General features: G+C 36.2%; 5 protein-coding genes and 1 long non-coding RNA gene across 8 annotated transcripts; 3 read left to right on the forward strand and 3 right to left on the reverse strand.

The window, feature by feature from the left end:
• Positions 1 to 1,498: 1,498 nt before the first annotated feature.
• LOC121415778 (MAM and LDL-receptor class A domain-containing protein 1-like) lies at positions 1,499 to 33,061 on the reverse strand. The gene is made up of 19 exons (XM_041609106.1): positions 32,432 to 33,061; positions 21,496 to 21,657; positions 18,085 to 18,353; positions 16,997 to 17,084; positions 16,341 to 16,487; positions 14,699 to 14,982; positions 13,826 to 13,916; positions 13,170 to 13,337; positions 12,435 to 12,697; positions 11,573 to 11,663; positions 10,887 to 11,075; positions 10,084 to 10,358; positions 6,832 to 6,925; positions 6,278 to 6,448; positions 5,181 to 5,455; positions 4,257 to 4,509; positions 3,054 to 3,322; positions 2,557 to 2,653; positions 1,499 to 1,994 (listed from the first exon to the last, which is right to left on the reverse strand). The coding sequence occupies exons 1-19, from the start codon at positions 32,499 to 32,501 to the stop codon at positions 1,750 to 1,752; spliced, it is 3,501 nt and encodes a 1,166-aa protein (XP_041465040.1). The 5' UTR covers positions 32,502 to 33,061; the 3' UTR covers positions 1,499 to 1,749.
• A 3,275-nt stretch (positions 33,062 to 36,336) lies between these two features.
• On the reverse strand, positions 36,337 to 43,234 carry LOC121414832 (ileal sodium/bile acid cotransporter-like). Its single transcript, XM_041607888.1, has 4 exons — positions 42,892 to 43,234; positions 41,684 to 41,877; positions 40,564 to 40,768; positions 36,337 to 36,972 (listed from the first exon to the last, which is right to left on the reverse strand). The coding sequence occupies exons 1-4, from the start codon at positions 43,126 to 43,128 to the stop codon at positions 36,514 to 36,516; spliced, it is 1,095 nt and encodes a 364-aa protein (XP_041463822.1). The 5' UTR covers positions 43,129 to 43,234; the 3' UTR covers positions 36,337 to 36,513.
• A 2,087-nt stretch (positions 43,235 to 45,321) lies between these two features.
• On the forward strand, positions 45,322 to 63,561 carry LOC121415779 (STAGA complex 65 subunit gamma-like). The gene is made up of 12 exons (XM_041609107.1): positions 45,322 to 45,444; positions 47,463 to 47,661; positions 49,008 to 49,125; positions 50,943 to 51,058; positions 52,339 to 52,448; positions 53,019 to 53,140; positions 54,414 to 54,557; positions 54,927 to 54,964; positions 56,530 to 56,667; positions 58,585 to 58,804; positions 61,219 to 61,346; positions 63,417 to 63,561. The coding sequence occupies exons 2-12, from the start codon at positions 47,504 to 47,506 to the stop codon at positions 63,427 to 63,429; spliced, it is 1,305 nt and encodes a 434-aa protein (XP_041465041.1). The 5' UTR covers positions 45,322 to 45,444; positions 47,463 to 47,503; the 3' UTR covers positions 63,430 to 63,561.
• An 8,979-nt stretch (positions 63,562 to 72,540) lies between these two features.
• LOC121415780 (L-threonine 3-dehydrogenase-like) lies at positions 72,541 to 101,023 on the forward strand. Its single transcript, XM_041609108.1, has 7 exons — positions 72,541 to 72,870; positions 74,597 to 74,759; positions 76,577 to 76,786; positions 88,618 to 88,750; positions 97,828 to 97,877; positions 98,744 to 98,888; positions 99,600 to 101,023. The coding sequence occupies exons 1-7, from the start codon at positions 72,677 to 72,679 to the stop codon at positions 99,785 to 99,787; spliced, it is 1,083 nt and encodes a 360-aa protein (XP_041465042.1). The 5' UTR covers positions 72,541 to 72,676; the 3' UTR covers positions 99,788 to 101,023.
• Positions 101,024 to 110,264: 9,241 nt separating this feature from the next.
• On the forward strand, positions 110,265 to 117,667 carry LOC121415781. Of its 3 annotated transcripts, none has more exons than XR_005970053.1 (4): positions 110,265 to 110,570; positions 111,470 to 111,592; positions 113,573 to 113,715; positions 115,448 to 117,667. It is a non-coding gene; the product is annotated as an uncharacterized LOC121415781 (long non-coding RNA). The 3 variants fall into 3 exon arrangements; XR_005970054.1 differs by having other exon boundaries at positions 111,481 to 111,592; positions 113,570 to 113,715; XR_005970052.1 differs by having other exon boundaries at positions 110,266 to 110,570; positions 111,481 to 111,592.
• A 15,165-nt stretch (positions 117,668 to 132,832) lies between these two features.
• Positions 132,833 to 141,884, reverse strand: LOC121415782 (DNA-directed RNA polymerase II subunit GRINL1A-like). The gene is made up of 5 exons (XM_041609109.1): positions 141,799 to 141,884; positions 136,883 to 137,033; positions 135,698 to 136,190; positions 135,030 to 135,118; positions 132,833 to 133,001 (listed from the first exon to the last, which is right to left on the reverse strand). The coding sequence occupies exons 2-5, from the start codon at positions 136,996 to 136,998 to the stop codon at positions 132,905 to 132,907; spliced, it is 795 nt and encodes a 264-aa protein (XP_041465043.1). The 5' UTR covers positions 136,999 to 137,033; positions 141,799 to 141,884; the 3' UTR covers positions 132,833 to 132,904.
• Positions 141,885 to 142,452: the final 568 nt, after the last annotated feature.

A 142,452-nucleotide genomic window follows, 5' to 3' on the forward strand; every position in this document is an offset into this window, starting at 1 on the left:
CTCTCCTCTTTTTCTTTTTCTTTAGCTGAAACTGTTGCTTTATTCCCCTCTTTTTGAAACCTTATTCCTAACCAGTAATAATTATCAAGCATTAAATTAAAATTTCTTGTATTTTTTTTTGGGGGGGAGAGGAAATTGATTGTTATAAACTTACTATTATAATTGATAGTAAAACCTATCTTTTACTTGCATTTTAAATGTTGATGGTCTGTTTTAGTTCCCACAATAAAGAATTAATCACATTTTTCTTCTTTTGTATTGTCCTACCCCCGTTTTGTTTCATATTCCTATTCCCATTGTAACAAAGGCATCTTAAAACTAACCTGTTGTGAACTCATCAGATACATGTATGTATGAAAAAATAATAAGTACTAATAGCAAAATATGTGACTTTCTATCAAATTGTATTTTTTTCTTCATAAAGTTGATCTTTTATTCATACATTATCTTCTATAAATGAATACAGTTCTTTTCATTTATCAAACATATCAGTCTTTAGAATACATACTTCTTTACACAAATCAGTCCTTTTAAATCAAGACTATAAATAAATATAATAGATGAAGTTCTTTTTATATGAAAAAGATGGTACATTTTTTTATAATGGCATTTTTTTTTTATCAAGGTGTGACAATTATGACACACAATTTTACACCCTGGTCACCGGGCTTCATATCAACACTCAATTTTCGCAATATATCTATTACTATGTCATTTAATTCATTGAATGCGCTGAGCATTGCTGATGAAATGGTAGTTCAATCTAAGATTTGAGTAATAATAGTTGCGCTTTAAAGGACAAGTCCACCCCAACAAAAACTTGATTTGAATAAAAAGAGGAAAATTCAACAAGCACAACACTGAAAATTTCATCAAAATCGGATGTAAAATAAGAAAGTTATGGCATTTTAAAATTTCGCTTATTTTCAACAAAATAGTTATATGAACGAGCCAGTTACATCCAAATGAGAGAGTTGATGACATCACTCACTCACTATTTCTTTTGTATTTTATTATATGAATTATGAAATATTTTGATTTTCTCGTCAAAGTCATGTAAAATGAAGTTTCATTCCTCCCTAAACATGTGTAATTCCATTATTTTTAAAAATTTTGTGCTTCAGGCAAGGATGTCCTAATCATCAAATTCATAAAAATTGAAATATTTTATAATTCAAACAATAAAAAACATAAGAAATAGTGAGTGAGTGACATCATCGACTCTCTCATTTGGATGTAACTGGCTCGTTCATATAACTATTTTGTTGAAAATAAGCGAAACTTTGAAATGTCATAACTTTCTTATTTTACATCCGATTTTGATGAAATTTTCAGCATTGTGCTTGTCTGATTTTTCTCTATTGATTCAGATCAACATTTTTCTCAGGTGGACTTGACCTTTAATATATAAATCCAGCTGTTGCTATCTTTATTATAAACAGATAAATTGTTGGTTCATTTAGCTTCTGTAAGTGAGAAATGAGCAATGTTAATTAGAAAATGCTCTTTATTTTATAGGCTGGTAAATCTATCACACCACAAATTCTGAAGAGGACTGACTCTTATACATATAACAAAGGACAAATTTAGATACTCTTATATGATCTGATATACAATCATCTATCTACAGCACTTTATCCAAAATATCTAAAATATTCATCTCCTCATAGAAAAAATAATTACAATTAATACAAAACATTACAACAATCACACATTGAATATGTAATTGTTATTATTAATAAGTTATTATCATGATCTGTATTCATCCACACTCATTGTCGTATCTAAAGTCGAATGATCGTTGTTGGCCAGCGACATCGTGATTGGGTGTTCATCGCTCTGGCGTCGTTGTAGAAACATGACGGGAAATGGCGACCGATGTCGTCTTCGTATCCATAAGAAACAGACGATGATCAGCGCGAGGGTAGAGATGACCAGAAGAAGTGATAGCGCAAGCACGGGTATATGCTTTCCTTCGATTTGTAAAACATTTCCTTTAAAAAATGAACAGGGAGAATGTTGGACTGATTGGTGAATTGATGAAGATGTGAAGTGTATGTTTGTATCAAAATTATAAGTTTTCTTAAAAGGCAGACTCTTTTCTTTCTGGATGTTTATCTCGTCTGCATGGCAAAAGCAAGACAATGCGCCAGGATTTTTATTGTAATTCAAAACTTTTCATTGTTTTTTAATGTTGTTCAAACTTTCATTTTCCTACTCATCTGAATTTTCTCTTTAATTGAAATATAGTTTTTGTTTGGGTCAGTATCCCTATAAATCATATAATAATTTAAAGTAGCTTGTGTCCACTACTCCTCTCCAAAATCAGATAGAATAGCTATCAACTTTGTAATTGTAACAACATTGAGACTTCCAAATCTGAACTAACGACCTATATTTTTCCAGCAACTGTGTGAATACTAAGTGACATATTGGTGAGCCAGCATGCTGTTCTTCATCATCTGTAACACTTCTAAACTTGTAGTCATCAATAATTTTGTTGGTAGTGACAAATGAATTTGCATGCATGATGGTATGGGTGACAAGAATATTTACCTGTTTTACACACTCCTACTGTAATTGCAATGTCATCTATTGCAATTACTTCTATATCACTGTCATGTTTATTATTCAGTTGAGCCATAAATGTGACCTGTAAAAGAAAACAAAGGAAATTAAACGCTAGTTAATGTGATGTAATTAGATATTTCATCAAGTTCTTGCAAGTTATCGTGATCTTTAAAGTGAAGAGATTTTTTCAGAGACATTTTATTTCTCCTTTGAATTTTTCATCATAAATTATTTCAGTTGATAGTATAAATATTACTTTGGGAGCTTTGATAGTTTGCTATTGCTTTGCACAAGAATGAATATAAAGGAAAAAATAGCAAACTCAGACTTTCTAATTTTTACAACAGTGTGCCAAACGTGATACCCTGCAAATCCTTTGCGGGAGTTGCTTTTCAGTCACAAGTAGTTTTAAAATATTCATTCTTACAGCATAAAATGTGAATGTTGGGCTAACAGTAGGGCAACATTAATGTTCTACTTACTTTAAAAGGATTGTAATATTCTCCTGCTCCTAGCGGTATCGTAGCTCTTTTCCACTTTTGTGACGTATCAAGCTTTCCCAAGAGTTGTGAGGCTCCACTCTCGCTCTCTACAAAAACCAAGAGCTGTAGCTCGCCGCTTCCAAGTACGGCATAATTGAACGCTACGCAGTGACCGAGGAATGAGACGCCGTTAAGAAAAGGGCTTGATATGTTTGAAGTTGAGCCTGGAGAAATTTGATTTTCTCCAACCATGATGAACAGGAAAGAATCTGAGTGTGAGAGAATGGAATATGAAAGAGATGATTATTGAAGAACAAGATGTTTTAGCAGTATACTGACCTTTTATCATCATCCACATACATTATGAATTCTTAGGGGTATTGCAGAAAATTGTATTTATGTTCAATTTTCAATGTTATGATATACTCTATTTTTCATATTTGTGTATTCTTATCATTAACGCCATTGGAAACCAAATTTCTTTTGAATGCATGCATTGACCAATAGAATAATCTTGAATCTTGGATAGGCATATATCTATATTTGCAGCTCCCTAGGGTTATGGTTAGGTTTCCCACCCCTGCATGAGTTTCAATTAGGGGGGTTTGATTCCTTCTCTTCCTTTCTTTTCTCCTTTTCCTCCCATATTGTTCTTGCTCTTATACAATTTTAGGGGGTAAGGTTTGACTGAACCCCTCTCCCTGGCTAAGGACTTGAAGTTAAGGGCTATTTGATTACGGAGACCTCATTATTTTTTAAAATCCAACCAAGATGAGCGTTGTGGCCCAGTGGATAAGTCTTCTGACTTTGAAACAGAGGGTCGTGGGTTCGAATCCCAGCCACGGCGTCATTTCCTTCAGCAAGAAATTTATCCACACTGTGCTGCACTCGACCCAGGTGAGGTGAATGGGTACCCGGTAGAATTAATTCCTTGAATGCATGAGCGCTGAGAGGCAGCTCGAGCTAAAGCCGGGGTAATAATAATAATTTTTAAAAAACGCGCCTCGGAATAGAATATTTCTAGATAGATGGCGCTATATAAATGCCTATTATTATTATTATTAAGATTATGGAGTCTTTTGTTGTTTTTGTGAATGAAAATCATCATGGGCATAATCATGCAAATTTCTGTGTTTTCATGGTCGAAATTTGATACAAAATTAGAAACCTATAGAGGAAGCATTTTCCTAATCATGTATGTACCTCTTGAGCCCTCTTCCGTGAGGGAATCTAATGACTGTAGAGCAGGCCTATATGGTGTCGCTGAATCGTACCATGACCACTGGAAGTAGATCGAGGGACCTCCGCTTTCCTCGTAGTTGCAATCGTGCAGGCCCTTCTCAAAGTCGCACAGAGACTCACTCGGTAGTCCATCGCAGGGTCTGCGTAGGAAAGTGATGTCATCGATGGCGATGTCACTGCGGTATGATTTACCGATGACAGCCTCAAATCTTATCTGAAAAAGAATGGATTTGGATGTGTAAAACACTCATAACCTACTAAAAATTACTGTTATTGCAAACAAATTTGACCGGTCATGGTTTGGAGATGAGGATTGTTTATCAAATAGCAAGAATCTAAATCACTAATTCATAAAATATATAATATGCTTTTTGATCAGGCATTAGCAAAATTACAAGCACTCGTTTAACCTTTGAAACATTTAAAATGCCCTTGGCTCTGCATCATGCATTTAAGAATTGTTCCAAAGGTACTTGTGTGTATCCTTCTAACTAATGCCATTGATGATGTTTATTATCTGTATATTAAGCCTTATATATATATATATAAATTTTTCATATTAGGCTTTGAAAATTGTTCTGTTGCCCTCATCCAACCAAACATAAAATGTGAAAACAGGGACACTATTTTTTTTCTTTGCCTATCAAAAAATGGTTTTGTGAGAAAGATTTGGGTGATGACTTTGTATTTCATTGGCTCTAAAAAACACATGTATGTGTTTTGACTGCAGAAACATCATCCCATGCATTATTTTTTTTGTGCAGTGCAGAAGTAAAGGTATGGGGTATATAAATATTGAATGACCGACCAACCAAATTTTCTGATTTTGGCATTTGAGGGCAATTTAATATTGTAAAGGTCCTTTAAAATATTTCTGAAACACACCTGGACTGGTCCATCGACCTCAATAACATCAATGTTAGCCGGTAACCATGACGTCATCTTCTGACCATAGAGCCTCAGGATCTCCAACCCTGTAGACCCTGTCTGGTGTCCGGGAAGCACCATGGAGATCCTGAGGGATCCTGTGTCCACGCCGTTCATGTGATAGAAGAACCTGAGACACATAGGTTGGCTCCTCCCATCAATGGGTGGGACGAGAAAGGCGGCTCGGTCACCGGGCCTCTGGGGTTGGGATGCCTCCGCATAGAAATAAAACCCTATGTGGAATATAAATGCGGGGATAAAAGGAGCATCAATATGGATGTCTGAAAAGAATCTGACTGAAATTTACCAGAGTAGAATTCCAAACCTCAAAGTCTTGTAACCACCTGTATAGGACAACCCACTCAGGGGCCGCGGAACGGTTTTCAAAGTGGGGGGCTGACCATGCTAAAAATTACAAACATATGGTCATTTTTACGTTTTTGTACCGGGTTTGGAAAAAAGTAGAGGGGCTGAAGCCCCCCCCCCCCCCCCCGGTTTCGTGGCCCCTGCCACTGGCTTTCAGATTGGGGCTTTGGAGGGGGCAATGGACCCACAAAAATTTAATTACCAAGAAAAAAAAGGAGAAAAAGAAAATGGAAAGGAAAAAGTGGGAAATATGATATTTTCAGAATATTATGACAAAATCTGATATAAAACTAGATTTTGGGGGAATTTATCAATTAAATTAGTCGTGATATTGAAGTGATTTATCTTTGGTCAATGAGCACCTGCATTATTATTAATGTTTTTACCTTGATATCATTGTTTATTTTCAGAATCTTAAAGAGAAGATGGGATTTAATCTTTTTATGATAAACATCAATCTATTTATTTAGAGCAAGTATTTTCCAGGTATCTTGTATAATTTATGTACAGGTTTATTTCCATTTTCCAAATTGTTATCGTATTCAGCCATTGCCTTGCTCTGGATGTCAATATCTTGGTATGAATAAGCAAAGCATTTCACAAAGCAGTTTGTCAGTGATTTTCAATTGACCGCTGTTACAAGCTACTGAAATCCTTGCACCTGATTGGCTGAGAGCAAAGTGCATTACCTTCTGCTGTTCCCTTGGTGTGGTCGACTAGAGGTCCAGTATCCAACGTCTCGGTTCTTCCTCGGTGTCTAATCCAGTCAAAGTTATCTGTCTTTTCTTGGATGTAGCCGCAGCCTCGATCAAGCTCAAAATCACAGTTAGCTGTCAGCGGGAGATTTGTTGGTGTTATTTCTGTATTGGTTTGAATGATTAGAAATGAATAAATAGACTAATGTAATTAAAAAAAAACCTTTCACTGGCCTTATTTTCAATTTATATAATTCCTCCCCCAACCCCCTCCCTCTCTCTACTTTTTCTTGCAGGAAAACGAAGTTGATGTACTGAAGCTATTACTATTTTGTTTTAATTTATGATAAGGGCTCTTTTCCTGGAGTTGGCTCTATACTTGTCAACATATTTTCTGAAAACATCCCCTGCCCGACCTCTTCTGTAAATCCTACATGTATATCCGCCACTGATGATGTGATGCATATTCATTTGATATTGGTACATTCTAACTTTCGCTTTCAAGCTATTTAATCCCTGACAAGACAAAGTCATAATATTTTCATCACCTGGTATTTGGCAGCCATTATTTTCCAGTCTGACATCGTCAATAGCGATGTCCCCTTGATTTGCTCTCCGTCCTATCACACCTTCGATGATCACCTAGGAAATAATATTTTAAAAATACATATCATTAAGGATAATGGTAAGAATTATCAGCACAAGGTATCTTTCGAACAGTTGCAACAGTCCCGCGAGGTGTAGCTGAGGGCATTTGGACTGTTCCAAAGTCTGTGTAGTATGAGCAAAATGATGTTTATTATGTGTTTTAGAAGACAGTTATGCAGAACCTTGTTCTTTGAAAACTATCCATATTTTTTAGACCATGACCAGTCAATAGAAAGAGTCATTAGTACCAGCCATTACTGATTAGCCTATATTTTTTTTGTTAAAATAAACGATTGGTCACGGGGTGGATTTCAGCCAAACTGAAGGATCCATAATAATATATATTATTACATCACAGAGAAGTTCATCATTGTTCGTTAACACTGGCTATTTCATATTGCATTATTTTTGGTTCATGTTTCCAATCAATTGCGTCAATCATGAGTAGAACTAAAGAAGTATATGGTTGTGCTGACTATTTGTTTGATGAGAAAATGGATCTAAGCTTGCAAATATACCAAAATGTTTATTTAAGAAGCTCATGAGTTTAATATAATTGCATGTTCAAGTGGCTTTTGATGCTAAACATTAAGTTGTACTGAACATTTACACTGAAGTCAAATTACATATCTCTTTACTGAACGAGAGTTTTCATGCATGAAGTTAGATCATGGCAAAGAGTATACGAGTGTAAGTAGGAAAATATCAGTGAATGAAATTTGTTTGATGGTGTGTGTTTCCTTTTAGCATTGTAGGCCAATGGCAGTATCTACATTTGGAAATGATTGTCATTGATGAGTCTACTGCAGATTGTGTTTTTTTTTGTGGTGGGGTGATTGTGAGGAGGATGATAATGGATGTGAATATGATGGTGAGAGATGATGATCATCATCATTACAATGATGTAGATGGTGAGGAATACGATGATGATGAATATGATGACGATAACAGAAATTCAAAACAAGGCAAAAGCGATTTTGTGTCTCGCCCACTTATGAAAATAACTAGAAATATCGTGATTTGCGAGGGCACGCAACAGATTTGTATCGAAACTTCATTGTAATATAACTACGATGGAATAACACTTGTCATAAGAGCCTTGCACGTAAACTGAGATGTTGACCTGAAAATGACCTTTGACCTTACCATGTGACCTCCGACTGCAGCATAACATGCAGGTCCCCCAAGTCCATCTACCATCCAAGTTTGGTTGAAAAGCACCTTACGGTTGCAGAGTTAGGTGTCATAAGAGACTCTTGCATGTAAACGTTAAGGTTGACCTGAAAATGACCTTTGACCTTATCGTGTGACCTCCGACTGCAGCATAACATGCAGGTCCCCCAAGTCCATCCACCATCCAAGTTTGGTTGAAAAGTGACTTACGGTTGCGGAGTTAGGTGTCATAAGAGAGTCTTGCATGTAAACTTTAACGTTGACCTGAAAATGACCTTTGACCTTACCATGTGACCTCCGACTGCAGCATAACATGCAGGTCCCCCAAGTCCATCTACCATCCAAGTTTGGTTGAAAAGCGACTTACGGTTGTAAACTTTAATGTTGACCTGAAAATGACCTTTGACCTTACCATGTGACCTCCGACTGCAGCATAACATGCAGGTCCCCTAAGTCCATCTACCATCCAAGTTTGGTTGAAAAGTGACTTACGGTTGCGGAGTTAGGTGTCATAAGAGAGTCTTGCATGTAAACTTTAACGTTGACCTGAAAATGACCTTTGACCTTACTATGTGACCTCCGACTGCAGCATAACATGCAGGTCCCCCAAGTCCATCTACCATCCAAGTTTGGTTGAAAAGCGACTTACGGTTGTAAACTTTAACGTTGACCTGAAAATGACCTTTGACCTTACCATGTGCCCTCCGACTGCAGCATAACATGCAGGTCCCCCAAGTCCATCTGCCATCCAAGTTTGGTTGAAAAGCACCTTACGGTTGCGGAGTTAGGTGTCATAAGAGAGTCTTGCATGTAAACTTTAACGTTGACCTGAAAATGACCTTTGACCTTACCATGTGACCTCCAACTGCAGCATAACATGCAGGTCCCCCAAGTCCATCTACCATCCAAGTTTGGTTGAAAAGCACCTTACGGTTGTGGAGTTATGTGTCATTAGATTTGTGACGGACGGACGACGGACGACATTTGGATCCCTAAGTCTCGCCTTCACCTCTGGTGAGCGAGACAAAAATGAATATGATGACGACGATGATGATGATGGTGATGATGAAGTTGGTTGTTCTCAATAAGTTACAATCTACTGCAGATTGCGGTTGTTGAAGTGATATTGATGTTGACAGAAATAAAAGTTTTGGTGGTGGGGTGATTGTGATGAGAAAGATAATGAGGTGGAGGAGGAGGAGGATGATGGTGATGCTGATGATAACAATGATGATGAACTTGCATGATTGTGAAGTTCTCAATAAGTTACCATCTACTGCAGATTGTGGTTGTAGTGGTGATATTGATGATGTGTACTTTTGATTGTTCTCAATAAGTTACAATCTACTGTAGATTGTGATTGTGATAATATTAATGATGTTGGAGATAAAGGTTTGGCGATACTCATTAAGAGGAGGGGAGGAAGGTGATGATGACGATGATCCTGATTTTGGTGATGATCATGATGATGATCATGATGATTATGGTGATGATCATGATGATGATGATGATGATGATCATGATGATAATGGAGATCATGTTGAGGAAGAGGTTATATGGATGGTGAGGAAGAGGTGTATGAGGAGGATGATGATGATGAACGTGCATTATTGTGATAGGTTACCAATAAGTTACCATCTACTGCAGATTGTGGTTGTAATGGTGACATTGATGATGCCAGTGAAGGTTTGGTGATGTGGTGATTGTGATGAGGATGATGACGAGGAGGGGGTATTATCAATGGTGATGAAGAGGTGAAGGACGCTGGTTATGATGAATGTGGTGCATGGTGGTGGTAGTGGTGATGATGATGATGATGATGATATTGGTGATGGTAGTGATGATGATGATTATAATGGTATTAGTCATCATAAACATTAAATTATGTTGGTTATAAAGAATTGATGATAGGAAAGGGGGAAGTGATGAAAAAGAAAACTGAAAATGACAGAAAACAACTTCATTCCTTAAATACCTACGTAGACAGCTGTGGTCCTAGACGGTTCGATAGCCACCGTAGCTTTCAACCATTTTGCTTCCTGTTTCCCGTATATCACAAACTGTGGGTCAAAGGTTTCAGTTCCGCCGTACGGAACGATATACACATTGAGAAAATCGGCATATTTTGAGGCCATAAAGTAATAAAAGGTGAAGCAACGCGGATACTGGGATGGAGCGATGAGGGGTGATTTTAGGCGTGCCTTGTCGTTGGTCCTCAAGAAACGCTTTGATGTATCAATGTACGCGTATGTTCCTAAAGAAAAATGAAAAGGACATTGATTGAAACAAATCAAAAGAGATATACGTATTCATATTTTATTATCTCTCGAAGTCTGTCAGAAAATAATGTCTGCTATCTTATAAACTTTTGCTCCTTTATTTCCATCACGATCCAATATACTGCACCTGAAATAGCTTCTCTCCTTTTTGTAATTCCATAAATTTGTAAACTAAGTGCTCAAGAGCCTTTTTAGAATTTAAATTAAAAAAAACATTACTGAGAGAGGGTGCTAGATGCCAAATTCAAATTATTCTAATGGCAAAAAAAGAGAGAAAAATCTAATGACCACTTCACTATTATCATATTGGATTGCTAATATGATAATCCGTGTATGATTCACATTACTGACATTCTACCAAAGCTCTAGATGGGCTTTTAGCTGAAATGGCGTTTCTATCAAAAAGATGAGATTCGCCATGTTACATTCCTATATAATATAGAAATTATGTGATGAAGTAGGACTAAAACATAAAATTATAAGATCTGGTTTATGACATTCACCCGTGGTATTCGCGTAGGTATGGTCTATCATGTTCTCGGTTTCCTGGTTCGCGTCTGTCCCCTGCCCAAGCGTCCAATCAAAAACATCGTTACTCTCCTGGGTGAGGTTACAGAATCCTTGCTCGAACGTACACGCAACGCTTCTTACAAGGGGAGGGATTGGCTCGTCAATCGGTGTGTCCGGGGATACTTGAGACGAAAGAAGAAAGGATATTTTTTACTATCAATACAATGTAGATCCTCCTTTCTTTTAAAAGTTTATGAACCAAAAGTGTAAAATGTTTATCATTATTTGTTTAGAGCTGACTATTTCCTTAAAATTTTATGAACCAAAAGTGTAAAATGTTTGTTATCATTATTTGTTTAGAGCTGACTATTTTCGCCCTGTGCATATCTAGACATTTTTCAAGTTTATCTCCTTTTAAAAGATGTTAAATGTTTTCTTTGGTATTATTTTTTCATCACCCTCTTTTTGAATTATAATGGAATGTTTGGATACAAAGTCTGATATTGGTTTTATCTTTGTACAATATCTTATTTATCCGAGGTATAATGTGAAGCTATATGTTTTGTCAATGTAACTGACGTAAACAAGTTTGAGATTCCATTTTTATGTATTGAATTAAATAATTAATTTAAGCAAACATATTATCCATCTGCTTTAATACAAACATAATTGGCTATACCTTCAGGGCATTCGGCACTCTCAAAAAGTCTGATGTCATCTATAGCAATGTTGTCCCTGAATTGAGTACCACCAAAAGCATGGAACACAAGCTGAAATATATGAAGAAAAAACCCAGGATAGATTATTTGTTTTATTTCAGAAGTGCCATTTAGTTTCACTGTACATTCAATGTCAAACTAGATAAAGGAGTATAATACTCGATAAGATAAATGGCATTTGTATTTCTGTAATCTTCATTACAGAAGACATTAGAGTGGCTACAATATGTAGGCAATTAGTTTGATATTCACTATTACGTCTACTATGCCTATTGCTATGAGTTTTGTGACGGTTAAGACATTCAACCTTATCATTCTTATAGTGGCTACGAAGAATCATTCATATTGATGCAAATGGTTAACATCTAATTCGTTAAAACAAATAAGACAAGAAGGGGTCACCAGTTGTGCATGAAGTCAATCAGAACGTGTCGTGTGCATAAAGTCAATCAGAACATGTCATGAGTTGAGGGTCAAGAAGAAAATTCATAGGGCCTATATTCAGTATCGTCGCCTATTTGGCATTACAAGACATTTTTCGGGGGCGGTAAGGGGGGTGGATTTCTTTTTTAGCGCTACGTCTTTTAAATTTACTTCATCAATAACAGAAAATGGTTCAAGAGCATGGAGGGCTTAGATTATTAACCCCTAGGTTAGCTTTATTTCATCAACATTAATTTTGACGTCTAAAAAGTTGATTGATCTGGGTTAATTGGCTATGAAGCACAACTGTTTGACTTTTAGTATGTCGACTGAGGGATGAAACAGACTTTGTTGGATAAAACATCCGTATTTGTCTTGGAGTCATCCATCGAGACTCACATGAAGCGGATAGAGAGATGCCGGAACCATCAGCTCTGCTCGGTGCCACCTATCTCCTTGATTCCCCGTCATGTTCCAAACCTGTCTGTCTGGAAAGTCTCCGTCCAGGCGGTTGATGTATACGATTAGAGCGTTTACGTCTGTGCCGTACATGTGATACCAAAACTCGACACAGGATGACGCTCTCTGCGGCTGGATAGGAGGCGACGAGATGCGCGCGTCGTCTCCTCCGCCCACGGATCTCTCAAAGAAGAGATAAAAACCTGGAAGAAATAATTCAAAGACAAAAGTAGCCTACGTTGGAAATAACGCACCTAGAAAGCAAGAATAGACATTGGATTTTTTTTATTGGCCTACTGTTAAATCTGTCGTTGTCGTAAATGCAATATTTCGATGGAAAACATCCATCAGCAGCTAAGTTACCAGGACGAAGCTTAGTCCCTTGGGGGGGAAAAAACAAATATTAGACATAGGCCTACTTCATTGTTGAAGATGGATGTATGATTAGGCACAAATAATATCGTTCGGATTTCCGATTTAATAAATAATATCGCCATCATATTTACAGGCGTTTGAGCGTTTTTGCAAAACTGTGCTTGGAATGACGGGCTATTGTGCGTTAACTGGGATTCAACCCCCAAACCTTCGTCTGCTCACAAAATTTCAGTACTATGGGTCATAGTTTTCATGAAATTACACGAATGTTTAGAAGAGTCCAAACACAGATATCCTTACCAAGTTCGTCGCCTCGGGTGTGATCCACGCTTGGGCCAGTGAAATCGACATAGGTCTGTCCGTTGCCCCATTGCCAATCCTCGGTGTCCGTTGTCCTATCCTGGACGTAGTGACAGATATCAGCCTCTTCGAACTCGCATGAGACACTCGATACGTTTGCGTAGACATCTGATTGAAGAAAGGTGTCGGGATTTTTAGTGATATGTGTAAGGAAGATTACGAAGACAGAGTAGGAAGAACTGCTAATAAGGACTACATTGGCGAAATTTTGGCACGCCCGATGAGGGGGTGGAAATAGATTGGCCTTGCCCTAATGGAGGAACCTACAAGCATGTGTAACACAACATTGGCATGGGGCAGCATGTGACACGTTGATAAGAAAATGGTAGTAAATGTCATTTATTTTTCGCTTCAAAATCTCATTATTGATTTTATTTCTCTGTGATCCTATAATCTTTAAGATCTGTTGATGTTGAATATTTTGGAATTATATCACAGTAACAAGATTATATTCCCCTGTCAATATTGCTCTTCAATACCTTCGCTTATAAGACACCGGTAGTATTTCAAACTTATCTTTGAATAGAATGATATACTTAGACTTAGCTACATCTACTTCGTGAAAAAAATACGAAAGGTTTTTGTTTCCTACTTACGGTTACCAGGGCAGGCATATGATGTCACCATGACGTCATCGATAGCTATATCCCCATCGTACCGAACTCCTCGAGAAAATTCAAAGACAATCTGAAACCAAAGAAAGTAAGAAAAAAATTTACACCTAGAATTAGAAATTAACACCTCATTTTTTTAAGAAGACAGTGTTTGACATACCGCTTTTATTTCAAATGCACAGTGGCCTATATTTGCCAAAACAAAAAAAGGATCGCTGCGAGCCCTGTGATATTAACTCTTTGATAAAATTGTAACTTTCGGCAGTCTATATCCTTTTGCTTTTTATCCTTCTTGGTGTTATTGTTTAACCATAGAGATGTATACAATTCTGTGAGTTTGACATTCTGTCTTTCTTGTCTTCCTTGTCTTTACGAAGACTCCAAGTTGTGTATATCTTGTAGTTTATTTATGATCCCAGAATTATCCACTGCCATGCATCAGTTATACCGGTGAAACCAAACCCTGCACACCGACATAAATTCATAAGGTATTACCATGTATAGACCATCGATTGGTTTGGAGTCGGTTTCATTGGTCTGACTGCAGCATCAGCTACAATGACTTGATTTGTTGACGACTTTGACATTGTTCCCAACAGAAGTGTGGTTTTAAGGGGAAGTGGGAATTCGTCGATCCCAAATGGATGACACTATCAGATTTACGGCCTCCTTTGTTTTGGCTCATCTTACACCCCCGTAAAGATATCTCATGCCAGGAATCACTTCTGTGATGATCGGTAGAGATTCTGAAAAAGGTAGTCGTTGTGAGTTCCAGCCAGGGCTTTCGGAAATGGCCTTCTACCTATTTCACCAGAATGAGCCTGCTTTATCTTCGACAATCACAGTGATCTTTACCTTGTAATCAGTTCGCATGGTGATGGACACTTCCGTCGCCCTCCAGAGATTGCCCCTGTTGCCTCTGAGGATCCATTGGGGTTCTGTGGATTCCAATGTGGACACCTGCTTCGTGGCATCCAGGAGATAGACAGCCAATGAGTCAACGGCCATGCCAAACATATGGTACCAGAACACCAGGCAATGGGCCTCCTGGTCGGAAGGGACACCTCGTAGGGTGGGGGTGATGAGCCGGACCTTCTGGTCACGTCCGAGGGGCGTGGCCTCCATGAATACATAATGCCCTGTAACATAAAGATTGGATAGTGATACTGTGAGGGATCGGTAGTATTCCCACAGTTCCTGAATTTAACATGTGTGCGTTTGTCTGCAATTGAGTTTTTACACATCATATAACCTGGGATTGATCTTACCGTCACCATCCGATAGGTTTCATCCGAGCTCGCACCTCTGCATCAACTCCTCTCATGATGATTTGATTTACACTCTTTCCATGAATCAAATACAAAACCACGTTTTGTACAGATGGTGGATTTCGGTTGGAAGCGTTGAAGCAATTATAGTGAAAAATTGAAGAAAAATTACAATGAATCTAAATAGCTGTGGATATTTGAAATCCCCTTATCGCTAAAAAAATATGCATTTTCTCTTCATTTTTTCTCCAAATGGTAGTGTCCTCATGATATTGGTTAGTTACTGTGTTATTTCTATTTCTTAAAGAGCTGCTGACATAAAGGTAAATGACCGGATAGTGATATTCTGGAACAGGTGTTTCGTCGGATGTTATGTCTCTAGGTACAGTCATCCATACAAACGAAACTGACGCCAAACTGTAAAAGTCCTATCATCCCCTCATTCAAGTTTGGTCTGAAATAAGTCGATATTTTATAGGTTAGATGGGATTTAGGGCCTTTTCACACGTGAACCTTGATTCATCATTGTAATGATGATTGCTATTGCAATCGTGACTGTGATTAGCGTTCGTCATTCTGATCATGTTCTAGTTTGGTTTCACACGTGCTAAATATTTGTCATTAGCATTATTTTTCACTGGAATCATCATTCAAATTGCAATTTTTTACCGTGTGAAAAGAAAGTTATAGTGCGTGCGCCCTTCTGTCAGCCGTACGAGGTAATGATCATTTCAGTGTGTGTAATTTAGTGTATTATTGTTTAACTCTATATCTATTGTGTATAACATTGCTTCATTACTAGCATGATGATGACTTGAGAAATTGCTGATTGCGGCTCACTGACAAGATTCAGTTATTATTATCAATTTGGAACACGTATACGTAATAAAACTTTGCACCACTTTGATTATGATATTATATTATCAGTATGATACACGTTGTGTTCCCCTTTTCTCCCTCTTCACATCTTTCTCTTTTACCTCTCTCACCTGACCCAAAAGTTCTTGCTCTCTCCTCACCCCCCCCCCCCCGTCCATTATCTTTCGTTCCGTTTGTATGCGCAAAGTCCCCTCCCCCTTCCTCCTCACATTAGTTCCTTCCAATTGCGGCTCCCCACCCCCTCGATCCATACCTGACGAGTATCCTGCATGCTTGAATCTATCTGTCTTTCAATTCTCATGCCTCCCCCCCCCCCCCCCTGTTCTCCACCCAATTTCTGCGATCCTTACCTGAAGAATTTTGGAAGGTGTGGTCAAACGAGGGTCCTGTATAGAAGCTATCTGTCTTTCCGTTCGAATACACCAAGTTACCATCATCGGTCGGATCTTGAATGAACCCGCAAAGATCCGGACTCTCAAAAGAACACTGAAATTCGTCTAAAGAAAAAAAGGGGGATATTAACGAACTGTTATGGGCTGACCCAGAACAAGTTAGATTCCCTGCTGGATTTACACCGTTGAAATGTTCATATATTTAGCAAGTTAATTGGGGAGAAAATTAAAATAAAATGATTGCACTTTTGAAGAAATCCGTAATCTGATTTAAAATGATGGTGAGCTACTTGTGACATAAATATACTTTTAGTCCTTTATAATAATGACAATTCATCAGTGAATTGTAGTGTGACATCTGTTTAAGGCGTCGTAACATAAGGTTTGGCAATTAATCGTGCATAGGGATGATTTCTGCGATTGATTGCATTGGTCATTTTGTATGATAACTCGTTCAAATCATTCCCTCGATCTATCACAAGATTAAATTGAAATCGTATAAAATCATGAATATTTGAAGGAAGATGTAGTAGGTTAATTTAAGATGCACTTATATACCGTAATAACCCAATGTCTTTTCGCTTTTTGAAAATTCAAAACAAAACCAAATTTACCGCTCGGACAGGAAGAATTGAGAACCTCAACATCATCAATGGCGATTTCCCCTCCGATTGTACTGTCACTAGTCGCCTCAAATGTTATCTGGTAAATAAACATGTGAAATGATTTTTTTTTTCAAATCAAACTTGGAAGAATCTGTAGCATTGCAGCACCATTATAATTCTTGATGGAGAAAAAAATCAAAGATAAATACTGATATTAAATCATACAGTCAGTATATAAAAAAATGAAATGTCAACGTCAAAGATTTTAACGGACACATTAACCTGCATGGCGTTTGAGACAATTTAATATTCACGAGCGGGCGACCAAAATTTCTGACTTTTTAAAATGAAATCCGTTGGTGTGATAACTTTTCTCATGGGACCTGATATTCAGAAAATAGATGTCATAATATGTGCCATTTTCCCTGTGGGCCCTCTGTTTTCTTTGTCGTCTAATTGTGAAGGTCATGTGCCCCCAAGTGCCACCCCCCCCCATCTGAATAGTTAGTGTTGACTATTAATATTCAATTGTTTTTTATTAATAGCGTGTGCAAGCAGAATTACAATTCTCTTCTAAAATAAACTTTTCATCGTAAAATGTAGAACTTAAAATGTAGGAAAACATTATAATAGCGTACAAAATGTTGTTTTTTATGCTGTCATACATGACCTATCATTGAGCAAGAAGGAAAACTGTATCATTCATGGTACTAAAATCGTATAATTTGATAGTAAAATAATAACATAGGATTCCAAAAATGTATTTTATATTGCTTTTAATATTGGTCTATTAAACTGTAAAAACCGCGGTGTAAAAACTGACACCAATTGGTGTTTATAGAGGACCACACCCTGAGGTGTTAAAATTATACCCTAGAGATTAAACATAACACCAAAGAGTGTAAATGTAACAGCAAAAGGTGTTGTAATAACACATATAGGTGTAAAACTAACACCCCCGATTTAACACCGGTGTAAAATAACCGGTGTGGTCCTCTATGTACACCGGTTAACACCACAGTTTTGCTGTGTATCCTCCTTTGCATTATCACGCAAGTCAAGTAATTCCCGTAATTCAAGGTGTGTGTTTTTGTTACCTGGTAGCTCTTTCCAATGGGCGGTAAACTAGCCATGCCGCGATGCCAGCCTTGACCTTTATCACCACTTTGTTGACCTACGACCTCTGACGTCATATTGTAACCGGTCCCTGACTTGACCCTGACGGTCAGTGACCCCGGTGTGATACCGGTCATGTAGAAATAATACCGCACGCAGCGGTTGGAACCGCTGGCCGGTAGGTTGGGGCTGTATAGTTCCGCTTTACTACCGCTTCTCCAACTTACAGTGTTGACGAACATGAAATGTCCTGTAAAAGATATTTAAAAAATGATTACTTAGTTCAATAATAATTTTAATCTCTATCCAATATCTGCATCAATAAACGCTGATTACTACATAAATCCACTCCTTGAGTTTCATTTACATGAAGTCCCGGGTTCGACTCTCGGACAAGCCCCAAATATTTTGTTACGTGGCCAAAGACATCTCTTAGTCGCACTACACAACATCCTCAATCTCTCCAAATCCAACGTCACCCCCAAACCATCACAATAGGCGACACTTAATTTAAAGAAAGGGAGGCCTTGTGTTTCAGATCTCTAGCCGCGAACTCCTTTTAAACCACTAGTCTCAATCAAGACTCGGGTGCGACTATGGTGTCCGCTTTACACCTCTCGTGTTGACTGCCCGAAATATCTATTAATCAATGGTCTTTAATTAACAGCCTGACGTAACAACAATTCTAGAATTTAAAACTTGTTCAAAATCGTGTCATGTGATAACTTAATGAATTAGAAACAAACTTATTTCACATGTAAATTTTGGCGGCAAATTTGATAGTCACCTACATATTGACATAGCAATAATTATTCTCAAAATCTACAGACACTTGCATACATTAAGTCAGTCCCCTTTCTCTATAAGTTAAGGTCTATCAACATCAGGGGAGCGTTTCATCAATATTTTCATCCGACAAGTTGTTAGATCTGACATCTTTCCTCGATATTGATTGGCTGAGAGGCACTGTTCCTATGGCAACTGTCGGATGAGATGGGACTTGTCGGATGAAACGTCCGATAGGTCCTTTCATGGAACACACGCCAGATGCATTGAAAAATACAAGGGTATTCTCATCCATAATCTTAATGTGTCCAGTCCAAATTTGGCAGACTGCATTAAAGCGGGTTCATTGGCGCAGCTTTAAACGACCCCACCCCCATGACTGTTACTTTAAAATCTATGATGTTCTCACCCCTTGCTTCCGACAGATTTCGTCATTTTCTCTCGAAAATTGGCAGCGCTCTTTTTATTTTGATTCGAGTGCAAAGAGTCGAACGGATTCTTGGATATCTTGTTCCGTTGAATAATCTCGAGATGTAATACGCGGCTGGCTTGTTTTGAAAGTTGCACATCACTGAACTTTCATATTCAAAATTATACATGTACCTCGATCGATATGTATGCGATTAGAAGATAGAATTGCATCTCCTTCAGGTTCACGTCCACCCAAGTTTTCTTGTTAATATACTTTTTTTTATTGGGGCCTCCAACACAAAATTTTATTCACAAAGGAAAAGAGAAAACACCAAACAAGCTTAATGCGGAAAAGTTCATAAAAATCTGATACATGTGAAATAACAAATTTATGACGTTCTGAAATTTTCATTTTTCACAATTTCAACAAAGTTCTAGGCAAATGAGGGGGCAATTATTTCCTTGTCTTGCCCCCCCCCCTTGTCTGCAGACAAATTCAAATTCAAAAGTTTATTGATTTAAAATCCTGACATTGAAGGATCATCATCAAAACAAATAAAAAATAACAAGCATAACGTAGTAACAACAAGGGATAAAAAAAGCAATCTTGGATAAAGTTTTAGATGCGAGATACATATCAATGAATAAATAATGCACACACATACATAATATACCTAAAAATAATGCACCCATACCTATGCAAATACATAAACATAATATTTTTCTTTCAAGCATCCTCAATCTCTCCACGTATATGTAACTTATTCATATAACACATATTTTGCTGATATCCATGTCACTGCTACCTAAGAATTTATTTTTGTTAGTTATTCTCATAAAATCCGGCAGCACCTCCTTTAAGTTGTTAAATAATTCATTTTGGGGTTCTTCGAGGGCCTTGCAGTGTACAATAAAAATGATTTTCATCCTCTACATAAGTCGTACAAACAGGGCATATTCTATCGTTTACAGCAATCCTATTATATCTACCTTGTTCTATCATAAGTTTACTATTGCTTATTCTTAACTTTGAAAAATGAGCGATGTGCGTCTTTTCAATTTCTAATAGTAGGTAATTTTCAATCTTATAATCTTTTTCAATGTTTTATAGGTTCTTAGTTTATTGCATTGGTCATGGGAATGTTAATGTTGGACGTTATCGATGAGACTGTTTTTCCATGATATTATATAACGATCATTGAGTTTGTTCATAATTGCTTTCAGAAGTGCTCTTTTTGAGAAGGTTCCCTGGTTTTCACACTCATGAAGGAAACCGATTTGTTTAATAATATTCTATGTAATTTTGAAACCCGCGTTATTAAAATGAAGCGAAACATATTTTCTTTTCACAAGACTGTTATCTTTTATTGAAATTACGTGATGCCAGTATCCGATGCTATGTTTTAAAGCTGAGAGATATAAGGGATATCGCCCAAACTCGGCCAAAATAGCACTATTAGTTGCTGATATATGAACGCCAAGAACCGTTTTTAACTATTGATTATGTATCTTTTTCAGGAAGAAATGATTTATACAGTTTTTCTATTTCTTTTTTCTTCACGTAAAAACGTTGGTAAACTCCAATTTTCAGTACAATATAATAGGATGGGTTTTACACATGAGTCATATAATTTTATAAGTGGAAGTGCTGCAACTCTTTTGTCTGGTACAGTGTTTCTGATACAAAAAATGGCTTTGCTTTCACATTAACTGTTTGATAGCTACCGTGAAGGAACCAGATGGTTTAAATATGAGTCCTAAATATCTGTATTCATCTGTTATTTTTACACAGATAATGCACAATTCAGAGTCTGGGGTATATACTGAGCCTAGATTTACCCATGTACTGCAGCTCCTTCTACCAAATTTGATATAGAGTTTGGAGTCTACTTTTCACTCTAGACATGCATGGTAAAAATTTGTTGAAGTGTCAAATTTGGGTCACAGCTTGCAGACTACCCCCTTCCCGCCCTTGTCAAAATAATCGTACGTAGCTCTGTACGTCTGTACCCATGATGCAGTTGCTGCTGCTTTAGTGTCAAAATATGATAAATGCTCAATGTTAATTAAATTGGACTTAATCTAACAATCAGAAATAATCAATAATAATCATAAACCACAGCGGCTAACTGCAACTGGAAAATGGAAGATATGAACATAAAAATAAAAGTTTTACAAAATGTTAACGGACCTACCTGCTGACGTGGTAGTTGAATGGTCTACCGCGGGGCCGTTCACATGCATCTGATTTCTTCCCGTTCTCCACTGCCAATCATATTGATCTATTTGACTTTGTGTGAACCCTCCCAATGTTGAAGTCTCGAAGTCCACATCGAGGAGTTTCTGTTGAACCGCTTCTGTGACATTTACGGGATAAAAATTATATTAGAATTTCGATTGAAACTATTTGTAATTATTTCGAATATAATAATACTATATGACTGTATTTCTAATAATTATTTTCCAATTGAATTTAGAAGAAAAAAATATATGTTCGTTGAAGGGGAAGTAAACCCCTACGTCAAATTCGGTTAGATAAAATAAAATAATAAAAACATAACGTCACCTGCGAGCAGCTCCTCATGTCATGTGAAATAACTTCCATACAAGTATGCTCAGAAAAATGATTTTACCTGTGCATTTTTCAGCTGACACAGAAATAAGAAACACTTCGTTGAGATATCTTTTTTTCACTCATGATGCTGGAGTATGTTCCAATAGTTCGTATAGTCACCTCTCTTTGCGGAATTTTCTATGCCCCCCTCCCTTCGAAATCAAATTAGACAATATTATGGAATTTTTCAGGTTCATAACGAGTTTATGATGACTCAGGTTATTGTTCCCCAAACTTGTCATGTCGGATTGATTTTGACAGAGATTACGTGCTATTATCTTCACAGTACAGCTGTCCATGCACTGCCTGTGTAGATTGTTGAGTCACAGTTTGAATTCTGTAATGATTTTCTCACCAACCAAACTTCAAGGGGATACCGCAGGATTATATTTCTAGGATTGGAATAGATAAATTGAAAATTTTAGTTTTGATACTCCGCGCCCCAAGGACGGCGGAACGTACTTTCGTTGTGTGTGTGTGTGTTTTTTTTTTTGGGGGGGGGGCAAAGCAAAACAAGGGCGCTTATATTTAATTGATATCTGATTGAAAAGATATATATTTCGGTTTCTATACGCTCGTTCGCGGTTTGGAAAACTTTTCAAATCTTTAGTTGTAAAACTCGCTTTTGGGCCTATTATGGCGCTGATTACTGTTGAAAGGGCATCCTGGTGAGATGTTGTGAGTGCGAATCACGAGCTCAAACTTTTGGACATTTCATGTAATATTCCGAGCAGTTTTTTAATTATGAAAAAATGTATATCTATCAAAAGAATTAACGCGAGCGCGAAAGACGCGAGCTGAAATTTTTAATATACTGACCAGAAAAAGAACCTGACTGAAAGACAGCATTAGTGACTCAAGAATAGGAGAAATATCTCACCAATCGAATAATGCCAGTGCGAAGCGCGAGCTGAAAATTTGTAATATTCCAACCTGAAAACTGGACTGCATTTTGGTAACGATGCACAGGACGAGTGCCTTACTATACAATGATTGATGCGAGCCGAAACGAAATGTGATTTGTTTTACTTCAAAAGGGGTATTTCATTTTTAAACAGGGCACATTTCATTTTGGAAAAAAAGTGCATTTTCCATTTTGAAAAAAAAAATCCCACGGGGAATGCCCTCCGGTGTTCCAAATTAGTATATCACTATCATCACTAAGTTATCGAAATGCGTAAGCCCTTGGACAGTTGTGATGCGGAGGATAAGAGATGAAAATTTTTGTGCTTCAACATGAAAATCTATTTTGATAAAAATAAAATATAAATGTGTTTGTTTTCTTTTTGATACAGGCTGAAAATTTCAGGATATAGTCTATGTCTGTAGATACCCGTTGGCCAATCAGTACTGGTGTATAGGTTGAGGGGGGAGGGGCTTTGGGCTTTCGACCCCTATACCCTATGAATAAGTAAATGAATAAATAAAAGTTGTTTTAATCAATTAAAATAAAAATGAATAAATATAAAACACAAAAAAGGAGAGAGGAAAAAAAAGGAAAGGAAACGGGTTAAATCTGATAATGTCAATCTATCACAATTTGGAATTCATTTCTCCATTTCTGTGCTTTATTTTCAAAAGCAAGTTAACTGCTTGTCAGTTGTTGAGTTACGACCTGTAATTAAAAATTCCTAGATTACTTAAAGGTTTTAATTCCTTCTTGATCTCTTTTACTGTCACTTCCTTGAAATGAGTTCAAGTACTTCCAGAAAGGTTAAATCAAGTCAAGGGTAATTTATTATGATTCTAAAGAAACCGTTTTCGGCTAATATGTCAACGACAACGCTCGCGAGTTAAAAGGCGCAAAGGTCGTCAAGAATAGCCTTGGTTGACTGTTTCAAAAGTTGTTTGGGAGGTGTTTTCTTGTTCTCTTTTTTTCATCCGTCCACCCACTCTAGTACGTCAAATACTCATGACGTCACTTCCATCAGCGAACATGGAATACGGATTTGAGCGTACTTCTTCCTTTCACACGTCCAAAATTCACATACCAATATATGTTTCCAGCTTGTGGTCATATTTCATTCTTCCCTTCATTTGAGATGGCGTAATTTCCTTCAGCAAGAAATTGATCCACATTATGACGCACTCGACCCAGGTAAGGTGAATGCGTACCTGGCAGTCATGGCAGTACAGGAATTCATTCCATCAAATGCTTGTGCACTTGTAAGAAAAGAAAAGTTAGCGGCTAAGACCAGGGTGACAATATCCAATTCCTTTGGAGGTTAAATGAAACACACTATTATTTATCAATAAATTGATTGATTGATATTTTTCATTTATCTTTCTAACCATGCATTTATCTTATGATTGTCTATGTTTCTATTTATTAATCATTAATGGTTACACGCGACCAACATGCTAAAGTCTTGATTATAAGTCAAGTTTCTGTTGAACCACTTCTGTGACATTTACGGGTTAAAAATTATATTAGAATTTCGATTGAAACTATTTGTAATTATTTCGAACATAATAATACTATATGACTGTATTTCTAATAATTATTTTCTCAAATGTTTTTCAATTTCGATCTGTTATGTGGGAGGTTGACCCTGTTTTTAAATCACGTTCAGAGTCGTATGTTTGAGAGATTTCATAGCCATCCTCCGCATTTTATCCTTGACATTTAGTATGATAAAAAAAAATCCAGGACAAAGGCAGTATGACACTTGTATGTAGTAATAAAAAGGTGTGTGATTTTTTCTAATGTATATGTGACCGAATCATAAAACATATTGTGATGTAAAATGCCATTTACCAACCCCCCTTGCGCTCTTCCCCCTGCCCTTTCTTTTTTTTATTTCTCTCTCTCTCTCTCTCTCTCTCTCGTCACACCCCTTCCCATTTGTCCCTCTCTCTCTCTGTATAATATCGCTCCCCTCCCTCCTTTAGGCTCTCTGTCTCTACCCCTTCCCCTCCCTATCTTTCTTTTTCACATACACACCCCACACACACCCACACACAATGTTCTTCTTTATAACCCCACCTCAAAGGTATAGGCTTCAACCGTAAAGGAAAAAGAAAGAATTGTTCAAATCAGTGACGTGCAAATTGGAGGATCGACCGAGCAGGAACTTAAAAACGCCCCCTTCCTAATCATATTATCAGATACCATAGCAAGGTAAAATGATCGTCGAACAACCCACGTGTCACGTACTCGGGCACGTACTGAACCTTTAAACAACCCAGAGAAAGAAACACCTCACACCTATAGACACTATGTACCACACGGAAAAACATTTTTTTGCCAAATTTCCCACGTTTATTCCAATCAAAACGTAATTTTGATTTTCTTTATGATTAAGACGATTATAATAATGATAACGATGATGATGATGATGATTATGCTACTTCTACTACTACTATACTACTACTACTACTACTTCTACTACTACCACTACTGCTACTACTACTACTACTTCACTACTGCTGCTGCTGCTGCTGCTAATATAATACGTACATCAGATTACAGAAAAAGAATTAGTACAATCTGATCATTCATTAACAATGAAGGTTATATAACACAAAGTTCCATGTATATAGTGCCCAACTCCTGGGAGTATAGGTTTTTACATATTTGATATTTCGGGTTGGGGCACGTTCTTATCCCCCCCCCCCCCCCCGCTGGGGAAAATTACATTTTTTAAAGGTAACATTAATGGTCGCTTTATGCCATTGTTGATCGTGATAGTAGGGTCGAAATTTAATCAGTTTCTATAATTTCTTTTTTCTTCACTTTTGGCCCCTAACCGTGGAATAAAGGCGCTTTATCCCATTCCCTTTCCTGAATTCCCTGATATAAAGGCTATTTCTTGGCTAACTCGACAACGACAGACAGTTGTGCTCTCTGACTGTAATCCAATTTGTAAGCCCATCGACATTTCTACAAATTTCTCGTGTCGTAATTACCCCGCTAGAAGAATAAAGTGCCACACACAGCATGTTCACATATATAGTGGACTATGTGGAGATATAATCCTCACTGTTATAGGACAAGTCCACCCGAACAAAAAGTTGAATAACTTTGGAAATTTCATCACAATCGGGTGTTATGTCATTTCAAATTTCCACTTATTTTTCACAAAACAGTTATATGCAAAACTCGGTGAAATGCATATTCATGAGCGAGTCAATGATGTCCCCCACTCACTATTTATTTTGGTTTTTTATTGTTTGAATTGTATAATATTTCAATTTTTACAGATTTGACAATAAGGACTCTCTTCTTTAAACCACAAATTTTAAAACAATGATTATTACACATGTTAACGAAGGAATACAACTTTGTTTCACATGACAATGAGCCTTTGAGGAAAAATTGAATATTTCATATCCCATGCAATGAAATACAAAAGAAATAGTGAGTTGATGATGTCAGTCTCCCCATTTTCATATCGATCAGGATTTGAATATATTATGGTGAAATTAAGCGAAACTTTAACATGTCATAACTTTCTTATTTTACATCCGATTTTGATGAAATGTCCAGTGTTATGCTTGTTTGATTTTTGTCTTTTTATTCAAACCAACTCTTTGTTGGGGTGAACTTGTCGTTTATCATGCTTCAGCCATCTTTACAGTGTGAATACACATTAGACTATGTGAAAATAAGTCTGATTCACTGTTAAAACGCTCTCATTTATGAGCACATCGTGTTCCACGACGTAGGGAGTCATAATCATAATTTTTAATGTAAATGTGCAATTTTTACCCAAGTGTGCCGACCCGTCACCCCCCCTCCCCTTTTGAAAGAGAGGACCAATTTTTTTTTAATGTCAAATTTTCATCGGGAAAATGTGCCCCCTCCCCTTTGGAAAATCTTGGATCCGCCCCTCGGATCCACACAATACTTTCTGGCAGGGTAGAATCCAAGGATAACAAACTCAGAAATCTATCGTAATTCGATATATATATAGTTTTCTTTAATTTGCAGAAATCGAGCTGTATTGTATTATTCATACAATAAAATACAGAGAAATAGTGATCGAGTGCCGTCACCGACTCTCTCATTTGCATATCACTGTGATGTGCAGATTAACTATTCGGAGTTTTTTTTAAGCGAAATTTCAAAATAGATTATTCTTCTTTAATTATGATCTTTTTAACGGTATGCTGTCTTGTGTGATATTTCTCTTTTTATTCAAATCGATATTTTTGTTTCGGTGAATTTTCCCCCTTTAAGTAACTGCCCAGCAAAAATCTCAAGTACATCTACAATTTCTCTTTCTATCTTCGGTTGCCAAGACAATGACTCACTACATACATGTCAAGATCCGAGAGGGCATCATAGTGCATCACATAATGTTAACATTGTCAAATAAGTACGACCCCTAAAAAAGATATATAGCCAGAAATTTACAGTGTAAATATTCAATTTCACGACATATATCGTTACTTTTTTAACACGTAAAACTTTTCCACGAGTAATAAATCATCTGTTGCTTGGATATCAGAAGCTCAGAATTTATCATTAAAATTATTTATTGACTGCATAGAAATATGTTCCTCCTTTCTTTCCAAAGTGTTATACATGCTCACAAGTAAAACGAAATTTCCCCCTACTATCTTGAGTGAATGATCATTCGAGTTCATGAATTTGATAACTATTTATCATTGCACTACGTAATCATTCAATTGCCATATTGTAAATTCACCTGATTTTGGAAGAGAAGATTACGCTATAGTCTCTTTCTTTCCCTAATTTAAATGCGCCGTTGTGTTATGTTTACCAGTGCTGTTGGGTTTTTTCTTAAATAGAAATGCGTTTTTCTTTCATCGATCTGTTTCTTTGATGTTTTTTTTTATTCATACGATTCAAGTGGTATCAAGTGTTTCATTTTCCTTTAAAACTTACAGTATTAGCCAGCAGTGCATGGCGTAGTGACCCCCCCCCCCCAAAAAAAAAAAGTGAGGGGCCTAGATATGGCGCATCGGATAAAATCTAATCAAAATTTGCGAGAAAGCGAAGCGAACAAGTAAATATCCAATTTTGTGATAGATTTTGAAATTATATTCAGAAAATGATCATATTTTACCCTCCTCTCCTTTTTCTCTTCTTTTTTTATATCTCGGTCGTGATTTTTTTAGGGAGGCAAGTGCCCCAAGCCCCACCCCCATCGATGCGCCGCTGTTAACCAGATGTAAGAGTACAATCACTCCTTCAAGAGGCCAACGATGATCTAGGTCATGACCGATGATCTTTGACCTTCTTTAATAAACGTTAATGTCACGTGTATCAGTTATATTGTCTACGGCGTGGCTGTCCTGAAAATAACAAACTCCCTAATAACTTTACCAGAACAGGTAATTTAAATTGCACAGATGTACAGGGTTTACAGTGATATAGAACACACGAGGAATTCACGAAATATTTAAGGCGAAATCTAAAAAAGAATAGTAATAACAACGAAGAAAATTAGGCATATTGAGGACATTTGCCGTGTTTGGCCCTCCGAAAATGTCCTGTGTTGATAAATTAAGTAATTAAACAACACACATAATAAAGATTGTTGTAAAATTTCACGAAGACATTTAATCTTTTTTTTTAATAAATACATTACATATATATTTCATTTTACCAAGTCAGTTATGGTATTTTTATAGTCAAAGCTAATGTTATAATTTATTGTTAGCAAACATAATTGAGAAGAAAAAAAGAAGAAAATAATTGGAAAAGCGATAGAAAAAAAACAATGCGAAAAAGCGATGGGTGTCGTTGTGCATGGAGTAGGTTTGTGAGAAGAATGTGAGTGGGTGAGGGTGCAGTACGGGTGTGTGATAGGAATAGGGTGTGTGTGTGCACTGTTTGAAATTAAATATCCCCATAAAAGTAGAAATATTCCCGTATGTCTTGAGAAGACCGACAGTGTTGGAAAGTAAAGAAAATTATTACTCTCTTAAAAATGTCGGGCAACATACTGTCCACACAACAATTAGTTAGAACCTTATTAAATTCTGGGTAGTTTTAAACCAATAATATGTGCTTTGGGTGAAAACTACCCAGTATTGGTTGAAAGCTCCCCATGCAGAGTTGGATATTTTTTTAACCAACTGTTAGTGTGTTGACAGTATGTTGCCCAACATTTTAAGAATGTATATGTGATATCAAACCTTACAAATTTCCTGTAAAAAATGTGATTTTCCTTTTTTAATAGACCTGTTCAGTTAAATTGCATTCGCAGAATGATTCTGTAATTTGTTCTGTAAAGTCTTCTGTTTTGAACATTTTCGGGGTGGAGTTGCGATAAACATGGTAGGGTTAAATTAAGTGAATGTGGACGTAATTCGTGCGCTGGATCGATAGGGTGAATCCGAATCTCTCTGTCTACGCTTGAGTTTACTGGGTTTAATTTGGGATTTTCCGTGTGATGGTGTGTGCGTGTGTGTTTCGGAAGCAAAGTAAATTTAGATTGATCAATATCTTTAACTATTCTTTTTTTCGTGTCGTTTGTGGTAGGGCCTACTATTCGGTATTGTCGGTATAGTGTCTGTATATTGTTCTTATTTGGTATGATTGCTATGCACGGATTCCACTACAGTGAGTATCAAAAAAAGATTACACTTTGAAAAAATCCTATAAAATTATCTGAAGATTTTCCACATTTTAACATTGGCACAGATCCATTTAAGCAAATGACGATATAACTATCGAAAAATATTTCCGCTTGAGTGAGCACCACTTACTTTTGAAAAGTTAGTGAAAAATGATTTGCGCAGAACTTTGAAATAGCTATGCGAATAAAAGTTTAAAAAAGATATCATGAAGAACATGTAGAATTTAGCAAGTAAAATTTATTTGAAGATAGCTTTGACCTCTTTTAACTTGTTTCCTTGCCCAATACACTTCGAAGAGTGCATTGCGTCCCGCCCCACTCCCCCACACACCAAGACCATCAAGACGATATTTGAATTACACTAAGCTGTGATTTACATAAAATGAATTAGGCTTGATTTTCATTTTGTTAATCATTGTCAAGCTTGGGGAAAAGTGTGGAGAAGCAAGTTATTAAATGAAAAATTAAATGTCAACCCACTTAAAATAATAAAAACTTAGTGAAAAGTTGCTGGAGATGTCTAATGTAAACTTTTGTTCAGATTCAGTTATGTCCTCAGATCCAGCTGGCACAAAAAGGGTAAAAGTTGTGCTTATTAAGTGTTGAAATTCAAATTTGGGTGGAAAATTTGATTAAAAATGCCTGCATGCATTTGTTTTATCTTAATTGACTAAAAGTGCAAGGGAAATGTAGGAAAAATGTATCGCAGGGTAAGTTTGATTTCGCCCTTTCCCATTGACACTGCGTGAAAACGAGCATTTCTGCGCAAACAGATTTCTGCGAGCTTTACAAAAATGGACAGTGCTCACTCAAGTGTAACATTCTGTCAAAACTTTTACTTTCATTGGATAGATGAGACCCAAACCCAAGATTATATGTGAAAAAATTACCCACATGTTGTATATTTTTAATTCCCAGAGTTTTTTCAAAGTGTAAACTTTTTTTTGATACGCACTGTATACAGTATAGTCTATTTCCACCGAAAAACAGTCCTCAACTTACATGTACGTTAGATATTAGTCTAAGATAAGAGCACTCAAGATTATGAGCATGCATCAAAATAGAATTTATTTCGGTTGGAAGAACACGAGAGATATACTAAAAAATATATAACATCTCACACCCGATGTTCAAAGGATTATGCTCTCTTCCGTAGGCCCCTATACATTTGCACTAGTATCATCCATGAGATAATCTCGAAAGATATCCACCCTTCGCTTTAAAAGAAATTTTCTTCAGAGAGTACATTGGCATAGTACTGCTTACTCAGACTTAAAGGGGTAAAACGTAAATAAAAATCTTATAAACAATTTCCTCCTTCTAGAACCCACGGGAAGTTACGACTGTGACTAGCCCAATATCCCCTTCATGTGTCACGGAACATGAATACAGGCACACAATAATAAAGCCGAGTTGTGACTCATCAGAAGTCTGTGTTGTGTCCATATATTTAGAAGGGTGAAGTTATGATGATGAACCCAATAGATTGACAACGACATTAAGAGCACTGGATCCCCGGGACTGGATCAACCCATTGAATATATATATTTTTTTAAACAAGTTCACACCTAGTTACCATTAATGCATTTAGCATTTCCATTTATTTGAAAGCAGGATAAAAGAACATTGTAGATTAAATGCCTTGCTAACGGGCATAGCTGCCGCGGTTGGGGATCGTACCCCGGACTTTTTCATGTATACCCAGGCGCCTTAAACCACCCGGCCACGGCACCTCCACACACACCCACACACATACACACACTTTACCGCATTCACTCCAAATGCTCAACTCAGCTAAGAAAAACAAACCATAATACATCTTAAACAATGTCATGTTTTTGTTGCTTTTTAATTCATTTGTGCACTAGAATGGCGATAAATATCCAAGCTCTCGTCACAATACATCGAACATTAATTTCTACAATATACTGTTAACATAAAGATTTAAACAACTTTATCGACAAATTACATTTCTAGAGTTTGTAATGTTATTACATAAGGCTTTTTATGCGGTATGATTGATTCAAAGATTAATATGGGGAACTTACTTCTTAAAGAAAAAATCTGGAAGAATGTTAATTTGACGAAAATTAACAAATTAGCAGTAATGCCCCCTCAAAAAAAAACGTAAGATGATTTGTAATAACAATAGGGCCTAGTTAGTTTTTCAATAGTGCAATATCTGTGCATTCAAAGTTTTAATTAGTAGATTTGTTCATTTTCCTGTCTGCCAAACTTTACCTTTCATAAATTTTGATATATAGGCAGCATTGAGAAATTAATATTAGAAATTTTTGTCTTTTAGAACTTTTGTCTCGCCTGCATAGCAGAGCGAGACTATTATATGGACCGCTTTTCCGACGGCGGTGACGGCGTCAACATCAAATCTTAACCTAAGGTTAAGTTTTTGAAATGACATCATAACTTAAAAGTATATGGACCTAGTTCATGAAACTATGACACAAGGGTAATCAAGTATCACTGAACATCCTAAGCAAGTTTCAGGTCACATGAACAAAGGTCAAAAGTCATTTAGGGTCAATAAGCTTTGGTCATGTTGGGGGTATTTGTTGAATTGGCATCATAACTTAGAAAGCTTGTGGATCTAGTTCATTATACTTATAAGGGTGTTCAAGTATAAATGATTGTTTTGCACACATCTAAGATCGCATGATCATGGTCAAAGGTCAGGTCAGTGGACATAGTATTTTATTATCATATGAATGTTTTCTTTTTAGCCTTAATTAAAGTCAGCATTGCTGCTATATATCAAATCGCGTAATGCATGTGAGACTGTCTGCCAGAGGCGTTCCACTTGTACAGCGTTATATACCAAACTCGTTAATCGTTTAAAATGGAACAACGCTGTATCATTATTTACATGTTATTTCACACTTATTACAAAGAAATTTTACGATTCATTTTTTCCATATCAATAAGAGAAAGGAATTTTAGAATACTCACGTGAAAGCTTTACGCTGGGAAGACAACATAATATCAGCAGTAACACTATACAGGACCTAATCGCATTCATGTTTCCAAAGTAACGTAATATATCCCACAGCGATATCCCAACACGGGCGGGATCCAGTGCAACCTTTGATGAAATATATCATATGAAGAATATAAATCCAATAATATGAGTTTCTCTCCCACTATAGCATTATAGTATAACGTGGGTGGTTATTGGATTCAAGTCGCACAGCTTAACGCAAAGTTGGCAAAATTAAGTGGATTTATTAGTCTCTCCAACAACTTGCAGATTATACTCTGTCGCTTTTTTTTCACTGGGGTGACCTCATACTTTTTTGCCCCGTATGTACGGCTGGAAGGATATGACATCTAATCTAAAGGGGGGCATTGAGCTCCCCGGCTCGGGGAAAAGTTATGATTGGTTTTCCGTTCGCGTCAGCTGATTTGGTAAAAAACTATCGGTGACATTGCTCAGTTTGGAATTTGTGTCGAATATGTCGGATTTCAGGATCTAGTTTCAGAACAAGGACGGGGGTGTTCCAATTGTTTTGATTCTCAATTTAAAGGTCAAGTCCACCCCAGGAAAATGCTGAGTTGAATAAGAAGAAAAAATTCAAACTAGCATAGTGCTGAAAATTTCATCGAAATCGGATGTAAAATAAGAAAGTTATGACATTTTAAAGTTTCGCTTATTTTTCACAAAACAGTGATATGTCCTTTAATGAGTTTGTTTCGCTTCTATCATTTTTTTGTCAAAATTTTAGCATCATTGAATTTACTTAAATAGTTTGTCAGAAATTCAAGTCTGACACCCCCAACCCCTCCAAAAAAATGTATATTACAGTTCTTGGAAATTCGATTTGAGCTACTGAATTACTATTCTCTCAATTTACTTGACAATATACATGCCGTTTATTTCTACGAGAGTTGCCAAAGATCAGGGTTTTTTTTTCATTTATTGTTATTTCCTCGAAATCATATATAGGCCGACGTATATGTGTTAGCGAAAAGGCGAGACATACACTCTCAAAACAAATCAGTCAAAATGACTATCAGGTCAGCTGGGTGAAACCGTGTTATTCTCGTTATATTTTACTATGATCTAGTCGTATTTTACTAGAACAGAGTAATATCTGACTAGAATATACGTCAGAAATGTGATTAGACCTATCGGTTGCACCCAGCTGACTACTGATCTAGTCAATTTGACTAGTTAATTTGACTGATTTGTTGTAAGAGTGTACGCACGAGCGATATCAGAGTATTCTAACACCCTTTTCCTCTCCCTATTTTTTCATCATCGTTTTTTTTTATAAAACCTCTTGTATTCTTCAAATCATGCAAATATTCGTTTCCAGACTGTTTTTCGGAGATAGTTCAGAATATCAATCATTGATTGATTAACCCCTATCACATAAGCTCCGTTTAGACTCAGCGGCTGGCTATCTAAGAATGAGAGGGGGAAACGGGGGTACGCCGCGCAGCTGCTCTAGGAGTACATTTCCCTTCTTCTTCCCGGCCTCTGCTATTTATAGATCACCGGTAATAAGAGAGGATAACGGTATTCAATTTAGGGTCTTTCCAGGGGAGCATTTTTATGAAACAAAATAGTCAGTGATTTCCATTGACAACCGTTATAAGCTACTGAAACCCTTGTATCTGATTGGCTAAGAGCAAATCAGTCAAAGAAAACCACTGACAAGATGCTTTATGAAACAGTCCCGAGATAGAGCTAAGGGGAGACTTCAAAACTCGTCTTTGTAAGTTTCAAAACTCGACAGATGCATTAAAGGGGTATACTCCGGTCTGAAAATATGTATATTTGAATAAACAGAGTCAATTTCACCGAACAAAACGCTAAAACTTTTAATCAACATCTGAAAAAAAAACAAAGTTATCGAGTTTTATTATTTATGGAAAGTGTAGGAATTTTTTTTAATGAAAACAGTTGCACGCCGTTACGAATATTCATTAGGCGTGTTAGGTGGGCTGATGATGTCATGTCCCCATTTCCCTTAATTTTCACAAGCTCTTACTATATCTATTCATTTTGTTCATACATGTGTATATGATATGTCTCTCTTGTAACAAAACCAGTTGCAGCAATGAAGATTTATGCATTAAATCAGTTGTCAATCCAATTTTTCATCCATGGTGGAGAAAATTTGAATTATATTCAATTTTATTATAGTACAATATGATAGGAATATGACATCATCTGCGTACTCATTCCACATTCATTAATACATGCAGAGCTACCCCCCCCCCCAAAAAAAAAAATCTAATGCAAAACTTTAAAATGTTATAAACGTCTTTCTTTTTTCATTGTCTGATTTTGACTATTTTAAACCATTTTTACCCTTTTAACTATTCCCGGGAAAGTGAAATGTAGTCGCGTCGACCCATCCCCCATTTTGTAGCGTTTAATGGATTAGACATATGCCGCAGGCGATTCTTTCATTTCGTATAACAAACTTTCTCTTTGAATTCGGACGATCCCAGCGGATGTTCAAAAGTACTTGACACGTTCATTTTTTTAACCGAAAGGGTTAATTTGATATAGTATATAACAATTATTCAGAATTGCAAGCATGGTGTCCTATCAACAGCTTGTATGTTTCAACTTTGCATCATTTTATAGAAATTGTAGTTATGCGTTAATAAAAACATGGACATTCCGTGTTGTGATGTCCTTTACAAATGTTTGAGTATTTATTGATTATTCTTTGTGAGAGAGAGTCTCTACTGACGGAGGAAACATAAAATAAACGACAAAATGATTGAGGGCGCTCTGTATTTCACATTAGCTGACTTTACGAATTGGTACGAATTGAAAAGGTGGGTTCAGAAAGAGTAAACTGTTTCCTGTGGATTTTTCTATCGATGAAAATATGTGATGGTTCGAATCCTACAAATTCTTAAGGTGTAAGGAAATGGCACACACAGTTGCCTCCCCCAGGAATTTGAACATAAAAAGAAATCGTACTGTAATTTATGAGTACATAAATGTTGTCAAACATCCCATTCCAGCCGTAAAGTAATCTAAAATGAATATTTAATTCTTAAAGCGGAATCGTTAGACTAAAGGGTTCCATGACATTTCCTCCGGCGAAGACTGCTCCAATGGAAAATCTGCACGTCAGGTCAAACATAAAACTAACCTCGATCCAAAACTGAATAATCCATAATCCCTATATCTTTACATTATACTGAACCAAAAACTCGATTACAATGCTAACTATTGCATGCGGAGCACCAGCAAAAAATTTGAGTGGGCTCGCGAAGCGCGCTCAATCATTGCCAAGAAAACTGACCTAATAGAGGCATTTTAAGGACGTCCCCTCCCTCCCCCTGTAGTTACGCCACTGATCTGAGCAAAATTCATGTTGCAGGAGCGTATGTCTTGTCACCTACATAAAGGAAACCAAAAGCCAAGAAGAGAAGCAATCATTTTGGAAAGAGTAAAATGAGAGGAGCAATTTAAAAAAAGTTTCATCAAAATCGGTTTATGAAATAAGCAAGTTATGGACGATGGGCTCAGTCGATCCATAATTATGCCACTTCGCCCATATAGATACCACATGGGGCCCATATGGTTTTATTATCTGGGTTCTAGCTGGGAATACCCATATAGGCCCCATATGGATTTTATATGTTTCTACCTGGGCTCAGTAGATCCATAATTATGCCACTTCGCCCATATAGATACCACATGGGGCCCATATGGTTTTATTATCTGGTTTCTAGGTGGGAAAACCCATATGGGCCCCATATGGGTTTTATATGTTTCTATCTGGGCTCGGTCGACCCTGAAATAAGACCACATCGCCCATATAGATACCATATGGGGCCCATATGGTTTTTATTATCTGGGTTCTAGGTGGGACAAACCATATGGGCCACATATTGGTTTTACATGGTACGCATGGCCCCAGTAGGCCCACATGATTCCCATATGGGCCCCAGATACTTTGCTATCTGGGATAATATTACTTTCTATGATAAGCATTATGTCATCAGGTCAATATCATCGGATTGGTTTGGAGTCGGTTTCGTTGGTTGTGACAATAGCATTAGATTTTGGAATCGAGGGCAGAGCATGCGTCTTCGGAGTTGATGTCCTTCTTCATCCAACCGTTGTCGGCGACGGGTCCGCCTTCGTGGCCGCCGGTACGTCTCACCACGATCTTGTAGACCACGACCCCGAGGAGTCCTTCTACCATCATGACGGGGCCGTAGAGGGACGGGTAGGTGAAGACTTGAAACATGATGGGTGATCCTTCGAACGTCAGGACGATCAGGGTCAGGGCCAGGGAGACGTTCTGGAGACCCGTCTCGTAAGCGATGGTACGACAGTGTGCGGGCGGGCGGCGTAGGGCCCAGGAGAGGAGATAACCGAGGGTGGCGCCCAAGGCAGGGAGGGTGAGGACGCAGATCCAAACTTGCCAGGAGACGGAGTACATCCCGGGGTTGATGATTGCCGTGAGGGTGATGGTTATGGCTATTCCCAGAAGGCCTAGGATGCTCCCAACCTAAAAGTGGTGATGGAAAAATATATATGGAGTATATAAGACAATAGGCCATTAAATTGGGAGCGATTTGGAGAGGGTGGGGGCAGAGGCGTCGATCCTGGGGGGGAATCGCCCCACCAATGTAAATATTGGGGGCACACATATCGTTTTGCCCCCCCCCCCAATAATTCCGGATAAGCAAATAAAAAAAATAAAATTGTAATGTTACACAGAAATCAGCAAGCGAGACTGAGATACACAACCCCGCTGTTCAGAAGGGAATATAGAAATTTTTAGCTCGCGCTTCGTGCTCGCATCATTTCTGTAGCAAAACCCCTTACTTTTCATGATTAAATAAGTGAACAGAATGACCCGTTTTCCGTTTTAAACTCCAAAAGAACTCCCGCTTCGATTTGCAAGAATCTTTTGTTGGATCTTATTTTATTTATCTTGTTCTTTATTAAAAACTCAATATTTTTCAGATCGAAATATCAAAATTTTCAGCTCGCGCTTCGCGCTCGCATCTATTTTTTTTTTTTTTTAGATACCCATCTAAATCATTGGTACAAAAAATGCTTAGAATATCAACCTTTCAGGTCTCAGCTCAGTCTCGGCACTCGCATTATCTGTGTAGTGAGATATGTATTCTCCTCATGAGTTACTATACAAACAGTCCTAAACAGGCACCTTTTCCTGATATCAGGTCAGTAATTCAAAAAGTTTCAGCTCGCGCTTCGCGCTCGCATTAATTTATTGGTGAGATATGTGTCTCTATCTCAGTCATATATATATATGTGCGTGTGTGTTTGTGTGTGTGTTGGTTTGTTTGTTTGTTTTGCCTTTGGAAAGTTGATTCATGATCTTTGCCCCCCCCCAATCTGAAAAATGGATCGACGCCCCTGGTGGGGGGGGGGGGGTGAGGAGCATTTTCTTGTGAAAATGAATGCAGACCCAAGACTGCAAAATGATCGCAAACCAGGGAATTATTTCATAGATACAATAATCAGTGACATTCACTGGAAATTTGCTCTGGGTCAATTAGATTTAGGCTAACGACTTTGGTAGCGTACAACAGTTTGCGAACATCACTATTCATGAAATGCTTCCCTGATGGGATGTGAAGTTTTGAAGCGGATGAATAGGGTAAAGAGAAAATGACACTATAGAAGACTCGGTTTTCTTGGTATCTTGAGTGTCCGTTACCATTATGCCAACAGAACATAATCTCTTCATTTAATCAACATGTGTGTCGTCCGACAAGTTTTCAGAGTCAACAATCTCCGATTTCGATTTGCTGAGAGTGCTTTCACAATTGCTCGTGCGATCGTTTGCGATCACTTTGTCACAGTATATGATGCACGGAATCGCTACAATTGTAAGCAGTCGCATACCACCAATCGTGAAAGGGGCTAAAAGCATTGGTGGTGCGACTGCTTACAACCGTTGTGATTCTGTGCAACATAAATATTGTGACCAAATGATCGCAAACGATCGCACGAGCAATTGTGAAAGCCCTCTCAGGTAACCCGTTGATAAAACGTCAAGTCCTTCCATGAAACGCTCCCCGGTTTTCAGATCCAACAACTTTCCTCGATTTTGATTGGCTGGGAAGATAAGTTGCTAGTATGTTGACTGTCTGATAACTTTGTTGGATAATTTCCCTTCGCGAAATACCTGCTGATCAAACGTAAAACACCATGCTCTCAATTGCATTATGAAAGTACCACTCTTATTGGTTCTTGGTCAGTGTTTGGAAAAACATACACATGCTACGAGGGTATTGATTGGCCGCTGGTATTTTTTATCGATTGATCATAAACATTTACAATGGCTAGAACATTTCGGTGCGTACCAGTGGCGTACCGTGGGTCACGGCATTGGGGGGGCACCAGCAAAAATTTCGGGTCACTTAGGGAGCGCGCGAAGCGCGCTCAGTTGTCAGGTATACTGACCTAATAGAGATATTTTAAGGACATGCAGTGCCATCAAACGAATATGTATCTCACTGATTAAATAATGCGAGCGCGAAGCGCGAGCTGAAAATTGTTGATATTAAGGGCTAAAAATTGACATTATAAGCAAATTGTTTTGTAATCATGATACTTAACTGTCTCGTTAAACAAACAATGCGAGCGCGAAGCGCGAGCTAAAATTTTTGTATATACTGACCCTAAACAAGGAAATTTTAAGGATTATATTTTAGAAACCATTAAGAGTATTAATATCTTACCATAGTCATCTAATGCTAGTGCCATCCTTTCCTGATTTTGTTAGAATTACATCTAAACACAGTCATGAAGCACCTTTTGTAGTCATGTAATCATGATTATCATACGTATCTTACTTATCAAATACTGCAAGCGCAAAAGCGCGAGCTGAACATTTAGGAAATATAGACCTGAAGAGGGGCATTCTAAGGGTTGTTTGGAGGAATTCTCTAAGACCCTACGTATTTGACTAACCAAATGATGCGAGCGCGAGCTTAAATTTTTGCATATATTGACCCCAGAACATGGATATTTTAAGGACTATATTTACGAATCCATTATGTCAGAGTATACATATCTCACCATAGTCATCTAATGCAAGTGCCAAGCGCTTGCTGATTTTGTTAGAATTACATCTAAACACATGGAGCACTTTTTGAAGTCATTGTAATCATGATTATCATACGCATCTCACTAATGAAATACTGCGAGCGCGAAGCGCGAGCTGAAAATCTAGGAAATTTAGACATGAAGAGGGGCATTCCAAGGCTTGTTTGTAGGAGTTCACTAAGACCCCACGTATTTCACTAACCAAATGATGCGAGTGCGAAGCGCGAGCTAAAATTTTTTGATATTCAGATCAGAAAAATTGACATTTTAAGGACTGATTTTAGGAGTTCATGAAGAGCAGAAATCTCACCAATCCACTAATGCGAACGTTAGCACGGACAGGAAATGTTTTATATTAAGACCTTAAAATAGGGCAATAACTTTCAGTAGTCATGAAAAAGAAGAATATATCACTACTTAAAACAATAATAACTCTAATTGCGAGGAAATATATTATTTTGTTGTATATTGATTTGAAAACGGGAGGCTTTAGAACAGCAGTTTTATATGTCTCGTTAAAAAGTCTATGCGAGCACCAGGAACAATGAAGACACAATTAAGCAAATAATGTTTCATAAAGTTGTGAAAATTGCTTCTTATGTTATATAACATAATATAACACTATGATAAACAACAATTTCTTCTTTCCCCCACTACGTTTTTCTTCCCTTTTCCCTCTTTTTCTCCTTTTCCCGTTTTTTTTTTTTTTTTTGGCCAGCCGATTGGGGGGGGGGGCACGTGCCCCCCCATGCCCCCCCGTAGTTACGCCACTGGTGCGTACATTCCACACCTCCTCAACCAAAGATGTTATAATTCACCGTTTCGCAGTTCAATTTGACCGCTTTGGTTTTAACAAGGGGCAGCGCCAAGGTTTATGATAGACGGGAGGCAAGACAACCTTTCCTGTCTCTTCTCGCTTTCTTCTTTTTTTCTCACTGTGTTTTTTTCCGTTTCTCGCTACTTTAATAAAAGGGGATGCCCCCCCCCTGTAGCGCTGCCCCTTCTTTCAAGTAACCTTTGAAATGAACGAAGTCCACTCTATTCTCTTCCATCGGATGATCATCCCAATCGTTACTGGGATCACGATGGACACCAAAGCGGTGATGATGCTGACGAAGGGGATGACGGCATTGTCATCGGTCCATCTGCGGCTGTAGATGAACAGGTTCAGAGGCATGAGCCCAATGGCAGCTATCGTCGAGATGGTCGTCATTGTGATGCTGAAATTAAAGATTCAGTAATCATCATCTGATCGTTTAATTGTAATTGTTAAAAGTACTTTAAAAAAAAATATTTTAATAACAGCTATCACAGTGTGGTCCTTATAATCTTAGGAACAAATTATCAGTAACAGACGCGATGAATATTATTAGGCCACTAGCTACTACTACTACTACTACTACTACTACTACTACTACTACTACTACTACTACTACTACTACTACTACTACTACTACTACTACTACTACTACTACTACTACTACTACTACTACTACTACTACTACTACTACTTCTACTACTACTACTACTACTACTACTACTACTACTACTACTACTACTACTACTACTACTACTACTACTACTACTACTACTACTACTTCTACTACTACTACTACTACTACTACTACTACTACTACTACTACTTCTACTACTACTACTACTACTACTACTTCTACTACTACTTTTACTATTACTTCTACTACTAATGCTGCTTTTTCTTCTTCCATCTCCTCTTCTTCATCTTTCTTCTTCTTTTTCTCCCCCTCCCCCTCCTCCTTCTCCTCCTCCTCCTCCTTCTTCTCGTCCTGCTTCACCTCTTCCCTCCCCCCTTCCTCCTTCTTCTTCTTCCTCTTCTTCTTCTTAGATAATCGACCGCCACCATTCTCCTCTATAATCAGGGTAGACGCTACTTGGTGACATGATTTTAACAAAATAAGAAAATGATAAGACAGAAGGAGATATAGAAGAAAGATAAAGAGAAGATATAAAAAGAGGTCTAGGGAAGCTCACTCTATTAATGCCCCCGTCTAGAATTCAAATGAGAATAAATATGACGTCACTACGTCTAGATCGATCGTCCTGTCCCCACCCCTCCATCAAAATATCCTGGTGCCAGCCCCGATGATAAAACCCACCTTAGACATACATCTCCCTTTGTCCAGAAGGTGAAGAGGTTGGAGACGGTTCCTCCAGGGCAACACGACATGACGAGTACCCCTAACGCCATGGGCGCCGGTAAGGACAGGGCGAGAGCAAGGCAGAAAGCAGACAGTGGCATCAAGACGAACTGGCATAACATCCCGATCAGTACACTCTTCGGCACGCGTAACTGTAAAAATAGTTTTTTTTAATGATAATAAAAAACTGGAAAATTACCTTTTCGGGTTGTTCTAAATTTATTCGTGATAATGAATATATTTATGCAGAATTATTGTCATAGTTTATAATCTTTGTTGATTGGTTCTGACGATAACGATGAAATATGCGTATCCATGCACTTGTTAAGAAAATGATCAAAATTTTGAATATTCGGTTAAGAGAAGCAAGATGGAGAAATAATCAATAAAAGTAGTGGATAAAGTTATCAATAGATTTTTTTATACCATTCAAATTTAAATGCAATTATACAGAGGATCACGTTATTTGCTAGTCCGAATGAAATTAAGTCCAAAATCTTTATGATTTGTGTCACACTCACATTCATCGAAGGAGGCACTACGCATTAATGACTGGATTTAATTTTGACACACAACACTTGTTGTTTAATATCGATTGAAAATCAGAATAATGCTACATACATGATAAAGTGTATCTGATTTAAGTGAAGACTCGGCCTTTTTCTTATACAACGTTTACAAGGTTAAGTACGGGGGCTTATATTGATATTATGCCCTCCCCATACTCGTTCCCAAGAGTTTGCTTGACTTATATAGCTCGTTCCCTTGACTTATAACTCGTTCCCTCGACCTAATGACTCTCTCCTTCTACTTTGGCTCGTTTTCCTCTACATATAACTCGTTCCCTTGACTTATAACTTTTGTTCCCTTGACTTTAAACTCGTTCCATCGACCCAATGACTCTCTCCCTATACTCAATGGCTCGTTCCCTCTACTATAATAGCTCGTTCCCTTGACTTATAACCCGTTCCATTTACTTAAAACTCGTCACATCGACATAATGACTTGTTCCCTCTACTTGATAAATCGCTCCCTTGACTTCTAAATCGTGGAAGTAAAGGGAGCGTGCTACTAACTCGTGAAAATGATGAATTAAATACAAGTCAAATGGACGTAATAAGAACAAGATAAATTGATTAATAGATCATGTAAATAAATTAACTTACCACTTCTTTAAAATCGCTTGGTTTTACCACGCAGCCCATTGCTAGCATGAGGAAGATAAGGATTGTGATCAAAGTATACTTGTTTGCTCTTTTCAAGGCTGCAATGTAAGCAGGCGGTGGCGGAGGAAGGTATTGATCGGTGGTCGTCCAGTTATCCGTCCCCGTTACCATGGTAACGTCTTCAGAAAACATTCCCTCATCAGATAGCATCTGTGTCGATGTTTCGAAATAATCCATGGTGTTGTCGACTTAAAATTTCGATCTGTATTGGCATAAATTACGGGAGATCGATTGCTTGAAGTCGAGATAGTGATTTGAGAGACGGAGCCTGGTTAATGTGCAGAAAGTCTGGCTTCTGGAGGACCACACACTGATGTTAAAATTGCACTCTCAAGATTGAACATATATAGCACCAAAGAGAGAGTGTAAAATTTACAACGAGTGTGCTGTAAAATCACTCATAGGTGTTGAACTAACACTGACCAAACTAGAATTAACACCAGAGTTAATGAATGTTGTGGTCCGAGTCTATATGCACACCAAAGGCTGCGCAGTAATGGAAAATGGATAACAAGGAAGAATAAAGAATCATAAAAACAGGGTTAACTGGAGCCGATGGGAAGAATAGTTTGTCGACATGATCCAGTGCACAGGCTTATATTGCTATCAAAATAACCTTTTGGCTTTGGTTAAAAAAGACCCCAAAAACAACACTTGGCGTTGCCGGTTGATTTTTCTGATATTGCGTTCGTTTGGCCTATAGTTACAAAGTGTCTTTATGTATATCAACCACGTTAAGGAAATGGGCAAATCACTGTGTAAATATAGGCACTGTATAGGCCTATTCATGTTCGGAAAGTCACCAGAATTGGAATTGCACAGGGGGGCTGAAGCTGAAGACGTCGTGCGATGTTTTCAAAAGAGGAGGAATAAAACATAAATCGGAAAAACATAACAGTAACTGCAAAAAGGGACTCCTGTCTGTTCAAGCTTTCAAATGGTCGCCGGGGCGGATGAATCCACGTTATAGCCCCTTCCCCTCCATCCCCTCCCCCAAACCCCTGAATTTTCCATTAATCAATCGGAAGGAGGTTCGTTTGACTTCCTTTATTCTGTCATTGAGCTTGTACAGTATCTGCCCCGGGTGTATGTGCACAGTTTCCCGGCCACAGTCACACACGAAACCGTCATGTATGCCTGTTCCAAAGCGATCGGGGATACGAAATTTGAAATAGGGCAACATAGCGTTGATCGGTCTGCGTCTTTCATTAGTGTGACTGATCAGAACTTCCTGAAAATGTTCTCAGCCATGAACAACCAGGGAATCATATAAACCTGTTATCAGCTAGTGTTCTTGTATCGGTTTCCCAAACAAGTTTCTAAAACATTTGATTTGTATTTAGTGCTTTAATCTGCTTTAGCAACATTATGATTATTATTTTGTGCAAGAATCATAGATTAAGACGATGTGTAGAAATATGTTATTCAAAACAAAAATTATCTACTCCCAATTTAAGATATTTGGAATTTGCTAGAGTTAAGCATGTTGCTTGAAAACAATGACTCACCAGACAATTAAGCGTATCCAGTTATAAGAATTGTGTTAGAATTTCTTTTTTTTAATATACATGTATATATAGGCCCTATCAACGTTACGGTTGTGGGAATTAAGAATTCAAACCGGGGGCGCCGGTACTATAGATTCAACCGTCGGAGTTCATTATTAAGTCACAAAGTACAATGCAGTGATTTTATTTTTTCTATCCACTTTTGTCCTTGCGTTTTTTTTTTTTGTTCAGTGTTTATTCTATATGACATGACTTCATATTACATCTTCAAATTATATGTCATGTTTGACCATGGCCCGGCAGTTGGCATTCCAATGTGTTTAAACCTTATATATTGCAAATATTTCAGTCAAGGCGTGTATATCTCTATGGTTTTGTTTTAGACTGATTAAAGAAAAGAGATAGGAGAAAATGAAAGGGAAGAGTGAAATATTATATAATTTTCTGAATATTACGTCAAAATCTTTTTATTTAATAGATTTTTGTACTTAAATAAGTTACTCGCATCTTTTCAGAACTTCAATGATGCTTTTCAATTTCATCCGCCACTATCTGGTGCCTCAAAATTTTAGGCTCATTTATGATTAATATTTCTACACAACAAATTTGTGAATTTTGAAAAGTTCTTCTTCTTCTTCGGGTTAAATCTGCCTCCTTCAGGATTGAAGATTCTTGCAGTTCATAACAATCCCCCAAGCAATCCTTCCTATACACCGATCTCAGTATGATACGGATCAGTATGCCCTACCTCTACCTTCGACTAGAGCCCCCCCCCCCCCATAGTCATAACGCATAGAGGTGATTATTTTATCCACCGCTTGCAATTGCCTCCAACCTTTTTTAATTATTATTTGTTATTTTCACACCGCCATAAAATTTTTACATGCAGCTTGACCATGGAGACAGTGATTTTTGTACCAGAATATCCCTGATTATATTCGCTATTAGGCCACGAGGTTCAATTAAATCTGGGACTCTATCATTAGTGAGTAATATGATACATTTTTTGTGCTGATACTCTTTTAATCTGCCTCATAAAACCGCTTGAAAGTAACAAATTTTTAGAGATCGGTCCCGTGCTTTGAATTTTGTGTAGTCCTCTGCTGTTGCAGAGAGATCATACATGATGTAGGGCCTACTTCAGTCGTCTGTTCGTAACGATGTCCCCGCACGAAATTCTAGCTTCCATATTTAACGTTTAAGTAAACTGAAGTTTTTCTTCTGTAGAATTATAGTGATAGTTTTTATTTTAGAAAGCTATCAACTGTCTGTCGGGTTGAAGAAAACTGTTGATTTGAATCGATAGCATAGTAATAGAATGGAAAAAATAAAAAAATGAGCATAACGCTGGAAATTTCATAAAAATAGGATGTAAAAATTAAGAAAGTTATGACATTTTAAAGTTTCGCTTATTTTTCATAAAATAGTTATGTGCGCAACTCAGTGATATATGCAAGTGAGAGGATCGATCATGCGATGATGTCCCTCACTATTTCTTATTTCTTTTGACATTGTTTGAATGATGCATTTCAATTTTTACAGATTTGGCGATAAGGTCCAACTTGATTTCAGTTCACCATTAACTGTTAAGTTAATAGTAATTCTGCCTGTTCAGGGGGAAATAAAATTTTGATTCACATGACAATGAGTATAAAATAAGTATTTTTCATATTTCATCTGATAACATACATGTACAAAAGAAATAGTGAGTGGGTGACAACTAGTCTTGAGGATGCAATGATGATGACTTTTGAAATAAGGAAATATACTTCTTCATCATTGACATCTTGACACTCTTCCCAAAGTCGCATAAGAGAATGGCATAAACAAAGATTGATTTCCCTAGGAAATTCATCTTTTAAAACAAAAAATCACTTGAAGTTTATGAATTTAATTGATTTTTACACCTTACTATGCCTAATGCGTAGGAAGGTTTTAAAAATTATTATATAAAAATGTGAAAAATTAAGGTTTCTTACCTAGCTGATGCCGCATAGACCCCTCGATCCACAAGTATGTAAACAACAGAAATACAATACCGTCGACCCTTGAACTGCTTACGTATTACGTACTTCCGGCTAAATTTTAGCATTTGTGAAATAATAATTTTTATCTATAAATTATTCATCAAAACAGCATTGCTATCCGGAAGAAATACGTAAGCAGTTCAAGGGTCAACGCTATTGTATTTCCGTTGTTTACATGTGGATCGAGGGGTCTACGCGGCATCAGTTAGGTAAGAAACCTTAATTTTTCACATTTTTATATAATTTAAAACCTTCCTATGCATTAGGCATAGGAAGGTGTAAAAATCAATGAAATTCATTAACTTCAGGTGATTTTTGTTTCAAAAGATGGATTTCCTAGGGAAGTCCATCTTTGTTTATGCCATTCTCTTATGCGACTATTGGAAGAGTGTCAAGACGTCAATGATGAAGAAGTATATTTCATTATTTTAAAAGTCATCATTGCGTCCTCAAGACTAGGTGACATCATCAGTCTGCTCATTATAGTGACCAGGAAAACCAGTGAAACTTTAAAATGTCATAACTTTATTTTCCATCCAATTTTGATGGATTTGTCAGTGTTTATATGCTTGTTCGATTTTTCTCATTTAATTCTCAACTTTTGTTGGGGTGGACTTGTCCTTTTTAAGTTAGAGTTCAAGAGTCGTTTTTTGCCCTTTCTCAAACCCATTCCAGATTTCCAGGCATTATATTTTATTTTGACTTATTATAAATATGACTTCTTCTTTTTTTTTCTTTTTTATATTGGGGCTGTTTTTCTTCTTTCTGTCATTGTTTTCTCATGCAAAATAAAAAGAATGGAAAGAAAATGTAAACGAAGGGGAAAGAAGAAGGAGCTAGAAAAAAAGTGTCTTTTCTTGTTTGTTTTTCTCAACCTGTCCCTCATAATGGTGCAAAGGCTTGGCGCCATCTCGGGGCAAAAGCATGTTTGGTGCAAGATATTTTTTACTAAAAATTTGAAAATTTTCTTTCACAGTTATTTTCCATTTGACTCAAGCTTTGGATGAAGTTTTAGCGATGAGCGGACATTGGGGTGAGATGAGTGGGTCAATTGTTTCACCTTTGACCTCCTCTATGGTTGACATGGAGACCCTGGCTATGAAGTCACAGAGTGTCCAGGTCAAAGTGCCTCATCTTCATCAACCTTCTGCTCAACAGAAGCCACAGATTCATCAGTAGGTATTTATTTGTCAAGGGATAGCACAGGTAGATATTAATATTATTCATGTAATCATGTCATCATTTTTTTCCTATTCTACTCTACTGTCACAGTAAGAGTATTACTCTGAAGGAACTAACTGTAAGAGGGCTGTTTTTACATTGGGTGATTTCAAGTTCATTGTTGAGCTTTTAGAGTCGGTGTTAATGCAAGATTTACATGAGCATACATGTAGCACCAAACATAAAATGAAATAGGTCCTCAAAAGGTCACTCACTAGGTGTTGAGCTGGTAACATTGTGATCTGTTTTAATAAGTTATGTAAACTCAGAATAGGTTTTGTAGTTTATATTGTGCTTCCAACACCAACACTGGACTTGAAATCACAATTTATTGGTCAACTGTACAGATCATCTTTTTTTAAGAACAAAATATGTGACCTTCTGCCTCAACTCCAATAGTTAGTCACCAGGTGGGTGTTTCATAAAGCTGTTCGTAAAGTTACGAACGACTTTACGCACGACTGGAACATGTTCTCAGGTCATATCTCAATTACATAGGGATATTACATAGCACAAGAAAGGATCACCAGTCGTGCGTAAAGTCATTCGTATCTTACGAACAGCTTTATGAAACACCCACCAGGCAAGTTTACTCCTCTAAATCAAAATTTAGTAAAAATTAATAATCAAAATGATTTTAGCTCTTCTTTTTCTTACCGTCAAAACTTGAAGTCCCAAGAACAATATACTTGTGAGAGTTCCTTTCAGACCAAATGTTTCCAGACTGCTTGAAGTTTCCAAGTAACTTGCCGTGTAATGAACAGTTTTCCAAACTTCAAAACTAGCTTTCTTCAATTCTTGTACATTGAAACAAATACTTGTATTGATTCAGGTTGATGAGTTCATGAACAGGACAGCTAGCAGAAGGGCACCCGGGGGCTGTTTCATAAAGCTGTTTGTACGTTAAGAGCGACTTTAAGAATGACTCGTGATCCTTTCTTACGTGCTTAACCATCGCCAATGAACATTTTGGTTGTATCCATTTACCACAAGAAAGGATCACCGGTCATTCTTAAAGTTGCTCTTAACTCACGAACAGCTTAATGAAACACCCACCAGACCCTACCAGGATATAGGTAGGAATTCCAATATTAATGATGCCAGATTGTACATACTAGTGAATGTTTGTTGCTTTGTGCATGGTGTAATTTTGGATTAATTTGTAGTTTTATATTAAAGTGAACTGTTGCTGGGCCAGCACCATGAGCTTCTTTTGATATATGAAAGCAATATACCTTCAGTATTATTATTTTGTTTTTGTTCTAATCATCCCATCACGTTTGATTTTTTTCCCCACCAGATTGCAGTCTGAGTTATGCCGACCTGATGTAACCAGTCTCCACTCAATAGAATTACTCAAACACTGCAGGCAAATCAGAACAAGAATGCTCACGCACCACCATCATCAAGAATCCTCGGTAAAGAAGAGCTGCAATTTAATGTCTTGCAAGAAAATACTTGTGACCACCCACCCCAATACCAACAATTAGTTGTCAAAAAATTAATTCTGTTATAATTATCTTGAAAAAGCACATCCCAAGCTTTGAAATGATAAATAATTTGTCAAAATCAACGATAACCAATACTAGGACTGAATTGAATGTTGAAGGAATTCTGTGAGAGTTTCAAAATAATATGAAGGAACAAGGTATGAAATCAAGGTTCACTCAAGACACTCATGCCTGTGAGGGTTCACATCAATCTCTGTGACACTTCCACACAGTCCAGGTAAAAAAGGGTGTCAAAGGAACTCTTGTATCTCATTTACTATTTAAATGTACAACTTCAAATTTGACAATATATGTAGAAGAAATTACCCTTTCTGAAGCTAATTTTCTAAATTTAACTTTTATTTTTTGAAGACCAAATTGGAAATTTAGCTATTTGCTTATAATGGAGAACCTACCCTGATGGCTTCTTGTTGGTTTTGGGACGGCAGGTCACATTTGCAATCAACTGCACATTTCTGAATGCAATTTTATTATTGATAGATCATTTGTAGTTGTAGACACTGGTTGATCCAGGGGAGGGGGCACATCTGTAATGTAAAAATTGAATGAAAACAAAAGTGTCCTCCCCCCCTTGATAGTGAGGACCTTTTTTTCTTTCTTGTCAAATTTCCCAGAAAAATATGCCCACCCATTTGGAAAATCTTGGATCCGCCCTTGGTTGTAGAAAACAGCATACACTCTCCTTGTTGCAAGAGTACATGTAGATCAGCAGTCAATTTCAAATTTGCAAATTGCAATACATGCTGTATTGTGATATGGGGACCCCATCGTGATTTACAATCGATCATAAGTTTCATGCAACTTTGCCTAGGTGTTTGCTTGATTAACTCCACTGCTGTTGCTGTAGCTTGTTTAGGATAATGAATGAATGAAGTCTTATTTCAGCATCTATTAGTCAAGTTGGCATCATTGCATTGCTCTACTTGTCATTCATTGCTGAATATTTTTTTAAAAAATATGTGTAAATGTATCAGAAAGAACAACTTTTTTAACCTTATTTAATAAGGGCAATTAATTATTGAATTCTGGTTATTTTTATTGAAGCTTCTATTCTTCAAGTTATAGATCTAGTTCCTTTTTCAGAAAATTTGTGCTGGGCGGCACACGCAATTATAACCCGAGTCCAGATTGGACCATGGTGTTTGGAAGTTCCCTTTCCCAAATTTAACATAGAGGGCACATGTCTCCCAGCTATTCACAACAAAGATTTATTATTTGAATTTGAGTAGTGAAATTGTTCAATTTTAGGAGTCTGATCCATGAATGCTAAGAAATGTTTAACTGGGTACATTTTTTGTAACTTATAAAGGCCACTGCACACTGGAGTAAAGGCCAAATTAGTTACAAATTGTAGCCAATAGTACGATTGCTGTGACGTCATTACGTCTAGGTATTAAATTTGATTTTATTCTAATAACGATGATAGCATTGTCACAGATTTCAACATAGGTATTCATACAAAATGATTTAGAATATTACATATTAAGATATTCCATGTCTCAGTATTAGCATCAAATTCTATGATTTATTCCAAAATTGGGTCGCAGACTAATCGTACATGTAAGGTGTGGCCTGGCCTTAAGAAATATTGGTATTTTCATTTAACTTAATCATTCTTCGCATCTCAAATTATTAATGGAATACTTGCCACGGCAATCTAATTTGGTAGTTTAATCTCATGTTCTCCCTATATCATTTTTTTCACCTTTGTTGCTTTTTACTAGAAAGGAGAAGAGAGATTCAGCAGTACCAGGCTACCACCCCTACCGCCCCAGCCTCAGATACAAACCACTGATAAGCCATCTATCCCCGTCATCACTGGTATCAAAGCAAGACCAGAGTAAGAAAAATCTTAGTTAAGAATAAAATGATGATTATTTTGTTATTACAGTATTGATTCTCAAATATCTGGGCATACTGTATATCAGATCAATGCAGCAAAAAAAAATTTGCAAGTTCTTGTAACTTTAATAATTCTTTCATAGTTGGAATGTTGGTCATTATTTACTAGACCTGACGATATGATGATATTGCAATATATCATAGCATTGAAACTTCACTGAATAGACAATTTTGGATCCATGATACATTCTCTCTCATGACAACTAAGGTTTCAATATGTTACGGAGTGGAAATCTGACTTGAATAATAATGAAATTCTTAAATTTTCCCAATCGCTCCAATCCAACTCACCATGGTCGTCGGAAAGACATCATGAGTATGCCATCCCCTACAACTGTTCTGTTTGTTTATGATAGTGGTTGATAATAATAAGAAAGTGTGGATTTGCAGAGCCTGCACACCATCCAAGGACTGCAATAGCAAATTTGCAATAAACTTCAATATTTAGGAGTTATATTTATTAAACATCTCAATTGCAAACGTTTTCAAATTTGCAATTCCAATACTTAGATGATGTTCATTCCTACATTTTCAATTGATTCTAGATACTAGTATGTCCATGATACATTTGAATTTCAATGGATTACAAATGTGCATTGCCATTTCAAGAGATATTTAGTCCTACATTTTAATTGCAATGGGTCGCAATTTTGCATTTAACTCAAAATAATTGATAGTGTTGTTTGGTCCTAGAATTGATTTGCAATTTACTCCAACCCTTGAGATAGATTCAATTCAAGATTACAAATAAAAAATGTATACATGTAGAATGTGGAGAAAGCTTGGGAGAACATTGAAGTCTTATCAAATGCTGCCACCTATATACAAACAATTAAAACCAAGTAATATATTAGAAAAGAACATATTTAAAGATTGCATATTTCAAATGAATAATACAAACAAGATGATACAAATCAAGATAAATTGAATATTTAACAAAACCTTACAAACCCTAAACAGACATAACATAACATACATTAAGATGGGCCTTACAATTTACGTGTGATTTTGTAAGAGAATTTTCTTGTTACTGTTTTCAAAACTTTTAACGAAGGGCTTGATTTCATCCTACAGTACATTCTTATTTTGATTGATAGCAAATCTGCAATCACTTTAAAAGCTTGATATTGATGTTCATAGCATATTTTAGTAACAATCAAATAGCGAATAGTTTCCCACATTACCCAACCCTTAAACGTTAGCATTCCCTCTTTCTAGGTGTCCAAGATTAAAACTGCCTGATGGAAGTGTCGAGATTGACGCTGGGATAGCCAGACAACTCACCTGTCGAGCAGTCGCCACCATCTGTTCACATAGTGGATATGATTGTAAGTTGAATGTTATGTAGCTAAGAGTAGCTGGGTTGTGGGGGGGGGGCTCAACATGACAGACAAATGGCAAATCAGGGACTTTGAAATTCAAGCTTGATCTTAAAATGGGGCTCTCTGGTATGCCTCAGGGATTAACAGTTTCTGAAAGTTCAATGTTCTGGAAAGTACTGGAGTAAATTTATTTATTACAGACTGACTGTCATTCATATGTCAAGATATTTGCTATAAGTATAAAAAATTAATGTCTCATTTATACAAAGCTCCTAAGTATAAAGAATTCTTTTTTTACTCTGGCCCACTCGCATGATATACATTGAACCAATATTTGTTTGTCGCTTTTTAAAGAACAAATGGCAGACTTCCATTTCATCTAAAATTGTCTAATATTGTTGATTATTATACATGTACACTCTGGAGTGATACAGCAAACCTCTTGTTCTGTCAGAATTATTTTTCTATGTTAATGTTGTTTCACCACTTTGTTTAGGATGAGGATGCTCTTCCATGTTATCACAAATGAACCATATTTTGTCTTTATTTGTCTTTTTCTTTTGTCTTTTTTCACAGCAAGTCAGGAATCTTCATTGGAAACATTAACAGATGTTCTTCAGGAGTTCTTATGTAACACTTGTAAACTACTCAGAGTAGCCGTAGACAGGGAGGCTCTTACTGGCCACACGGGATTCCAAGTAAGTGGGACTATTAAGAAATGTTAGCGTTCCATACGGCTGATTCTGAGTCACTAACAATTTTACTCACAACTGGAAACATGTTCTTCGGTACTATAAAATCAGATTCACAATTACTTTAATTCCAATAAGCTTAGATGAATTTCATCTTTGTAGATTTTGATTTTGATTTTTTTGCTTCCATCTGGTAGAGCTTCATGAGGTTCACCAAACTTCTACACAGAATTTTGAAATTTTGACCAGAACAATTTTTATGCTAATTTATGCGAAATTTATGCATATTTTTAAAAATTCACATAAAATGCTTCTTCTTTATTTGTTGACCAATTTTGATTTTTTTTCTTCCATCTGGTAGAGCTTCATGAGGTTCACCAATCTTGTACACAGAATTTTGAAATTTTGATTAGAACAATTTTTATGCTAATTTATTCGAAATTAATTTATTCATATTTTTAAAATTTCACATAAAATGCTTTTTCTTCAATTGTTGACCGATTTTTACTTTTTTCTTCTTCCATCTTGTAGAACTTTATGAGGTTCACCAAACTTCTACACAGAATTTTGAAAATTTTCAGTAGACAATTATTTATGCTAATTTATGTGAAATGTATTCATAAATCACAGAAAATTCCTCTTCTTCTTTATTTGTTGACAGATTTTGATTTTTTTCTTCCATCTGGTAGAGCTGCATGAGGTTCACCAAACTTGTACACAACATTTTGAAATTTTGTCTGGAAAATTATTTATTCTAATTTATGCAAAATTTATTCATAAATCACAAAAAATGTTTTTTCTTCTTCATTTGTTGATCAATTTCAGTTTTGTTTGCTTTATATGATAGCTCGAGGTGGTGATACAAAATTTAAACATAGAATTTTGAAACTCATTGAATCTGCTATTTATTCATATATTTTCAAAACTCACAAAAATTGCTTACTTATTTGTTGATTGATTTTGGTTATTTTTGTTCCATCTGAGAGCTACATTAGGTTCACCAAGGTTCTACACAGAGTTAAGAAACTTTGACTAGATAATAATTAATACTTAATTCATATGAAATTTATTCATAGATCACAAAAAATGCTTCTATGTCATTTCTTCATCAATTTCAATTCTATATCCTCAATTTATGTCACCAATATAATTCACTACAGTGTCAACTGGGCTGAAATTAAAATTGTGTTAAATTGTGTTGAGAGATGCCGGATGAGCTCCACATCATTGATGTGCTAGTGTTACACATTATTTTTAAATCTATGTTTGTCTATTTCAGGATACCCTCACCCAAGTTTTCCATGAGATTGGTGTCGGGAGCACTCAGACCCTCATCAGTTTCTGGAAGACCAGGATACGAGACTATCATGACCGCATCCTGAAACAGACCGAGGACATTAGAGGGAAATACGAGGACATGAAGGTATAGTCCCAAGCTTTCTGTGTTCTAAAATGCATATTGCACATTCTTTGGTATTTTGTCTGAACGTCAAATTTGTTCATTAATACAGACTCATCCGAAGTAGAATTGTACCTTACATTCACATGCTAGATAAATTGTTTATGATAATGATGAAATAATGATTACAAGATGACACTTTTATTTGTATGGTAAGGTAAAGTATAAAGTGCCCCATATATACCCGTATCTGCATGATTCTAACAAAAGAAGACTTGCGAACAACCACAAACTTTACACCTGTATAGACAAATATTCATTAATAATCTGAGTCAAAATGGTGGAATTATATTGAATTTGAAATGTCTGATTCTTAAAACTTTTGCTTCACAGAATCCAAATTACCAGCCACAAGACGACAAGTCACCAAGGTAAGAACAAAACATCTTGGGGGTGGGGGTTGGGTGGGGGGGGGTAGGTAGAGGCTGCCACTATTGTCTTTGCTTTTACGAGTCTGGTGCTGTTATGCGAAATGAAAGAGATCTGTTTTGGCAGTCATACAAGCAGTGGCCGTGGAGCAGATTCTGCCTGTTCTTCTCCATCTTGTTTCAATTTTTGATGGTCCATTATTAAGTTTTTATAGGGAAAACCTGCACTGAATCGTTGTGGATAAAAAGGAAAAAATAAAGCAAGATGAGAGGATTTAGGTGGTGGTTGCTTCACAAACACTCTAGCATTGCTTACATTCACTGCAACAGCATGTTTATATAGCTGCAGCCTCCCAAATAGGTTATAGGCTATGGGGTAGGGTGCAACATCTGTCCATCCCAACTCCCTTTTATTTTCTTAGTTACATGAAAATGAAAAGAAGGCAAAAAGAGGAGGGGATAAGAAGAAAATCATAATTATTGAATAGAGAGGAACAAGTCTTTGAAATGCTGTTGTGTGTGGAAGTGTCATGGTGTATAGCAGTTCCGAATCTCTCCTAGTAATCTGAGGGGCGCGTTCAAATCCCATTGAGTCCCTAGTGTCCTTTAGCAAGGTGTCCATCGCATCCACACTATACCACACCCTACGAAGGTTTTCAACGGGTAGCCAGGGGATACCCCTATTACCTTACTTTGTTCATTGAGGTTAATAGATATTTTAGGTCCTTTTCCAATTACCTTTCTAGCTCTTCCCACCCTAGATCTTAAGGTCACCGCACACCTTATAACCCGACTGGTCTACGACTGGCTTGCGACTGGATGAGGGGAGATGTGACGTCACAGCTCCTGTCAGCTTGAGAGTTGCAGACCGGTCAGAGATAAGTCGTAAGGAAAATTGTGAGGATTTGACATGTCAAATCCTTATGACTGGATCGCAAGCTCAATCTAACTTCCAGCCAATCAGACAGCAGACTTGCATGACACGTGAATGATAAACAATGCGCATATGCAGTAGTGAGCGCATTTTCTCAGTTGCTATGGCAAAAAGTGCATTTGTGAGTCGAGGACAGCATGGTAGTCGGATCGCAAGGTGTGTGGTGTCACGGCTTATGACTACCTTGTGATTCATCTCCCCTCACTCAGTCGCAAGCCAGTCGCAGACCAGTCGGGTTGTAAGGTGTGTCGGAGGCCCATGCATAACTTTAAACCAACAAAATTTGGTTGTGGGCAGGTCCTAATCATTGATGGAATGAAATACCTAAAGTGTTAGTGAGTGGCAGGTTATATACCATTTTTTTTTTCTTTCATGGTTTTCATGTACGGGAAGGTTAAGGCAAGTTTAAGGGAATCATTGGGGTCCATCAGTTGTACATCTGTCCTGTGAATGTTCATCGTGTGTGAGTTTGCCTGCAAGACTCACTTGTGACTAATGACATCACGTCAGTTGCTAAGATGATACCCAATGAAGAAATGTTCCTTTCAGGGGCACTGTCAACTCTTATCAGGTTCCCTTTCTCCTTGAATTCCTACGTTTTCTGTAATCTCTCTCTTTCTCCTTTCCTCCCTAGGGTGAAAGAAGAGCCTCTGTCTGATATTTCCTTCCATGATTCTCAGTCACAGCCCCATGACGATAGCCACGAGAACAATAGTGAAACTTCCTCATCTGAGACACCATCCAATCAGCCACTCTCTTTCCACAGCCTCAGGTAAGGTCAACCATGTTGATGAAAATTATTTCTATAGTTCAAAGCCAAGGTCATTGTTACACTTTTCCAGCTTTTGTACATCATCAAAGTTAATTGACTTGAAAGACACACTTCATGAGTAATGAGTAGCTTACTTTATGATGATGTTGTATTATCATCTATAGGCCTATAGAGTGTTTAATCAATACATTAAAAACATGTATTTTGGTCTGCATCAATTGCCCGTACAGTATCAGTGCGTATCCCTAAAAAGGACCAAAATCCGACGAATATCCCATTTTCTCCTGTACAAAATTTGCGTTGAATATCAGATCTTATTCAACAGTCTAGTGCACACGTGTGAAATATCCAACGTTTACAACAATTAAAGCAATGTGATGCGCAGCAAAAAGCACAACTAGGCTCCATGATGTCATCATAAACCAAGTTTGATCCTATGAAGTGATGATGCCATAATGTTATAAGTGATATAACTTGTTCAGTCACATTTCTCCCTCTTTTTGTGTTCTTTTTGAGGGGGTGGGAGGGATAGATGATAATTATATTGGATGGCTTTAAACATGGAATACCAGAAACATTCCACTCATTAGTGCCAATATTCCTCTCATTTGCGATTTGTGGAATATTTGCCCAAAATCTTGGAATATTTCTGGTATTCAATTCTGAGCCATCCAATATAATATAATTATTTAACAGTCTGGTGGAGTTAATTGCTTTCAACATGATTCAGCTACTTCAGAGATTGAAGGTTATGAAAAATAATTGTCTCCTTTTGGACTTATCCTATGTATACACCCGCAAGCACCAAGAATAAAGTATCTCCTCATACATATCTTACATTATCAATGTCTCTTGGAACACAAGTGACACCTTGCATCTTGCTATACTGGGGATTTATAAATACCAGATGTAGAATATAGAAGAGAGAGATAAGGTTAAGATTATTAATCTGTTGACAGGAACCTTGGTACATCATGAGGTTTCTCAAAGATTTAAGTCTGACTTAAGTCCTACTTAATAAGTGCCAAGTTTTATTTCCAATTTGTCTCTTGCCAATTCGTCCGATTGTCAACTCGTCTATTATCATTTGGTCTCCTATCAGTTCGTCCACTTTCATTTAGTCTAAAATGCCATTCCCTCTAATAACCAGTTGGTCCACTAGCCATTTAGTCCATATACCATTTGGTCTAATTGCACTTAAGTGTTAATTATGCAAAATGAATGAAAATGAAATGGATATGAGACCAACTGGTTATGAGACGAAATGGTTATTAGACGAAATGTTGATGGACGTAATAGCATTAGACTAAATGAAAGTAGACCATGTGGTGAGTGGAGGAGTTGACAGTAGATAAATTGGCTATTTACCAGTGCCAACGCATACATGATATCAAAGGCATAATCTCATTGAATTAATACACAGTACAGTGCATCCCAGGGGGATGATCTGACCAATGACAACACAGTAATATGTTATAGTCCACATGCAACTTGGAATGTTTGCTATTGGGACTTAAAGAGAAATGCCAGTAGTTGCAGTAAACACTGATTTCATGAGAAAGTCTGTAAATCAGGCTTAATTGTCAGTATATCATTGAGGATCTAGATCTGGTACAGTTACATAAACTGAACTTTGTGAAATCTTGAAATCACGCTGAAAAATTTTCACACTGAAGATCACCAACACAGATATAGCGCACATGGGACAGTGTATTATTATTGCTTGACCAGAATCCTGTGCTTGCTAATTTCTCACACAATTTCTTCCAGAATCCTTTGGCACATATTTTTTATTCATACAAACAGACACTTTGGTGGTCATTTCATTGGATTCTGTACGAACTCATTTTGATATTGTTACAACTGGCATTCACCTTTAAAATAAGTAATTTGAATTAGATATTTTTTAATTTTCAGTGGGATGGACTTGGATGACTCCAGTGGTGCAGTGACGGTGGTTGAAAGGGGAGGAGAGAGAAGAGAAGGAGAGGAGGAGGAGGTGGATGAGAGCAGCAGTGAATGGTACCAAGGGGTGAAGGAAGAAGATAACGGGGAAGATGCATCAAGCTCGTCGGCGGGGATAGCTGGTGTGAAGAGAGAGCTGATGAGTGGGGAGGATGAGAATGCACAGGACGTGGTGAGTAATGATAATATACAACATTTATTTACTGCCCAACTTTGGCCAAAGGAAGCAAGTGACGCATCAGTCAAATTTGAGTTATTGTTGTTTCTGAAACACCCTTTGTATGTTGCACATTCGGGCAAAATTTAGGGAAGAAATGATCGTTCTCTGGAAAGATATTGAAGAAAATATGCTGTTAAATTGCATTGGCGCCTATGTAAATGACAAACACACATTGCTCATTTACAACAAATGATACTTTGTAACTTCCTTCCTTTTGCCAAAGTACGGCAGTATATAGCACACCTAGCACTTAATGCAATATTTGTGAGCGCTGCATACTGTTATCCCGGCTTTATCACGGCTGCCCTGATTGGGAGCTTGAGCATTCAATGAATTCCTTCTTCCTCTGGAGCATTGGGGCCCAGTGGATTAGTCTCTTTACTTTGAAATGTCTCGAGTTAGAATTCCAGCCGTAATTCCCTTCAGCAAGAAATTGGTCCACATTGTGCTACACTCAACCCAGGGGGTCATTTCATGAAGCTGTTTGGAAGTTAAGAGTGACTGGTGCCCGGGGGGGGGGCACTCGACCAAAAAAATGGTGGGGGTGTGCCGCGGGTGAGACAAAAACGGAGGCCTTGAAGCGGGCTTATTGTAAAAAGGAGGGTCCTCGGAACGGACTTCGGAACTACAAATATTTGTGAAAACGGGGGTCCTTGGAAAGGATCGCCAGCATATGAGTGCGTATGCATCTCTATGGAACAGTCATGTGTGCATGATGCAGCTAGCGCAGCCTCCGCCGGGTGCACTCGCGGAGAGCTGAGGCGATGGTAGGATAGCGCTCTGCAGCCGCTTTTCACCAAAATTGCAGCTCATTGTAGCAGATCAATGCGATCGGAACGGCGTAACAAAAAATATGCAAAGCTTTGGAGCGGATTTCTTTCTTCTTTTTTCTCGATAAGAAGAACGGAAATTCGAGTGTAAAAATGGGGGTCCCCTCCGCGGCACATATCCACTATGCATTATACACTGAGTGCCCCCCCCCCCCCCCCCGGGACTGGTGTTCCTATCTTACATGCTAAATCATCGCCAATGAACCTTTTTTGTAGTTACCATTTACCATAAGAAATGATCACCAGTCATTCTTAAAGTCGCTCTTAACTTACAAACAGCTCTATGAAACACCCACCAGGTAAGATGAATGGGCATTAATACATGTACCTTGAATGCACCAAGCAGCAAGATCTAAAGCCGAGGTAATATATAGCGCATCACTGAATAGACTTCTAGATAATCGGTAAATACATGTATTACCCATTTACTACACCGTGGTGGAGAGTGGCAAAGACGTGAATGCTTCGGTGAGATTTGAGCCTCGGATGTTATGTTCAAATTCCCGAGACTAATCTACTGAGAATTTGGTGATGTAAGGTTTGGTGTTAGTGCTGGTATTGAAACACCATTTAGGTTTGGTGTTAGTGCTGGTATTTGAAACACCATTTAGGTTGGTGTTAGTGCTGGTATTTGAAACACCATTTAGGTTTGATGTTAGTGCTAGTATTTGAAACACCATTTAGGTTTGGTGTTAGTGCTGGTATTTGAAACACCATTTAGGTTTGGTGTTAACGCTGGTATTTGAACCGTTTAGAATACCTTCCATCACGGTAGCATCTGTTATGAGTTTACAAATCGCACTCTTGATAGCTAAAAACCAAGTGAGAGATGTCTAAGACCAGACTTATCTTTATTTTGGTGCTGCACAGATCAGGCAAATATCAACACGAAGCTTGAATTCACCCATAATGAAGGCTTGTTCAGTGGTGCAAGTGTGCAACAAGGCTGAACAAGAAAGTTCAGCAAGATATCTGTGTGTGCAAAGTGAATGGAATATAAGGCATCAAAAAATGGTGCATTAATAACTCATTCCCTTTTTACACTCAAATCATTACAAAGGAATATGTATGATACAAATATGAGAAATACGCGTGAAATATGTGAAAAACCTGAACAACAGGGCATACATGTATAAAAGTAGCGTACGCAGGATTTTTGAAAGGGGAGGGGTTCAATCAAGCCGAATGAAATGATATTAACAACCAAAAAAAAAGAAAAATAAGGTCTTCACCGTTTCCTACACCCAAAAAATTGACAACCCCCCCCCAAAAAAGGGTCTTCACCACAAATTTTTACGTCATTTTATACCTAAAAAAAAATTGACAAGCAAAAAAAAAACAGTCTTCAACAAAATTTTAGGGGGGGTTGAACATCTGTAACCCCTCCCCCCCCCCACATATGCTACTGATGAATAACATAGATTACCGGTATACAAAATGTATTAATACCATTGTATATTTAGTTTCTAATATTCATAAAAGCTGATGCTAAACAGTCTTTAAATAGTATAATTTTCTTTGTGGTTTATTTTACAGAAGATTGAGGAAGCAATAATTGGGGAATCCCCTCTTATATCCCACTTGCAAACAAGCCACGCCCTTGATGTTGATAACACCTCACCCATAGAAAAGAAGATACACTTGAATATGCCACCAAGAAAGAAGTAAGTACTGGTACCAAAACTTCCCTTCTTGGTTATTTTGATGACTCTTATGCGACCTGCCACCCCAAAAACAACAATAACTGGCCCAAAACAAATTTTGAGATTGTATTGAGCTTGAAAAAGGCACCTCCTAATCTTTAAAATGGTATGAAACTTTGTCATAATTGATCAACATATCCCACACTAGTACATGCAGTCAGTCGGCAAGCCTCTGTGTTAATGAGCAAATGAGCAAGATTTATCCAAGTCCTCTCGTGGCTGAATTCATGTCCCTGCAAAATCTTGTGAATTGTGAGACTTTCTTTCTCAAAGAATGTAACCAATTTCTCCTTGAGTAATATTGATTGTTACTCTTTTTTATTGGTCATTTCTTTTGAATAAAATATTTTGATAAATAAGTGAATTTTTCAACTGAAAAGATGCATCAAACAGAATTTTCTTCTTCTGCTTTCACTTGCAAATTGTGCAACATTTCGTGTTATAGGCACAAACATTATTTATATCATCAGAAAGCTCAAGATGTGGCATCTTTTAGATGGGTCAGCAGCCAGCTTTTTCCATCAAGATGCGTTGTAAGACAAGATTTCTGAAATTTCAGACTAACATAAAGTCCAGATTTTTGATTGGCTGAATAATGTTTTCAAAGCAACAGGCGCGGGTGATTTGAAGAGATTACCACATGGTGAGTGTGACCTTGCAGAGGCCCAGTGTGGGGAACATTGGAATTTGAGTGGTCTCTATGACCGATCAGAGCGCAGTATTCTTGTTTTTGAGCTGCTAAATATAATTGCCCTATGAAAAGCTGGCTGCTGAGTATAAGAAGATGTATTTTAGATGGGTCAGCAGTGCTGACCCATCTAAAATACATCTTCTTATAAAAATTATATCATATTAAAGCTTAGATCTTCAGCTTTATCATGATGTGAAAATCATTTGTGCTCAAACAGATATTAAGTGTGTAAACAATAACTTGTGTTGCATGAAAAAAATTATTTTGTTTCATGTTTTAGATCAAAAGTTTTTCCTATATTACAACATCCATTTAAAAATCCAAACACATGACCTGAAAGAATGATTCTTCTTGTTTACAAAGATACCAAAAACATGAAATTTGGTCAATAGTTAGAGCAGCAATGGCCGAATAAAAAGAGGTGGTTTGGTTTGCACCAAGCTCATTAACTATGCAAAAACCGTCTAGTCATGAACATCACTTGGATAAAAGAAGCTTCTTTTTCAGGGCTTGCCGACTGACTGCATGTACTTGATTACATGCAGGGCTGTTGACTGTTGAAGGCATTGGGTAAAATTGATTTGACTTTAAAAAAGTCTGAGCTACAAGGTCCCACTTGTCACCTGTGTCTGTGATATGTTACAAAAATGAAGCCCAGAAAAAAAAAATGTGTCCAAAAATCATTATTTCGTGCTTCAAAAACGTGAAAAATAAAGTGACCGGAAACACCATCTTAATTTCATCACATATTCTTATGTGTTCTATTATTATCGGCACAAAATCTTCGATTATAACGTATCAAAAGCATTTCTTTTGATTTTTTGTTGGTTTCAGAGTTTTTAGGTCGATAGAAAGGCATCCATGTACATATTTCATCTTTCCTTTATTTCTTTTTTTTATTACATGTCTATAACGTTTACTAATGCCTTTAATAAGCCTTTCTTGATATGAATGTAGGTAAAAGGAAATTTAACTCCTCATAATACAGCTAATATTTACAGTTAATAACAAGAATGAAAGACAATGAAGTAAACCAGAGAAATAGAAGTAGTGGATGTAATGTCCAGGTGTGGTTGAAAAATTGAAATATTTAAAATCAATTGATCAAAATTTCGATTTAGGGCAATTATTTGAAGTGTTCTGTAGAACATTTTTGTCAATTATATTATTCTCATGTACTTGTTTTCTTAATATTTAGTTGGATACATATCTGTTTTTTTAATGTATCGTCTTCGTCTCATGTACTTGTTTTTTTAATATTCATTTGAACACATATCTGTTTTTTTTTTCATTCTTATCTCTTTAACTTTCTTTATCCTTTCTCTTTTAATATCTTTCAGGAAGAAGAAGTGAATTTATTTGGAGATCATTTTGTCTTGCCTGCATAGCAGAAGTGATACATACACATAGGCAGCGGCATCAGAATGGAAAGTTTAACCAAGGATTAGTTTTTGTCTTACCTGCGTAGCAGAGTGAGACTATAGGCGCCGCTTTTCCGACGGCGGCGGCGACGGTGGCGTCAACATCAAATCTTAACCTGAGGTTAAGTTTTTGAAATGACATCATAACTTAGAAAGTATATGGACCTAGTTCATGAAACTTGACCATAAGGTTAATCAAGTATTACTAAACATCCTATTAGAGTTTCATGTCACATGACCAAGGTCAAAGGTCATTTAGGGTCAATGAACTTAGACCATGTTGGAGGAATCAACATCAAAATCTTAACCTGAGGTTAAGTTTTTGAAATGTCATCATAACTTAGAAAATATATGGACCTAGTTCATGAAACTTGGACATAAGGTTAATCAAGTATCACTGAACATTCTGCATGAGTTTCACGTCACATGACCAAGGTCAAAGGTCATTTAGGGTCAATGAACTTTGGCCGAATTGGGGGTATCTGTTGAATTCCCATCATAACTTTGAAAGTTTATGGATCTGATTCATGAAACTTGGACATAATAGTAATCAAGCATCACTGAACATTTTGTGCAAGTTTCAGGTCTCATGATTAAGGTCAAAGGTCATTTAGGGTCAATGAACTTTGGCCGAATGGGGGTATCTGTTGAATTACCATCATAACTTTGAAAGTTTATTGGTCTAGTTCATTAAAAGTGGACATAAGAGTAACCATGTACCACTGAACATCTTGTGCGAGTTAGAGTAGTATTCAAAGTCAGCACTGCTGCTATATTGAACCGCGTGATGCAGGTGAGACGGCCAGAGGCATTCCACTTGTTGAAATGTCATCATAACTTTCAAAACATGTTAACCTTTTTCATAAAACTTGGACATAAGGGTAATAAAGTATCACTTAGCATCATGCAATAGTTTCAGGTCAAATGATCAGGCTACAGGTCATTTAAAGTCGATGAACTTGGAGCTCGACAAATTTCGCTGCTATGCCCCTGCACAAAATTTTTTGACCGTGCCGCTTGCTAAATTTTTACTTTCAAGTCTTGCGCATCTTTAGAGATCAAATTTGAGACACCCGGATACACGGTTCTGAAATAACGTAATATTTTGTAAGCGCATGTCGGTCCCAAAATTGCTCAAAAACGTGAATACGTGTACTAAGTCAATGCAAATTGTGTTTTTCGACTAAAACTAGTAAATGTATGATTACTTTTACTTTTGTTGGTTTAGATGGATTTATTTTATGTTATTTACAATCACAAAAGGGTCCCCGACAAAGTTCATTGAAAAAACAAAGAAATACATAAGAATTAAAAAACAATAAAAAATACATAGGAAATTAATTACTTTTCGGCAATTTCTTTGTTTGTTTTTTTTTAGAAATGTGAAAATCTATATGTTCACCAAAAATAAGCATTCTGCTAGCTTAGCTATAAATTGAGTTAAAGGCAAAAAATACACACAAAAAAACAAAATTAGGGCAAATTTCATATGCTTATTTGCATATTTAATTAATATAAAAAATATAAGCAATTAATTTTTTTGAAAATTCACTATAAAGTCTTGTAGTTTACATCCGGCCCTACGCGCATGCAAACTTTTGTGGCGATCGCGCAATCAAAGGCCGAGATCTGAGGGGGGGTCAAATTGACCCACCCCCCCATGTTGGTCTGAAATAGCCCAGTTAAAATAGAGATAACTAAGGTTATGATTTTGAATTTATAAGATAATTTTTAAAGTATGAATTCCTGTGTGTAATACTTTAAAGGGTATCAAGTTTCATCAAGTAGATGAATGAAAATCTGAAATCACTAGCATGGGGTAAAAGTCATTTGTGGTTTAACAGAAATAAAATTTAAAATAGGCGTAGTAAAATTTAAGATTTTGAACTTTTATAAGTCTTGATTGTGTTAAACTGGGATAAAATGGTACACAGGTATCAAAGCATTTCTATGAGTCTTTGCAGTTGAGGTCATAGATTTTTATGGGTCTCTTTGAAAGACTTCATGTCAGACTTGGCAGCAACTATTTTGTGAGGGTCAGGGTTTGCCTCATAGATTGAGGTCACTTGCTCGAGGGCTTCTTATTTGAATAAATCTTTTGGGCTGCTGTTCATTCTATTTCAAAGAAGGGATTGTCCAATATGTTGTTCTGTAAATAGAGATATTAAAATTGTGATATGAATATTTTGCCTGAATTTGTCGTTCTTGATTGTTGTAGGTGGTGTTGTGTACAAATAATCTCTCTCTCTTATTCCTCTATTTCTCTCACCAGCCCTGCCTTCCCCCTCAAAAAAGTTCTGCCTTTTGTATGGTTGTTTTTACCTGTTATTGTTCTAATCAGGGGATAAAATGCACACGGGATCGGGGCAATTTAGCCGCCGGAATGCTCAAAGAACTCTGGAAAATGGAAAGTGGAGCGTTGTGGCCCAGTGGATAAGTCTTCTGACTTTGAAACAGAGGGTCGTGGGTTCGAATCCTAGCCATGGTGTAATTTCCTTCAGCAAGAAATTTATCCATGTTGTGCTGCACTCGACCCAGGTGAGGTGAATGGGTACCTGGCAGGAGTAATTCCTTGAATGCATGAGCGCTAAAAGGCAGCTCAAGCTAAAGCCGGGGTAATAATAAAAACAACACGCCTTGGAATAGAATATTTCAAGATAGATGGTGCTATATAAATGCCTACTATTATTATTATTAAAATAAAAGGCACAGCCTCCCTGTTCATTTCTCTTTCCACTTCCTTTGATATGCCTTTTCCTTGTCACCTCCTTTCCTTCTCTCGTTTTCTGCTGGGGGAGGGATGAAGTACGGCCCAATTGCCCCCCTGTATCTGTGCCTGTCAAGAGTAAGGTCCTTTCGCACCGGGACATTTTATTTCTTCATCTTCCAATGCTTTGTGAGAAAAAAAAACATGCAATTTTTTTTTCATATCAAACTATGTATGTACTTGGGCAGAGGCTATCGGTTTTAACTTCACTTTTCCACCTTCTTTATTTTCTTTACATATCAGTTTCCTTTATTTCTTTTTATTTATTTCTATTTTTCATTTTATTTATTTTTTTTTTTGGGGGGGGCTTTTGCTTGTCTCGCTCTATTTTCTGCGTTCTTTTGTGTCCCTGTACCATGAGCTGTGGTTATATATCTATGTACCTATGTATCTATCTGTCTGTCTCTGTCTGTCCTTATCTGTCTGTCTGTCTACCTATCTATCTGTTTGTCTATCTTTCTGTCTGTCTATATTAATACCCATCCATCTATCTGTTTATCTTTCATTCTATCTATCTGTCTGTCTGTCTGTCTATATATCTATCTATTACCTATCTAACTATATATATTATATCTATCTATTACCTATCTAACTATATATATTATATCTATCTATTACCTATCTAACTATATATATTATATCTATTTATCTATCTAATCTATCTATTAACCTATCTATTATTCCCTCCAACCATCTCTTATTTCATTCATCATCTATCTGATCTATCCAACTATCTCTCTATGTAACTAGCTATCTGTCAAACTATCTAACTAAGTATCTATCTGTCCGTCCGTCTGAATATCATTGTCTTTCTGTATATCTATCTACCTATCTTCCTCTATTTCTCTGCCTAGTTTTTGTTCCACATTAGGTCTTCATTTTTCTTCGAATCCTTCTCCCGTTACCCCTTCGTTCTGCAATTATAGCCTGCATTTAAGGAATAATAAAGTCCGGGGGAGCTCAACTTAACCCCTAAAAAAGGTTTGGAAATCTGAGTTTTGAATTTTGACCTTGCCCCACATTTCAAGGCACTGCACCTTAATGTTAACCATAATCATATCATGACGAGAATCATTTTAAAGCGCATTAAATGGTCTATTTATTGATATCAATCAACTATTAATATTCATTAAAACTGAGGAGGAATTATCGATCAAAGTCAGAGTTCCAATCCCTTTTTTTTAGTTCATATTACAGCACACAAGCGCGACCACAGGTTTTACAAACCCAGCCTAAACAAGTTTTATCCATTGGTCATATTTACACCCTTTTCAAGTGTATTCGTGTGCTTTTCTTTTTTTCCCACCTACACAGGTATATACCCCTGTAAGTATAGGCCTATGTGTTTTACTCCACAAATTTTCTTTTCCTGATATGGGCTTTTTGGCACCTAAACGCGTCATGTGCGTGATGCCCCATGATCTGCAAAAACAGAAAAATAATTTTTACACTTTTCTTTTTTTTTTGGGGGGGGGGTCCCGCACTTGTAGTTGAGTTCCCCAGAAAATAGAGTGGGTGAATAACTATACATACTGCGTGTCAAGGAAGCGACTAAATCCTGTCTATATAAGAGAAAATAACTTTTATCTGAAATTCAAAATAAATCTGTCGAGATCGATTAACGATTGTTTTTATTTGTTTTAATTTTTGAAACCATGTTTACACCGAGCGGTTACTCGAAGAGCTAGAGAAAGTTTAGAGTAAGTTTAAGTACTTCCTACTTATTATTTTTTACAAAATATACGCCGGAGATAAGGTATTTCATAGGCCTAAATGAGTAATGTTAGCGCGAAGCATTATCACCAGTTGATTTTGTTTATTATGAAAAGGCGGCATGTTAATGGGCTGGATAATAATATTCCAACACGAAGTGCAAACTATTTTTCTTATGTATACATCCCCGTTGCACCTAAAACGGGACAGTCTCACGTAACCACAATGCAGCATGTCTCATTAAACAAAATAACTTTTTCAAAATGAAAAATGCCCATGGTTTTAAAATGAAATACCCTTTTTGAAGTGAAACATAATACATTTAGGCTAGAAAATCACTTTTATGAGGCTCGCGCTTGCATCAATGATTGCATGTACTCGTCCTGTTAATGGTTAAAAATAATTCGTAGAATGTCCAGTTTTCAGGTTTGAATATCCATGGCCCTGGGAAGCGGGGGTGCTGAAGTACCCCCAAAATTTCTTTGTTGGTGCTGTGTTTATTATTCTCCATAGTAGCACCCCAGGTAATATGGAAAATGTGTGTAAAAATGAAAAATGTGTCCAAAATGACCTTTCTTCATTATTTATCTATTTTTTTCTTTTTTTTTTTTTTTGCTTTTTCAAATTTCTTGGGACCAAAATATGATCTCAATTTTGTAGTGAAAACCTTTTTTCTGCTTTTTAAATTTCTCTGGACCAATTTGATTTGTAGTGAAAACCTTTTTTTTCAGAATGTTTATTTTTCACGTTATATTACATGAAACCGATCCGAAAGTTTGAGCTCGTGATTCGCGCTCGCAACATCTCGCAAGGTTGCCCTTGTTGCAGCCTTAGCGCCATAATTGACCAAAAAGTGAGTTTTATAACTTGAAAATATAAAACCTAAATAGCATCTTATCAATCAGAAATCACTTCAAAAAACTTTGCTCAACTTAATAACTACAAAACACACAACTTCTTCACACAGATGATAATCTCATAGTGAAAATATCCGTTTGCACCAAAAATGCGCATTTTGACAATCATAACAAGATTGATTATTGCAGTCTGTGCGTCGCGTTAGAAAACCTCTAAAGATTACAAAGATGTTAAAATAGATATGCCCGCCTTATAGTAAACACTGATTATTATACCAAATTACATTCAATTACTTAATAATTTGATATGGCAATCTGTACAAACTGTACATTTAATTATCAATATTTCGTTTTAGTTCATAAATTATTAAATGGATTATCCCCTCCATAGGCCTATCTCATAGGACTAATTACTTATCGTCGAACCATTTACCCTACTCGACTATGGACATCAGTGGCGTAGACAGGTCCTTAGACCTGGGGGGATGATCCCTAGCTGGGTCATACTTTATATATATAACTTTACACACACACACACACACACACACACATATATATATATATATATATATATATATATATATATATATATATATATATATATATATATATATATAAATATATATTTCAAACGCTTTGCTTGCGACATGCTTGGACAATTTCACGTCATTACATTGACCGAAATTCACAAGGTTGAATTGAATCTTGTCTAGAAATTAGTCAAATCTTTATCGCGTAAATGCGCGAGATGAGTATGTTTTTTGTCAAAGGTCCGACAATGAACACGCTGAGGGTCGAGTTAGGCTTGTTCTGTGATCTAGACCATAAATTAATCTTATCCATGGATTGATTCAATCTGCCTTCGTGAATTAAGGCGTGTCTATACAGCGCGCGTCCCCAAAAAATGTCCCTCTGATATGCGGCTAAATTACTTCAAAAAATAAAAATTATTCTCAATGAAATTTATGGAACTAGGAAGCTCATATCATGTTCTAACTTCTATAGAAATTTCATTGGTCTTGCTTCAGTGATTTTGAAAACACAGTCTATTATGTAACAGTGGTGCTTTTCAGCCCATTCCAAGTTTGCATGTATGCAGCACTGCTGTGTGTTCTGCATTTTCTAGCATATCAACCCCTTTTGAACATTCTGACCAAGGAATTCCCTGATCTGACCAGGCTCATCAAATCACAACCTTGAGCATCTTCAGAAGGGCAAAAACAATATTTGACAGTCCATTTCATGTTTGATAACAGGAGATGCACAATGATTAGGACAACAGGTCAAGTCTGTTTCATGCCTAATTCATGCCTAATACTGCATTTTGTTTTCATTACTTTTTTTAGTTGATAAGCTACTGTGGTTAAGTTAATTCAATGTAACTTTTAAAAAGAAATGCCAAATATTTCTCTGGTGAAGTTCATGATTTGATGAACCTAGATATGTTTAGGGAAATGTCCCTACTGAGATCCTGGATGTAGAAATGGGGTTCAATATGCCATAGACAATGCAGAAATGCGTCAATGCTGCAAACTTGGAATGGGCTAAAATGCACCACTGTTACGTAACAGAGTGTGTATTCAAAACCGCTGAAGCGCGACCAATGAAATTTTTATAGAAGTTAGATCACGAGTTTAGCTTTCCACTCATGAACATTTATTTGAGAATACTACTACATTTTAGAATTAATTCAGCCCTATGTCAGAGCGACATTTTTTGGGGGACGCGCTGTATATTGGATGATTCTACCTTCTTTGAAAAGCGCAAAGTACTCTGAAAAAATTAGTGAAATAGTTCACTCTTTAAGGAGTGAATATATGAAAGAGTGAATATTGAGTGAAAAAAACCTCGGATATCACTGAGGCCATCCAAAATTTGCACTTTCATTCCAAAATCATTCATTTACTAATTCGCTCCTTAGAGACTGAAAATTTTCACCTTTCCTTTGCAAAGTAGGGGTTGAGGACATGGCCAGCAGGGAAAAGGGTCAGTGTATGTGTATAGGTAATTTCTTATTAATTCGTTTGAACAGTGTTAATGTGTTATGAAAGCAATTGCTCTGAAAGGGAGTGATTAAGCGACACTTTCTTAAATCTGTAATGAAATATTTTGAACTTATCTCCTTTGCAAATACATAACTATTATAAGGAAATGTACTTGGTGAAACTCTGAATAACGATCCTTAAATGTATATGACGACGCAAGACAGTTGTTATTACTTAAAACTTGCAAGTTGTAAATGCATATAAGATGATTGACTCTGAATAAAAGTCCAATTTTGATCATGTTTGTCATTGCTGTACGTTATGATTATTACTGCTATTATTATTGATTGATTTTAACTAGCATTCATTGCTTTATTACTGTATAGTTTTGCTTCTTCCCCACAGAAACCTGGGGGGGGGGATGATTGTACACACCATCCCCCCACCTAAAATTCTGGGGGGATGCATCCCCCCATCCCCCCGCTATCTACGCCCCTGATGGACATGTTGTTACCAACAAACTATACCTCCTTAAAGCCACTGAACTGAAAAAGTTCTTTCTCGTATATTGCAACCAAACTTTTCAACTCCCTACCACTTCAAATTCAAACATCCCCTTCTCTCCAAATCTTCAAAATACCAGACCCATTAATTTTAAAATTTCCTAGGTAACCATTCAAAATGACCGCTATCTTATCATCTTCTTTTTTTTCTTTCTTTTTTTATTCGTTACTATTGATTTTTGTACATTATACTTTATCTTTGTATTAATAAATTATTCTCCATGTTTTATACTCATTTCATATAGGTCTATATTTTTTTTTCAATGAAAACCTTTGTCATTATTTATTTTCAATCACTGTTTTTATTTTTGTATGTTATGTTTATAAGCATATTGGCAGGGCTCCCTTGTAAGGCAAGCCTTTTGGCTTAAACGGGACAACCCTGTCTTTTCAAGAAAACGTGAATAAATAAATACATAATTACAAGTGCCCATTAATGGCGATGTCCACTCCAACAAAATGCTTTTCTGAATAAAAGAGAAAAGAAACCAAACGAGTATAACATTTAAAATTTCATCAAAATCGGATGTAAAATAAGGAAGATTTTAAAGTTTAGCGTAATTTCATATACATCTTGGTTATGCAAATGAAGAACGGATATTAAAATCACACACTCACCATTTCCTTTGTATTTCAGTTTTATCTTAATATTTCCTCATTGGCGTGAAAGATCATCATCATCATCGTCGTCATCATCATCACCACCACCACCACAGCATCACCACCACCAACATCATCATCACCATCATCATCATCGTCATCATCCTACATCATGAATGAACCAGCCTCTTTCCCGCAATATGCCTACTCCACCCCGCCCAGCTCGGCCCACCCCCCCCCCCTAGTTATAGCTGAGTTTGTCGGTACATCAAAGAAAACTACGGGGGCGTGGCTGACCGGTGATTTCCCAATCGATCGATCCTAGCCTTAATCATTATTTTCTTTTCTTGAAATTAGAGTAGAAATGACGATTTGTCCTTATCTTCTATTTTCATAAAAAAGTAACTATTTTGATTAAACGAATTATCCTCCTAAGTTTGGCTATCATTTATATCGAATCCGAAATTATGACATATAAATATTTTCTTCATACTTCCAAGCTAGTAACGACTTGGAATTGACTATTAAACGTTCGCGCTCGCATACGGAGCTGTACGGTTGAGCAATTAGGAAAATCACGGTGATCAACAGATTGCAAAGCCAAGTGGTACCGGTATACCATACATGCACTGGAGTTTGGCCACTGTGTAAGCGTGAGCGGTAACCTAACATCCCGTACGCCAGACTTTCCCCGATGATGGCAGATGGGGAGCCCGCATGTCACCGAGTGGTGTTTCTTGGAGCTGGTAGGAGCCCGTCGATCCTCACTGAAACTGTCTCTCTTCCCGAGTTAAAACCAGGAGAAATTTTAGCCAAAGTGCGTCTTGCAACAATATGTTCCTCAGATCTGCATACCATCCACGGGAAAAGAAAGGCGGATATCCCGTGGTAAGAACCAAGAATTGATCGAAATTTGGAATGGAATTAACCTTTGTGTATTGTCAGGATTGTGTGAATTTGAATTGAATTGATATTGAATTTAGAAGTGTCACTGCCAGTGACACATAATTAATTCTGGGTAAAAAAAGGATAATATTGACTAGGTCTATTGTTATTTTGGAATAGAACATGGTAAGGATTGTGTATTGTGAGAATTTGAAATAGAATTTGAAAATTGCACAGACTGGATAACTTCTGTTCTGGGAAGTGTTCCTTTTCATTTTGCAACTGCCACCCAAACTGAAAAAAAAGTATTAAGTTAGGGTTTGCTGTTGCAAAATGAACTCTTTCTATATTCTTACTGTATAATTTGTTATTTTGGAAATACAAATTGACAGTGATTTTTTTTAAATTTCAAATTGAAAATTGCACACTTAATGAATTCCAAAGGAATGATATTGATTATTGCTATTTTTATATTTATTTGAATTCATTCCTTAATTGGTGCACTGTTTAATGGTAATTGATAACAGCTGATTCATAGACAAAAAGTTTTAGTTTTGTCTAAAGAACAGAAAAAAGGACTAAAAATTTGATTTTTTATATTGTCTGTGACATGAAACTGTAAGCCTTTCACTTTCAAAGCATTTGAATATATAGGATGGGGGGTCGGGTGTCCGGACACTTTATCTTTTTGAAGCCTTCTTTTTTGTCTGTGGATTACACTAAAAATATAAATTCATTACTTGTAATCATTTTCTATTTTGTTCTTTGTAATATTTCCTAACATTTTGTACTAAAAATTGATGAAACTTCGCTGGTAAATTTTTCCAAATGACATTCTAAAATTGATCGTCCGGACACACAACCCGTCCGGATACACAACAACTGGGTATACCTTGATTTAAGTGTTTTTTTTAAGTACATGTAAATGTATGGGAAATTGAATTTTGGTATTTGACTAATGAAAAATGAACAAAAAATATAACAGCAATTACCATTTCATAATCTGTTTTATTTTTATCCTCTTGGTGATAAGTTAGTTTTATAATACTTTTTCAAAGGAAAATTCCCTTGAAGTTTTGATGAAAATCTGTCAGAGTGTAAAGCTGTGAATTTTTCAAATTTTTATATGGTGACATCACAGATGAGCAGCTCATCCATATACATGGCATGTGATACATGTAGTACTCAAAATGTACACCGTCCAGAGATGCTCATGGTGCTCAGCAACAGTTCAAAAAATATTTTATACATTTTATCAATGAACAACTAGAAAATATAGATGTAAATGAAGTCAACAAAGACACATTAAATCACTACAAGTATGGCTTTGCTTCATCACCCACTGAAATTCCTACATCCTGGTGGGGGCTGGTGCCCTCCTGCTTGCTGCTCCATTCACCAACAACTTAAAGGGCAAGCTCTGTCAGCTCAGTACTTACAGGAGCTCTAGCATATAAGGGCACCAGCCCCCATAGGAAGCTAGTCAGACAAATGAGTGATGATAAAGGAGTATAGGCCTACTTTACTTGTATGAAAAACAAATATTATTTCTAAAAAAAATGTGGATTTAGTTCAGTCGAAGGTATTTACAGTTGGTTATGAAGTTGCACTGTGAAGTGAAGTGATATGATATTGAATTTAGAATTTCATAGCTGAAGGATATTGAAAATTTGTTAGCAATTTTCAGAGTTATTGAAACTTACCCCTGTCTTTTTACTTTGACTTTCAGTGCACTTGGCCATGAAGGAGTGTTGGAGGTCGTTGCTCACAAGAGAGGTAGTGAAAGTAGGCTGGAAGCGGGACAGAGGATAACTTTCACTGTCGTCGATGTCTGTCATAATTGCAGGAGATGCCAAGCTGGTCTTCCTCAAAAGTGTTTGTCATTTTTCAAGGTGTGTACTTTGAGATTAACATGTTTTTTTTATTCGTAGTATTATGCTTTGTTCTGCGATGTCATAAAGATACAAAATGAGATATGTACATGTTACATGTAACGCGCCTGGTTGCAAAACAAAACACCTTTTTAACCCCCTCCCCCCCCCCCAAAAAAAAAAGAGGGTGGAGAAATATTTAGAATAAAGAAAATAAGGCAATGGCAAAATTTCAAAGAATAAGAAGAAGTTAAAGCTCGTGGATAGTGTTAAAGGATACAAACATTTCAGTTGAATGGATCTTTTCCATTGAATTGCTGATAATTCGATGTGAAATTGACAGAATTTTTTCTTGGAAATATCAAAATTTTAAATAAACACTGAGAAACAAAATCATTCTGCTCTCTTAATCGTTTGTGACAGACTCACAGAATTTTAATAGATTTTATATTGTTCAAACAATATAATTTTGATGATTGCATTGAGTCTCCCATTTAGTAGTGTTTTAGGCTAGCTTCTAAATGTCTTGTAAATGTCCAAATCCAGTTTGAAGTCGTATGTACAGTGGTGCTATGAAAAGTGTAATCGTGAACCCCCCCCCCCCCAAGAAAATGAACATAGTGATTAGATTCTCCTAGCTTTTAGATATTTAATTGTAAAGTCAGGTGATAAAAGAATACATTCAATATAGTTTGTTTCTCTGGGCTTGCCAGACATTGCAGCGTTGTTGTCTGTGTTCATCACTCAGCATGAAGGAGTGCATTTTCTAGTGGGATTCATTATCTTTGTAGCACCAACATACTTTATCTTTCATGGGGGATTATTTGCTAAACCCCTGACTTTGTTGAAAGCACTGGAAATACACATGTAATAGAGACCTCTTTGGGGAGAGCAAACTCAAACCACCAGTGAGAAATTCTTTAGCCAAGGCTGCTTAAACTCAAACCAATAATAAGTTGCCCAAAAATAATTTTTAGATTTCAATTGAACTTGAAAAAAAAAATTTGTATTACCTGTCAAACTTGATCATCAATAACCAACACAATTACTTGATTGAATGTACGTACAGTGTATGTAGAAGGAATTGAGTGAGAGATTCCAAGCATAGAGAGAAAACAAGGTTTGAAGTTCAGGGTTCACTCAAGCATGAGATGTGCACGCTGTGCCATCTCAATGAAACTTCTAAGCAGTCTTGTAAAAAAAAAAGTATTTGAGAGTTTCTTAAAGAAACTCTTGTGATTTGTTTCCTTTTCTACTTAATGACTTCAAATTTTGACAGGAAGAAGAGGAGTTAATCTTTGAAATATAAAGCTAATTTTTACATTTTGAGGACCAAAGTATTTTTCTTTTAGCTTTTTATATAGTGAACCTTCCCTGGCAGCCAGCTAAGATTATATGGGTAGACAGATCACAGCCTTAGGCAACTGTCAGGATAGGGAAAGTGAGATAATGACATATCTTTTTAAAGGCAATTTCCAGTGGAATTACATAACGTCTACCGGTCATGAATCTTGTTCTATTTGATGGTGATTGACATCTGAGTGGTGTCATCTAGCTTCAACATGAAAATTGATGACAGTGCGCCTTTAAAGCTATTAATAAATGGAAAATGGAAAAGGTCATGAGAAAAAGCAGTATTCTGAAATCATTAAAATTGAGCAGTCTAGTGTCAAAGGGATTCACATTCATTAAGATCAAATTCCATCAACCTGGTAATTAGTTCTCCTCAAGATGACTATTATTGTAGGTTATCAAGGTCATACAAATGTACATGTACCTATTAATGGCATGTTGAAGATCACAATCTGTTTTTTGTTTCTCCTGTCTGTCTCTATTAGTATGGCCACAGTCAGATCACCAGTCAAAGAAGTCTTAGCGGTTGCTATGCAACCCACATAGTCTTGCATCCAGGCACCTGCATTTTTCCAATTCCTGATCACATCACGGACAAGATGGCTGCTCCAATAAATTGTTCCCTAGCTACCATGGTGAATGCTGTTTCATCTTTCTCACACCGAGATGCAAGCTCCCAGTCCGTCCTTTTACAGGTAAAAAAAAAAATTGGTTCTATGACATTTGCTCCGGCGACAATTGCTTTGACCGAATATCTGCACGTTAGGCCAAAACCTAACTTCAAACACTATCCTACCAGTAATTTTTACATTAGACTATTCTGAATTAAATCTATATTACGATCCTAATCGGATGCCCTCTGAGATATTAAGACAGGAACAAATGTTGTAGGAACATATTTTCTATGTCAACAAAAAATGTTCAACTTTTGTCACCTTTCACTCTTTGTTCCTTCATGGGGGAACAATGTATGTCTGATATTCACAGTATTATGAAATAATCAAGAACATTACCAATATCAATCAGGGTTACAGTACATTTGATTATCGTTGTCCTTGACATTTTCCAGAATATTATTCATCATTTAAAATTTGTGTGTCAAAAAAAAAAGACCTTGATTGTCAAGATTAATCCCAAAGAGAGCATTGGTTACATCTCACGATCAAGCAAATCTGGGCAAACAGCACAAGCTATTGAAATTGACCTTTCGATGTTCAGGAACCAGTATCATTGAAGCTTAGTAAATGATCCTGAGGGGCCCAGACAATGCATGATCTGAAATCATACTTGGCTAACATGTTTTCTGTTTTATTTCCCTGATACCGTTCTACATCAGAGGAAGAAAATCTGATATTTATAGACTGAAGGAGATTGAAATGATCAGGAAACATTCAAATTCTCTTTAATAAGGGTCAAGTTCACCCCAGAAAAAATATTGATTTGAATAAATAGAGAAAATCAAACAAGCATAATGCTAAAATTTTCATCAAAATTGGATGTAAAATATAAAGAAAGTTATGAAAGTTTTTTGTAATATTTTTACAAAACAGCGATATGCACAACCAGGGGGGGATCCAAAGGGGGGGGGGGTACATTTTATCGGAGGAAAATTTTGTCAAGAAAAAAATAAGAAAAAAAAGGTTTCTAACTGAAATTCAAAGATATTTCGTACCCGAAAAAAAATTGACAAAAAAAAGGGTCTTCACTTTCAAAAAAGGGGGCACACCACTGTGTTAATGGCATTTTACATATACATTATGAATTTTGATTTTGGGCACGGGCCTGGGTCCGCTAGTGTGCACAACTCAGGGACATGCAAATGATACAAAAGATGATGTCCCCCTCTCACTATTTCTTTTGTTTTTTATTGTTTGAATTATACAATATTTCATATAGACCAACTTGACTGAAATATGATATTAAACAATGCTTATTCCACCTGTTCAGGGAGGAATTAATTAATCGTTGTTTCACTTGACAATGAGGAGAAAATTATAATATTTCATATTTCATATAATAGAATACAAAAGAAATAGGATGACATCATCAGTCTCCTCATTTGCATACCGATCAGGATATGCATATAACTGTTTTGTGAATTTAAAGGAAACCAAAACCCAAGAAGAGAAGCAATCTAATATTGGAAATAGTAAAATGAGAGGAACAATTTTAAAAAGTTTCATAAAAATTTGTTATGAAATAAGCAAGTTATGGATGTTTAAAAAGTCTTGTACTTTCTATGGGATCCTCATTCAAATTGGCAAACATGCTTTAAAATGGCTGATTTTGTGGACAATTCTCCACTTGTTTTGTACAAAAATGTTCAGATTTTCCTCATTATCTTTCAATTTGCATTTTGCCTCCTTTTGAGCACAACATATGTCATGGGAAAATATGATTCACACCACATAAAGTATGTCAAGGTCAGGAGGAGATAATGTGTGAAATACGTAAAATACTCTCCAATAAGATTGCTTTGTCTTCTTGGGTTTTGGTTTCCTTTAAGCAAAATTCTAAAATGTAACTTTCTCATTTTACATCCAATTTTGATGTTCAATTTTCTGTGTAAGCCTTTACTTGTTGGATTTTCCTCTTTTTATTGAAAACAAATTTTTGTGGGGGTGGACTTATCCTTTAATTGCTTTCCCATAATCCTTAAAGGACAAGTCCACCCCAACAAAATGTTGATTTGAAAGAGAAAATCCAACCAGCATAATACTGAAAATTTCATCAAAATGTGATATTTAGTTATTTGTTAAACTGCAGGGCGTCTTTGGAAAGCAGTTTTGCAAACTGAAGTGAACAGGCATACACTGCAGTATAAAATAAATAAAACCAATAAATAAATAAATAATAAATAAAATTTATGTAAAATAAGAAAACTATGATATTTTAAAGTTTTGCTTTATATAGCAAACAGGGTCGTGGGTTTGAATCCCAACCATGGCGTAATTTCCTTCAGCAAGAAATTGATCCACAATATGCTGCACTCAACCCAGGTGAGGTAAGTGGGTACCTGGCAGGAATTTATTCCTTGAAATGCAGCGCGCATAGCAGCTGCACTGCTAAAGCCAGGGTAATTATGCTGCATATACTGTAGAATGCTAAGAGACTTCTGACAAAGTAAGTAGTAAGCGCTATATAAGCAAGTATAATTATTATTAGATTTCACAAAACCGTAACATGTATATGCACATCCTGGTCAGTATGCAAATGAGAAGACTGATGATGTCATCCTCTCACTATTTCTTTCGTGTTTTCAAATATGAAATATTCTAATTTTCTGCTCATTGTCAAGTGAAACAACAATTACTTCCTCCCTGAACTTGTGAAATTAGCATTGTTTGAATGGTTTAGTCAAGTCGGTCCTTATTGTCAAATATGCAAAAAATGAAATATTGTATAATTAAAACAATAAAAAAATCCAGAAGGAATAGTGAGTGAAGGACATCATCGACTGACTCATTTGCATATAACTGAGTTGTGCATATCACTATTTTGTGAAAAATAAGAGAAACTTAAAATGTCATAGCTTCCTTATTTTACATCCGATTTTGATAAAACTTTCAGCATTATGCTAGTTTGATTTTTCTCTTTTTATCCAAATCAACATTTTTCTGGGGTGGACTTGACCTTTAAGTTTCCGTTGTACGTTATCAGTCACTGTTCCGAGATTCCCTGAAGACTTCATTATTAAACAACATCTAATGCTTGACTTTTATTAAGGGACGATCTTTCTAATTACGGTAATGTAGTTTTCCCTGAGGGAACTTGATTGATGTAATATTTTAATTGGCTTTATTTGGAAAGCTCCCTTTAGGATTGATGATATTTGCATCGTCTTCATGCATTAGTCTCACAATTCATGTAACAATAACAATAACTTTTATTTTAAGCATTCTTATCCTGATGATGATTATTATAACATACATGTACATGGAATAGTGTAGGGGAGACCGGGGTTAGTTAAAACATTTTTGACAAAAATGGCTGTAAAATCCAAATAGATTTTATTTGAGAAACAATCAATATATCAGCTTGAAGCATTATCTAAGGGCTTCAAATGTACCCATAAAATTTTCAACTCTATTATGGTTACTGAAAAAATACACCTTGAACAAGACCATCGCAAACGTTTCAACTTACCCCAATACGGGGTAAGTTGGAACACTGCATGGTCAATTAAGAATTATACTAAAACTACTTAAACTGTAATATTACATGGTTTAAGCCTAGTTGCTTTATTTTTTCAAGTTCAAAATATTTGAAGTGTGGATTCGTTGAACTTTATGTTTTCTAATACAGCCACTCACGCAAGCAGACTGTGGAGTAGAATTCCGCATATTTGGGTGCGTTTGATTTTACATGCAATTATTGTACTATCAGCAATTTCCTGTACTTCTGCATCAAATTTACTAGACAAAAATTAATTGTTTATATTTTTCATTAATTAATTATGCAAATAAGCATATGAAATTTGCCCTAAATTTGTTTTTTTTGGGGGGGGTATGTTTTTGCCTTTAATTCTATCTATTAAGCTAGTAGAATGCTAATTTTGGTTAGAGTATCAATTTTCACATAATAAAAAATATCCACCAAAAATTGCAAAAAAAAAATTCTTATGTATTATTATCTTTTTAAATGTATTTCTTTGTTTTTTCGAACCTTTGTTTTTTTCTTATGAAATTTGTCGATACTCTTGCGATCATAAATAGCATAAAATAAATATATTTGAACCAACAAAAGGAAAAAATAATCATACATTTATGATTTATGGTTGAAAAACACAATTTGCATTGACCTTGTAAATGGAATCACTTTTTTGAGCAATTTTGGGTCCGACATGCACATACAAAATGTTGCGGAATTTCGAAACCGTGCACACAGGCATTGCAAATTTCATCTCAAATGACGTGCAAGACTTGAAAGTAAAAAGTCAGTGAGCAGTGTAGTAAAAAAAATTCACACGACGGCGTAGTGACCAAATTTCTCAAGGGGGGGGGCTCAAATTGACCCCCCCCAGTTTGATGAGGGTTAATATTGCATTAGGGGTCTACAATAGGCCTTAAATGCACACTCAGACCTAACTGATAAACAAAACAAGCATGGTATACAATACATGTTCAGAAGAGTGTGAAATACTTTATATATCATGTTTGGGGTATTAAGTTGGAACATGTTCCAACTACATGTAGCCCCTTCAATTTTGTTCCAACTAACCCCAGCGGCCCATTTGACGTTTATAAAAAATTACAACGTTTCAACTTACCCGCGTTCCAACTAACCCCAGTCTCCCCTACTGATGATGATGGATGATGATTTATCATAACAATAACAAAAATATTAATAATATTATTTATAAAAATGGCAAAAATCCAGGAAATGCACGAGGGCAACAGGCGATATCACCCTCATGACAGCCCAAGTCACCCATTAAATTCCTTCAAAATGCATGTTTTTTTTGGGGGGGGGGCAAATCATGGGGGGCAGCAACTCAACTACATTGCTATAAACACACGCAAACAAAAACATGTGAAAATGGTACTTTTTGCTGATTATGCCACATCACATGCGCTTGATGCATTAAGGGTGTCGAAAATGCCAAAATCGGGCAAAAAGGGTACTATGGTCGTAGGATATATTTTTCACGGGTTATACTTGTACTCTTTTACATGTAAAATTGTTAAAAATGGATGCAAAAGTACTGGAAATAGAATAGGGTATATGTTTGACCAATGGATAAAAACTTGTTTAGGGTGAGATGTGGAAGTGCTGTAATGTAGCGGTTCTAACTCTCGCCTTGTAACAGGGCCGTCGCCAGGGGGGGTGCGGAGGGTGCGAACGCACCCCCCTTCAGAACAAAAAAAAAAGAAAAAAAAAAAAAAAAGACACACAGACACCGAAACTGCATTGAGGAACAATAGGCATGTTGACCAGTATGTACTTTCTATATCCATTCTGGCAGGCGGGCTATTTAACTGCATGAAATTGAGTTAATACATTGTTTTTTTGTGTTTTTGTGGTTTTTTTTCATAAAAAGCACCCCCCCTAGAAAAAAGCTGGTGACGGCCCTGTGTAATCAGAGGGTCGTGTGTTCGAATCCCACCATGGCCTGGCGCTCTTTTGGCAAGGCATCAATTCACACTTTGCCACTCTCACCCAAGTGCTAATTGGGTACCGGTAGAAAACAATAGTCATTGTGGTTGGTTTAGCAAGTTTGCGCCTAACGGGCTACTTGAAATGCTATGAATCCAGTGACCGGGTAATAATAATTGTGAAGCGCTTTGAACAGTCGTAGATTGATAAAGCGCTATATACATGTAAATGCCAATTATTATTATTATTATTGTAAAACCTGTGGTTGGCCGTGTGTACAGCTGATTGCCCCCCCCCCTTGGGCGATCGTTCTTTCTAGAGTCACCCAAAGATCTGTCTCAACAACATTTAAGATTATTTAGAAAATCAATATTCTGTAAACTAGGACACTAGGACAGAATGATAATATTTGCCTTTTCTGCATTTATTGTTTGTTACCCCTATAAAGTAGCCCTTAAAATGATAGAAATAGCCCCCACACTTCCACAGTTTCCCAAATGTAGAAAAGGGTAGCCCCTTTAAAAGATGAAAATTATTTCCTAACCTAATGACAAAAATCATATTAACAGATGCATTGGAAAGAAAGACGTTCAGAAATACACATACAGCAGGTACTTGTCTGTATTGATGTCCTTTCCCTGTCAACCACGTAATTCTCGTTGTTGCTTAACATGTATTTGTTCTCTATGCATTTGTAGATTGGCAAACTAAATAGTACTATGATAACACCAAATTTATTATAATGAAGATAAAACGATAATTATTTGGTAATATGAAGGTAGAAATAATTTGCAAAGTAATGAATTCATAGTGTGATTTGAAAAATCAAAGACAAGTCCACCCCAACTCAAAGTTGATTTGAATAAGATGAGAAAAATCAAACAAGCATAATTTCATCAAAATCGGATGTAAAATAAAAAAGCTATGACATTTTAAAGTTTTGCTTATTTTCACAAAACAGTTAATATATTCACGTCCTAGTCGGTATGCAAATAAGAGGACTGATGATATTTCTTTTGTAGTTCATTGAATATAAAATGTATTCGAATTTCTTCCTCTTTACCATTTTTATAAGATTTTATGGTTTAGTCAAGTTGGTCCTCATTGTCAAATCTTGAAAATTGAACTATTGTATTATTCAGACAGTAAAAAGTAAATAGTGAGTGAGGGTCATCATCTACTTTTTTATTTGAATGTCACTGAGTTGTGCATACTAATTACTATTTTGTTTTAAGGTGACAGGTGCCCTATTACCGTGCGGAAATGACTACGGGTATATAATCAAGCATAGGATTCTTATTAAGTACCTGTACCCCAACAAACTATATATTTTTGGAAAGCTTATGAGCTGATCTTCACAAAAATTTGCACTGTGGCATATTAGCTTTTGGGCAATTCCATATATAAGCAAAATATGGTTATTGAAAGTCATGACTTTAAAAATCATGATTTTTCTCTATATGAACTTTCTATGGTTATAACTTCACAACAATGGCCCGTATTCTGAAGTCGGGTTTAACTTAAACTCAGGTTTAAAGTTGTGGTTTAAGTATGGACAGCCAATTGTTCCATAATTACTAACAGTAGAGATATCATACTTTCAGCTCATTCGGCTCTCAAATCATTCATACCTTAATAAGTGAAACTATGAAATTTCATACATGTAACTTTCTTATTTTGCATCCGATATTGATGATATTTTCAGCATTCTTCTTGTATGATTTATCTCTATTGATTCAAATCAACATTTTTCAGGGGTGGACTTGACCTTTAAAGACCCAGACCGGACCCAAAAATGAAATTGACAAATTATATACCAATCGAAAGCTTATAAGCTACTAAATACAGCATTGTGAGCTTTATTCATTTTCACCCTTCACAGCTGAGTATTTTGCTTAAGAATATTCCAATTATCGGGCTTCGAACCCGGCTTAGAAAATAGGCTTTATTGTGCTTTTCAAATGCCTCGAGACCGTGACGTCACGTTGTGTAAGAAGCGTCGCGATTCCATAGGTTTGTACACAGAAAAACTGGGTTATTTTTATGCTTTCCAGATTACGCATTTCATTTTCTTCACTTCCATCACAGAGTGATATCACATATATTTTTCCTACATGCTTAAATTATGAAATCTACAGGTTTGAACTAGTTTTTGCCATATTTTATTTCCTGCTTATTTGGCGTAGATTTCAAATCTATCTGCATTCAGATTATGTATCACAACTTTTCCTGACATAGCAATTTAGGCCCAATAAGAGCCAAACAAAGAAGTCACAAAAAAGGCAGTGAATAGTTGTAGGTTTCCATCAATTTCAACCGTGAATAATTTTGAGTGCCATTTTCATCTGAAAACGGGAAAAAAATTGGATTCATAATATAGAAATGGAAGAAAATACCGAATGCTTTTGTACACAAACCTATGGAATCGCAACCCTCCAGACACAACATGACGTCATCCTTTCCAGGCGACGTGGGGTGCTCAATCGAAGCGTACTTTGGAGGAGCAGTTTCTTTGATTTTTATCTAATATTTCTTAAAATGGAAGGAGATGTATAGAATATTTTTGGTATATTTGTATTGTATGAATCATTGCCTTTCTTTTAATATATGATTGTTTTTACACCGGTCAGGGTCTTTAATAATGAAAGACTTCATCACATGTGACCAAGTGTAATTAGAATATGATGTTCCAATAACATAAGATTTCAGTCATGAGGGAAAATATCAGGAGCCCTATCCAATTTTATTTTCTCAGGTAACTTCTTGTCCATTGAAGGAGGTGGTCTTGTTTATTGTAATGATACTCAACATATTTCAGAGATGCATGTGAGAAAAATTCTTCAACTGAGTATTAAAGCCTGTGTATAGCTTTGGTAAAGGGTCAATAATGTGATTGATAATCGAATATCATCTAATATGACAGTCTTACTGAAGCGTAGAGACCGTAAGATATTTTTTCCAACTGCACTTCTCTGAGAAAATTTCAAATATTCAAATCTTGGATATATAGCGCCCTCTCTCGGCGATGCTTGTTTTAAATTTAAAAAATGGGCATTCAAGCACTTATCTTGTAAATTTAGTGATTAGATATCCAAAAGTTACAGACAATGAACATATCTTGAAAGTTTCAGCCCATTCCATGATTTGGAATAGGATTTAATTGAAAGACAAAAACACACAGATATTTTAATTTGATCGGGTGACCCGATCAAGTTAAATTTCCATGTAAAACCGCAAAATTTATCCAGTAAAACACATTTTCATTTCATATCCTCCACATCATAACTGTTATAGGGCATATCCATTCATATTAGCTAGCAATGAATTGGAATAGTGATAGGTGCATTTTGGTGGATTTACCAAAACTATACACAAGCTTTAAGACTTTTGATATTTTTTCTGTCTTAGTAAGGGAAAGGAACTATTTATGTTTTGATTAAAATCAGAGCTTTTAAAATACAATTTTTTTCTCAATCTTTCCAGATATTCTTCAAATCTTAATTCATCCAAGAATATTATTCTTCCCTTTGCTTTTTTGACATCCAGATTAAAGTTTTGTTTTCAAGTGATACTGTATGTACTTGTGGAACATTTCCATCAATTTTTTTCATGCCTAAATAGGGGAATTATTATTTTATATTGTAAACATCCAAGAAGCTTTGGCATAAAGAAAAAAAATGTTTTTTTCCCTTTAATATGCCTCAATAGCTTGGTATCTACCACTTATTTAAAAGGCATGCCACTTATTTAAAAGACACGCATGTAACATTGTTTCCATGGTAACTAGAAGTCACTATGTATGTACGTTAGCCAGTGCTCATGATATGATTGTTTTTGTACATGTATTTCTGGGGCAAAAATATTCAAATACCAAAGAAGGTAGGCGGATTGACGTCACAGCTATGTTCTTTCTTGTAAATGCTATTGGAGAAACATTTGTAAATTAGAAACTACAATACTAAATTTGTCGTCTCCTTGTCACATTCTTTATCCTATTTTGAGCCAGATTATGGACAGAACTAGGGAATATGAAAGGTCAAAAACAAATGAAACAAATACTTGTGCCTAGAGAGTAAAGAATCCAGAATTCATTGTAAGATGTAGATTTTGATAAATGTCAATAACATTTATTATTTGTGATAACTTTCACTGCTGATTCTTTGCAGTCCTTCTGTTCTCTCTCTCCCTCTCCCTCCCTCTCTGTCATTCTCTTATGCTCTTTTTCTTTATGCCTTTTCAATTTCCTTCTCTCTCATTTTCCCCTCTTTACATTTCTCTATCTGTCTAACTCTCTTCTCTGTCCATCAACATCTCTTTCTCTCTTTCTTTCTCTCTCTTTTGCCTCTTGACTCTGCATCACCCTATCTCTCCCCCTCTCTCTTCTATCTGTCTCCCTCTTTCCTATCTCTGTCCATCAGTCTTTTTTTCTGTACCCCTCTTTTCATTCTCACAGCCCCCCCCCCAAGTTGGCCTCATTCACACACTTCCCTGATTCCATTCAAAGTTTAATACACATTTCATTATTATCAAATTCTTCCCCAGGGAGTGAGTCAATAAGATGTGTATGGGTGGCTCGTCCTTTTCAGTCTTAATTGTATGTACACATGTACATATATGCACTGCCCCTTCCCACACCCCTCCCCCAACCCTAAGTTGGACTCATACCCACTTAATAATAATAATAGCTGGATTTATAAAGCGCTTTTTGCCAGAGGATACAAAGCGCTGCTATTATTACCCCAGCTTTAGCTCGAGCTACCATCACCGGCGCTCAGTGCATGCAAGGAATTACTCCTGCCGGGTACCCATTTACCTCACCTGGGTCGAGTGCAGCATATAGTGTGGATAAATTTCTTGCTGAAGGAAAATATGCCAGGGCTACGATTTGAACACACGACCCTCTGTTTCAAAGGCGAGAGTCAGAACCACTAGACCACGACGCTCCCACTAGACCACGACAGACCCACTTCCCTGATTTCATTCAATGTTTATGAAAACAAGGTACATCATCATTTGTAATTATCCAATTTTTCCCAGGGAGTGGGTCTACTAGATTTATGTGGATGTGCTGTCATTCACAGTCTTTACATATTGCCTGTTCTCATAGCCCCCAATCCAAAGTTGGTCTTATTTTCCCCGCGTCCCTAATTTGTAAAAATAATACATCATCAATTCAATTTTGTCTATTTCTGCCCAGGGAGCGGGTCTGTATAAAGTGTGTATGGATGCACTGTCCTTTGCAGTCTCTCTACTGCCCCTTCTCACAGCCCTGATATGATTAAATGATATAAGAACAAGATACATCATCAATTCATTATTTTGTTTATTCTTCCCCAGGGAGCTGGTATATTAAGTGTTTATGAATGCCGTCCTTTACAATCTTCATACAGCTCTCTTCCCACTAGCCACCAACCCCATTCCAACTTGATCTCATGATACCAACTTCCCTGTTCATATATGAAGGGTTTAGTTGCAAAAGGGGTTAGGTCCACTTTGGACCATTCCGAGAAAAAAACATGTTTTTTATTATCACTTATTGCAATATTCTTCTGAGAAACTTAATTGTCATGATGTACTACCCTATCATGAGAACACAAAAAATGGGGTATAAAAGCAATATACCTGTCTTCATATTTTTTTAAGATATTCTTTTGCAACTAAACTGAAATGGACCTAACCCCTTTTGCAACTAAACTGAAATGGACCTAACCCCTTTCGAAAAAAAATATTTTTCTTTGCAATTTTAGTTCACTTTTTAATAGGAATTTCAATTTTTCTTTGGTATCATCTTATAGAGCTACTAAAAATCTATATATTGAGACATAAAAATCAAATTTGATGAAAAATGGACCTAACCCCTTCTGCAAGTGAGCTCTTCATATATAAAAACAAGTTACTTTAAAAATCAATTCACAATCAAATTGTTCCCAAGAAGTGGGTCTACTTGGTGTGTGTATATGGATGTGCTTTTTTATAGTCTTTATAAACTTTTCCTTCTCACCCCCCCCCTTGAAATTGTTCTCGATTCACATATTTCGCTGATTTCATTCAGTGTTGGTAAAAACAAGCCACATCATCAATTCACTAGAGTCTAATTCTTCTCCAGGGAGTGGGTCATAACGTGTGTATGGATGTGTTCTCTTTTACAGTCTTCACACTCTTTAATATTCCACAGCCACCCCAAGATGATCTCATGCACCCACTTCCATGGTTTCATAAATAAAAACAACTTTACATAGTCAATTCTTAATAATCCAATTCTTCCCCAGGGAGTGGGTCTACTTGGTGTGTATATGGATGTGCTGTCTTTCGCATACAGTGTACTGCCCCTTCTCACAGTCCCCCTAACCCGATTCACCCACTTCCCTGATTTCTTTATGAATAAAACCATGTTACGTGATCAATTTACAATTTTCCAATTGTTCCCCAGGGAGCGGGTCTACTAGGTGTGTATGGATGTGCTCTCCTTCACAGTCTTGGCTTCGGAAGGGTGTATGTCAGTGATGTCGATGGGAAGAGACTGAGTACCATTCCCCTGTTTGGAGGGACCCCCATCGTAGCAGGTAGGAATACGCTCTAATTGATGGTCCGGGATTGTACATGCCTATGCATTTTCAGTCGCAATGCATTATGGGACATGATTCTAGTTCACAGAGAAGCAAGTGCAATGTTTCAGTTTTCTATTGTAATTTTATCCAGTATTTTTTGCCCCCGAAATTGATTTGTTTTGATTGGTTTCTATTACCTGTTTTTTTATACAAATAAATGAAACTTCAGCTTCCACCCCACTCCCCATTTACAAAACCATTCTTCAGCCTATAATAGCCTTTGTAAAATGTCCATAGCCATTGTATCTTGTCTCAAGGAGAGATCTATCCTAATTTGATGGTTACCATGCCAACGGATGGAGCTTCCTGAAGACAATTAACCTATGTTATTGTCGCTCGGTAGATCACTATCATGAAATTGGAGAATAATTGCTGCTCAATTTATAGTCAAATACCTGTGCATGAGTGTGACAGGGCAGTAAAATGCAAAATTATTAACTTAAATTTGTGTTTTTTTGATTGACAACAAGACCATAGTGCCTCTGCAATAAATTATACACTTCAGTTTGTATTTGAGTCGACCTGATTGACATGTGACAATAATTAGTTTGTCTTTATTTTGCACAGAATATCTTGTTATGTTGGATAAGTGGGTTTCCTCTAAACACAGGCGGAGGGGGGGGGGGGCTGATACATGTACATGTGTCCCTGTGAAAAAGTAAGGTAAGGTAACAAGACCATAGTGCCTCTGCAATAAATTATACACTTCAGTTTGTATTTGAGTCGACCTGATTGAAAATGTGACAATAATTAGTTTGTCTTTATTTTGCACAGAATATCTTGTTATGTTGGATAATTGGGTTTCCTCCTAACACAGTAGGAGGGGGGGGGGGGGGCTGATACATGTATGTGCCTCTGTGAAAAAGTAAGGTTAGAGTTTAGGGAACTTTATTTAAGTTTAACCTACATAACTGGTCACTTTTTTCAAGGTTGGGTGTTGTAAAATAGTATGAGTGTGATAATTCAGTCTGATCTATAACATGGTATATAATTAGAAGGAAAAAAGATGAAGGAGGAGGAGAAGGAGTTAGGAATAAGAAGGAAGAGGAGAAGAAGAAGAAAAAAAAACCCATTGTTCCATAAGCTGAGAACCCTAACCATACATGTACATGACATCCATTACCTTCAAATTGCTCTTTTCATGTACTGATTCCAAATCCGCAAACTTACAGACAACCTTTTAAAAATCTTCCGTTGCAATACATCTATTCATAATTAGCCAACCCGAACCTCTACAAAATAATATTCATTTAGAAAACCCAAGAACAGCTCTTGCCCATAGATCTATCTGACATACTGGCCCTGACATTTGGAATTCTCTTTCTATCTATATTCATTCGTGCTCAACGAAAAAAAAATCCTTTAAGAGGCAAATTAAAATATTTCCTTCTTTCAAAATATGAAACACAAGGCTGATAATGATGTCATGTATGTTGTATTACCATTGCATGGTTACATAATATACCACCACACATATGTAATTCCTATTTTTGCTATTGTTTGTATTTATTATACAAACAAAATACCTTACCAACGAGTTTTCGTTATCAAAACATGATGTCTTGTATTTCATATATTGTTAGAACTATCTTCATGTTTCTCTCTTTGTATTCAGTTCTTTCTTCCCCACTCTGTTTTTCACCACTCCCTCTATCTCTCTTGCTCTTCTTTTAACTCTTAATTGATGTTCGCATCATTGAATGTATTATTTTAGCCAATTTCTAATTATGTATCTTTGTATTTTTTTCTTGGAACGTCATTCTCAAGCTCATAGAGCTTAAGATGCTCCAATCATGTATTATAATATGAATGATTATATATGAATATTATGTAATGTTGACAATGATGTATATATATATATATATATATATATATATATATGAATAAAATCAAATCAAATCAAAGAAGAAGAAAAAAAAGAAGGAGAAGGTGAAGGAGGAAAAGAAGAAGAAGAAGAAGAAGAAGGAGGAGTCCTGAGGAGGAGGATGTTTCATGATTAACACCAACATTGTCAGGCTGATAGACAAGAATGCCTTTTACCTCTTATACAAAATTGCAATTTCACTTGGCTCGTGAAAACCCTTCTCGTTTCATCTTGAGTGATCAAATAAAAGGTGAAATATTGACAGAATATTCCATGCGCCCGAATGAATCAACGCAGTTCACTGGTATGGAAAGTGATAGCAAATATTTCCAGTTGATCAACTTTTTACTAATTTATTCAGTGCTCGCATAAAACATGAACTACAGTTTACTTAAGTCTCTGGAGTAACTACACTGTAGTTTTACAATGAGATTCCAAACTCAGTTGTTATGATATATATACAAGCACTTGGTGACTTTATCTCACATATTTTTGAAAAGTGAAGTTTCTGATACAAATGTAATATATCCCCATCAGAGTTCCTCTCATATTCTTTCAATAAAGATTATAGACTAATTAAAAAAATGAATGTATTGAATGTTTCAGTTACATCCTCCTGTTAACATCCTTTGATTATATGACTATGATATGAGATTTCTATGGAATAATTGTTTATACATAGTATGTATTATGTAGGGATAGTGATTTTCCCTATAAAAAAATGCCTTTTCTATTTCTTACAACCTGTAATTGCATTTCACATTTGATCTAAAGATGTTAATTCCACTTGTCATGGAAAATACATGTCAGCAGAAACATAATTGAATTATTGAATTTTGTTTTCTGAAGGTAAATTCAAAGAATTCTCACACTAAAAAAGTAACAGGTAACAGAACAGGCTTTCCGTTTCAGAGTATTAGAGAAAACCACTGTCTCTACATAAGACTGTTTTATGCCTCAAATACTAAAAGGCAAAACATTAACTCAGCAATATAGTACGTTTTGGAGCTCAAAAATATGTTTGTATAAATAAAGTGGTAGTACATATATGTATAATTGTGAAACTACAAATTTCCTGTTAAGTAAGAGAAAATAACAGAGGAAAAATAAAATATATTGGGGTTAACTTCATAATTCATTTGTGCAGTCATGTAGACTTTAAATCAGGATCTAGCAATGACGTAAATCCTCCTTTGTGGAATCTTCCCTATTGATCTCAAAGGACACTGTCAAAATCGATCATTTCACTACAGTCATATTTTCTGTTTTGGGGTATAGTTATGAAAGAAGAGCTATTTTAACTCTTTATGATTTTCCATTGCCGAAATGGAATTGTGATATACCCCCCCTGAGCAATTTTTCATGTTCTCTGAGCATACAAATTTGATGGAAACGTTTACAATGGAAGGATAGTCGCGTGTTGGCAACAATGACGTCAGTCTAACATAAAATGGAATAATTCTATTGAGAGTTGGAATGAAACCAGTGAAATCAAGAAAAGAGAGAGAGTTAATCAAGTGGCATGGAGAATAAAAGCCTCTGTGTGAGTTGTATAAAAATCAACTTTGTTGACTGTGATCGTGAATGAGAAAAGATAGACATGTATAATACAGTATACAGTGCATATCAAAAAAAAGTTTACACTTTGAAAAAGCCCTGGGAATAAAATATATACATGTGGGTAATTTTTTCACATACAGTGCGTATAAAAGAAAACTGGACAGTTTTGAAAAGTCTATTGAAAAAATTGTTCAAATCATGATGTCTATATTTTAATGTTAATAGATGCTCTGAAATGTTATCTTTGAAATGCCATTTAAAAAGTAAAATTTTTTTCATGCTTCAGCGAACACGGGACATTTTTGTCAGGTGTTCAAAAAGAGGCTTGCGCCAAAATGGCAGAATATGAGTGATAAATTATGATGTAAAGACTTCTTGCTAATCAGCAGACTTCTTCTAACCTTTTCATTATCTTTGCCATAATTTTCGAATTGTGCTGTCAAATTATTTACTTGAGTTTTTTTTTTCTCATTTAAACTTCTTTTACCTTTGAATTTTCCTTTATAAGTAAGAAAAGAAGACTTTTTGTCAACCCAAGCAAGACGGTTTGCATTATTAATTTGGATAACTTGTAATTATTCAAATACTTTTATTATGTGAAATGCCTTAAAAAGACATGAATCCCTTTTTCAAAGTGTTAATGATTTCTTGACCAAGTTTAATTATGTGCTTGACAGGACAAACAGGAAAGGATTCACGTCTTTCAATGTCAATGGTGTATTGAGTCAATTTTGAAGTAGCTTGGCAGATCGGGTAAAATGTATCAATAAGTTGTGAGCGAGCAAGCAAAAATATCCAATTTTTTTACAATATCCAATTTTGTGATAGATAGGCAATGTGAGAGATGTAATTGATTTGGAGAGGAACGTGGAGGGTTGTGGGGGTAGGGAAAGGTGAGGAGTGAGGGGAAATGTCAGTGGGTGAGATAAGGAAATTGAAAGGAGATGATATTTATCATTTTTATGCAATTTTGGTGCAAACCTCCTTTTAACCCCAGACAAAAAACATTCTGTGTTCGCTCATTTGTTTTAAAATGGCATTTGAAAGATAAGACTTCAGAGCACCTATTAACACCAAAATATAGACATCATAGACATTGAAACAACAATTTTATAGACTTTTCTAATCTTTTTGTTTATACGCACTGTACAGTGCGTATAATCTTGGGTTTGGGTCTCATCTATCCAATGAAAGTAAAAGTTTTGACAGAATGTTGTACTTGAGTGAGCACTGTCCATTTTTGTTAAGCTTGCAGAAATCTGCGCAGAAATGCTCATTTTCACGCTGTGTCAAGGGGAAAGGGCGAAATTAAACTTACCCAGCGAAACATTTCTCATACATTTCCCTTGCACTTTCAGTCAATTGAAATAAAATGGATACATTCAAGCATTTTTTAACAATTTTGCCACCCCAATTGAACGCTTTGTAAGCACAACCTTTACCATTTTTGTGCCAGCTGGATCTGAGGACTATCAGACATCTCCAGCATTTTTTCACTAAAGTTTTTATCATTTAAAGTGGGTTTACATTTCATTTTTCATTTAATACTTGTTTCTCCATACTTTCCCCAAGCTTGATTAACCAAATGAAAATCAAGCCTAAACCATTTCATGTAAATCACAGCTCAGGGTAAAGCAAATATCGTCACGATGGCCTCGGTGTGTGGGGTGCAATGCAGTCTTTGAAGTGTTTGGGCAAGGAAACAAGTTTAAAAAAGGTGAAAGATATCTTTAAACCAATTTTACTAACTAAATTCCATGTGTTCTTCATGATTAAGGTCTACTTTTATTCGCTTAACTATTTCAAAGTTCTGCGCAAATCATTTTTCACTAACTTTTCAAAAGTAAGTGGTGCTCACTCAAGCGGAAATGTTTTTTGACTGTTATATCGTCATTTTCTGAAATGGATCTGTACCAATGTTAAAAGGTGGAAATTCTTCAGGATATTACAAATTTATAATTTTACAGGATTTTTTTTAGTGTAAACTTTTTGTTAATAAGCACTATATATATATATATATATATGTATACATATAACAAAATATGCTGAAGATAATGCTTTCATTGCCAGTTAAGTTTTTATTGTTTACTATAAACTTTATTGGCAATGAAAGCATTATCTTCAGCATATTTTGTTACCTTACAGAAGCCAATACGTGAAACTTTAAGATATATATATATATATATCTTCATTTTCATTTGAAAGTAACAAAAGAAGGAGAGAGAAGAAGCAAAGATACCGCGAGAGGGATGGGGCTGATGGGCGATGCTCCAGGCTAAAAAAAAATATATGATTTAAACAGATAAAGAAAAATCATACAAACAAAACACTGAAAATTTGATCAAAACCGGACAAGGAATAAAAAGTTTCGGCATTTTAAAGATTTGCATTAATCTGGTGAAGCAGGCATGTCTTCGTGAATATTCAATGAGCAAATTGATGATGTCATATGATCTCATTTCCCACTTGTTCTTTTGTATTTTATCATATGAAATTGGGTTTATTCTAATTTTTTTATGCCAAGAACTGAAAAAATTGGATTGACAACTGATTTTAAGTGTATTAGATATTTCTTGCTGCAACTTATTTCATTATAAAGGAGACACATTTTTCACACATGAATAGAAAAAAATGAAACAATATGAGTTCATGTAATAACATAAGAAAAGGGAAAGTGGGGATGTGGCATTATCAGCCCACCTAATGAATATTCATGATGACGTGCATATTACTATTTTTCACGGGACAGAAAGGTATGTATGGGATAGGAATACATGATGTGTAATCAATTTCAGGAGGGATATAAAGGGGTGGTGGGGTAGGGAAAAAGTGTGGGAGGGTAGGGAAAGGTGATGGGAGGAGTAGGGAAGGGGGCAAAGTACATGTAGGATGTGTGCTTGATTGGAGGAATAGGGAGTGCAGGTGGGGCTACTGCAGAGGGATTTGACTGCAGATTGGGAAAGGGTATAGGCTAGAGAGGGGTGTGGATGGGACAACGTGGGGAGCAGAACTAGAGGTGTGACTGGTAGGGTGATGGATATGAAGGGATGGAGGGGTTCAGTGACAGGATGAGATTTTGGGATGGGGGAAAGGCTGAGAGATTGAGATATGGATGTGGGTAGGATGGTTTATTGCCATTTCGTCCACTGCCATTTTGTCCACTAACCACATGGTCTAATATCATTTCGTCTACCATCAGTTGGTCCACTATCCACATGGTCCAATTACCATTTCGTCTAATCACCATTTCGTCTAATAGCCATTTCGTCTAATAGCCATTTCGTCTATTATCATTTGGTCTAATAGCCATTTGGTCTAATGGTATTTTTTTGCCAATTGGTCCAATAGCCACTTTGTCCACTATCATTACGTCTATTCCCATTTGGTCTAATAGCCAAATGGTCTAAAGGCAAATGGTCTAATAACCACTTGGTCTACTTTCATTTCGTCCATGTTCCATTTGGTCTAACTGCATTTGGTCTACTATCACTTGGTCTAAACTCATTTCGGCTAACAATCATTTGGTCTAATTGCCATTTGGTCTAATAACCAATATGTCCAATTGCCATTTTGGCTAATCACCATTTCGTCTAATATTCATTTCGTCTAATACGCAATCTGGTCTACTATGCTGCACTAGCGCCCTCTACGACCCGAGTCGACTCTATTCGCGATTGTGGGCCTAATTAATTACCAATTCTCTTCAACTTCTTGATTTATTTTATCACTGTTGACTAGTGTTGTTCGTCATTGATTACTTTGCATTATGGAAGTGTTTTTAATTATGTATATTATTTCTATTATGATTATCCTTATTATTATCATTTTTGTTAATATTAGTAATATGATCATCATAATTATTATTAGTAGTAGTATTATTGTGAATTTTATTATTATTATTATTTATTAGTATCATTATGATGATTATCATTCTTATTATTATATCCATTAATTGCTACAGCATGAGTATATCACAAACATTATACTCATCGTTATTGTCAATACTACTAGGCCTACATTTATTTTAGGCGCAGGCGGGCTTCTAGCGACGGGAAACGAACAAAAAGGGAGAGGATAGTACAAGGAAAGAAGATAGGACAGATCGGGAAGAGCTCTTTTTTGGGGGGGTGGGGGGTATATTGATCAATAATATTTCTTTAAAAGGCTATATTGTCTTTCATCTGTTTATCGTATTTTGATATCGGAATACAATATTCTCCTTTCTTTTTTTTAAATAAAAATTGAGCGACAAATTAAAATAAAAGGACCCTTTTCCATTTTCCCCATCTTAGTTCCCCCTTTTATATGTGTGTGTGTGCGTGTGTGTGTGCGTTTTAGGGGGGGGGTGGGGGTGCCTGAATTGCTGTACCCACTGAATCGACCCTTGCGATAGTAGTTATCATCATAGTTTTTAGGGTTTTTTTAAAACTAATATCATCAATAATTTCAAGGTATTAAAGTCATTTCGCTCCCCTCCTCGGATAACGCAAATTATTTGTATTAGACGAAATGGCTATTGGACCGAATGGCTATTAGACTAAATGGCTATTGGACGATTTGGGAATTGGACGAAATGGTTAGTAGACGATTTGGTTGGTAGACGAACTGATTATTGGACCTAATGATTGATGGACGAAATGACTATTAGACGAAATGGCAATTGGACGAGTTGATAAGTAGACGATGTGGATGTTGGACCAACTGAAATTAGCCGACATGGCTATTGGACCAAATGAACGGTGGACGAACTGGTTAATGGACGATTTGGCATTAGACCAAATGGATTTAGACGAAATGGTTGGTAGACGAAATGGTTGTAGACGAATTGGCTATAGACTAACTGGCTATTAGACTAAATGGTTATTAGACGAAATGGTGATTGTACGAAATGGGTGGTAGACGAAATGTTGATGGACGAAATGGCATTAGACGAAATGAATGTAGACCATGTGGTGAGTGGACGGGATGGCAGTAGACGAATTGGCAATTTACCGGTAGGATATAGACAGACGTATGCAATGTGATAGATTTAATTGATTTGAAGAGGAACATAGAAGGTTATAGGGGGTAGGAGTGAGGGAGTTTGGGGGGGGGGAAAGAAGTTGAAACAAGATGAAGGAGAGGGAGAGATTAAGTAAGAACCAACTTGAATTGTAGGAATTTTTTCTTCACCTTTTCATGTAAAAAGGGAAGAATATAGAATTACACCCCACGTTTAAGGCCTCATTGTCACAAACTACCCATGTGAAGGTTTTTTTCATTTTTAAAGCAGCACCCTTTTTGAACTGCATAGTCATACCCCTGTACAGTATATGCATTGTATAGTTAATAGCTACTAAAATTATTGCTTCTGATTGGCTCAGAACAATTAATAAGTAAAAAGTAAATCTATTCACTATTTTTTTTCATGAAAAACTCCTACACGTATTTATGACTTTCAGTGGAGTTGGGGTTTTTTTTTCCTGGAGACAACATGGAAGCAATTTTTGCTCTGCTCTGCATGCTCTCTCCGAATGTGAATTTATCACATGATTTACTCTATTGCAGGTAAAGGCATTGTTATTCCACACTTCTTTTACCATTATTTATTTTTATGATAATTACCCAGGAGATGAATCTGTATGCTTCAAGGAGGATGAACTGGATATCGTGATAGAGGTAAGAAGTAGTGAAAAAAATAAGTGCGTGGGGGCTCAGGGCAATATCACTCCTAAAATGCTCAAAAAAGCCTTGGAAAATTTATTTTAAAAGTCGTCCTGGAAATTGATAGATAGATAGATAGATGGATGGATTGATGGATCGATGGACTGATTGATTGATTGACTCATTCATTCGTCCATTCCATTCATTTATTTATTTTTTTTATTTTACTAAAAAGGGTATGATTAATAAGAAAATAATGACCAATTCAATATTCATTATGTTAAAGAAACTTCGAGAACAGACCCTTTTCTTTTATAAATTCCAAAAAAGAAGTCCAAGAAAAGGTCAACCATGCATAAGTTTCACTGGCCCTAGTATATGGAATAGTCTCTTCAGCAACATGTCATCATGTCCTTTAGTAAAAAAATTAAAAAATTAGCTAAAGAGCTATTTAGTTTTTGTATGACATCCACTTTTGCAAAGCAGTCTAAGAGAAGAACTAATCATTGTTTTTTTTTAATTGTTAAAGAACTTGCCATGAAAATCACTAAAATAAATTGTGTGTAAATGAATGAATTAACAAATGATTGAATAAATTAATGATTTAAGAAGTGAATGAATCATGCAACATGCAAAATAAATTTAGAAAAATGCATTAATTGAATAAATGAATAACTGAATGAATGAGTATTAATGAATGAATAAATACATTTGTATTTGTCCATAATGTATGTAATTGAATGGATAAATGAATACATGAAAATAAAACTGAATGGATGAATGATTCAATCAATCCATAATTGAACACATGAATGAATTGATTTATGAATGAAATTGAAGAAGTCAGATGAATACTATAACTTTCTTTCACTTTATCATAGGTATGTGGAGTTAGTGGCATCATTAAATCTGGTATACAACTTCTCAAGCCAGGCGGAATCTATGTCCTAGTTGGACTTGTACATCCAGACTCTTATATGAATATAACAGCTGAAGCTATCATTAGAAAATGCCTTACTATAAAAGGTGGGTGTAATATAAGTGCCAGAAATGTGCATTAATTTGATTTGTCATATAAATTGAATAAAATAAATGAAATCTGAGTTTGTTATGGTTTCATTTGGTTTGAAATATCCATTTATGTGATAGCATGGTGATAGATAGGAAGGTTGTTTTTTCTTATAGGCCTGCATGGAAAAATATTTGAAAAAAAAAATTACAGTGTCTCCCTGTGGAAGATACAAGTAAAACTTGAATGGATAGATAAAAGTTATGGTTCTTTGGAACTTTGGTCTTTTTATAATATAAAAAAGTTTTTTTATGGAACAAGACCCAGAACTTCCAAATCATAACATACTTTAGTATGAATTAAAGGAAGAGATAATAATGATTAATAGTATTTAGTTCTTGTAGAGTGCATATCATGTGCCATACTTTTCTGGGTGCTTCAAAGATCTTGGATATTATCACTTTTGGCCTGGCAAGTCTTTTATAGGACACAAGCATTCCAAGTAAATTCCTACCAGGTGCCCATTTTTCTCACATGGTTTGGTGCAGTACAATTTGAATCAGTTTATTGCTGAAGGAAATAATGCAATGGCTGGGATTCAAACCCATGACCCTCTGTTTCAAAGTCCGGACACTGGTCCACAGGGCCCCAGTGTTTTGGGTTTTTACATCTTCCAGCAGCATTACATTCATAATTGTAGATAACGCTATAAATATTTCTACCTTCAGGTATCCATAACTATGCCCCCGAGCACCTCGAGAAGGCAATAGCATTCATGTCAAAGTTCAGCAGGAAGTACCCGTTTGAAGAGATCGTTGGAGTCATCTACCCGATATCCGAATACGAGACTGCCTTCCAGAAAGCAAGAGAAGGGTCATTCAGACGAGTGGGTTTGGACCCAAGTTTGCACTCATAATTGAGTCATTCATTAAAGGCCAATGCTGGGTCATTCAGACGAGTGGTTTTGGATCCAAGTTTACACTCATGACTTGACCGTTCATTGAGGGCTAATGCTTGGTCATTCATTGAAGACATAGGCTAGGTCATTTAGATGTGTGGATTTGGACCCAAGTTTACTCCCATCACTTGACTGTTCATTGAAGGCCAAGACTAGGTCATTCAGATGAGTGGATTGGAACCAAAGTTTACAATCATTTAATATCTGAATGAATTTTATGCCTGGCTCATTAGGACAAGTGAGTTTCAACCCAAGTTTATGCTCATAGTATAATTGTAATTATAGAATATGTGCCAATCATGCAGAGTTTCAGACAAGTCAGTTTAGAGCCAAGCTTATTATAATCTTAACTTAGTCAATGAATCAATTGAAAAATCCCTCTTTTTTACCAACAATTGTTTTGATAGGGGGTCTGTAAAATTAAGGCAATTGTTTGATGTAAGTAAGGAGAACTTTACCACTTTTCAGTAAGATTTCTGCTGAAAAATCTGTTTATGCAGCTGCTATGTAAATAAGCCTATATTATATTTAGGGTCTAGCTGTCAGGGTAGTTTATGCTGAGAATGTGTGAAAAATTATGTATAACAAATTAAAAATTGGTATAAACCTTTTATATGTTTAATGATAATAATGATAACATTTTGGGTTAAAGGTGCTTAATATTGTTTTTGTGCGAACATCGAATACTATCAGATTTCTAATAATCGAATCATTTGTTTTCAGACGTCATGCCATTGCTCTTTCTACTCTACGTTACGCTGATACTATTTTTCATGAAGACTTTCAAGTGTTCTCACATTTCATTATTGAGCATATGGTTGAATTCACATAATCAATTACACTAGAGTATCAAAGTGTAAGTGTCCTTCAAACCTCAATGTGAAATGTTGAATATATCACAATTCCCCTTGTGAATGTTTGGTTGCTTGTATGTGGGAACAAGTACTGCGGATATCTGGGCCCAGTACTGTATAGCTTAGATATTGATCACTGATTTCTACAATTGATTGCATTCATTTGATAATTGTGTATGATCAGGGCCCCGTCTTACCAAGAGTTCTGATTGATCCGATCAATCGCAACTATAGACTGCCAACAACGTCAACGTGTATTATTCATGCTTGTTCAAAATATGCTGTGTATTCATGCATTCATTTTTTTGTCTCACCTGCGAAGCAGAGTGAGACTATAGGCGCTGCTTTTCCGGCGGCGGCGGCGTCAACATCAAATCTTAATTTGAGGTTAAGTTTTTGAAATGACATCATAACTTAGAAAGTATATGGACCTAGTTAATAAAACTTGGCCATAAGTTTAATCAAGTATTACTGAACATCCTATTAGAGTTTCATGTCACATGACCAAGGTCAAAGGTCATTTAGGGTCAATGAACTTAGACCATGTTGGAGGAATCAACATCGAAATCTTAACCTGAGGTTAAGTTTTTGAAATGTCATCATAACTAAAAAAATATATGGAGTTAGTTCATTAAACTTGGACATAAGGTTAATCAAGTATCACTGAACATCCTGCATGAGTTTCACGTCACATGACTTAGGTCAAAGGTCATTTAGGGTCAATGAACTTTGGCCGAATTGGGGATATCTGTTGAATTCCAATCATAACTTTGAAAGTTTATGGATCTGATTCATGAAACTTGGACATAATAGTAATCAAGCATCACTGAACATTTTGTGCAAGTTTCAAGTCTCATGATTAAGGTCAAAGGTCGTTTAGGGTCAATGAACTTTGGCCGAATTGGGGGTATCTGTTGAATTACCATCATAACTTTGAAAGTTTATTGGTCTAGTTCATTAAACTTGGACATTAGAGTAATCAAGTATCACTGAACATCCTGTTTGAGTTTCAGGTCACATGATCAAGGTCAAAGGTCAATTAAGGTCAATGAACTTTGGCCATGTTGGGGTTTTTTGTTGAATAACCATCATATCTCTGTAAGTTTATTTGTCTAGTTCGTAAAAAGTGGACATAAGAGTAACCATGTATCACTGAACATCTTGTGCGAGTTAGAGTAGTATTCAAAGTCAGCACTGCTGCTATATTGAACCGCGTGATGCAGGTGAGACGGCCAGAGGCATTCCACTTGTTTTTAATGTAGTGTGCTTCTCTTTGTTTACAAAGGACATTGTGCGAATTTCCTATAGAAAAAATTATGACTCTGATGGATTTCCATAAAGCTACAATTGATTGAATCAACCATTATTCTTTTTAAGATGGGGCCCAGTTTTTAAAAGTGAGCCGTACAATCAATTTGCTAAGTTTTATGTTACTGGTCCCCAGATGATTTGAATAAAGTATGTTTAATATGTGTCCACCCTATTACATAATAATTTGTTCCTAATATCAATATGCAGAAGGTGGTCATTTTATATCTATCCTAGTGTAGGCTTAGTCCTAATATTTGTTTTTATGATTATACCTAAAATATGGTGCATGCACAAACATTTCTATTCTGTATGTCTGACTCATTACTTAAATCATTGACATTTTTGGTAAGCATATAATTTGCATCGTATTGATCAGTCACTTTATATCTATAGGGTGTGTGAATTATACCATCAGTCAGAAGGATTCCTTAAATCATAAATAGTTATCTGTTGATCAAATTTGTGCAATATATGAGATGTGTGAAATGGTTAGTGAAGAAGGTGCTTAATCCAGTGATGTTGTATATAAAATAAAATAGAAATATGACAGGAATATATCTATATTTGCCTCAACTTCTATGCACTCACTTGAATAATAGATTGAGAAGCACAATACTTGATACGGCATATAATTATGCAAAGTAAGTTTTTTAAAAATTACACCTCACAAATCACCAATTTGATGCAAAAAAAGCAGTCATAAACATGTATGTCCTGAACAATTTGATACCATTTTGATGGGGGTAAATGCTTATGCACCAGTTGGGTAATCAGTCTGTATTCCTTGCTGTTTTGTGTACTTCAATTTGAGTCAAAGTATTAAAGAATGAATACAATATTGCTGAATCTGGATGTCAATGAAATCAAAACAGAAAAGAACTGGAGTAGAATTCACTGTAAATCCATATGTCCATTTGGTCAAAACTTAATTAGAGTTGCAATAAAATTCATAGCAAACTACATTTCAATTAAACGAAACATTAGTATTGTTTATTAAACATATTTGAATATCAATCTGAAATTGAAAATGCATGTTGCATTGAATTTTTATAGCATTTCATGTACTTGTAGTATTATGATGTCATGGATGTATATTCATTCAACTTGTTCAGAGTTGTCATTCCTTACTTTGAAAGACATCAAAGTTTATATCACAGCAAGGAATACCTCTAGATTATTCATGCTTAAACACATACCGCATCAAAAATGATATCTAATTATTTGGGATAATATACTCTGTCCGGACATTGTAATATCTTTGTGTTTATGGTGGGGTTTTTCATTAAATTGGCAATATCTTAGAGAGTAAAGGTTCATCTGATTTTCTTGGCATAGAAAACATTTCTCAAAGACATGGGTGTGGTCTTTCACCATTTCTCTCATACAGTAATTTATGCACAGTAACTTTAAGTACACTCATTTACTAAAATATATATATATATGTGGGTTTATTGAATTTTTTTATAAATTGTTCTGTCCATTCCACACATTTTTTTACTCTGTCTCTAATATTGTGAATGTAGATGGTATTTATCAATGCCTATCTTTATAGGGTTTACAAATGATATTTGAATCATATTGATTTGTATAAACAGTATGTATAGGAAGCCAATGATCAAATAGAAGGATGATATATATATATCATATATAGAAATATATTTTTAATTAACATTTAATTTAGATATTCAGCTTTATGAGTATTTTATGATGTATAAAAAAACTAAGATAATCTTGTGCCAAAATATATGAAAACGTTACCATATCATAGCTTTTATTTATTTTTTTAGTTTACATTCACTTCCTTGGCCCAGTAGCACAGTGATGTTTGATTGATCTTATGTTTGATTTCTTTGATTAATTTTTATGATTAATATTAAACTTACATAATAGTCAATGTAATCAGGTGCTTTAGTCAGTCCCACACTCAATCCACAATCTTTATGTTACAGGGCCACGATAAAGTCATACATGAAAAAGTTTTCCCAGAATTTGTTAATGTTCAAGATTATGTGAATTGAAAGAGAGTGGACAAAATGATTTTTTTGTTTGGTATTAAATTGAAAATTGAAGGATCTGACATACTCTTTTCGGTGGAGTTGTGTAAAAACTTGCAGTAGAAAATTAGGCTTTGAAAAATTCTGCCATCAGCATCACTACCACCACCACTATATTTTAGCATCATCATCATCACCATCATCATAGTCATCATCATCATCATCACCATCATCACCATCATCATAGTCATCATCATCACCATCATCATAGTCATCATCATCATCATCACCATCATCACCATCATCATAGTCATCATCACCATCATCACCATCATCATAGTCATCATCATCATCATCACCATCATCATAATCATCACCATCATAATCATCATCATCACCATCATCATTATCATCATCACCATCATCATCATCATTATCATCATAATCATCATCATCATCATCATCATCATCACCATCATCATTATTATCCTCACCACCATCATCATCACCACCATCGTAATCATCATCATCACCACCATCGTAATCATCATCATCATCACCATTATCATCATCATTATCACCATCATCATAATCATCATCATCACCATCATCTTAATCATCATCACCACCACCATCATCATCATCGCCATCATCTCCTCTTAAGATTATGTCTAATCACATTCTAATGACTAGATGCCTCATAATTTTGAAATCAATATTTGATCTATTGTGTAAATATTCAAATTGTAAAATTAACATCCATATGATAAAATATATTTGTTTCTGCCTTGATGGACCTCTATAGTGCCAGTAACGTCATCTCTTTCTCAATTTCTATTTTTGTATTATCATGCCAATGAGAAACATAATTTTAGTAAATTTTATAGCATTTATGTGTATCAGATTACTAATACTCATATTATTATTAAAACTAGATGCAATATATGCATAAGCAGTGGTCTTAATTCAGTCTTTTATTTCAGGGAGAATTTTTTTTTAAACAAACAAGTTCACACCTAATTACCAATACTGCGTATAGCATTTCCATTTATTTGAACATGTTGAATGCAGGATAAAAGAGCATTGTCGATGCCTTGCTCACGGGCATAGATGCCGCGGACGGGGATCGAACCCCGGACTTTCCATGTATAGTCGGGCCACTCGGCCACGGCACACCCAGTGAGTGTAAGCACACCATGGTCTCCCTATCGACCCGACAGCCAGTTCTTCAATCTGGTAATTTTAAGGTCAAGTCCACCCCAGCAAAATTGTAGATTTGAATTAATAGAGAAAAATCAAATTAGCACAATACTGAAAAATTTCATCAAAATCGGATGTAAAATGAGAAAGTTATGGCATTTCGAAGTTTCGCTTATTTAAAAAAAAAAGTTATATGCACAACTCAGCGACATGCAAATGAGTCAGTGATGTCCATCACTCACTATTTCTTTTGTTTTTTATTGTTTGAATTATACAATATTTCATTTTTTACAGATTTGATTATAGGGACTGACTTGACTGAACCTATAGTGTTAAACAATGCTAATTTCACATGTATAGGGAGGCATTAATCACTGTTTCACTTGGCAATGAGGGGAAAATTATAATATTTCATATAATAAAATACAAAAGAAATAGTGAGTGGATGATGTCATCAGTCTCCTCATTTGCACACCGACCAGGATGTCACAGTTTTCTTATTTTACATCCGATTTTGGTGAAATTTTCAGTGTTATGCTTGTTGGATTTTTATCTTTTTATTCAAATATTTTTTTGTTGTGGTTGGGGTGGACTTGTCCTTAAAGATCCTGATAACAACGTAAAACAAGTGGAACGCCTTTTGTTCGTGATGTCATAGACTTGTGCAGGTCTTTATTTCGAAGACTATACGGTACATCTCAGACTGGATAGCAACCATTTTTCGAGGGTCGGTGTTTGCTTAATTGCTCTGGGGCTTCTTAATTGAATAAATATTTCGGGCTACCAGTCAAATTTCTTAAATGATAATTTTCCAATTTATCGTTCTGTAAAAAAAGAAAAAAAGAAAGAAATATCAAAACCATGAATTATTTCCAATTTCTTGTTGATTAGTTTAGTTGGTATGGGCACAAGGAATCTTATCAAAATGTTTGCATGTCTTTTGCTTTTTTAAAGGTCAAGTCTACCTCAGAAAAATGTTGATTTGAATCAGTAGAGAAAAATCAGACAAGCACATGCTGAAAATTTCATCAAAATCGGGTGTGAAATAAGAAAGTTATGACATTTCAAAGTTTCGCTTATTTTTCACAAAATAGTTATATGAACGAGTCAGTTACATCCAAATGAGAGATTCGATGATGTCACTCACTATTTCTTTTGTTTTTTTTTGTTGAATTATTTCAATTTTTACGAATTTGACAATTAGCACCTCCTTGCCTGAATCACAAAATGTTATTCTATAATGGAATATAACGTGTTCAGGGAGGAATGAAACTTCATTTCACATGACAATGATGAGAAAATCAAAATATTTCATATATAAAATACAAAAGAAATAGTGAGTGATGTCATCAGTTCCCTCATTTGCATACCAACCGAGATGTGCATATAACTGTTTTGTAAAATGAAGCGAAACTTTCAAATGTCATAACTTTCTTATTTTACATCCGGTTTTGATAAATTTTTCAGCGTTATGCTTGTTGGATTTTTCTCTTTTTATTCAAATCAAGTTTTTGTTGGGGTGGACTTGTCCTTTTATACCGGGTCTGTTTTTGTGGTGGCCATATCGTATCTAGGGAAAAGGAGAGGGGAAAGATAAAAAGGATAGAGGAGGAGCTGAAGGGGAGAGGGAAATGAAAAAAGGAGGGAACTAGAAAAAAAAGGGAGAAAGGTATTGAGGGCAGAAAATGAAGGTGAAAAGGGTAAGAAGGGAGAGGGGAGAGAAATTGAGAAGAGGAGCTTAAAAAATGATATGGAGAAGGAAAAATTTTGAAAAGAAGAGAGAAAGAGACAGAAAATAATGTGAAAAATTTAGCTTTATAAGGAAAGAAAAGAGAGCGAAAAAGAACGGGAAAGAAAAACTGACATGAAAGGAAGGAGAGGTAAAGATGAGAAAATTAAATGAAATGGAGAAGGGAAAGGGGGAAATGGAAACACTTGACCTTGATTGTTTAGTTCAATATGAACAATGAAGGGCGGGATCGTTTTCCAAAACAGTTATTTTCTTCTTTTTTTTCGGATGCGAAAAGAGTTTCAACCTGGGGCGAGCGCCGAGCCCCCCCCCCCCCTCCCGCAAAAGCAATGAGAAAGAGGAGGAAAGAAAGCTTCATTAAAAGGGATATACAAGGAAGGGAAGAAAATTAAAAAGAGGAGAAAGAAAGTGGCATGCTGGAACGGCTTCACGCCCTTCCCTATGAAAAAAAAACGAATTATGGGGGGATCATTTTTCAAATCCTTGGGCCGAAATGGCAGCTGCCCCATATAGGCCTGTAGGCGGCACAAAATTAGAAAAGATGGAGAAAAGTTGAAAAGAAGAATGAAATTAAAAGGAGAGGAAAGGGTGGAAAAAATGAGAGGAGGGAAAAAATATCAAGTAGCAATTTTTTCGGCCTTTCCAGATCACAATAATCCGCTTGCGTTTTGGGCTTGCATAAACAGCTATTTATAAGAATCATTTAACGCATAAAATGTCTCATTTTCCAGTCAATATGAAAAGAAATAGTTAACTTCGCGTTTCGCACTCTATTTTTTTTTTGGGGGGTGTAAGATTTACGACTTGTTCATGAATTAGTGCTTAAAACGTCCCGTTTGTAGTCCTAAATATAATTTAGCTCACTATTCATTTTGTTGTCGTTTATTGACACATGTATTTTGTTCATAAAATAATGTTCATGAATTTGTATAAAACGGCGAAAGTCCTGAAAATTTTCCATTTGATGGGCCTATTTCAGGTGTGACATTCACGAGTCACTATAATTAAAGTATTCTTTGCCATGTCATGTATAAATTCAGACTGAACTCCATATCATATTCATAGTCATGAATAGTCAATTGTCAATATTAAATGATTCCAGCTCGCAATTCTCACTCGCATCATTTGTTAATGAGATGTCTACCGTTATATACATTTATAATATTTGTATATAAAATAAGCTCGCTCTTCGCGCTCACATTATTTGTTCGGTAAATATACACTTTATGTTCATTGATTCAAAACGGTATTTCAGATACATGAAAGAGATTTAGCGCGTGCTTGCATGGTGTGTTTAGTGTTAGATTTAAAAAAAAAAGTGATTAAAATATTCTGTCATATATTAAACTTAAATTTCACACTAAACTGATCCACACATTATTTTTTTTTCGTGAGATATATCGTATTCATGCTTTCAATAGTCAATTGTCAATATCAAATGATTCCAGCTCGCATTTCTTACTCGCATTTAATTCTGTTTAATGAGATATTTTATATCTTATATATATTTTATTTTTTATATTTGTATACAAAATAAACTCGCTCTTCGCGCTCACATTGTTTTGTTCGGTAAATATACTCTTTGTGTTCATTGATTCAAAACGATGTTACAGATATCCCCTTTTCAGGTGACAGGTCATTATGATAATGAACATGATGAAAGAGGTTTAGCGCGTGCTCGCATGTTGTGTATAGTGTTAGACTATAAAAAGTTACAAAAATATTCTGTCATATATTAACTTAAATTTCAGACTGAACTCCACGCATGAATTATTTTTTGAGATATATCGTATTCATGCCGTCAGTATCGAATGATTCCAGCTCGCAATTCTCACTTGCATTATTTGTTATGTACCGTCATAATAACATTTATTTGTATATAAAATATACTCGCTCTTCGCTCTTAAATTATTTGTTCGGTAAATATACTCTTTATTTTATTGATTCAAAAAGGTGCTTCAGATACCCATTTTTTAAGGTGACAGGTCATTATATGAAAGAGGTTTAGCGCGCGTCCGCGTGATGTTTTCAATGTTAGACTCGCCCTGTTTATCAACTAAATATAGTGCTTGACATGTTATTGATTTAGGTCAATACCAGAGATAGATATATCGATAGTCAATACATATGAGCTGTCGCTTTGCCCTCCCATTATGTTTAGTCATATACTTTTCATTTTTAATAATCAAAGGGCGCTTGAAATGTACTATGTTATGATTATATATCAAATGATTCATAATCTATGAATTTCAAACTGTTAAAGTATTTAAGGGGCCAGGTACGCGTGGATGGAGAAAAGTTCTAAATGCGTGCGAGCAAAAATGTTGACAAATTTTGCGACTCTTGTCATAAAAATCTTTCATTTACTTTCTTTTTCTTGGACGAGAATCTTAGTTGGGGGCATGCCAAGCATCCCCTCCCATCTGTACGCCGGTTGGTGAGACTGTTATATGGGCTCGTTTCACAGTACACAAATTATTGAACGCACCAATAATAGTCTCGCCCACCGGCGTATACAGATGGGAGACCGAGGGGGGGGGGGGGGCAGTCAAATATATTGCTGTGCACATGCGTGACCCCCCAAAAACAAGTGTTTAAAGGGGCGTTTTTTCAGTTTTGGAAGAATTAATTTGTCTATGGTTTTGGACGCGGGCCGCGTGTGCACTCGTTAAGGGTATCAAAACACCGATTTTCAAAGATTTGGAAGACTGATCAATGGTCAATCGCGGGGTCAAGCGTATTTAGGGTATATTATTTTTCCAAAGCTTTTTTTTTTCTTTTTAAGACTAGCCAAACAAGTTTAGAGTATGTTTCCACCCCCGCCCCGAGGTGTTTCCCCGGCCTGCATTAATTTAAGCATTGTAATAGCAAGTTAACCAAACGTATTTTTCTGGCGACAACTTGTTTAGGGGCCAAAATATGTAAATGAAGCTCGCGAAAAACGTGTTAAGGGGGTTTTGCACAAAGAGATAAACTCGCTTAGGGGATCGATGTTTGGAATTTGTGTACAGCAATACATTTTACTGCCACAGATAAGGTTCTCGTCCAAGAAAATAGAGAAAAAGAAAGCAAATGAAAGAAAAATGATAAAGTGAAATATTAAATGTCACATAATTTTCTTATTTGCCTCTGATTTTGATAAATTGTGGGGGGGGGTTCTCCTCTTATTCAATACAACTCTTTGTTAGTGTGAACTTCCCTTTGACAATGATCAAAGTAAAGAAGCATGCAATTTCATCGAAACGACATTGACAAAGACAATTACCATGGATCCAAGGAATTAAGCTACGAATGTCTTATGGTTGATCAGTAATGCACCGAGGCGGAAAACGAGCGAACAATGAGCGGGAAATTTTGAATAACTGGTATGGGGACGGAAGAGTGTTTTAAATTTACGGCAACACACCAACATAGAAATGGCAATACAACATGAACGACTAGCTAGAAGGATTTTAAACAGTGATTACGTGTTCTCAAATAAATGGAAATTTCTACATATTTTTTTTTATATTTTTCTTATACTGTGTATTACTGTTGATTCGATGAAGGATCTGGGCAGAGACTTTCATTTGATGCTCACATGCTGACATGCAGAAACCTTTGTTTCAAAAGCTAATAGGCTAGCAGCTATGGTAAGGAAGTCATTTTTTCTGGATGCAGATATGTTATAGTGACTTAAAAGGTTTTTGTTCGGCCTCATTTAATGTATGTATGTCACGCTGTGTGGAATCCATATAAAGTTGAAAATATATATATATTGATGCACTTGAGACCGGACTTGAGAATGTACAGAGACGAGCTCAGGCTCGCTACGTCCCATCTTGGAAATGGTTCTCGTAATGCCGAGTCATGTTTATAGACGAGCTAAGGTTGACATGACCGAGACCATTAAGGTTCTCCACAACTATTTCTACAACTTAATTCTTACATGGATAAATGCTTGATTTTTATAGTGTCAGTTTCCATTACAACTATTCATCATACTTGATTTTTAAGTAAATTGATGTCCTTTTTTTAAATTATTTTTCGAAATAAAAAATAGAGATTGAAAAATGAATTAAGATTTTCTTGAAATTTTGCTTTCCACCAATCCAGGGGCCTGCACAAAAAATATGCCCATACATAATTTAGGTTTTTGAGCGCTCCGGAGAATACAAAAAAGATCCCCACATTACTATAATGTAAAATATATTGCAACTGTAGGGACAGAGGTATTTTTGGTTACAAAAGGGGCATTTTGATGATTTCTTTTTTAAATTTGCACAGCAAAAACTGTGGTGTTAACTGGTGTGCATAGAGGACCACACCAGTTATTTTACACCGGTGTCAAATTGGTGTTAGTTTTACACCTATAGGTGTTATTACAACACATATGGTTGTTACATTTACACTCTTTGGTGTTATGTTCAATCTCTATAGGGTGTTATTTTAACACCTCGGGGTGTGGTCCTCTATTAACACCATTTGGTGTCAGTTTGAACACCACCGTTTTTATACAGTGTGTGTTGTATACTGCATAGATCTACATTAGATTTCTCACAGGCAGGGTGGTAGCAGTGAAGTGGTCCAGGACTGAACCTTAATTTGTAACCTTATGTATGGATGGAAACTTCAGGAATTGATTTCAAACATTAGTATAGTTATAACCACTGAGGTAAGTAAAATAATCTAAATGTCCAAACTCTCAATAGCGTATTAGGAACCATTTTAAATGGCTCAAAGACATCATGATACATGTTTGCCATGGACCTTAACGAGAGATATTAACTTCAGTCTTCAGTGAAAGTAACCTCTGAGTGCTGAAATATGGTTGACAATGTTTGTACAATTATTTTTGCTTAATTTCTCTTCAGTTGATCTAGTGGATAAATGCTTGATTTGTGGTATTGTCAATTGATTTTCTTACAGATATTCATCACATGCCTTTAATTGCCCCCGGCAAAACTAAAAACAGAACTTTGTTTGTTGATTTTATTAAAATTAGAAAAATACAAGCATAAAACTTAACAAAAGATTTAAAATAAAGTTATTATTTTTTTTACTTAATTTGACCCCCCCCCAAAAAAAAAAATCCTGGTCGGTATGCAAATGACGGGATTGATGACATCACCCACTCACTATTTCTGTTGTATTTTATCATGTGAAGGATGAAATATGCTCATTTTCTTATTCGAATTGCCATATGAAAAGAATATATTAACAAATTAACATTACAAAATCCACAGGGCAGGGGCAGTTAGCCCCTTTGATTTATCATCTACCTACTAGGTCCATGGATTTATCAAGTAATGAAAAAGGAGGAAAAGAAGAAGATAAAAGAGGAAGGGAGATAATGGATATCTAAATGAGATGCCAGGGTCGTGTAAATGAATGATGCAATATTGATGAAAAAATACATTACCATGCTCACGTCTTCGTGGCCCCGCCCATTAGAATTCCACAGCGACACTCCCGGTGTTGCATTATGCAGATGACGTTACACTTCACCAAATTTAAAGTTACTAACTGATCCTCGCTCGGTTAATAAATTTAGAGCATTTTTAAAACTTTGTATAAAAATGTTTAAGCCCGTCACTTTAAGAACATTGTTCAAACTTGTAAAAAAAAGTTCAGATTTTTAAGGAAGTTCTTTAAATTGTTAAAACATTTTTTTTTTAAAGATTAGACAATGGTTAGACTCGCTTAAAAAATTTGCTTATAAATTTTTGAACGTTTTTTTTTTTTTTACAGTGAACAGGTTGGCGAGGAAAAGAATAATATTGAGCAATCATTGATAGAGATTAAGTGTATTTTGATCACGAAAGTTTGTTTACTTCCTCTCTCGTGCCGAGGTTGTTTATTTGAATAATGTATTTTAAAGTACAATCGAAACATGCACTCCAAACGAAAAGTGTAAATCTACGGGTTGTTTTTTGCAACCCAGATTTATTGGGTTAGCAAAAGGCCGAATCAATGAATACTTCTGATTATATTGTTCCACATCTTCTTTTGATGACGAAGATATATAATTATGATGTCATTAGGAGTATTGTTTCCTCGCTCGTTCATTTCGCCCCTTGTATGCCAAACGAACGTGGAAGATAGCATCAAAATAATTCAACAATTAAGTTGTTAAAGTGAATAGGGGCGGTTCACTAAGATGATTTAAGAGGGGAAAAGATGACTTATTCTATGGATTCATATTTCTCAGTTGAATAACGAGCGTCATCATGGTAATATTGTTTTAAAAGGCTCAATCAGGCCTTTCGGTCTTTTTTTCCTTTTTCTTTTCACATTTTCCCTCTTTTTCATCGTCTTTCATTTTTTTCATATATCCGTTGAAAAATCATAGGAGCCCCCCTGCCCCTCCCACGCGGCTCCTCCCCGGTCAGTATTCAACGTGTGTGCGGAGTATGTACTGTGCCGCATTTTATAGACACCGTTGATAAAAATTTGTCAGCAAATCTTTTTTTTTGCATCCCCCTCCATGTCCACCCCCAATAAAATGAAAAATACAAATAAAGTTAATTAATGTTTATAATAAATCTCATAACGACGCACATTAAAATTACAAATTTGTAGTTTAAAACTACTCATACTCAAACTACTCATACTCTCATACTGTATTTGTAATATTGTTATTTTTTTCAAGTAGTACAACAAAGCTTCAGATGTGAAGATCTGCTATACCTGCAGACGTCTCTACCTACATGTATCCGAGACTAGTCTCTATATATTCATCAGAGAACACACAGAAAACGATCTTATCATCCCCGACATCGAGGTATCATCTATCACGTAAGGAAATTATATCAATAATGATGATGGTGGTGTTGATGATGATGATGGTGGTGGTGGTGGTGGTGTTGATGATGATGATGATGTGCACCGCTGATTATGATACTGATGATTAATCCATAGAGATTAATCTTTGATCATGATTTGAAAATGTTATGGTTGTTACATGTATATTGATAAATTTGTTGTATTCTATTATGCGATGTAAATTTTCTAATTAAAATAATATGGTGATTATGGTGATGAGTGATGATGATGATGATGATAATGATGATGGTGGTGATGATTATGGTAATGATGATAACGAAGTTTATGATGATGACGATGATGATGATGGTTTACGGTGATGATGTTGATGGTGATGACGATAATGAAGTTTATGATGATAATGATGATGATGATAACGATGATGGTGATGATGATAACGAAGTTTATGATGATGATGGTGATGATGATAATAAAGTTTATGATGATGGTGATGATGGCGATGATGTTGATGATGTTAATAACATGAAGTTTATAATGATGATGATGAAGAAGAAGAAGATGATGATGATGATAGTGATTATAATATTAAGTTTATGATGATGATGATGATGATGATGATAGTGATGGTGATGATGATGATGTGAAGTTTATGATGATGGTGATGATGATGATGATGACGATGATGGTTATGATGATAATATGAAGTTTGTGATGCGGATGATGATGATGATGGTCGATGATGAGGAGGAGAATGAAAATAATGAAAATGATAGAACATGGTCCTATTTCATAAATAGTCAAGTAACCATGGTTTCTTTGCCAGTATTGTAATTACCATGAAAGACTTTAATGTGATTGGCTACTGATCTGGCTAGCCCTGTTACCATGGTAGTTGCATTATAATAAAAAATAACATAATGAAAGGTTACCATTTAATTTTGATGCCAGGTGATGAAATATTTTTTTTGAAACTTTTTTAAGGTTATTCAATGTTGATCAAGGGGTCCGAACAAGCAAGAATACAGAATGGTTGATTTTGCTGGCATTGTTTACACGAGAGGGAGCTTAAAGTTTGCAATGATGTTTACACTGAAGCTGTAACGGATAAGTCCACATCTAAGGTAGATCCAAAATTTACAACGCAAGACTAATTGAAACACTTTTCTAGCCTGTCCTCAATAAATAGTTTGGTGCCTTTCAACATTACTTAAAGGTCATTTTCACCCCCATGAAAATGCTGAATTGAATAAATGTAGAAAAATCAAACTAGCATAACGCTGAAAATTTCATCAAAATCGGATGAAAATAAGAAAGTTATGACATTTTAAAGTTTCGCTGTTTTCACAAAACAGTGATATGCACAACTAGGTGAGTCAGTCGATGATCTATCACTCACGATTTCTTTTGGTTTTTATTGTTTGAATTATACAACATTTTACTGAACCATGTAGTATTAAACAATACTAATTCCACATGTTCAGGGAGAAATTAATTGTTGTATCACTTGACAATGAGGAGAAAATTAAGATATTTCATATTTCATATAATAAAATACAAAAGAAGTAGTGAGTGGATGACGTCATCAGTCTCTTCATTTGCATACCAGCCAGCATGTGCAAATAACTGTTTTGTGATGGTAGTCATGGTAGTTGGGCATTTTTGATGACATATACGACAAATAAAACATGTATGTCTAATGTTTTCTGTTGTTTCCTAATTGTTTTTTGTTTTATTATTCCATCAGCGCAAGAATCGACCTGATGTCGACAAAGAATTATACCTAACTGAATACGATCGTTGGCTGCCGTATATGCATCAGGTTGTAAAGGCCCCGGCTTACACATCGCCATCCTTGCAGCCTTGACAGCAAAGAATGGAACAGATTTTCATCAGGAGGCGATGGCGAGTCAGGTGGATAGGAGAATGTTTCAGGTGGATAAGAGAATGTTTTGCTTGGAAAGCATCCGCATGTGTATTATTTCGGTGAAGTGAGATCTGACGACATTGACCGGCAAATTTGATTTTCTTCTTGGAGAGGATCCAGTTTTACCATGAGAACGATGTGGATGATAATTATGGACATCGATCGACGAATATACCTTTGCGATACATGGTTAGATGGTTTGAAAGTTCATCACCCGATGCTGTACGTCTTTAAATGCACAAGCAAAATGTTCGCATTATACCTACGCTTCTTAGCAATAGCTTAATCGTCAAGTAAAGCAAATGCTATTACGCAGTTAGCAATTGCTTGAGCTTACTAGCAAAAGCGTTTGCTCTCTCATTTTTTATGTATACGGAATCAAGTAAATGCCAAGTAAAAGCCATGGAAAAGGCGAGCAAAAACAATTGCTACATTTTATGTATCTGACCCAATGGTTCAGATGCATAAAAAGTAGCAATTGGAGTATTTTCAATATATATCTACCTATACACTGCCCGTGATGTGATAATTACTCACCCCTCTTGAAAGAGATTTTTGGACCCGGCCATCCTGTCTTCCAACTACAGAAAATTTGCCTGCTCTTTTCGCTCGCTTGCATATGAAATGAACTATAATTCATTACTTTACATCACAACAGATCCATTGCAATACAGCCATCGAACAAAAAATAATTGTTTGTTACTGAAAGATGGCAGTATTATATACCCCGTACACATAACCTGGTGTGTGGGTGTATCCACAATTTCGAATTTCAGGTCAATATATCCCCAACTGCTTGGACCAGATTTACGCCAGTGCTCCAAATGATGTTAACATGAGATCCAGAGTATTTCCAAGATGTGATATTTTGCTAGTATAAGACTTCACAAATCCAGAAACAACTATTTCAATAGCTGGGTAGCACTTTTATGTCAGAATATTCAATAGGTGGACTGATGAATCCAAATTTATATTTTCATTTTCTCACTATTTACATATCAAGTGTGTATATTTTCATTGCAACGATGATTATCTTGCACATGAAATCGGGTCTCAATCCATTTTTTTTATTTACGGAAAACAAAATTGGAATTGATATAATTCCATATAATACGATATAATTTTTTCATATTAAGACAATGGGAATATCATGAGCTCATTGAATATTCATAAATACATGCATAAAACTGTAAAGCCGACATAATTCAAAACTATATTATTCATTGTCCGATTTTGATAAAAACTTTAAATGTTTTGTTATTATTTTCTTACCAGTCAGAGTACCCATTTGAATTTAGGCATTTTAAAATTAACTTGTATCTTGCGAAAGAAATGAATTCCATGTATTATTTATTTGTCTAGTTTTTTTTCATACTTAGTTATATGTAAATATATTTAGTTTGAAGTTGGCACCTGACAAATCCCAATTTTAACGAAAAATATATGTCATGAACGCATAATCATTATATATGGTTGGAAGGAATATCATTCTTCTCCCAAATAATTTTGATATCATATTTAGGTGGTATGTCTTCACGCTTGGATAATCAGTGTATTCTTTGAAGTGATTTTGAATGCGCTAACGTAAGGCATGACTGCAATGAACGAATCCAGATGCCAGTGTTCTATGAGTTAGTAAACATAATATGCAAATCTCTGTTTAAAGAAATTAACGAGAGAATCGATACTAAAAAGTTTTTATAGACAACTGTAATGTATTTTTTTGCAAGAATGTTTTGAAATGGATTTTAATTCAACAGTTGTAGGATTATGACGTTGACATCGACATTCATTCTTGTCTTACTTTGGCTCAAATCAAAATTTATGTGTCTCGCCTGCATAGTGAAAGCGAGGTATAATAAGCGCCACTTTTCCGAATGCGTGGGATTATTTTCAAAAACTTAACCAAAGGCTATAAGATTAAGGTATATAAAAATATATATTTCAACGGGCTGGATATATCATTGTCACAAAGTTAACACTATTGCCATATTGAATTGCGTAAGGCAGACGAGACTGCCAGGGGCCTTCTGTTTGTTAGGAAAACTTTTATGAATTGCTATACCTCTGAATGTTCTATTTTCACAATTGTCCGGACTTTGTTATGAGTTTCCCTTTTTTATAGTTTGTTTATCATGATTATACTTTGCAATCTGTTGAACTTTTTTAATGAAATGGTTGAAGGAATAGATGAATCGGGTAATGAATGACTATATATATGAAATCATTCATTCATCTATCCATCCTGTTATTCATTATTTATTTATACATCCATCCGTCCACCCACCCAACCACCCACCTATCCATCAGTCCATCCACCCAACCACCCACCTATCCATCAGTCCATCCACTCATTCATCCATCCATCCATTCATAATTTTATTCATCCATCCATACATCCATCCTCCCAACCATCCACCCACCCACCCATCCATCATCCATCCATCCACACACCCACCCACCCATCATCCATCCATCCATCCACACACCCACCCACCCATCCATACATCCATCCTCCCAACCATCCACCCACCCATCCATCGATCCATCGATCCATCCACCCACCCACTCATCCATCCATCCGTCCACCCACTCACTCACCCACCCACCCACCCATCCATCCATCAATCCATTCATTCCTCCATCCATATATACTGTATGGATGAACATAGATTGTAATGTTTATATATTTACTGATTTTGGTTTATGTTAAAAATTGACAATTGTTGCTTTCTTTGACAAATAGCTTTGGTTGTATTAAAATTTTTTACATTTTTAGGCAGTAGTTATCTTCAGTTACCTTGCAGTTTTACGTAAATGGTTCACAAGTTAGAAGCAGAAGTGTAAAACATTTTGTAGGCCCTTTACACTCCCCCTTCTCGGATGCAAATTCAGATACAAAATAAGACTCTTTGATTTGACCACTTTGTTACTTGACATAAATTTATGGACATAATTCTGGAATCTGCTGTTAATGAATCCTTCCTAGTTGCCTACATTTCTTATTCCTATGGTTTCGTAATTATCCACTGATACTAACTTTGAGAAATTATGCATAGAATTTGGAAGTAACAATATTTCATTGTATGATTTCAATACTGTGTCAATGAAATTTTGACTAATTTAAACATTTTAATCTGCCTGGATGATTAAATGATTGTGTCACAACCATAAGCAGCGATCACATGGGAGTGGGGGGGGATGCTCACCTCTCCTTGATTTTCAAATTTTTAGTATTCAGCATTCCATGCGAGAGTGTCATCTCGCCCCCCCCCCCCATCCCTCATGAAATCGCCGCCTCTGGTTGCACCGCCTTTTGGCTCTTTGTCTTTATTCTCGTAACGGTTACATAGAAAGCTTGTCCCTCGATCTCTCCTTTCTGTCCCCTTCCCCTCCCCTCTCATTCTCTCTCCCTCTCGCCTCTCCCTTCTCTCATTTCTATTCCCCTCTTTCTGCAGATCTTCTTTGCACATGGGCAAGGAAGATGATGATCTGCCTCTGAAGGGACTTGCACTCTTGGTTCTGCGACCATTTGATTACAGTATTCATTGCAAATGATATTAATTCTAGAAAATGGTTCAATGACCAATTGTGAAAGCCCCTTTATCTACCCAAATTTTAAAAGAGCATTTGAGAAAAGAGAGAACTTGGTGAAATGCATCTTCACATTAATTAACCCGATTTAAAAATCACTTGGCTTGAGCAAAGGAATTGAACAAACTTTCAAATATGCTAAGATCCAAATCATCTTCTGATAAATGTTAGAAACATTTATTATTCAAATTTGTCTAAGGTATAAGTATAATATTTTAGCACCGCCAAAGTGAAGTAATTTGTTCTTGCTTTGTAAATTCCATAGATTCATATGTATTACATTTCTTTAATGCATTTATGATTATTCATGGATATAGATTGAATGTGTACCAAAATGTATACATATAATTATTTTCATTTTCTGAAGTTCATTCTTCTAAAATATTGAAAATTTGAAGAAAACATTTTCAAATGTCAAAATGACATTCTTGAAATTAATCTACAAGCTGAAAATATTGTGAATTTTCATTTCACCAATTTTACTATTACAAATTGATCACCCACAAAATTACCATTTGAAAATATCTGCCGGCATGAATATCAATTAGGCTTGTACAGTGCAGAAGGTTATCTAAGTTATGAGGAGCATTGAAAATAAAAATGAAATCCCCTGCTTTCTATTAATACTAATTAAAAATGTTCAGTGACAAATCAAACCATTAATGCCTAAAATAAACTTTCATATGGGCCTTTCTTCATAAATATTGGAAATGATTGAAATTGCTCCTGAAAAATGTCAGTCTTGAAATTTCTTTGAAAAAAACTGGAAGAGTACAATCAGACCATAGGCCTTCTAATTTTAGATTACCTTCTGCATATTGTACAACCTTAAACCTGGACGGTATTCTGAAAATCAAGTTATCTTTACATTACCTTTTCTATATTAAATGCCATAACTAGTTTTTAAATGGCTGCTCAATATATTTCTTTGGCATACTTATATCGCCTTAATAAATGTGAAAAAAGGGAAGTACATTGTGATTCATTATTTTAAGGAAAAGGTACAGAAATGACCAACTCACAAGGAAAGAAAAACTGAGAGCCAATGACGCACTCACAACGTTAACAGAGTTGTACAGATGACGCGATTTTCAGAATACAGGCCCCAGTTACATAAAAGATAATATAAAATGGTGATATGGATCCTGATCAGATGATTGGCTGAAATCAATCACATGACCAGTCATATATTTTTAGCTAACATGAAAATTTACTAATGACAAGTGCTACTAATGATAATAGTCTCTAATATAGCGCATATCACAAAATATTACTATTTTCTATGCGCGAGGAAAAACACTCTTGACAGGCCATGGTGTTGGCCGATGGTTTATCAAATAAGGATCCATATCTCTATCTTATAAAACAAATAATGCACATTTTGCTTGGGCATAATAATAATTACACACACTATAGTTACCTCTAAAAATGGTTTAAATGCCCTTAGCTATGCCTTGGACGTGTTGCATCCTTCCAAAAGTTACCCTGTGTGTGTAATTATTTCTAATACCCTACATGTGCATTATTCATTAAGGTCATTTTTTGAGGGGGTAGGGGTGCCACATCCCCAAGGGCCCTGTTGCTTGAAATTACTATAGAGTCCTTTTGCCATCCAATGTTAACATATTAGTTACCATTGAATGACTACATGGTAATATTATGCAAACGGGCCCTTGGGGATATGGCACCCGTACCCCCTCAAAATATAACAAACGTAGAGGGGGGGGGGGGGGGTGAATGAATAAAAAAGGGGGAAGGCAAGTCCATTCTCAGTATACAGATACTCGGGCACAAATACGCACAAGTGACAAGCAATTTTTCAAGGATATATGAATTTATTTTTCAGACAAAAATATATATAAAAAAAATGACCAGCAGCCAAGAAGATTCACTCAAGTATACAGGATACTGTGGCAGCTGACCTCTTGATTAAATGGGGCAAACCCTCACCCTCACAAAATGGCCAGCAGCCTGGTCTGAGCTGGGGTCTTGTCAAAATCACACAATTACTGATTTCACTACCAAGAGCCCTTTTTTTCAGTGTACAGAGAAGGGCACTAGATACTGTTGTGCATGGTGTACAACTTACCACAATGAAAGTGCTCTATCAATGATATGTTGTGTAGCCAATAGTATGCAAACCAATGCATGGGGGGGGGGACTTTAATCATATTTTAATAAATTTTGCCTCAAAAAGAAATTTCCTTTCACATCCCCCCCCCCATCTTCCCTAAGTACTCCCCATTCCCCTTCCTTCCTTTGTAGTCTTTTTTTTTATTCACCCTTGAACAAAACCAATTTTGCTTTAATCTGCTCCCTTTCTTACAATCCACTGATTGTGCTCTCTTTGTATACATTGTACCTCCCTGTACTATCCATCCAGGGAAGCATTCCATGAAGATTTTTGTCAGTGTTTTTCACCAACAAATCCATCTGATTTGCTTAAAGCAAATTAGTGACAATAATGAGCAAAACTTGTCTCGAAAAGCTCTCTGTATCTGCCCATTTTCAATTTTTTCACATCCTTTCAACATTAAGTATCCACAACTGACACCAGTGTTCCAATTTTCAATTGAATATTTTTGAGTAATATTACTTATCATTTTTATATTTTTATTAAACAATTCAATTTATATCATCACATTAAAAAAATGTTTATTGGCTTGATTTTTTTTGAGGGGGGGGGGGCTTTTCTTTTCATAAGAGCAAATTGAATATATTACAAATAAATATACTCTTTTCTGTATATGATGCAATTGCATTTCTATTAATTTCAATAAAGTGCATTTTGATCAAAATAGAAACCAAAAGGGGAAGAGAGTTATTTTTCCCCTGTTAAGCTAATTTATTCATTCACCATCATACAAGAACTAAATGTTTGCTTGCATACTGTATCTATCATGCCTCCATGAACTCTGAGTGATCAGGCGAGGCACCGACAATGAAAGATAGATCTAATAAGTTAGAACCTCAACATAGGCTTGTCCCGAGGGAGTACACTTCATATCCCACAATGGTTTATAATTCCCCATCAATCATTACAATACAATGCATGAACCCTAGTAGTGAAGCGAAATGTCAAATTTCAGAGAAGGCATCCAATAAAATTTCAAAAAAATCTTTCCATGGATATAAAAATCCATTCCTTCAGCCAAATGGTCATCAATAACAAATGACAACTTTCACAGACAGCACCCAATTAAATTGCCCAAAATTGTTCCAGACTGGATGGAGAGATCTGGATGTCAAATCTGACGGACGGCAAACAACAAAATTTCCCAAACTTGGTCCTACACTGGATTTCTTTAGCCAAAGGGACACTGTTGGAAAAATCTACCAATTACTGCCTTACCCAAAGACCGGAAGATGGATGAAAGAATAGCCTAGCATCACTTCATGTCAAGTTTCAGGACCTGGCTGAGAAACTTCTCTGACATGACCAGATGAACCACAAGCAAAGACGAGGGAAATAATTCTATGATGGTTTGAAATTAGGCAATGTATATGATCATTGCAAAGAAAGTGAAAGACTGCACGTTTCCATGAAAGAGTTTTAGATGGCACAAGATCAAAGGACAAATAAATTGAATCATTGAGAGTGGCAGCCCTTCTCCAAAACTGTTAATGGAAAGCAGGTACATGCATAACTGTCCTTAAGGGTGAGGGGGCTTTTTTTAGGCTCCCTGACATTTTTTTTGGTGAAAAATCTGTAAAATGTATGTTATCATCTGTGACTGTGCGTATCACATTTGTAAAACTATGCGCAAGCCAGGATTAAGTCTGGTATGTGGCTAACTTAGATTTAAGCCAAATACTTTATAGCCAAAAAATGTTATTGAATACCAAAGATAGATAAGTGTTTTACGTAAAGCAAAATACTGAGAAAAATAGTTAAAATTCTTGTTCAACCATAATAAGACTGGGGGGTTGGGAGAGGGCTGATTCAGCTGCTGTGCAAATTTCTTTGACCACGTCACTCACTGACTTTTTACCTACAAGTCTCGCGCAACTTTCAAGACCAAAATTGCAACCCATGGGTATGCGGTTCTGAAATTATGCAACATTTTGGAAGGGTATGCAGACCCAAAATTGCTCACAAATGTAAATTTGTGTAAAAATCCAATGCAAATATTGCTTTTTGCCAAAATTCATAAATGTATCATTATTTTTCCTTTTACTAAGTAAAATAAATCAATTTCATCTTGTTTATGGTCAAAATAAAGTACCTGTTAATTTCCATATTAAAAAACAAAGAGATCAATAAGAAAATAAATGTGATGTTGAAAGTTTTTGAAGGTATATTTGATCAGATTTCTATAAAGAATCTGTGAATCAAAAATTAGCATTTTAGGGGCATTATTTACTTCGAGCAAACTTTTTATTTTGTGCGGGGGGGGTTAATATGCCCCCCCCCCACCCCCAGTCATCGAAATAGCCCAGTCTACCAGTATTTAGGGTTAAATCTTGAACAGAATATTGGCCCTGATCAACAACAGAGATCTTGGGGGAGGGCTAAAAAGCCTACCCCCCCCCCCCCCGGCTGTGCAATTTCAAATAGCCTTGGCTATATAGGCTTAAACACAGTATCTTCCCCTCACTCTAAGGGATTACATTTCTGAATACCTGAATGGGATGAAGTTTCCTCCTCTACACATAAAATCTATTTGAAATTCTTTCTAAAGAAAGAGTGTTTCCTTCTGGACACAGAAAATGAATGCTGACAAAGACTTCAAGAATCTGCCTTATTAGAATTCAAACAAGTGCATTGTGGTTTAATAAGAAGAGTCACAGACTAAGCCCCAAAATGTATCAGATGTATGTAGCTTCCCTTTTGGTGAAAATATCAGCATGCATGAGGAGCAAAAAACGGTCTTTATTGACTTTGATTCTATTAAAATACCAAGACTTCACGTTGCCTTTCATTTCATCAGAGTCAAAAAAATTCTGGAAAATCCAATAAACACAGGAAAATATCAAATGGCTGGAAAAGACACAAATGACCAATTGGAACTAGATCCACTCAGAATTCATCTAATGCCACCAAAAACAGGCCAACACTCTCACAAGATATCAGCAATATGAAAGTCCAAGAAGTGTGCGACTTGCACAAGGTTTTGAAGAGCTCTGGAAATCATACTGTCAGCTGAAAGGAACACCATTCCTTGTGGTCAGACAGTAATTGAAGATTACTGCAACAACCAGATTCCAAACACCAAATATAAAGATGCCACATGCAACTTAAAAGTCAGCAGCACTCTCTTTAAACATACATTGCCAGTTCCTCTCCCTTCTCGTTGTGCAGAACAAATGGTAACCTGCGTCGAGTTGGAGTACAAACCAGTTTTTGATCGATCTTGATCACCGAGCTCCAAAGCCATATACCGCTTTAACCACTCCATCCATATTTTAAATATCAATATGGGTCAACTTGAAACACTACACTGGCAAGGCTCTAGAAATCAAAATTTGACATTGCGCTTCTGAAACAAGAATCCAGACTTACATATATTGCTTTGATTGAAGGAGACATTTTTTTTATTTACACATTGTGGGAAAACCATTGAAGTGCATTACCCTCCTGAAAAATTTATATCCGAACTTAGATTTGGGCAGACAAACCTATTTTGAAAATCCAACTTGATCATCACATATCTTAACATTCGTGCAGTCCACATTATCTCTTCACATTCTGTGAAAACAAGATGGATACACACTTTAGCACAACATGAGGTTCATGTAGGTACATGGTGAAATCACCGCAATAAAGTTTGAAATATTAATTCATATAAGTCTGAACCAGAAACGACACATACAGAAAAGGAAAATAAATTTATTGCAAGATAATTCACATTGCTCTATAAATAATAAAAAAATAAGAACAAAATCTTCACTTTATATGATTTTTTAAATAAAAATTGTTTATCCTTTTAGTACATTAAATCAGTCATGGCAAATATCATGTTGCAACAATGTGAAACAAAGATACAATTGGAGCAGCAGCTACAACAGATAGTACAGGGAGGCATTTAAAGAGAGACTATAATCAATGGATTGACATATACCCAACACAAGGATACAGGGATTGGAAGATAGAACAGTAAAGGTAAAGAGAAGGGATTAAAGTCGTTAAAAGAAGAGAGAGAAAATCCTGATATGGGGAAAATTGCTGCCCAATATTTTCACAAAGGTTATTGCCCTTGGTATAGAATTACTGGGAAACCGATTGCATTGTCTTGCATACACTAGGCTACACAAAATATCCTTGAAATCATTATTAAAGCACTTACATTGTGGTAAATTGTATACCATGCACAGCAGCGTCAAGTGTCCTTTTCTGCACACTGAAAAATAGATCTCTCCGTAGTGACGTCGCTATTTGTGTGATTCTGGCAGGAAGATCCCAGCTCAAACCAGACCGGAAGCCATGTTTGCAAGGTTCAGGGCCTACCACCATCAATCAAGGTCAACTGCTATGGTCCTGCAACTTTAAATGAATCTTCCTGGCTGCTGGTCTTACATTCTGGGTTTTTTTCAACGAAAGATAATAAAGAGAATCATGAATAAAAACAAGTATACAGTACATACAAGCAAACATTACAGGGCAGGTCCAAGCTATCATACATTACATGTGACATAAGAGACAAATCAAAGAAGCATTTCACAAAAGATTTGAGTGTGACCAAAAAAATCACTCTTAATTTTCACTTGCATGTGGAAAATAATAGATCATCATATTGACTGGATCTCCCTTAGAAGACACACTCTACTGTGTATGAATCGATTATACTGCACATGAAATATCAATATGTGCATTAACACTTGGCATGACTTTCAGTCAGATTTATCTATTCGTGAAATGGTTCCAAGAATTATTTTGCTAGACTCATAAACTTTTCAAGAATCAAATTCCAGGACTATATACTGTGGATATATTTAAACAAAAAGAAAAAACATCACTAGCACCATATCTTACAGGGACTCCTGAAAATTTGTAATAAAATAGATGGATTCTATGTCACACCCATATGCAAGAGTAAGTTAGAAGTAGAATCTTCACACGTTTATTTATTTCTACATGAAAACAGGATATTTTGGGGTACCAAATGACAGCTGTGATTTTTTTTACCAGAGACACCTTTTTCATCTCGCACATCTTTGGACCAATTTAGTTTACTTCTTTTAATAATTTTTAATCTAATAATTTTTCCAAAGATATTCTTTCCAAAACATGTGTTATCCTACAATGAAGTGTACTTGGGCGTTTGTTGCTTTTTTTTATTTGTGTTAATGACATCATTGAATCCTTTGAAAAATCAAATTTCATTATCTATGCAGATGATACAAAAGAATATTTTGTGAAAAGCACAAAAGGACTGACTTTATTGCCAATAACACAATTTGCTTTTCCTGCATTTAAAGTAGCCTTAATCTCTAGAATTTGAATTAAAAAAAATTTCATATCATTAAGTCTTCTTGTGTGATAAGTAACAAAATTGGACAAAAGTTAATATAATTTGTAATAACATTCATTGAAAATAATAATAATAATGTCATATTTCACCCAGGATAACCACTGATAAAGGTATTGTGCACAGAATTTGAGGGGGGGGATATGTTAAAGGAGAGCGCAAGTCACAAACCATGGGGAATCATGTCTTGCTCGGCTCAGCCTTAATTAGGTTTGAAACGATAATAATCTATGCTGAGTGACATTACATATTGCCCTGAATTTCAAATTTCGCGCTAAAAGTCAATCAAACAGCCATCCCTAAACCAACAATAAGATGCCCAAAATGAATTTTGAGATTTTTATTGAGTTTGAAAAAGCGCATCCTAAGCATTCAAATGAGATATAATTTGTAACATGTCAAAATTGATTAACAATAACCGACGAAAATACTTCACTGAATGCAGAAAAAAAAGCGAGAGCTTTAAAAAAATGAGGAGAAAATAACGCTCAAAATTTGGAGTTCAATCAAGCATGCGATTTACACTGTGGAACTTTCAAGCAGTCTGCAAAAACTTGTGTTTATAGAAACTCTTTTATCTATTTTTTCTATTCAATTTTTCTAAATTACAATCTTTGATAGAATGATGAATTACTCTTTAAAATAAGCTATTAGAACCTTCCCCTGCAACTTATTGTTGGTTTGGGGGTGGCTGGTTACATATGACATAGCAATTATTAGTAGAATCTGAGACAAGCCTTAAAGGGGTATAATTAGTGACGGTGTCTAAAAGATTAAAGACCAACCAGTTGAGCCATCCAGAAGCAAACTAAATTTTCACTTTGAACACATATCAGGGTTCCCAGCTTTTCAAGGAAACAAAATTCCATGATTTTTCCCTGATGAAGTTTAAAAATTCCCTGAAAATCATTTAAACCCATTCCCAGTTTCACATGTTTTCTATGTTGTTGCAGTGAATTACATGTATTTTCAATATGAATATAATAATGTTAATCTTATTAGTACCACCATATTTAGTCATTCAATGGGTGTTGTAATTGATATGCAACAAAATATAACAGAGTCTGACTGACTACTGTGCTTTTGACTTTTGGGCTGATCATATTCCCTGATTGTTCCTTCATTTCAGGCATTTTCCCCTGATTTGAGGTATTTTTTTATCAAATTCCCTGATTTTTCCCTGACTGGAAAAAAGTAAAATAATTTTCCCTGATGGGCTAGGAACCCTGCATATACGTGATACAAGAGGTTTGGATTAACAACCAAGAGTCTAGGCCAAAGGATTGTAGACAACTTTGGCGACCCAAAATAAATAACGATCCTGGGTTGGGTCAAATTCGCACTTTCCAATTTTTATTTCATTAATCCAACAGACTTGCATTACAGTATTATTATTGTGTGTACATGTAAGTGAACAAGCCTTTTATAAATTTCTTACGATTCGATTCCCCCCCCCATGGCTCGGGACTTGCCTTCCCCTTTCAATTCTACGACAAGTAGATCCAGGGTAAAAAACCAGAGATAAAACTCATTAGGGAAAAAACTCTGGAAAACCTTTGGGTCCACTTTTGCAGAATATTCAACACAAAGTATTACAATTACTGACTTCATGCAAACCAAGTTAAGTCCACAAAAACCTACTAGTCTTATTACAACACCATACTGTTTATAAGCCACACAATGAATGCAGTCATTTCCAACCTAAATGCACAAAGTATTTTTACTACTAGTAAAACCATGACCTACTTTAGTATGCATCTATTTTAAAAAAACAACTGTTACAGATAATTCAGATACTTTTGGATGACAGGAAATAGTAAAGTGACAGTGATTTTCTGTTGACTGGTATTGAAACGAAACAGAAAATATGTTTTGGTTCTATACTCCCTGTGTGAAAATTCATTGCAAAATGGTTCATGTTTGCTCTGTGTAAATTTTTTTAAATGACAAAACAGAATTTAACTTCAGACCAAGTTTGAAACAGAATAAAAGGTTTTCAGAAACGGAAAAAGATTTTTTTAAACAGTAAAATCACTGTTGATAGATAATACATGTAGCTTGGACCTGCCCCTTTGAGCTACACAAAAGTCATAAAAAACACATAAAACATGGGTTAATGAAAATGTAGGAAATTGCCCCTGGAATTCCAAAATTTGAATGCTTTAGGCAACAGTATTTTCTCAAGTGCCCTCAGATCTGTCACATATAATTTTTAAGATTGTTTTGAAAATCTATTTCAACATACATGTAGAGCAGAATATAATGAGAAAAGCAAAATTGCTTAAAGTAGACTTGCTTAAAGAATAGCCCCAAAATTAAGCAATCGCCCCTCAATGCCGGAAAAGTGCCCCTAGAAATAAACATTATTTCCTAACTTGGTTCAAGAGTAGCGAATGCATATAAAGTCTTTTACAGTGCCAATTGGTTCATTCGATTTGATTTTCAAATTCAATTTGATTATCCCGTATTAAGTAGATAAGAGGAACCAAAAAATAAAGTGTTTATAATAACTGGTGCCAAAGTGCCAGTACCTGGTAGTCATCTACGGATAAGAAAAGGAGGTACTGTATTCATGAACAGGTTCAATTCTTCTGAGTTTCAAAGGATATAACAATTGGTCTTTCTGAGAAGCTGGTCTTTCTATACAGGTGGATTATACATGTCTATGTAGATACCAACAGGTGATCACACCAAACATTCCATGTAGATGAAGATTCAAGATTGGTACCACATCCTTGTCTCAGGTAGACTATCTCTCATTTATGCTTGGAAGACGGTTAGCATCAGAGAGAGGGTGTATCCATGTTGTACACTCGAGTGACATGACTGCAGGTGCAAAGTGAAAGATCAAAATATTTTATTCCAAGTTTTCTAACAATATTTCATTTCAAAAACATTCATCATAAGGTGACACATGTACATATAACAAATGAATTAAAAGTTTGCTATAGGACTAATGTAGTTAATGGTAGACTACACTCAAACACTTGAAGCAAAATTTAATCCAAGGATTTTGACCAATACATGTACATGTAATAAAAAACATCTAGCAAATTTACTTGAATACAGTGGTACCTAATTTCCAGATACATATTGCAGTATAAGGCATGACGTTTGCACACATATATTTCTAACAATCAAAAAACGATTTTTCCAAAATGTTTCCTTCTAAGAGCCTCTTTAATGAAGAAGTACACAGTGTCATGACTGGAATCATATATATCTCCTAAAATTACATTTCCTAATCAGCTAGTGGCTCAGTAGGAAATCTGTGACATGGTTCATTGGCAAAAATCTAAATCTGTAAACTCATGTCATCAAATCTTAGCTAAAAATGATTACACTGGAAATCACCACCGCAAATAAGCACATGTGGTACAGTGTACCACCATTACTGGGCCCTGTCTTACAAAGAGTTACGATTGATCCAATCAAACACAACTATGGAAAGCTAGCAACAACAACATCTAAAATACATGTTTGTTTAGAATTTTTTCTAGGTTTGATGTATATTTCATATATTCAGGGGCGTGGTGTCCCAGTGGATTAGTCTCGGGACTTTGAAACAGGGACATGGGTTCGAATCCCAGCCATGGGGTAATTTCCTTCGGCAAAAAAAAGGATCCACATTGTGCTGCTCTCAACCCAGGTGAGGTGAATCGGTACCTTGCAGGAATTTATTCCTTGAAATGCGTGTGTGTGCTGTAATCTTAGTAATTACGGCTGCCAAGCTACAGCTGGGGTAATAATATCCAAGTCCTTTGGAAGCGCATAGAGACATTATTCATAATCGCTATACAAATTGAAAATTCAGTGTGCTTCTCTTTTTTTAAAAAGGACATTGTGCAATTTTCTTTAGAAAAAGTTATGACACTGATGGATTTTCATAGGAGGTCAATCGGATCCATCGTAACTCTTTGTAAGATGGGGCCTAGATACCTGGCTGGAATACCTGGCTTTTTCTGCCCATTTCTCAGTAATTACACATTTCCTATAAACAGAATCATTTGGTACGCATCTTTTCAATTATACATAGAAACACTTGGGTGGTCAGCTATTAATGTGATTCAGATCATTGTTGTAAACTAACAGGTGTTACAGAAGGCTTTCAGATTTGTGCTTGCAAACTAACATCAAACTTGAAATCACCCAATTTTGCATTAATGGCTTTCCAAAATCAAGATTTGAATGCATTGCGACTTTCTTTATTTTGCTTCTATACTCACTTGAAGTAGTATTGTCTTCTATCAGCAGTGTAAGCCTCCTCCAAGCCGTGAGGTAAAGCTGTGAACCAAAGAAAAGGAACAACCAATTATTCCAGTCATTGTAAGGTGAATGTTATATCAAGTTTAATCCCACAGAGGCAAGTGATTGCAAAGGTAAACTTGACTATATTGAAAATTGATACAACGCATAGATCCTATCAATACAAATGGCTGACCAAAATTTTCTGGAAATAATCAGCATTAGAATAACATGCATAACATTTTGCCAAAGAGGGACTTTCTTTTCCTGATTAAGTCCAAAGCATATCTGAACATGGTAATTATAAACTGGCAATTTTAAAATGTCCTGAAAATGTTCCTTCTCCAAAGAGCAGCATCTGTGAATTGAATTAATAAAGAAATTGGAAAACATAAATGAAGGTATTGAAATTGAGGTTTACATGTAGATATTTTCAGCTAAGAAATTTCTTGGTGGAGATCTTAAATTCTAAAATCAAATTATGGGTAAAGCCTCATTTTCAGCTAAATACTGTCGCCTATGATGTCATTGCACCATTTCTTAGAGGTTTGACATGGTGGGATCATGGTCTTGCATACAGGAAAGCAATGATACATGGACACTTGGATCCATACTGACATACCTACTCAAAAGAAAGGAAAAAAATTCTTCCAAGTTTGGTTGCATCGAAAGTTCAACACATCCCTGTTTCTCTGTGATCCTACCCACAAGATAGTGGCAGACACTTTACATCTTTGCTTTTTAAATTTTTTACTGATTTGGATTTATATTTATGTAATCAGGCAAACAATCGTCAGAAGTGTATGGAAAGCCAAATTTATTATTTTTTTTTAACAATAGTTACATTTTTAACACCATGTACCTATATGGTGTTGATTAAAATTGGGTAAATGATTGAAAAATGCAGCTCTTGATACAATATCTTTTTCAATATTAAATAACTAGAGATGCTTTGCGGGTTGGGCAGCCGAGCAAATGTAAGATTAAAACTAGCATTCTATCAAAGTGTACACTTAAATTCATTATAGTGAGTCCAGACTTCGTGTGTGTCCATACTTCGCGGACGGTCATTATCCCCCAAAACTAGTCAATATCCTTAAAATTTGACATCATCGACGTGAAAAATGACCTAAACTTACCCTTTGGCATAAGTTTTAGGATGAGTTCAGTATTCATGAAAATATTGACAAAAGATCAGCAAATTTGTCGCCTTTATTCTCAACAAGCATCGCAATTTCATCATTTTGCAAGCAGATATCATAAAAAATATGGGTTTGATGTAGTACCGACTGATTCTATAGCATTTTTTCATCAATCTGATAAAAATATCTCACCCTTTGAGCTTGAGTTTTTGTTTAAATCTCTACAAAAACTTTGGTCCACGAAGTTAGGTCACACTTTTTCAGAATGAATTTCAAGGACAGCGAGCATTCGTTGATCGGACTAGAATTTTGAGATCACGATACCGGCGGAACCCCTTGACCTACTTCACTTTTTCGTCAATTATTTTATAGTTTACAATATTGCCGTCAATGTGGTAATCATTTCTTGAATTTGTTTTGGATAAATTGAGAATATTTTGCGAACAATATTTTTGAAAAGTCTGTGAAGTTTGGACACCCCATCATATACTATTACCCTGACAGTTGCCCTGATCAGGTGCTTAAGCATTCAAGGAATTCCTTCCTACTACGTACTCATTTTCTTTACCTGGGTGGAGAGTGGCAAATCAAATGAATATAGGCACCTTGCCAAAAGGACACAAGTGCCGCAGTGGGATTTGAACCCAAGACCTTGTGGTTCAAAGTCCAGACTCCACTGAGCCACATTTAACAACCTATCCCTTGGCAAAATAATGGAATAAGTAGTCACTGGGCAGTTATCATGCACACTTGCCTTCAATTACTTCCACTGCCCGATAGAGTATCACAGACTGAAATTGATGCCTCTTGTTAAGAACAAAGCACCCTCAATCACCATCACCCTCCCCTCCATCACCCGATCCTTCCTCATCTGATCCTTCTTCTGATTCCTCATCATCACTATCGATTTCCCCGCCTCGGTAACTGAAAATTTAAAAAAGGAACAAAACCTGGAAATCAATTAAAAGAGACATGATACAGTCAATATCGTTTTTGTTTGTCTTAAAGGTTGAATATAATATAAAGAGTATAGACAAGTTGGTTTCATATCCCTTACTTAAGATTGTCACATTGAGAGTGTACATAAGAAGAAAAAGCATAGTTTTAGTACGAAAAACAATTGCCATGAAATAGTTCCTTTTCCTTGCTGACGTCACGCATTGTTCACTTTTTCCCTTGGGAAAAAAATGAACAATACACTTTTTCGACCCCCCCTTGATTCTCGAGCTGTGTGACGCGACTCGCGCTGGATAGTACCACGTGCTGCGTGCATGCCACTGGAAAGTTTTGGCGAGCTGCGCTGGGATGGTATGCACTAATCAAGAGCGCTTGCACTTGCAGAAACTGCCATTATTTGATCGGAGAGTTTTTGATCGCTATATTCTGCAACTTCATACAGGATAATTGAATTGTGAGAAGCATAACAAGGTGAGTCAATTAAGATCCGATGTAACTAACTTTAGCCGGCCAGCGCGTTGCAATTTGACTTGAGTGAAAAAGCAGCAGAAGTGCAGCGGACCTCTCATTAACCAGAGTTGGGTAGAAGCCGCGTGCAGCCTAATGGAGCTGGATAGCATTAGCTCAGGCGCTAGGTGTAGATTGGTCTAGACCGTCTTGTTGTTTTTTTTTAGCCAGGTCGATCTAACGTTTTGGTCCAGATTGATTACACAACAGTTCTCCCTTACAGAAGGGATACAAAACAAATATATCTGGCGTTTCCTTTGAAAGCATAGTGGTAATTATTAATCCTCAGTTGGACTGGCAATATTACTATTTTCCCTCGGGTTGCCAGACCAACCTCGGATAAATATTTCCCACTATACTTTCTCAAAGCCCGATATATTTGTATCATATATTGCCTTCTACATTTACACTGCCCCCTACTTAAACAAAAAATGGAAACTCAATGGCCAAAATGCTCAAAAAGGCTATAAACCGTGAACTATGGTATACAGATTTTATATGTTATACTAAATGCAGCAGGTACATGTATTCTGAAAAAGGTCCAATAATTATTGGGCACTTTTGCAAATTGTACTACATCCATGCTTACTGCTAAGGTTTTGTAGCATGGTTAATGTCAATTAATTAAAATATGCTGTATGCTTTATGAGCAGCAGTAAAAAACCATAGCAACAAAGTGTAATTTAGCACCATTAGCCAAAAAAGGCTATATTGGATGATCATTCTCAGTGTACATGCAGGAAAAAAAAATCAAAATTGTGCACAAAATCTACATAATGTGGTCAGGTTTTGGATCAATTTCATTGATTTCCAAATACATACCTACATGTAAATACATTCCAGAGATGATCCAGCTACATGTAATTACATGTACCAGCTTCTAATTAACATTACAATAACCTGCTTACGCCACCCCAACTGAAAAGTTATTGTCAAGTTGATTATAATCTGTACTGACCGCACAGAAACGTTGTTAGCGCGAACAGTGCATTAACAGAGGCCCTGTTACAACCGATAATGTGGCAACGATGCCTAATGTTACAACAATGCATTGCTAAACAATGAAATAAATGTTTTGACTTAACAATCCGAAAGATGTGACTGAGCTTTATGTTAGCGCTCTGTTATAACTTGGTCATATTTGCTCTACGGCGGCCATGCGGCGGGTCAAAACAGAAGTTTTATTAATTTTGATTCAAACCGCCTATATGTAGTTGGACAAAAAATGTTAAAACGGCTGTTTTTGACTTGCCGTACGGCCTCCATAGAACAAATAAGACCAAGGTAAAGGCTAACAACATTTCTGTGTGTTCAGCACTGGTCATTAGCTGGCTTAAGCAGGTTATTGTAATGTTAATTAAAAGCTGGTAGGTAGCTGGAACATCTCTGGAATGTAATTAGGAATGTATTTGGAATGTAACTAAGCCCAAACCTGACTGTGGTAGCCCATGTAAAAATTCTAATCTTCTAATGATTCATCAGCCATACCTTCCATGTTGAACTTCAGGGATGAAATCACCCATCTGGATATGGAGCCTTTCTGTCAATCTCTCAGCCGCTTGCTTGGCAACTAAAGCCTACATCAAGACAGGGAGAAAAGACAAAAAGTGCAGAGTACTAGTCCAAAGGGTCTGGCTAGAAACACAAATTTAGCGGCTCGATCCCAAGCATAGCACTTATGCATTCATATGTCATATTGAATAAGCAAATGAAAATGGATCAGGCACTTCTGGTACCAATGTAAGCATAATGGCTTTAGACAGAAAGAAACAGAAACAAAATGAAACAAACAAAGCTAAATTTAACTCAACTAACATACGGTACATTGCCAAACAATGCAACAAAGTAGTAACTGACTAAAATAAAATTTCCTGTATTAGAGCAAAATATCAGTAGTCCACCGGGAAGAGTTGTGTCTTAAAATGCAACTCTAGCATGTCATGGGATACACATATTACAGTTGAAGACATCCAATCCCGTGAATAAGTTTATAACCATTTCAGTGGGTCTATATTACCTGACTACACTGCTCGGAATTGTGCATTATGGGTTAGGATTCTGGCTAGATGTGAATAGTTATGGATTTGAGGTAGCGCTATTCAGACTGCTGCTTCGTATAATTTGCTTTAATAAAATACAGACTTCATTATACTGACCTCTGCATGTTTCTTTTGTTCCTCAAGTAATTTGGCAGACTCGCTGAATTCTACAACCTGGGCTTCTTGGTTCTTCAGTGGTGGGATCTTCGCTGATGACAGGTCAGCATCCCTCTCATCCATTGACGACCTTTCATGTGATCCCTGACCTCTCAATGGAGAAGGCTCTATAGAAGGTCGTGGCAAACTATCGGGTATTGCAGTCGACTTCAAGTCCTTGTTCGGTTTGAATTTGTCTCTATTTTCTCGCTTTACGACGCTTGCATCAGAGACATTACTTTTCTTAACATTCCCTGTTACACTGGTTTTAGATTGGTCGATTACCGTCCTCTCTGTCACATGAGTTATGGTTGAATCCTCTTGACCAATGTCCATTTTTTCAAAGAGTCTTGCAGCTTTGTCCACCTCCTCACGCTCCTTTATCAGTAATCTCAATTTCTCAGCAAGGTTTTCCACTTTTTCCCCCTTGTCTTGTAATCGCATCAGGAAATTTCTGGTAATATAAAATGAATAGAATTAAATTAGTTTTCAATCTACTTTTATTCATATGCCCATTCAGATATATACATGTACATGATCGGATACATTAAAGATTTATGTGCAAAGGTAAAAATTCTTCCACGAACATCAAATAATTTTTTCATTTCATACTCATTCATTAGGTGCAATTAAGTGCAGGAATCAACTGCATGGTCAATCGCTAAGCATCATGTTATACAGGCCGCAAAACCCTGGTAGATTTGTCATCAAATATTAACTACCAAAGCAACAATGTCCTATCACAAACAAGGACTGCATGGAAGACACCAGTGAATGGTTATCTTATCATAACAGTAAATTTTTATGTTCAGGGCTCAGAACTGTCAATCAACTTTTCCAAATCTAAAAAAAAGGAATATTTACTTTTGCCTCATTCAGGCCTTTCAAATCAATTCAATTTACATACATCCTCAATAAAAAAAGCATGTCAAGACTTGGGAAAGATGCTAACAAGCTTACATAACATGCATGTACACAAGTAAAACATCATCACAACATTAACATAGACAAAAAAATATTGAAGAGATTTCAAATCAAAGAAATCTGTTTGACATAGGAGAAATTTGAATTAGACTTATAAAGCATATTTTGTATAATGTTTATGGAAACTTGACTATTTAATGTAAGTTTACATATATAGCATACCTATTTGCTAGTAGCTTCTCCTGCCTGGCTAATAAATCAATCAGTTCTGCAGTTGTCTTCTCCTTCAAATCACTCAGATCTCCTTGTTTCTCCTGCGCTGTCCCCTGACGAATCATGATGTCCCTGATAAAAGTCTGACCCCAGAGTAAATCTGTGGAAATGAATCAAATTTGAATAAAGACAAAAAAAAGAGAAAATTATGACAAATTAATAATATAATCAATTACAGAGGGGCAATTCCATAAAAAATGTATGTCCGACCCCCTACGTAGGACCTTCATGAAATTTTCTGTCTCTGATATCTTGTTCTTTTGACAGTCTGTAATGCTCTCAAATGACCATGACTTGGTCATTTTATGAAGTGAAGTAGAACTTGAGAAAAATGGGGGTCGGACGTAAAAAAAAGATTGATCATCTCATGGAATTGCCCAGATGGCTTAACAAAGGTCCTTTGGCAGTAGTTACGGAATAAAGCTGTTGTGTCTTTCACAACAGCTTTCCTACATTCCACATGGCTTAGTCCAGATCCCAGGGGGGTCACTCTCCACATGGACTGCTACCCACCCATGTGACGTCCCACAACCTAAAAAATGCACCCCAAATGGTGTAATAACAAAGTAAATTTGCAACCCTAAATGGCGTAACCCATGATAAAAGTGGCAGGAACAGGGAAATCCCCTAATTTGATACCTCAAGTGGCGTAAACATCAAAATCGATTGATATGGTACCTGTGGGCATGTGGGTAACGCGTGCTACCTAGTATAGAACCAAGTGTAAGAGACTAGCTAGGACGGGGTAACTCTCATCTGACTCTCATAAGTGCTGCGCTGGCTGCACCGGCGTGTGCGAGGATTTATTTATATCCCTTAAAATCGCCCTTCATGGTGTTTATGGCTTAGATCTGCTCCTCAAATTCGCCAAAATTTGCACCCCTAAATGGCGCAATTTTCAAAACCAAATCAGCAACCCTTAATGGCGTGAAGAGAGAGAGAAGAGGCTACCCTAAAAGACAATCTAACAGCGAACGGTGGTGAAATGCAACCCTTTTTGCCAAAGATGTTGAAGCCGCTCGAGTGCCTGAAACGGGACCCTTTTTTATGCTTTTTTGGACGCGGGTGTGTAGCAGGCCATGTCGAGAGTTAACCCCCCCCGGTCCAGATAATCGGAAATTTAATGATGAAGACACAAGATTGCTTCATGAAAGACATGGTTCTGACTTCTGGTAAGGCGCATGTACCTACTAAGAATGACAAAAAAAAACTCCAACATCAAAATAAAATTTGTATTTAAATAGGTTTTACTCGTTCAAATCCTGTGTACCATGCAAGTACTTACAAGCTAGGGACAGCTATTTATAGAAGCTGTCGAAGCTTACGTAGTAACAGTAAACAAGCTGAATGATTCAAAACAAAGAAAAGGCGGATATTGTCCTGGCTACAGTTCTTTTAGGACTGAAAACTGCTTAGAGTGTGGTGGAACCATGCTGGCGTTTAGGAATGTTTACTTATGACCCCTGTGATAATGGAAACAGCGAAGCAAATAGAGGTAAGATCCTTATACAAGGGAAGAAATCTTCAAAAGATCAGTCTATCACAACCCATCAACCAACATAAAAATGCTAGAATATATAGAAGAAAATCAAACAAACTTTGGGACAGGGAATGTCCTTCCCCCTCATCTCATAATATTCGGGGGGGGGGGGATCTAAACCTTCCAAGTATAAACTGGAGAGAATTCCCTCTTTATCCTCAGTATGGTACAGCTACATGTATCAACCAAATATTTGTTGAATTAAAGGACAGATTTAGCCTTAGTCAACTGGTGAGAGAACCAACAAGATTAGAATACACCTTGGATGTTCTCCTGACAACATATCCTAACTACTTTGGGAAAATATCTGTAATACCTGGAATGAGTGATCACCAGGCGTGCATGGTGGTATAAGTCAAGATGGGTCTCAAATACAATAAAAAATAAACCTTGGGAAATCTTTCTCTAGTAGGAGGGGAATTTTCAAGAAATTTAAGACAAGCTCATACTTCTGAATAGCACTTGGGGAATAGATTTCAATACAAGATCGATAGAGGCTGAATGGAAATTACTCTGTGACACAATCTCGGAAGCAATCTGGTCTCATATCCCTTCCAAGAAAGTTCAAGATTTAGACTGTCCCTTGGTTAACATTGACAGTCAAAATAAGAAGAGACATCATGAGGAATCGTAAATGTGTCTACAAGGCAAAGAGATCTAGAGTCTACTGACTGGGCAGCGTTCCGTAGCCAGTGAAATACTAGAAGGAATTTAGACAAGACACAGGAAGAATATAATAATAAAGGGATTTTGAATGCAGAGAACTTACAATCAGCACTGAAAAAAAATTTGGTCCTTCATTGCCAACAAAAATAGGACCACTCTGGTGTCCCCCCCCCTTTTTCAGGTGGAACAAAATATCTTTAGCCGAAATTGAGAAAAGGCTGAGCCCTGGCCAACTCTTCAGTCTATGTATTTGTGAGTGGAGCCAACGCAGTTCAGGGGAACAACCAAAATACAGAGACTGAAGCTTTAGTTTTGGTCTATCCGTAACCATGATTCATATCTCATTAATTCAGTGGATCAAAATAAATAACATTAACAAATGTTATTATTTTGAAAAGGGGGATTCAGCAACGTCAGGTACCATTTCTTTGCAAATAACTATTTAAATATGGGTGATATCTTTGTTTGAATGCTAAAAACCTGTTTCTTAATATCACTCCGTTACCATGAGCTCGGAACTGCCCATTTCCAGCACCAAAAGGACTTTTCCAACTCAAAATCATGCTCGCGCTCGCAAAGAAAGAAATTTGATGTTTCATCGAATGGCGATGATATGAGCAGTAGTCGAGGCGCACGTCCAGTATTGGAGACTGTCTCCCAAGAGAGAGATTATCTCCAATATCAGACTTCTATGAAGATTTTGGGTATCCAATTTCAGAGACAGTCTCCAGTTTGGGAGATCAATTTTCTTTGATTACATTTGCTTCAAAAGGATTACCTTGGCAGCAAATGAAAATGTGATAAGCAGATTCCTTATGAAAAATTACCCTTTTTCACCGTCTACTTTAAAAATTCACCGTCTACTTTTGTTTTTATAAAGATTTTTATTGTCATCCACACACAAAACAAATGGGCTTCTGTCTTCTGACCTCAGTGGGACAAAAGTTTGGGTGGAAAAAATCATGCTTTTGTTGGTGTTGCTTCTTTTGTTCTTTTGCAAAGCAAGTCTCCAAAATGGGAGATTTGTCTCCCTTATTAGGGCCAGGCCCTAGGCCTACTCCCATATTGGCCGTGTGCCTCTACTGATGAGAGAGAAAATAAAACCCGGAAGTCAAATCTCGCAAACCTCGAAAGTCTGGATATTTTCAAGATGGCGCCTTTTTCGGGGATGAGTGACAAGATCATAAAGATTGTCTCCGACTGTGGATTTGGACCTCGGTCAAACTAAAGTCTAAACGTGACGTCTAAGGACTAGATCTAAAGTCCTACACGATTGTAAGTTTTAATTTAAAAATAAAATGTAATAATTTTGTATAGAATCTATCATATTATCATTTCCGTGCAGGTCATTTTTATTTTAAAAAAAGTTTGAGTGTTTGTAGAAATTAGGTTGTTGATCTCACCAATTTAATACGGTGACAGATACGAGAATGTCTTTCTCGAACCACTCATGGTTTCAAATCGTCTCGTGTGTGAAGGATTCATATGCACCTGGTGCACGCGAATCTTTCACACCATTTTTACTAAAATAACTATGACTTTACATCATAGCTATGAATTATAATTTTTCTATAACACTTACTGAACCATATGGATCGTTTGTTGAATTCTCTTTGCTGTTTGTTATAATAAAATAAGAGCATTTTTCGTGATCTTCACGTAGATGCCTCTTGATCAGCGTTGATATCAACTTTTGCCTAAAGAGGGCGCGCGATATTATTCACCAAGCTGGTAGGCACTTAAGAACCAAGTTTGAAAGGATACTCGTAAAATTATGTCACTCTCGTCGATGAATATTCATTAAATCGTGGTCGTGCGTGTTCAATACACACCGAGTGCATGCATGCAGAGAGTTTGTATTGAACACGCACGACCAGGATCTAGTGAATATTCATCGCGAGAGTGACATAATTTTGCGAGTGTCCTTTCAAACTTGGTTCTTAAGTGCCTACCGTACCTTTGTTTACGGTGTTGCAAGCTAGCTGCATTCTAGGCGATCAGCATTATTTTCTTGCTCGTTCAATCCACTTTCATCATCATCTTGTCAAAAGATGGCGTACTTTACCAATAAGTATATACATGAGATGCAACCTGTTGTTGATTTTTGGTACAATTTCCTATTACGCGCTGGCGACTTGAATTGAGAATGTTCGATACGAAAAATTGCTTTTCGATTGTTGTTTGCGTACTTTCCACCGCAGTATTAAGGACGGATCGAACGGAGTATCCTGGTTGAGACTTGGAGTTAAGCGATAAAAACAGTTTTATAAATAATTTCCAATTCATTTTTAAAAAAAAACTAAAACTATTAAAAAGAAATCATTAGTGGAGAAATACTGAAACGTTTGGCGTTTTTTATTCCCTCACATTCGTGTGATGAATGAAAACGTCAAAGTCCACTATGAAACCACATGCGTTGTGCGAGGTTAGTATTACTAACCTCGCATGTTGTGTGAGTGTTCTCGAACCAGCTGTGAGTGTGATACTATAGTTGAACAGATCACTTTCACGAAAAGGCACAAATGGGACTAAAGGAAAGATACCGAAAGAGGTCACTCGATTTGTCTTCAATATTGCCGACAAAACACTCTAGAAAAATCTACATTTTCAGATTATTTAGATTTCACAATACTCTTTCTCCATAACCATAATGTTTTACCTTGATATTATCCTTGTAATAAATCAGATTGCTCGGATTTAAAGTTACGTTTTTATCGCGGCCAACGACTAACAAGTGCTTGTATGGTGTTCCTCAAAACTTGAAAAAATGGAAATGATTTAACCAGCTGCTATATGGCCTGTCACTGTCAAAAGGCTGTATATTGCTTTCCTTACCCGCTAGCGATCACGAGAAACAGGGGCCGCCGGATTTTAAAATTTAAAAATGGAAGGGGGTGACTGTACATTAAGTAACAATTTGATCATAATTTTCACGTTTGTGTATTTTTACTGTAAAGTGCCACCCCCACAGTTCCATCTTTTGCCTGTAAAGTTCAGACTGCTGTTGGCATATTATCGTACTTGTTGTGCTTGTCAAGTGCCCAGATGAATAGTGCGAGTAAAAATCTCTACGTAACTATGTTCTTCTTTTAACTTAAAACATCTCTGGAAAACTGAATTATTCTAATATTACAGATAAAAGCGTAGCTGATAAAAAAGTGATTTTTTGAAATTGTTTTCAAGTTGTAAACATGATGTTCAACAGAGAGGATAATTGAAGAACGGATCTAGTGGGATACATTCAAAGAAAAAAAAAATGGGAGAAATCCATAGAGTAAACATTGATACTCACTACCAAGTATCTCCTTGATTT

Source organism: Lytechinus variegatus, chromosome 5 (assembly GCF_018143015.1).
Source record: "Lytechinus variegatus isolate NC3 chromosome 5, Lvar_3.0, whole genome shotgun sequence".
NCBI lineage: Eukaryota > Metazoa > Echinodermata > Echinoidea > Temnopleuroida > Toxopneustidae > Lytechinus > Lytechinus variegatus.

Bases quoted from the DNA above. Each gene is read 5' to 3' on its own strand.
- LOC121415778 (XM_041609106.1), bottom strand. From the start codon at position 32,501: ATGAATGCGATTAGGTCCTGTATAGTGTTACTGCTGATATTATGTTGT. The intron at 13,338-13,825 runs GTAAGTAGGAAA...TTCTTCAATCAG, and splicing joins ATATGCCTGCCCTGGTAACC to ATGTCTACGCAAACGTATCG. The intron at 10,359-10,886 runs GTGAATGTCATA...ATTTTTCTTTAG, and splicing joins TACCTACGCGAATACCACGG to GAACATACGCGTACATTGAT.
- LOC121415782 (XM_041609109.1), bottom strand. From the start codon at position 136,998: ATGATTCGTCAGGGGACAGCGCAGGAGAAACAAGGAGATCTGAGTGAT. The intron at 135,119-135,697 runs GTCAGTATAATG...GTCTTGATGTAG, and splicing joins AACAAAAGAAACATGCAGAG to GCTTTAGTTGCCAAGCAAGC. The intron at 133,002-135,029 runs GTATGGCTGATG...TTAAATTTTCAG, and splicing joins CCTGAAGTTCAACATGGAAG to TTACCGAGGCGGGGAAATCG.
- LOC121415779 (XM_041609107.1), top strand. From the start codon at position 47,504: ATGAGCGGACATTGGGGTGAGATGAGTGGGTCAATTGTTTCACCTTTG. The intron at 53,141-54,413 runs GTAAGTGGGACT...TGTCTATTTCAG, and splicing joins CTGGCCACACGGGATTCCAA to GATACCCTCACCCAAGTTTT. The intron at 54,965-56,529 runs GTAAGAACAAAA...TTTCCTCCCTAG, and splicing joins CAAGACGACAAGTCACCAAG to GGTGAAAGAAGAGCCTCTGT.
- LOC121414832 (XM_041607888.1), bottom strand. From the start codon at position 43,128: ATGGATTATTTCGAAACATCGACACAGATGCTATCTGATGAGGGAATG. The intron at 41,878-42,891 runs GTAAGTTAATTT...CTATTTTTACAG, and splicing joins CAAGCGATTTTAAAGAAGTG to TTACGCGTGCCGAAGAGTGT. The intron at 36,973-40,563 runs GTTACTTGAAAG...CACCACTTTTAG, and splicing joins GGACTTCGTTCATTTCAAAG to GTTGGGAGCATCCTAGGCCT.
- LOC121415780 (XM_041609108.1), top strand. From the start codon at position 72,677: ATGATGGCAGATGGGGAGCCCGCATGTCACCGAGTGGTGTTTCTTGGA. The intron at 72,871-74,596 runs GTAAGAACCAAG...TTTGACTTTCAG, and splicing joins AGAAAGGCGGATATCCCGTG to TGCACTTGGCCATGAAGGAG. The intron at 98,889-99,599 runs GTGGGTGTAATA...TTCTACCTTCAG, and splicing joins AAAATGCCTTACTATAAAAG to GTATCCATAACTATGCCCCC.